Below are 144,179 nucleotides of genomic sequence, written 5' to 3'. Positions count from 1 at the left end.
TAGGCAGCAGGGTCAGGACAGCCCGCCTGCATGACTGGGGAGGACCCTGCTTTGCAAGGCCTCAGCCCAGACACTGACCAGGTCTGGGCCGAGGACATCCCAAAACACGCAGTAAAACTCCACGGTCAGCCTGTCCATGCCCGGGGATTTATTGGTGGGCATGAGATGGAGGGCTTCCGAGAGCTCAGCTAGAGTGAGAGGAAGCTCTAGCCGGTCCCGGTCGCCCATGCTGACCAAAGGGAGTTGGTCCCAAAGTGCCCTGCAGGCGTCGGCATTGGTCGGATCCAGGGAGAAAAGGGTGGCATAGAAGGTGCGAGCCCTCTTGCGCATCTCCACCAGATCCGTAAGAGGGGTGCCATCCTCTGCAAGAAGGCAGAGGATATGTTTTTTGGCACTCCTCTTTTTCTCCAGGACGTAGAAGAAGTGGGAGCCGCGGTCCATCTCCCGAAGGAGTTGGATTCGCGACCTCACCAAGGCCCCCTATGCCCAGAGGGCGTCGAGGGCCCTGAGCTCATCCCTTTTCTCCTGGTACGTGCCGCAGAGGGATGGATCTCTGGGGCTGGTGGCTAGACGCCTCTCCAGCCCAAGGGCCTCCCATTCCAGCTGCCCTATCAACGCATCCCGCTGCCGGCTGGCCCCCCGAATATAGTCGCAGCAGAAGAGCCACGTGCGCACCTTTCCCAGATCCCACTACTGCCATGCTGAGGGAAAGGCATGCCGTTGCCCGCGCCAGGCCAGCCAGAACTCCTGGAAGGATGCCACAAAGCCCACATCCTCCAGCAGACTGTTATTAAAATTCCAGTAGGCTGACCCCCGCTTCCCCAGAGAGAGGGAAGCCTTCACGGCCACCAGGTGGTGGTCTGAGATGGGGGCTGGCCACATGCTGGAGGAGTGGGCCCAAGAGAGATGGTGCCGTGAGATATAAATGCGGTCCAACCGGGAGCGTACGGATTTATGGCCCACCACCCAGACATAGGTGAAACCAGCGTCCTCGTCTGGGTGGTGGCTGCACCAGACGTCCACCAGGGAGCGACAGTTGAGAAGCTCCCTGAGGATGTCCGCAGCAGCCTGGCACTGCTCGGTCCCCGTGTGGTCCCACTCCTTGAGGGTGCAGTTGAAATCCTCGCCGAGGACCAGGAACTCGCAAGGATCGATGGTGTCAAGGAAGGCTGCCGCCTGCCGGAAGAAGGGTGTTCACTCCAGGCTGAGTGTCAGGGTGTAGATGTTGACGAGGTGGAGAGGCAGCCTCTCCACCTGCACCCGGAGATACAGCAGGCGGCCTGGCACAACCTCGACGCTCCCCAGCGCCTTGGGCTGCAGGTCTGGGGAGAACAGGGTCGCTACACCAGCCCAGTGGGCGGAGAGGTGACTAAAGTGGACCCCGTCTCCACACTCCAGCCACCACTTGTCTTTGGCGGCTGGAGTAGTGTGGGTCTCCTGTATGAAGGTGACCGAGTAACCCCCCTCCTGGAGGAAGGAGAGCACTCGGCATCTGCTGAGACCCGACCCGCAGCCCCTGGCATTTAGAGTGGCAAAGATGATCGGCACCATTTGGAGGGCTGGGGAGGATCCTCGCCAGAGGGAGCACCAATGGTTCCTGTGGGGCCACGCAGCAAACCGTGACCGACCCCAAAGGTGATGAGGGCATCATAGAAGCCATGGGACCGTTGGTAAGCCATGGCGTCCCTCTTCCTGGTCCCCTTGCCCTCCTTCAGAAGGGCCCTCATGGACTCTAAGATGGAGTGGAAGTCCCCCCAGCGCTGGAGGGCGAGAGCAACCTTGCTCTTGGAGCCACGAGCATCCTCCAAGAACTGGCGCATCTCACCCACCAGTGCATGGGGTGCGGAGGCCTCGGGGTCTTGAGTACCCATCGGCCTCGTGTTCTTTTGGACCCCACGGCCAGAGAAAAGGTTGAGGTGGGGACTGGGGTCTGATTTTGGGAGGGATGAGGGCGGCAGAGGGAGAGCAGCCCCGGCAGTGCTGGTAGAGGGTGATACAAGGGGGGCCTCCCGAGGAGTTACGGCCTCGGGGGCGGTTATGAGTGGGCAGGGGTCGAAAGGAGAGGTGGGAAGAGGAAGGGTGGGGGCAGGGGGGATGGAACTCATAAGGGGAAGGGGAGGGTCATGCGGGGAGGGGGCCGGGGGAGGGAGGGTAGGAAGAGGAGAAAGGAGAGGGTCTGAAAGGGGTAGGATTGCGGGTTCTGGGGTAGGGTATTGGCTGGAGAAAGGAGTGGGGGTGGTGGCAAGTGGTGGGGCTAAAGTGGGAGCAGGGGCAGGGATATAAACAGAAGGGGTCTCGGGGGGGGGCCTCCTCAGATAGTGGAGGAGGGGTAAGGGCGAGGTGCCAGCACACTCAGCGTCAGGCGCCAACAGGGTGGAGGGGTGGATGTCGGGGTTTTCAGTTCTAGGGGTGAAGCGGGGGTACAGGGGAAAGCCTGATTCCTCCAGGGCATCCAGGGGCTGGCCGACCCCTGCTGGGAGGTCATCCCTATTTAAGGGGGGGGGGCTGCACCCTGAGACGTCCCAAAGAAGAGGGGGGTGGCAGTTGGGGGATCGCTGGTGGGTGGGGAGAGGGAGAGTGAGGGGAGTGGTGGTGAGTGAATGGATGGCCCGCAGGCCTCCAATAGTAGGCCGTCTGCATCCAGGGCCACCGGCGTGAGGCCCAGGGCCTTGACCTCCTGTGAGAGGAGGGCGAGGCCGAGGCCCACCTCCTCTGGGCGCTCCGCAGCAACAGTCTGGATAGCGGCCGGAGGGGTGTCGGGGGAGGGCGAGGGTGCAGAAAAAGCAGTCTCAGCCTCCTTGGGCTCTGGCTCCAGTGCAGAGGGGATGGTGTGTTTTGTTGCCGCCACTGCGGTGGCCTCTGTCGCCCCCGGTAGATGGTCAGTAGCCAGGGGTTTGGCAGGTGGATCAGGGCTAGCAGCTCTCTTGAGTGCCTTGCGCGGCACGTCCACTCCGTCCTCCGACGGGGTGGAGTGCCGGGTTCATGCACTCCTTTTCTTCTGCCTCCCCCGCACCAGCACCCAGCCCTTCGAGGAGGCGGGCTGGGCGGTAGAGGAGGAGGGGCCAGGGGACAGAGCCGATGAGGAGGGAGGTAGGGAGGAGGGGGGCAGGGCGGCAAGGGAGAGGGGCAACCCGCCCTGGGGTGGGCCCTGTTCTGGTCCTGCCGCCAGCCCTGCCTCCCTCTCCTCCGCGGGCCCGGCTCTTGTGCCCACTTCTTCCTGCCCAGCACCATGCAGCCGGGCGCCCTCCGATGCCCAAGCGGCGATGGAGCCATCCGGGACGAGAGGAGGAGGGGCGGTCCGAGGGCCTGTCGCGGTCGGGGCGCTGCCAATCTTGTGGCTGACGCCCCCCGGGTCGGAGGAGGTCCTGGGCTCCTCTTCGTCCCGGGCCAGGGGGCAATCCCTCCGGACATGCCTCGCCGCCCGGCACACAAAGCACCGGGCCTCCCCCAGTGTGTAGAAGACCCGGTACTGGGCCCCTTGAAAGGGCACGAGTCTAGTCCCCTCCTGGGCCACCCCGCCCTGTGCTGCTACCAACAGCAGTTGGACACAGGCCTGCTGGCGGAAGGAGAGCACTTGCTGTAGGGCGGGGTCTTTACAGCCTAGGGGGAGGGGACTCAGGACCGAGAGAGGCCGGCCCAGGGCAGTGAGGAACGGCAGACGGGCAGAGTTGGGAAGGAAGGGTGGGATGGAAAAAAAGACCACCCGCACGCCCAGCTCTTCGAGCGGCTCCAGGGGCATGTGCATGCCCCCAACCTCCAGGCCCCTCTCCACTGCCTCCTGGGCAGCGGCCTCCAACGCCAGGAAGAAAACGATCTTCCCGAACATCCAGGAGGCCGCCACCATGGCCGCGGGCCCCACCACCTGTGCCAACGCCCACACGTAGGTCTCCATGTGGGGCGAGGCAGCCACCAGGAGGCAGCGGACTCCCTGCCTCCTGGTGAGCGCGGGGAGGGGGCCGCGACCGTCGGGGATGGTAGTCCTAGTGGAGGCGGAAGGAGCAGGGTGCGGGGCGGCGGCCACTGCCTGGGCATACAACCTGGGGGCCCAGGGGTCGGGGCCTCCAGGAGTGGTGGAGGGAGCAGGGGGGAGGGAAGAAGGGGAGGCTGCAGTGGATGTTTTAGCAGCCAGGGTGAGAGTCTCCACCACGGAAGGTTTGGCCTTCCAGGCGGGGCTCTTGCCCTTTCTTTTCCCCTGGCCCTTCCTGCCCTTTTGGGGGGGTGGGTTCGGGGCTGGGTTGCCGGAGGACGCTGCGGCAGAGGCAGTAGGAGCCCCGGAGCCTGCGCCCGCACCCTCAGCCAACATGATGGCAGAGTTCCGGGCGGCCCTGGACGAGTGGGCTGCCGTTTCAGAGGTAGGAGGGGTGACAGTGGCGGTGGGGGATCACCGGATGACCCCACAGTGGGTATAGAGATCATGTTGGTGGGTTTAGGAGGGAGGGGGTTTGTTGGGGGTGGGGGCCTTTAAGAAAGAGCGGGGGGGGGAGAAGAGAGGGGAAGGGAAGGAAGGAGTGAGGAGTGGCTGCCCCTCCCCTGCTGAGGACCCAGTCAGATGAGGGGAGGTCAGGGCAAGGGGAGTGAGACCAGGGACAGGAGAACACAGAAATGGCCACAACTCCCAGCACAAGATGGTAAGATGGCTCCTGTTTCTGCACTGGGATGTGCAGGGAATCAAACTCTGTACGAGTGTGGGGGTGTGAGTGTGTTGTGGGGGGGGCCTCAGGTGCTTAACTGAAACAGAAATGGGGGGGGCCACAGGCATGCTGGGGGGGGTTGGAAGGAGGGGTGGCACAGCCAGCCGGGGGGGGGAGCAGGAGGGGGCTAATGGGGGGAGGGGTGTGCCCATGTGCGCCTGAGGGGTGGGCCCACAGCAGCTGCTGCAGAGCCTCGAGAAGCCAGGGGGAGGAGGAAGGGGCAGCTGGTTAGAGGGGGGGCCCAGATGGGTGAGACCCCTGCGGCAGCTGGCTGTGGGGAGGGCAGTTAGGGAGGGGGTGGCTGCAGGGGTGGGGCAGGGGCCACACCCTAATAGCCCACCCCTGGCTATGCAGCCGCCCCTCTGGAGCCCTAGTGGAGAGGGGCCCCACCCAAACTCACCCCTCCCCAAGCCACTCCACAGGAGGCTGTGGAGGGAGCCCAACCACCGCTTTGAGAAAGCCCGTTACCTTCTCCAAGCAGTGAGGATGCAGCAGCTGCTAGATGAAGGGGTGGGCCCAAATGGGGGGCCAGCAGCCTCCCCCCCCAAAGATGGAAAGGTGGGGGGGACCCCCCTGCTAAAGGGCAGGGGGCAAGAGTCCCCCACCCTCCACCCGCTCAGCAGCTCCTGAGAGGACTAGCTGGAAGGGTGGAGGAGTGGGGGCAGAAGGAGACAGCCTGCCTGCCCGAGGCAGGAGGGAAGCTGACCCCAGAAAGCGGGGGTGGGGGGAAAGGACAGCCCTGCGGGGGCTTCAGGCAGCCAGGGGCTGTCTGTCTCCCGGTACCTCACCTCCCAACCGTGGGGGTGAGGGGGTCCCACGGCAGCAGCAGCCCTGCAGGAGCCTCCTAGGAGGCCTACGGGGTCCTGCCTGGAGCACCAGCAGCACAACCACAAGCAACTGGGTGGGAGATAGCTCAGGCTAACTGGGGCCAGCTGACTCCATGACTGGGCTAATAAAAACCCTTCACAGGGGGAAGGGCAGGGAAAGACTCTGAGAGGTGAGTGGGAGCCACAAGGAGACCAGAGTAGTGGGAGAGAGCAGGTTTGAGAAGAGCAGAAGAGAGCATCAGGAACACCAGAACCCACAGAGGGAGAGTGAGGAGCTTCAGCAGGCCAAGAATGGGGACTCTTGACTGCTGCAGCCTGGAGAAGGTACTGGGGGAATCATCTGGGGAAGTGGCCCAGGGAGGAGAGCTGCTGTGCCAAGGGCCAAGGGAATCAGCCCTTCCCACTAGCAGTTGCATAGGGTCCCTGGGGCAGAACCCAGAATGAGTGGGCAGGGGCTGGGTTCCCCCCAGACCACCTCTCACCCCACTGAGGGCAACTTGGCCCTGAAGTGGGATGGGTGTCCTGAATAGAGGCCAGAGGCCCAGGAATAAGATTGACTTTATCACAGCACATATGTCATGATCCACATGTATGCTAGAGGACAGTACTCTTCTGATGTATTAATGTCCATCATTTAAGAACCTTTTCAGCTCTACCTATGGAGAAAATTCTCTTCTTCAAAGACTTCTATTTTTTTTTATCTTTCTTGTACCTTCTTAGGGGAAAATATGATCCTAAATTAGAATGAAGGTACAACTGACTTCTGCTCACTGGCTCTAAAAGGCAAATGCCTCAGCACTTCACCTTTAACCACATGACATGACATGACATGACATGGACAGACTTCTAACTCCCTTAGACAAAGGGTCAATGGGCACAAAACAGACATCAAAACACTCCAGATCCACAAACCAGTTAGTCAACATTTTAATGGAATGGGGTATTCTGTCAATGACCTAAAAGTATGCGTGTTACTGAAGAAGAATTATTGCACCGTTCTGGAAAGGGAAGCAGCTGAGCTGGCTTTTATACTCAAATTTGGCACATTAACACATGGTTTAAATCGTGATGGGAACTTTGACTCACTATAGGGGCTCATCTGCATACTTGGCTCAGTCTAATTCTTGACCTTCTCTCCCCACCCCTCCACTCTCTGATTTGCTCACCTTGATTATCTTTTTCTGATTTGTCCTCCTTGCTTACAGTTTTTGGTTCTCTGTGCCTTAAATATTGAGTCTGGTCTGGTCTGGCTATGGTCTGAAGAAGTGGGTCTGTCCCACGAAAGCTCACCTAATAAGCTATTTTGCTAGTCTTTAAAGTGCTACTTGACTGCTTTTTGTTTTGATAGTGTATAGACTAGCACGGCTTCCTCTCTGTTACTATTTAACCACATGGTGGCAGAATTCAAGGCCACTGGTTTCCTATGACTGTGCATCTCAGTGCAACAAGCACGGTAGCATATCATAACGCTTTTGTCGACCAACATCATAAAGAGAGGACAGGCATCATGATGTTCTTTTCCTTTACTAAAAATTATATTTTTTTTCTTTTGTTGGTTAAAGAAAAACAAACAAAAATCTTTGCAAAAATCTGTCACCTCTTTAATCCTCGAAGGACCTTTTAATTTAAACTTGTTTAGGGCCCTGGAAGCTGGAAAAAGTCACCAGCCTTAGTTGCCTTGGTACTACTCACCTAAATTTGCTAAAAGATATATTTATGGAGTGTTTCTTGTCACAAGAGCTAGTAGTTTTGCTTATACCTTGGGAGATCAACATGTTGGTGGCTGCAGCGTGAATGTGAATATACCTATCTGGTGCTATACAAAAAGCATTATGGATATATCTACACTAGTATTTCCCAAATTGTTTTCTGTGGAACCCCGGGATTCTGTGAAGCGAAAATAAGGGTTCCACAAGAAAATGATCGGGGTCAGCAACTTGAGGCTCCGGCCTCATGTGGCTCTAAGGAGTCATTTGCAGCTTTGGATGCTGTCATTGCTGACTCCTCTGGGGGTCCCTGCCCTGCTGCCTCTGAAACAGCAGAACTAAATTTAATTGGTTTAACATCTGGCAGGGTGGCAGGAAGAACCCAGACATTAAACCATCAGAATTTAGCTCAATTATTTCAGAGGGGGCAGGGCAGGGAGCCACAGAGAACCCCCATTCACAGAGTAGCCGACATGCAATGGGGGTGGGACAAGGGGAGCCAGATAGGTTTTGCGGTTCCTGCATTGTTGTAGCGTTTCATTGGCTGTGAGCGGCCTCTCGCGTTGCCATGGGGCAGCCAATAACTGGACCCACAGGACTAGAGTCAGAAGAGCAACAGTGACTAAGGTAGGTTCATCTGCCATGTTAGGTGAACATGGGGCACCTTGGCAGAGGAATGGCATGAGCCTTCTGGTGGGTGAACTTTATGTACTAGCACAACATCATTGTGTGTTCAGGGTTCAGTAACTTGCAGTGCTAACTTTAAAATCACAATTTTGAGAGAAGTCAGATTTTGTTTTCCCCCTTTCCCCAGTGGTCCTTTCAGAGCTCGCTTTTATGCAGCAGGGAAAAATGGAAAGATGGGAAAGGAGCTCCTTTTTGTCTTGGCAATGTCTTTATAATACCTGGTACATTTTAATTCTTGCATTAGACCGGGGTGGGCAAACTCAGGTGGAATGTGTTCAGGTGGGGTTAGGCTGGGAGCCTCTTTGGGTGGATGGGTTAGTCCCAGGGGCCCATTTGGCACTGAGGCAGGTTAATCCTGGGGATGGGGGGTGGGGTTTAGGACTGAGGGGAGTTAAGCTATAGATGAGATGGTTATTAGGGGTTCCACAAAATTCTTTTGAGCTTAAAAGGGTTCTGTGACCAAATAAAATTGGGATACACTGATCCACACATGAGAATCCTCTTCCAAGACCACAGAGCATCTGTACCAAAGGTACTGTTCTGGCTCTTGAGCAGTAGACGAGCCTGCAGATTCACACCCTAACTCTACATGCCCTATTCAATAATGTTGTCTTCTCTTCCCCCTCGTCTTATGGTGCTGCATGAGGAAGGGGTTGGCTGAGAGAGTCCAATCTGTTCACAGAAGGTTCAGATTTGAAATAGCCATTACACTGCTAGCTAAGGCCTCTGTAGGCATTACTGTATATAGCATGTGGATAGTAGCATGGAGTTGGGGTGTGGATTTGCAGACTTTTATACATCTCAGGGGCCAAAATAGCTGCTGCAGACCTTTGGTGCAGGTACTGTCTGGTCTGGGAGGAGGATTGTATCTCCCGATTTCACACAGAACTACTCTGGACAATATTGTCCCTCACTCAGGTTTTGGCAGAGTCAGAGAAATTTCCTATCTGTGCTATTATGATGTGTCCCACAATGTTTAGTTTTTAATTTAAAATGCTGAGCTAGAAGATATTTGTGGCTATCAAAAAAGACATTTTAAAGCCAGCTTACAGTAACTGTCACAGCTTTAAAAATTAAATCATTTCACCAAACCAAAAAGAAATGAATAATCTGAAGCTAAATTTGCTAAAAGATTGCCCAAGACTAACTGCTGTTTAAAATATCAAGCCCCATTTTAATCTGTTTTTGTATTCATTTAACTCCAATTACTTAATTTGCAACTCAGTGAATTATAGCAGGCGGGTATCCTTTTTAAAATTCAGCTCTGTCATTGACTATGATAACTGTGTATGTCTCTTGTTAATTATTTCTGTCCTCTTGCTGCTTGTCACTTGACTGGAGGAGTTCCTCCCTTATGTTGTGTGCAGGTAAAAGTCATTTGTTCATTTTCATAAATGTCAGTCCTTCTGTAGGTCTCACCTTAGATGTCACTCAGGCCTGAGCTACACTACAGACTTAGCCTCACCGAAGGCAGCTTACAATGACCTGATCATGTCAGTGTCTACATGGCAGCCTTGCTGCCACTGAGGCAAGATTCCTGCTGCACCAACATAATTACTCTGCCTCCATGAGAGTTGCAGGGCTTATATCACTGTAGTTAGGGTGATCCATTGGCCATGTAAACCCTGGGTTACTTATGCCCAGAGGTCTGTCATTCTTGTCAATTTCACAGCTCTGCTCTGCTCTGCAGGGAGGGGACTCAAAGCTGGACCCTTGAAATTGACAGGAGAGGCTGGTAGGCTTGTGTGATGGAGTTCAGGGGTCCCCCTGCACTGCACCCCGTCCTCTGGCAGGAGAGACTCTCACTCAGCAGGTACAACAGAAGGTTTATTAGGCAACAGAAGCCCAGTTTCTCACAGAAGCGACAGTACAGCAGCCAGAGACAGTCCTTCCAACCCGTCCTGGGGGGAAGACCCCGAGGGGTGCCCCTCTGGGGTGTGGGTTTCCCCCTCCTCAGGCTGGCTGCCTTCCAGCTCTCCCTTTTCCTAGCCTCTAACTGCCGCCCTCGATTCAAAACCCAGCTCGGCTCCTCCCTCCTCTTTGTTCAGGGCAGAGGTGCTACCTGCCAGTTGTAGCCCCAGGGTCATCCTTCGCCACTGGCAGCTGCTGCTTGCCTCAGACATCCAGCCTGACTCACACATGCACTCCCCCCCACTCCATCACAGCTTCCACTAAGGAAATTGAGCCCAGCTCTGGGCTCACACCAGGAGTCCCTGACCCCTGTCCTCAGGTGATACCACCAGCTGTGAGCCCTGTGCCAGGCTCAATTTCACAGTGGGGAGCCTAGCAGCCTTTCCTGTCAATTTCACAGCTTCAGCTGTGAGTGCCAGTGCTGAGCTTGAGACAGCCCTGAACTTGGCAAGAAAGGCTGGTAGGCTTCCCACTGTGAATCCCATACTGGGCTCACAGCTCAGGCTGCCACCTCAGAGCAGGTAGGAGGCTTCAGCAGGGAGCCCAGCTCCTGCCTGTGGCTCTCAGCTCCCCACTCCCTACAGAAATCATCTGGATCCTGGCTGCCAGTATGGTTCCTGGTTCCCCGCTCCACTACCAAGCTGGGAGAGGGAAGCTGAGAGCGAGGGCAGAGGCCAGGCTCAGGGAGTGAAGAGCTCAGACTTGCAGCCCCCACCTCACATCACTGGCACTCTGAAGTTGGTTCAAGTGCTCCTGGGTGAGGATGTGTATCACAGACAGAGAGAAGGTAAAGTGGACATGAAAAAGCCACAAGTAATTACTGTGGTGGTGGTCATATGCCCAGTTAAGTCTGTAGTGTAGACTTTAGAGGAGCTGCTTACAGTTGTGTTGGATCATCTATACCAGGGGGTCTCAAACTCAGGGCCCAGGGATGTAACAGACTTACATCCAGCCAGAGCAGTTGCACAACCTGGCTTAGAAGTACCAGGGAGAGAGTCTTGTCTGCTCCTTATAGACTAAAAGATATTTTGGAGCATAAGCATTCATAGGCAAACACCCTCTTCATCAGATGCATGAGTGGTCGGGGGGGAGGTTCAGCAGAGGATTTAAAGAGGGAGTCTCAGTCAAAGGGAGGGCCAGAGCTGACAAGGTCTATTTAGTCATAGAGGATGTGGCCCATTATCAGAAGCTAATGTGGAGTTGTGAACATCGTGGCTACGTCTACACTAGCCCCTTCTTTTTTTTAAGGGGCATGGTAATGAGCGAGGCTGGAAGATGCTAATGAAGCACTGCCATGAATATGCAGCTCTGCATTAGCATAATGGTGGCTGGGGAAATTTGAAAGTGCCACCACTGTAGACAGGGACCTTTCAAAAGGATCCCCCAGTCTTTAAAAGCCCCTTATTCCTAAAGTCAAATAGGAATAAGGGGCTTTCAGAGATTGGGGAGGATATGGCCCATTATTAGCTAACTGATACTGATAATGAGCCATACCCTCCCAGACTGAACTGACCTGGTTTCTCCTCTCTTGATGTTCACAACTCCACATTAGCTGCTGATAATGGACCATGCCCTCTATGACTGAACAGACCTTGTCAAGTCTGGCTCTCTTCTTGGCTGAGACTCCCTCCTTTAATGAGCCTACAAATTTAGACTGTCCTCTGGAACCCCTACTCATGCATCTGACAAAGCAAGTCTTTGCCCATGAAAGCTATGCTCCAAAATATCTGTGTATCTTCAAAACCAACAAGAAGTCCTGTGACACCTTATAGACTAACTCAGCTACCCCTCTGACATTTGGCTGTTCCTGTCACCCAAACTCTGCCCCTTCTGCCCCCATGGTGCCTTGGGAATTACTCGGGGGGGTGGGCAGGCATGGGGCAGCAGCAGTGGTTGGACCATCCCTGCACTCCCCACAGAGGTGGGAGCCGCAGGAAAGCTGAGCAAGTGTGCGTACCAAGTTCCACTTCCCTGCAGCTCCCACCACTGGGGGCTGACCTCTTCTGCTGCACCATGCCAGGACTCCTTGAAATCTCTGAGGCCATGTCCCTCAGGGAATGAGGTGCAATGCAGAGCCAGGGCAAGGGTAGGGCAGTGCAGAGAAGGAGCAGGGCTTGGGCAACAGGAACAACCATGCCCGCGCCCCCCAGCCTGCTGGTACTCCTGGGCCAGATTATGAAACTACTCTGGCCAGGGTCATGAAAGCCATGATTTTGAGACCCCTGATCTCTACTGTATTATGTCCTGCCTTATTAATCCTTTTGAGAGTCATTCATTACTGAGGATGCACTTTCTGCAAGTGCATACATGCAAGGGAGCACCATATTACAAAAAATTAGAATAGAACACTTGCATTCTCAGGTGAGATTATTTTAGCCCAAATTCCTTAGGGTTCTCCACCAACTTATTATAAACTAATATTCTTGCTTTTTCCCTTGTTACCATCAATCTGCTAACAGACTTACATTCATCAGGCAGGCTGTTTTCATCAGTAGCTTGACAGTTTGTTTATTGCCATACACAACTCATGGATTTATCTTTCCTTTAATCATAGATCAGCAAGGTCTCAAATCTTCAAAGCTGTCTCAAATAGAGTATTGCTCAATCTCATCAGCTGATAGCTTGTGTTACGCTACCCTTTCTGAAAAATGTCAATGTTGTGTCGTTCAAAGGATATTTTCAGGATTATTAAGACCCAGCTTTGACACTGTGGTGGGTTGAATCACAGAAGTCCCCTCAGGATGTACCCACGTGTACTGATCATGCTCCTCTTCCTACTCTCTGGGGCTCCCCGCAGCCCTGTCCTGCAGGCCTAGATCTTGTAGTCTCCTCCAGCCAATGCAAATAGTGAGGGTTACTGTCAATGTTCCCTCTAATCTTTTCCATGCACGTGCAGATTTCTTCCACACCTGTGCAGAATTTTTTCCGCACTGAGGCATATGTAACTGTATTATTAGGGGTGCTCTGCTAATCAGGTAAGTGGCAATTGAATCTCTCCTGAATGGCCGCACAAGCACACAGCTTATAGGGAACACTAGTTACTGCCCTCTCTCCCCTCCTGCAGAGCAGCACAGATGATGAACCAGTTGAGCTCCAGAAGGGCTCTGCTACAAGAGCTCATCACCCAGGAAACCAATCCCGAAGTGAGACCAAAACCCCAAACAAATCCTCATACTCTGTGTAGAAGTTTTACACAGGGAAAGTTGGCCACTTTATCAATGGACATGTGTGCACTGTGGTTGCTTGCAACTCCTCTCCTTACTCCCAACAATTATTTAAACTGGGCTTGATAATAAACAAAACTGTTTTATTAACTACAAAAAGTAGGATTTAATTGGTTGCAGTTGAAAATGATCGAATTAAAACAGATTTTATTTTAATCAACTAAAAAAACCTTGTTGCATGCAAATTCTTACTCTGAACAGCTGTTTTTATTTCAGCTATAAAAGGGTTGAGTCAGAATTGAGCTTTATTCTGGCCTGGGTCTACAGCTTCTTCAAAGTTCTTTGTATCGTCTTAGGGTGGGTCAGGCAGTTTCAAAGGCCAGCTGAAGACAAAGGACTGATAGGTTCCCATTGCTTAAGCAGACTTTCCCGCAGGGCAGGAACCCTTTTAATGGAACCTCCTACTCCCATGGAAAAATACCAGGTTCAAGGTGGATTCCAGTATCAGGTGGCATGTACATGTCTTTCTAGTTCAGGCTTGTAGGACAAACACAACCCTACATAAGCTGTTGGTTTGAGTATTGCGTCATTAAGCTTCTGGGGTATTAGTAATGGCCCTCATTAGCCACACTCCATATTTCTAACTTCACATACAAAAATGATACATGCACAAAAATAAGACTTACAGATTCAGCAGACTGTAACATTAAAATTGATATGGTAAATGATGTATTTTGTCTAAAACATCTTTGAGTTATGCACATAGTAGTCATATTTATAAGACAACTTTCATAAAGCGTGAGGGACTGTGACGATATCATTAAAGTGAAATTTTAAGATCTAGCTTTGACCCACTCTATCTTTTCTTCCCGTATCTGTATGCAAAGTCCATGTAGCTGTTTTCATTTGCACATTTTCTAAAAATAAATAAATAAAATCCCAAATGGCTGATGTGACCTATAGTAACAAACCACTGTGTCCAATGGAAAAAATGTGCTATCTGTTGCCCAGATGTTCTATGGCGGGACTGGAGAACCTCTAGCCCACACGCTTCATGCAGTTCACCAGGCTTAGCCTCTGGTGAGCCATCAGACAATTTACCTAGGCAGCCACAGGCATGGAGCCCTAGCCAATCAGAGCTGGCCACTTTCCACAGATCCCATTGGCTGAGAACGGAGAACTATGGCCACTGGGAGCTGTAAGAAGCCACTCCTGAAGATGCTGAGGTACACAAAGCATCTGGCGGCCCTTCAGCAGCTGACACTGGTGAGCCATGTGCAGCCTGTGGAGTGGATGTTCTGCATGCCTGTGTGGCACTTTGGAATATGCTAATGAGGCACTACCATGAATATGTAGCACCTCATTAACATAATGGCAGCTGCCCCCTGAATTTGAAAGCCTCTTCTTCCTATCTGGTTTTGAGAAGGGGCTTTCAGAATCTTGGGGGGGGTCTACACAGGCAGCGTGTGTTTTCAAAACCGGCAGTTTCGAAGTGTGTGAAACCTCTATTATGCTAATGAGGTGCTGCATATTCATGGTGCACCTCATTAGCATAGTCTGAAGTGCCACTTTGCTATAGCCCTTCTGAAAGGAGGGGCTAATGTGGCCACGGCCATAGACTTTCTGAAAGCTCCAGTCTCTTGTAAACATTGCATACTTAGTAAAAATGCTAAAGTCTTCTGGTTTACTAGTCAGATTGGATTTTCCAAATAACTGAACTAATTAAATAGTTTTGAAAACAAATGCAAGTTTGGATGAATTATTTTTAAAGTAGCAAAAAAGAGGAATGTAGATATTTCTTTCTTTTAATAAGAAAAATAGGGGGGGAAATACTAGAGGGGAAAGAAGACCCCAGCCCCATAAAGATATATGAAAGTGCTTGGTTTTAAACAAGTGAGTCACCCCACTGAAGTGCCTTCAAGTATATGAGTATATTTTCCATTAAAGCATACAAAAGTCTCTAAACGACAGGGACCTTATTGAGCAAGCAAGACCTTGAACAGCAAGAAGCTGTTGTTGAGATGCAGGTAAAAATATTCTCTTCTGCAGCTGCAGTGGGGGCACAAGTGATCAGCATATGATAAAACAATAAAAAAAAGATGAAATATCATCCTTTTTTACTGCTGTTTACTGCACAGTGACGTATAGTCAATATTACTGTAGTATTTTGCAGCCATTCATTCTTCCATAGCCTCGGACAAGTCATGTCTGCTGCCACAAAGTTAGATTCAAAACGAGAAAATGAGGCAGCGAGCAACATTCTGTAGCATTTTGCATAAATGTCAGTGAAGATGTAAGTCTAACATATTCTTTGATTGTGATATGCCTTTGAAGCCATGCTAGTCATTGCTAGTTTATGACACAGCATCGGTGACATGCCACAAAAAGGAGATATGTGCTGTGCCATTATTTTCAGTGACACTGACACATCATGCCAATGACTGCTATAATCCTCACTCGTATTTAGATCACCAAATATATAGCTGTCAAGTAAAACTGGCAGGGTGTAAAATTGGATTAGGAAAGCTAAAGATGCTAATGAGAGGATTGCCTTAGAAATTTAAAAAAAAACCCAACACATATATTTTTAAATGTGCTTTATGGAAAGTTCTGAATTGACATCTCCAGTGGATTCAGTTTTCTGTTTATGCTCAGGCCTGCTGACTGGGGTTGGAGTGGAGGGAAGGGTCAAAGAGAGCAGTTGCACAGGGGCCCAGGAATTCAAAGGGGCCCGGAGCTCCTGTCCGCAGTTGCTGCCACACTAGCAGTGGCAGTGGCTGGGAACTCCAGACCCCCTTGAATTGTCGCCAGAGCACCATGCTGCACTCTGTGTAGCTGTGAAGACTCATGGGGGCTGCTGTGGGCTGTTTGTGGTGCAGAGGGTTGGCTGCCCCCAGCCCCACTCCTTCGGCCTGAGGCCCTGTCTTTTCTGGGAATGTGGAGTCAAGCTCCTTCCCCTCACCTTGCCCAGGGGCCTGCAGAGGCTCTTGACTCCCCTGATTATCCTCAAGAGAGTTGTAAAAGAAGCAATAAAATTCAAGTTGCCTCACAATATCCAACTAATGTACCTCAGTCCTAACCTCTGCTCAGCATTTCTAAAGGTGTGAGTGTATGTTTATGACATAGGCAGGCAGGTCTTTCTCCATTCAATCTTGGCTTTTAGCTTGGGTCTGTCAATAGGACTGTCATTTGCTGCATTAATTTCTGCAGCTCAGTGTCAACTGCATAACACTGGAATAAGACTAGCAGTTCATTTTAACTACAGCAGGCCATGGAAAAGAAATCAGATATTCATTTCTCTCACTACCACCTTTAGCCAGGTTTGAACCAGTAGCCAAGAAATAATATTTTACCATTAATGTATTATTACATGTGGTGTTTACGTTGTTAAGTGCCACCAATGTGCTCAAAGCTGTGCAGGATACAAAATGAAACAGTCCCATCCTTTCACAGCTTCTGATCTAATGGAGTGACATAGGGAAGATCAGATATACTGAAATAACCAGCAGGGGTGTTTCCTTAGGGCAAGATGGTGTTCTCCATTACAGCAATATAAATAAGAATTGACTTCTATGGAGTTACTCTGGATTTACATCAGTGTAGCTGTAAGTTACTGATGGTACTTTTTATGAACTACTACCAAGTCCCTTGTGCTGTCCACTCTAGTATGATAAGCAAATCTTTACATGGATGGTGGGGGGGGGGCAAGGGGAGAGAGGAAAGTGATGAAAGAATCTATTAAATTTTTAAAAGATATTGGCAGAAAGTTGATGTATAGAAAGAGGATAATTGAAAAATTAATTGAGCTTCTCTCTGTGTAAGAGAAAAGAGGTGTGTGTTGCCAAAAGTGCAAATATTCCAGCAGAGGCCAAGACAAGGGCGTTAGCAGCTGCACTAGAACAGGACTAGTACAAATCAGAATCAGTAAAGACAGACCCAGATCCTTTACCAGATGGGTTTCACTAAGAATCCTGCAGGAGATTGTGAAAAAGAAGATGAGATAAATGAGGGATTTTTAATAGCTCTCTGGAAGGAGGGCCATTACTGAAAGACAGTTATGCAAATATAGACCATATCTTTAAAAAGGACTATGATGCAGCCAGGAAATTATAAAGGAGTTTGATCTCAGCTAGGCAAGAGCCTAAAATTTTTAATAAGACATGAGATAACAAGAAATGCAGACCGGGCAAAGTAAGTAATGGACATAATCTACTTGGATTTAAAAAAGACATTTAACACAAAACTGCAAAGTAGGATAATGCATAATGCTGGCAAGCAGGGCGTACAAGGTGCTGTGCTTGCATAGATCATGAAAGTGGAGAAGTAGAAACTGATATGGGGGCTGTAGTCTCATAGGTAATAACTTAAGGAAGGGGCAGAATTTCTTGACATGGAGCCCTAAAAGTCATTACTGATTTAGGTTATAAATCAGTGCTGTCTTAAGATGGCTGCCCTCTTCGGAAGACTTATTGGGGCAGGTTTTGCTCTCAGTCACACTGATGAAGGCAATGGAGTTGCTCCAGACTTACAATGACATAACTGAGAATAAAGTCTGTCCCAGAGTTCTGCCTTAAGTCACTGATCATTGTTTAGCAGGCATGCTGTAGAACACTTGTGATTTCCTATGTTCCCCTTTAGTGTGAACCACTGTGGTCTTTGTTTTTCATTGCATTTCACAAGTTTCCTATGTCCAACCTTATAATGTTATGGACACAAGTGGAAATGGCTGATAATGTATAGATTTCTTAGTCTTTGCAGAAAGTCATATGAATATTAGCAGTGAGATTCTCCTCTGTCACACAGGTGTAAATCTAGAAGAATTCTTTTAGTTTTGTTAGTGTTACTTTGGATTTACACTGGAATAACTTCAAGGCAAATATAGTCCTGTGTTATAGTAAATACTATGTGAACCACATTGCAGGGTTCATTCTGCTCTCCTTTATACTCGCAGAAGTTCACTGAAGGCACAATGAGGAGTTATTTGTGTGTATGAGAACAAAATACAGGTTGTACGACCCTCATCAGGCATCTGGACTTGAGTGGCCTGGAATGAGTGGGTTTGCCAGAGGAGAGGAGGTCAGGCCTCCTGGCTATCCTGTAGGGGGGCTCCTCTCCTGGCCACCACAGGTTGCCTGCCCCAGGCATCCTGTGGGGACATTCTACTCTTGCAGAGCTCCCCCCACAGAGTTTCCAGGCTCCCCCATGCTGGCTGGGCTCCCTGCTGATAGGGTCCATGCCCCAACTGACTCCCCATTGCAAGGTTGCCAGACTCCTTATGGCTGGGGTCCCCTCAGCTGTGGGGCTGCTGGCAGGACTCCATTCTCCAGCTGGGCTCCCTGCCAGGGCACTCCTGGCAGGGCTACTGACCCAGACTGGGTTCTTCACAGTGGGGGCTCCCCAACTCAGACATCCTAGTGCCCGGCTGGCCTGCCAGTTTCTGGCATTGATTTTTGTCAAGGGAGCCATCATTGGCTATCACACTGCCAAGGTACTTGAATTTCTCTACTGTTTTTTAACTCTGTTCCTTCAATAAAGATCGAAGCGGGGAGAGCAGCTGATCCTGGAGCAGGTTGAAACAATACCTTGGTCTTTCCTAGGCTGATGGTCAAACCAAAGAGGTGAGTGGCTTCAGCAAACTTGTTGATGATGAGCCCAAAGGCTTTAAGGATGCCACAATCATCTCACTCTTCAAGAACAAGGGCAACAAAGCTGACTGTGAAAACTACCAGGGCATCTCCCTTCTCTGTACTGCTGGGAAGATCTTGGCTCGAGTCATCCTCAACCGTCTGATCACCAGCATCTCAGAGGAGAACCTACCAGAGGCACAGTGTGGTTTTCACCCAGGTCGCAGCCCCATTGACATGATGTTTGCTGTTTGTTAGGTCCAGGAAAAGTGCATAGAGCAGAACTTGGATCTGTACGCTGTCTTTATAGACCTGACCGACGCATTTGACATCATCAACAGAGAAGCCCTGTGGATTATCCTGTCAAAACTTGGCAGCCTGAGAAGATGTGTTCTTATGGAACAGGCGTATAAGGTTGACATGACTGGCTTTGTTCTTTCACGGGGAGAGTCCTCAGATCCATTTGAGATATCCAATGTGTGAAGCAAGGGTGCATGCTGTCCTCAGTGTTATTCAACCTCTTTTTCATGTGCATCCTCAGCCATGCAGTTAGGGACCTGGACCATGGAGTCTACATAAAATACAGACTTGATGGGTCACTTTTCACCCTTCGTCTGAATGCTAAAACCAAGACGCTTGAAAGGCTCATCCTTGAAGCCCTTTTTGCTGATGACCGTGCACTTATGGCACACAAGGAATCTGATCTCCTGCAAGGTACACAATGGAATATAGCCCATTATTCTCAAAGATAGCACATGGGGCTATTTACAAAGTTGCTTAGAAATTCGTTCATACTAACACTATTCCTTTCAGAAACAAGAAATCAGAAGACCGCATCAGTGTGAAAGTGTTACCTATTTCTTGCCCATGTTGTGCTTCACCCCAATGGCCTCATGAAAAAATTCTAATCTTCTCTAATTACCCTGGTTCTTAACTCTTATTTCCATGTAAACAATCTAAGTGCACTCAGTTAATATTACAAAGCATATAAACATTGTGAGTTAGTGTTTCCAAATGTGGCACACCAGTTATGTCATTCACAACTAGTATTAATAGCCCAAGTCCTGCCTCCTTTTTCCACAGATATGCAGGGCCCTGGCAGCAAAACCATTTTACTTCTGTAGTACAAGAGGGAAGCAGGGTTTTGCAGAAGGGGCCATGATGCATGTATGTAATAGGATGGGGTTTCTGGGCACAGCTAGAGAAATCAATCCAGGGGAATTTTGCTTAAAATCTAGGCTACTTGCAGCCCCAGGCTGGGATTTCCTTCTCATTAAGGTAAATCCAATCAGCCATGAAATATGTCTGCTAGTCCCACTGGCCAGCCAGAAGCCACACAAGCAAACCCACAGATTTCTCAGCTGCTGTACCAACCTAGACCAACAATACCAAACTTAGTAAGTGGTTCTTAAACCTGTTTCACCAACTCCACACAGATTCTTCTGGGTGCCAAAGCGTTCAGCCACAATCCTCGGTCACTATACACTCGTATCTTACGCAAAATCCTTTAGATCTAAATATCTAAAGGTTTATTATCTTTTTTCTTTTTAAAAAAAAGATGGGGGTTAGAGAGAAAAATTGTTAAAGCGATACTTTACATACATATATTACAGTTATTGATATAGGCCAGCAGTGTGTTATGCTGATTCTTGAAAAGTCTCTGGAAGTCCATTTCAGGTTACATCATTTTAGTAACTGGAGATTGTAGAGCTGGCCCTCTGGGGTCAACATGCTGGGACATGGATCGTTAGCGACAGGCACCAGAACAAAGAAGTATTCCCAGTTCAAGATGGACACTGATAAGTTCACCTCATAGTTCTCTCCTGTCTTCACAGAGAAAGCCCTTTCATCTTCCCATCAGGTCCTTGAGGGTCAAAATCATCTGACTCAGGTGAGTCGCTGTGGCAAACTGCCATTGGATGAATCCCAGGAGACAGTCTTAAATTCTTAGATGTGTGTTGTCCTTTGTCTCAGTGAAGTATGCTGGCTGGGGTGGCAATCACATCTCTCATTGGCCATGTCTACACGAGCCCCAAACTTCGAAATGGCCATGCAAATGGCCATTTAGAAGTTTACTAATGAAGCACTGAAATACATATTCAGCGCTTCATTAGCATGCGGGCGGCCACGGCACTTCGAAATTGATGCGCCTTGCCGCTGCGCGGCTTGTCCCGACGGGGTTCCTTTTCGAAAGGACCCCGCCTCCTTCGAAGTCCCCTTATTCCCATGAGCTCATGGGAATAAGGGGACTTCGAAGGAGGCGGGGTCCTTTCGAAAAGGAGCCCCGTCAGGCCAAGACGCGAGGCGCATCAATTTCTAAGTGCCACAGCTGCCCGCATGCTAATGAAGCGCTGAATATGCATTTCAGCGCTTCATTAGTAAACTTCTAAATGGCCATTTGCATGGCCATTTCGAAGTTTGGGGCTCGTGTAGACGTAGCCATTGTGTACTTTTGGCTCTGAATATTCTTAATATAACTAGAACTAAAATCTATAACTTTACCTACTAACATGATACAGACATAAGTATCAGAGGTTAGCTGTCTTAGTCTGTAGCTTCAAGAACAACAAGAAGTCTTGTGGCACCTCAGAGACTAACAGGTATTTTGGAGCATAAGCTTTCGTGGCCAAAGACCCACTTCATCAGATGCATGGGGGGCGGGGTTGGTTTCAGAGGCCTATTTAAAGAGTGGGGTCCCAATAAGAGGGAGGGCCAGAGCTGACAAGGTCTATTCAGCAAGGTGGAAATGGTCCTTTATCAATAGTAGGTGTCAAAAGAGGAAAAAACAAGTCAGATCAGACAGGGTGGTAAGATCTCCCCATTAGACTCTGACAATGGCTCATAAAACCCAAGGAAGACAAGCTGCCTTCGTAAGCTGTGAGCCACTCCCAGTCTCTGTTTAATCCTTGGTTAATGGAGTCAAATTTGCAAATAAATTGCAGCTCAGAGATTTCTCTCTTTATTTGATTTTTTTGAAATGTCTTTGTTTCAGGACAGCCACCCTTAAATCTGCCATTGAGCGTCCAGGGAGATTGAAGTGTTCCCCCACAGGCTTCTGTACATTACCGTTCCTGATATCTGATTTATGTCCATTTATTCTTTTACATAGAGAATAGCCAATGTAAATTGCAGTGGGGCATTGCTGGCACATGATGGCATATATTATATTAGTAGATGTGCAGGTGAAGGAGCCCTGTTGGTATGGTTGATGTTAGGTCCTGGGATAATGTCACTGGTGTAGATATGTGAGCACAGTTGGCAGCGAGGACTGTTGCAGGGGCTGGTTCCAGGCCTAGAGCCACTGGTTTGTGATTTTTAGTGGCTGGTTAGGATTTGTTTAAGGTTGGCAGGCTGTCTGTAGGCGAGGACAGGCCTGCCTCCCAAGGTCTGTGAGAGTGAAAGATCATTGTTCAGGATGGGTTGTAGATCACTGATGATGCATTGGAGAGGCCTTAGGTGGGGGCTGTATGTGATGGTCAGTGGTGTTCTCTTGTTTCCCTTGTGAGGCCTGTCTTGTAGCAGGTGGCTTCTGAGTACCTGTCTGGCTCTATCAATCTGTTTCCTCACTTCCTTAGGTGGGTATTGTAGTTTGAGGAAAGCTTGGTAAAGGTCTTGTAGATGTTTGTCTCTGTCTGATGGATCAGAGCAAATACGGTTGTACCTTAGTGCCTGTCTGTAAACAATGGATCGTATAGTATGCCCTGTATGGAAGTTGGAGGTGTGTTGATAAGCATAGCAGTCTGTGGGTTTTCGGTGTAGGGTGGTATTTATGTGACTGTTGCCATTTATGTGAGCTGCAATTTATTTGCAAATTTGACTCCATTAACCAAGGATTAAACAGAGACTAGGAGTGGCTCGCAGCTTACAAAGGCCGCTTCTCTGCCCTGGATGTTAAGATATCTCCATTAGACTCTGACAATGGCTCATATCACCCTGTCTGATCTGACTTGGTTTTTTTTTTCCTCTTTTGATACCTACTATTGATAATGGGTCATTTGCACGTTGCTGAATAAACCTTGTCAGCCCTGGCCCTCCTTTTTTCTGGGACTCCATTCTTTAAATACCCCTGTGAAACCACCCTCCCCCACTCATGCATCTGATGAAGCAGGTCTTTGCCCATGAAAGCTTATGCTCCAAAATATCCGTTAGTCTATAAGGTGCCACAGGACTTCTTGTTCTTGAGAGACATAAGTATCATACATAGATTCAGGGCATCATTAGCATTCACGAGACACCTCACATGGTTCCCCAACACAATATTTGGGGCCAGTAGAGACACTGGGCACATAAAATGACTTCCATATCCAATATAAAAACTCCATCACATGACAGTGTAATAGAAAACACCTCAGTGTGGTGTGGAACTCAGCTTTTATGGTGTTTTTTTGTGCAGTGGAGGAAAAACAGGATGGGGCTAGAGGAAATGCCTTATTCAGCTTCTCCTGTCTACTCTGCATAATTCATTTCACCTAGTTCTTACATCCACAGATCTCAAAGCACTTTACAAAGGAGGTCAGTTTCATTATGCCCATATTGCAGATAATGAATTGAGAGAGAAGCGATGACTTGCCTAAGGACATCCAGAAGCCAAGTGGTAGAACTGGGAACAGAAACCATGTCTCCTGAGTCCTGCTCTCATGCACTTTATTCATTAGGCCACATGGTGCCCTCAATGATAGGAGTTACATATGGGTCATAATACTGCATGATCCTTCAGTCTGAAAAAATGGTCATGGAGTAGCTTCCCTCAGGTGAGATCCCTAAATATTAGGCTATGACTTGAATAGGAGAACTCTTTCTTGTAAGCATACAATATGTTTTTGAGATCTTACACACGTTTTTTGATGAACAAAGCATATTCAAATAGGGTATGATTCTGCATGGTTAGTATTGTGTGACTAATCAAGCGTCTTGCAAAATGAAAGTGCAAAGTGGGTGGGAAGAGCAATCAGCACAGAAATTAAATGTGTTGGGCAACTTTAAATAATATAAATCAATGGCTGGAATAACTTATAGACCATGTAATTAAACATATAGCAGACATGCCACTAATAACCCATGTTACTTATGATGTGTTGGGGTGGGATGTTTGAACTAGAGTGAGAAATACCTCCTTTAGCATATTGTTTAGGAAGCAGCTGAACCACCTCAGATTGCAATGAAGATAAAAATTTCAGATGAACCTATGACCAAAAGAATGTTTTGAATTGTGATTAGACAGTTTCTCAAGAAGAGCTATATGTTGACCACAGTCTCAGAATAATGTGTGATAGTTCAAACAACAAATACAAGCTCTCAAATTAGGGACCAAATTCTTAATTCAGTTACATGCATGTAAGCCCATTGATGTCTCTGTATCTGCACAGGTGTAACTGGGGCAGATATCTGTTCAGCTATGCAGCCTGAAGGCCTGCATCTCCATTACCTTGACCTGTATAAAATATTTCCTTTCTGGTTCTGGGAGCATTACACATGCTTTAATTTCACTTTGACAAGGGGTAGATGATTGCACAAGGTGTGATACAATGGAAAAAGGGGCCCTAAGTACACATAACTCATCTGGGGTAGTTCAATATCATTCTACATTGGCTTCAGTGAAGCTGAGGTGGTTCACATGAGTTGAAGTTCTGGTCTATGATCTTTCCTTAATTGATCACACAAATGTAGGTAGTGTGACATACTGTTTGGCAAATACAGTCAACTCTGTTTTAACCAGTATTCAAACAACTGGAATTTTCAAATAACCAGCATTCCCATCCTGCCCCAGCCATCAGCGCTACTTCCCCTTCATACTCAGGTGGCTTGACCAGTTCAAGCATGATGTGGCATGGAAGGGCCACGTTTTTAATTGTCTATACACTAATGCTGGGATCCTATGTAATCGACAAGAGGACTCGCAGATGCTCATACAGGAAAAGACTTGTGGTAGGGTTGATATTAATGAGTAGGTGGAATGGATCTCTGGACTGGAATGGTAAAATTATTGGTTACAACTTGTTCGGCAAGGACAGAATGGGAAAAAATGGAAGGGATAGCATACTGTCTCAAAGACAGCACTAGGTCTTACAAAATCATAGACAATTGAGCCTCACCAGACCCTCAATGCTGAGTGTGCATGCGCACGCGCGCACAGCCAGTTGCTCCTCCACTGTCCTACCCAGTGCCTGCAACCCAGAGTGGCACTCCATGTGGCATGGCCATGGATGAGACCCACAAGCAGCTCCCTGCTGTCCCCACCAACAAGATAACAGGGCAGCAGTTGAGCAGGAGCCAGTGCTGGAGGGGAGCAGAGGGAGCTGAACTTTGTTATCCAGAATATTTGAACATCTGTCGACTTCATGGTTCTGGGGCTGCAGGATATGAAAGCATTTGCTGTAATGTGTTGCATTTGGACCATGGCAAAATGTAATGAGCAGAGGAGAGCTGGCGCCTGCATGGAGCCCCAAAGACGTTAACTGGAATTATACAGGTTCAGCAGTTTGGGCTATGGGGACCAAGTTGCACTGTTGTGGTTTTTGATAGGTTGTAGGGGAAAAACCATAAGCGAGAGAAAAGATGAAAGAAAACAAGACATAATTCAGCCATAAAGAAACATTTTGGAGCAAGTTATAAATGGATGAAAAGGTTTCTAGACTGAAATGGCCATCTCAGCTTTAACGACAGAGCTTTTCAGGCCTATCTGCTCTTACACTAAGTGGATAAAATCCCTTGTTTCATTTATGAATCCAGGATTCAGTCAAGAGAGTGAAAGGAAAGTGGTCTAAATCCTTCTAAATACAGAGAATTTTCCTATACTTGGACTACTAGATACACAACATCACACTTCAAATAACTTAGCTTCTAATAACTTAGGCCTAGAGAAGAACTCTGGTGTTTTTGGTCTGTTAAACTTTAATGGCTGTCTCAACACTGGTGAGCTTTTCTGAAAAAGCTGGGTCTCTTTCAAAAAGTCCCACAGAAAAGTGTGTGGATGCCAGGGGGACCCTGTTTTGAAAGAGGAGGAGTCCACGGTGCCAGCCAGCTGGAGCTGGGAGACACCCTGGCTAGTGCAATTGGAGCTCTATGTTCTTTGCATCCTGGAACCCCAGAAACCCTGTGGCAGGAAACTGAGAGCATGGAAGGAGCAGGCACACACGCTGCTGACACCCACACCCTCAAACCTACCCACCGCAACTGGATGGAAGCCATGGCTAGCAGCCAGCAGCCCTGCAACCCCAGAAGCCCTCCATGGAGCCAGCAAAAGGGCCCCAGAAGCCTCCTGGGGCCACCGAACATGGAACCCCAGTGTGGATGGAGGCCGAGATGAGGGACCTCCCAGGCCTCTGGTAGGATGACATCTTGAGGGAGAACACTGGCAAGAGGCAGAATGCCCTCATCTATGCCCAGCTTGCCACCAGCTTGGTGAACCATGGACGTCCTGACTGGACACTGGAACAGGTCCGCTCCTAAGTCAAGGAGCTGTGGCAGAGGTATGCCTGGGCCAGGGACACAGGTTCGAGGTCAGGGACAGTACCCTCCACCTGCCCCTTTTACAAGGAGCTCCTCAGTTCCCCTCATCCCACACCCTCCTTGACATGGTGGTGGAGGAGCCCCCACATCATTGGATCCAGACCCTGAGGTGGAGGAGGAGCAGTTGGGTCTGTCCAGTCAGACCAGCCTTCTGGAGCTGGAGCCGGAGCCACCCTTGGACCTGGAGTTGAGGACTAGGACCCTTGTGGTTTGCTGTGGCCTTGGTATTCTCCAGACAGGCCATGACAAATAGGCCTCCCTGGGCCTGTTTCAGAGCCCCCCCCCAGTAAGTATCCCATACATCATGTACCTTGGGGTCTGTGGGGGGGCCACCTACCCCTGCCACAGCTGAAAGTGGACCAGCCACCTGCCCCGCAAGGCCGCGGCTCCTAGCTAGCGGATATGGTCGCAGGTGACAGTCAGCACCTGCTTCTGCATATAGCTCCATGAGCCACACGTGTGGGGAGGGGGTTGCGGGGAAGGCACAAACTGCGCCCTGTGGGTGCCCCACCCATGTAGGGACCCCTCAGTGCCTGGGATCCCACTGGGCCGTCGGATAGGAGTGTGGGGGGGGCTGCTGCCCATGGGGAGTGAGGGGCTGTGGTGTGGGACTGACTGACCATCTCTCTCCCCTTCTGTCCTTTATAGCTGCACCATCCAAAGGCCAGGAAAGCCCTTGCACACCACCAGGGCCAGCCAGCCCCATCCAAGTCCTGGAGCTGGGAAGTCCAGGCGCGGCAAAGAAGAGGGCCGGGTCACCGCTACCACGGGTGCCCAGGCAGGCCTGCACCTGCAGAGCATGTCAGCAGGCCCAGAGCAAGGCTTCTGCCTAAATGGCTGGCCTCAGGTGGCAGAATGAGGTTGTGGTGTGGTGGCTGAGGGGGAAGGAGGTGGATCTTCTGTGACAGTGGAAGGCTTTGGCTGAGTTTGTGTCCCACCTGAGGACAATCACCAGCATCCGCAGGGAGAAGTCAGCCCAGCCACCCCGCTGCTGCCCTGCTCTCATCCGAACCCCTCCGGCCTTCATGATGAGTTTTGGCCACTGGCTGATAGCCATGGTGGGCACTGCCAGGCCAGTCCCCCCTGCCCCTCTTCTCCCCCCACCAAGCCTGCTGCAACCCTCACACAGCCATATCTCCCCCCAGGAGCCTGGCGCTATCCTAGCCCTGATGGGGACCCTGAACCGGGTGAGGGAGAGGACTCTGCAGGTGCCATAGCTCATGACCCCCCAACTCCGTCCTCTGGGGACTAAGGCCTCCCACTCCTGTCCCAAAACCTCCCCCAGCTCAGATGCTCCCACCCTCTGTCCCATGCCCCCCAAAGTATATAGTTACCCATTATCCCACAATGTAAATAGTTATTAGGGCAAGTTTTATTTTTTTCGCAAGGTTTTCTATGTTAAACAGTTTATTTTTTTCGCCATAACCATATCTCTTATTATTGGGGAGGGTTGAGGAAGGGTGAGTGGCCATAGGGAAGGGGTCATGGTGGGAGCAAGGGTAGGGCTGTGAGCCTGAGGCCCCTGCCAGAGATGCTCTGGGGAGGGTCACTGGGGACCCCAGGCAAAGCTTTCCTGGAGGGCCTCCTGGATCTACAGCCCTTCACTGTGGGCTTGGCAGTGAGGGGCCACTCCCAGCTGTTCACACTGGAGCCACCCTCAGCTAGCCAGGCAGGAAGGCCTCCTCACCCTCCATGAGGTTGTGTTGTGCACAGCACACTCCCACTACCTGTGGGACACTGTGCACCTCAATGTCCAGGTGACTGAGGAGACATCTGAACTGAGCCTTCAGGTGGCCAAAAGCGCACTCCATGGGGTAGCGTGCCCAGCTGAGGCGGCCGAGGAACAGATCCTGGGTGGGGCCTGGGTGGCTGGTATATGGTTGCATGAACTAAGGCTGCAGGAGTTAGGCCATGTCCCCCTTCCACACACAGTGGCATGGTGACATCCCTGACTGCAGGCTCCCAGTGGCAGATGTAGGTCCCCGGCTCCAATCTCTGGCAGAGGCTGGAGTTGTGGAAGACCCATGAGTCATGGGCCCAGCCCAACCAGCCAATATAGATATCCATAAAGCATCCTCTATGGTACACCAAGAATTGCAGCATGAATGAGTGGTGGCCCTTCCTGTTAATATAGTGGGCCACGCTGTGGTCTGGGGCGTGTATGGTGATGTAGGTGCCATCAATGGCACCAAAACAGTTTGGGAAACTGAGGGCAGTGAATCTGGTGATGGCTGAGTCCGAGTCCCTCCCTCTGGAGCAGGATGGCATTGATTGCCCTCATGACCTGCATGGGACAGAGAGTGAACACACTCATGAGTGTGCGAAAGGGTGTCCCTGGCCCAGGTGGGCTCCCCTGCCCCCTCCCAGCCCCCTCCCAGCCCCCTTCTCCCTGCCCCTGAACCCTCTGGACACCCCCCATGTCTGGCCACCCCTCTGGCAGTGGGCCTGTATGGTGGTTGGGTGGCATGGTCCCCCAGATATTTTTCCCACCACCCCCAACCTGACCCTTCACACTCCTGACCCCAGTCCCTGAGGGTCCCCTTTGCCCAGGAGCACCCTCCCCACTCCCTGTGCCAGGTCTGAAAGCTGAGTGTGCCTTACCTCCACAAGGACAGCCCTGATGGGTTGACTTGCCCACTCCAAATTGCTGTCCCACGGAGCGGTAGCTGTCCAGGGTGGCCAGCTTCCACGCAGCAATGGCGACCTACTTCTCAAGGGGGAAAGCAGGCTGCATGCAGATGTCCTGGTGTCAGATGAGGGGGTTGAGCCAGGTGCAGAGCTTCAGAAATGCCTCTTTCCTTATGCAGAAGTTCTGGAGCCACTGCATGCCATCCTATTCACCCATGACCACCTGGTCCCACCATTCTGAACAGGTGGTGGTATCTGCAAACATGTCTAATCACCTGTGAGGGGGGCAGTTGTGGCATGACCGAGGGCCCTGGGGCCATGAGCTCCTTGGTCCCAGTGGAAGGTTTTTCCAACCAGAGGAGATGGAGGGTGGCTGCAATCAACATGGCCAACAGCGCAACCACGGCATGGATGCAGTGCTGGCCCAGGAGCTGCTTTGGGTCCATAGCTATTGGCTTCTGGTCCCTGAACCAGCTCTGCTGTGCTTTGTGCAGCAAGGCTGGCCTCAGCACATGCAGGGAGAGCGTGTTTTGGGGAGCCCTTTAAGGGATCACCTGGCCAGAGCTCCCAGAAGGGCTGGCTGGCCATGCAACCCTCTCTGTGGCATTTCCTGGCCCATTCTTTCAAACGAGCAACCAGAGCTATGTGGCCCCTCTCTAGCAAAAAAAGAGCGGATCAATTTTTCAATCTGCTTTTATGTGTGGCTGCGGTCTTTCTGAAGAAGCTTTCTCAGAAGAGATTGTCCAGAGAAACTTCTTCTGAAGGATAACTGTAATGCAGACAGCCTATGTGACTGGCTTCAGGTTTAAATGTCAGTACATTATAAGCACTTTATGCTTCATCTTTAAAAATGAAGTGTCCAAAACTGAGCCCATACAATTATTGTCTTATAATCATCTTATTCTTAAATATAACCGAGTGATCAGAGAATCCAAGTGTAAGTCACACAGTCCTTGTAAGTCCCATCAACTTCAGAAGGAGCTCTCTGAGTCCTGCAGCTTCACTCAAACAAAAGTCTATCCAACCAGCTTCTGTCTAGGTAAACATTGGCAAAAGCAACCATGGTTAGAAAGACTGCAAAGTGGGTGGAATTTGAGAAGGTACAAACTAGTCTCAACCGCCTCCCTGCTGAAAGGTGCCAAGAAACCAGTGGTATTATGCATAGAGGGGATGCGGCCAAGGTAGGGTTATGGGAAACCCCTATGGGAGCTGTCTCAGAGAGGTAGCTGTGTCTGTCTGTATTGGCACAAAATGAAAAGCAGTCCTGTAGTATTTTAAAGACTAACAAAATAATTTATTAGGTGATGAGCTTTTGTGGGAGAGACACTTCTTCAGATCTGGAAAATCCTGATAAATGATAACTGAGACGAACAGTTGCCACTGATGAAGTTGCAGAAGTATCCGGTCTGCATCTGAAAGCTGCCTGCTCGTTCTTCCCTGTGAACTCCTCCTGAGTTGCAGGCCAAGTAACTTTGCACGCTCTGCCAGAGTAAGTGCAAGTGGCCTGTGAGTTCCATGTGAGCAGGATCTAGCCCACTGTTTGAAATGATATTATTTAAACAAACACATAAAGATGACATGGATGTTGAGCATGTACATATTATATAAAACAAAGTTGGTTGCTCTTCTGACCCACTTTCCACCTTCTAGCAGTCTTTATTGCCATGCTTTGCATTCCAGCTCACAAAGCTCTCTCTCTCTTCGGGCTTCTTACTTTTAGAATTTTTTCTTTGCCAATTTAGAATGTGTAAATCTTGCAGGTTTTCTTAAAAATATTTACAGCACTCTATTCCAGGATGAACACCAATCCATGCACATGAAACCTGGGGTAAGATTTTCAAAGGCTTCTAGGTGTCTGGTTCATAAATGCCATTTAAATCTTTGAAAATCTATCAAAAATGTGGTTGGAAAGAGAAGACAGACTGAGACATGCTAATTGTGCAATTTTCATTGATACCTGGAATGTCAGTGATTTTTTTCAAAATTTCAAAATAAACTGTTGACCAGCTCCAACTGTAGTTATTACAGGTGTCCCGTCTGCTGAACAGTGCTGAGAATAGAAAAGAGGTGAGAAGACTAGAGTGGACAGTAAATGTTGCATATTTATTCCTCCTGCCAAGCATATAGGAATACCTCCACAAAAAGTTTGTAGATTGGACTCCACAGGAAATTAGGGCACATGTGTACGGTTTCATTGAGTCAAAGCCACAGCTAGGAAATAGCTGCTATTCACGGCATAGGTCACATATACGTATCTACATACTTGCAAGAGAAAAGACTGGCAGTTTCTGAGAGTAACATGAAGTTTTACTCTATGCACTTGGAGCGAATAGGTATATGCAGGTAGAGCAAGAGGACCAAGGGCCGCACAGTTTTAGGATGAAAGAGAGAGTCATGGTGAGAGGTGACCTGAACCATCAAAGTGGGACAGAATTTTCTACGGATCATTAGCCAGGGACTATACAACCTATTTTTCAAGGTGGGGGCTTACTCCTCCTTGCTAGGAGTACTGATCCAGCACACACTGAAATCAGTGGCTTAGCCTCTAGCAGGTTCAGTGGGGGGAGGATTGTGCTTTTACATAAGTATATGCTGGGTCTATCATCAACCCCCTCCCACCATGGTGTGTCGTTGTGAAAGGGAACCTTCTGGCCCTATTGTGAGACCACAGATGAAAAATTACTTTTTTTTTTTTCGCATCAAAAATAAATGAAAGAAGTCAGCTGTCAGAAGAGGGCTTCTTGCAGCGTTACAGATGGTCTCTCCTCTTTGAATGACTGCACGCTGCTTTCTATGTTCAGAAATGAGGAAGTCATTCATTTTACATTTGACTGAGAGGCTTGATTAAGAGACTCTTTCTAGGGGTAGATGAGGAGAGGCATCCTGATTCTTTTCACTTCCAACAACAGCACTCATGACAATGACAAATGAAATTCTGAACACAAAAAACCCACAAATTAAACAGAGTGAACTTGTGTATTCTTGTGCTGGTACAAATGAAAACACAAGGGAGAAAGTACCACCTTCCCCTTTTTCCTCAGTGGAAAGCTACATGTCAGGGGGAAATATTATATTTACAAGATGCTATTTTGCAGCATTATTTCATTATTATTTAAAGATGCTATTATTTCCAGCATTTCCATATTTTCCAGTATGCAACACTGCATATTCATTCTAACAGCTCCAGTCTCAACACCATGCTTTTGAAACCAGTGGCTGGGAGAATGCCACACCGGGCATTTCTGCTAGTGTTCAGGGCTGCCAATGGGGGAAAGGAGGAAGTAAGAAGTTGGGGGAGGGAAGGTCCAGGCAGCACTGAGGGATGGGTGGAGGAGACACAGTGTGTCAGTGTGGCAATGAGGGCCAACTATCACTATTCCTGCCCATCTTGCCCATGGCCTCGCCTCTTTCTCAACTCTTCCAGAGCCAATCAGCCCCCCTCGCCAGACACTGCTCAGGGCCTGGCGAAATCTATTGCCAGACCTGCTACTTGTTGAAACTCTCAAATCCAGCACTCTCTCATCTAGCAAACTTTTAGTTAGCTGGATTACCACTTATCATGGGTGTGGCCAAGTCTCCCCTGGCCCTATAAAGGTTTGTTCACAGCCACCAGTCCTGGCTCTCAATGCTCTGTGCTGTTATTTAGCTGGAATTTACCCCTAAGTGTCTTCTAAGAGCCCAGTAAGCAGTGGTAATGCTGCTAGACAACACTGACCTCCCATTGTCTGGCAAATTCTCTAGTTCAGCACTTGTGAGGGCCTGAGAGTGCCAGAAAATAGAAAGGTCCAACCTTTAGGGTACTCAAAAGCACCCCTTCCTCCTTCATTGCCACATTACTCCTGAAAAAGCTGTCAGAAAGCTAATCAAAACATATTTTGACACCTTGCTGACGTGTACAGAAGAAAGCTACACATGAATTGGTTGTGATAGCCTTGAGTAGTTTTCTTTGGTTTTATGCTGCCATCTACATTGTTGTATCTGAATACCTTCAATATAATAGCATAGTCCCTAGCAGATTTCATGGAGCCTCTTGCACTTCTCACTATATGGGGCAAATTCTGGTTGGCCCAGGGTTTTTGGTTTTTGTTTTGTTTTGTTTTGTTCTTTAAAAGAGTTGACTGGGGTGTAGAACTGTAGTGGACCCACACTGGTTACACTATACTTCAGGCCCTTCATGCTTGCAGGATGTGTAGGGGAGGGAGATAAATGATAAGAAATATTTGGTCCTTAGCCAAATAATGTTATTCTTTATTTCTTGTGCAGCACCCATCTACATGACCAGAAAAGTTGTATTTCTTATTCTCTGAAAGTATTCCATTAAGACTAGATTTGCAATGGCATTTCATTTACACAGCTTACGTGTTTCTGGCAGGTTTGGGTGTTTCTGTCAGAGAGGCGTCTTCCTCCAATCAGCTATGATGCTACTATATGTGATGTGTTGATCTGCTGGCTGCCTATTTTCACGCACACATATTAAACTGGCTTTTTGCCTACTGCTAAGCTGTTTAACCAGTTTGACTAGGTCATAGATAGTAAGCAATGATTAGTTTAGACAGGCAGTCAGTACAACTTAGAAAATAGTCTTTCTTTCAAATGCCTAAACTTTCAGATCTCATGAAAAATCTCCTGGGTGGAAAAAAAGTGTCACCAAAAGAAAAACTCAGTCACGAATAAATCCCATTAAAGAAAAACAAACAAACAAACAAACAAACAAACCAATACACTGATATGGAATAGATGGCAATTCATCAAAGTCACCAAAACATGTGGCTAAGAACAGGGCATGTGATGTTCTTTCATGTTAATTTATGAATAGGGAATGCCTTTCATCCATAAAGATTTCAAAAAGCCTTTAACAATATTATTTTGCAAATTACATATCCATCCATCTAGAGGTATCTGTTTAGTCATAAGTTGTTTAGTCAACCTGACTAAGTCACAGGGGGAGAGACACGTATACACATAAATCATTTCTTTGCCCATCAATGAAGTACAGCCACCTCTGAAATAAAAACTGGCACCAAGTTTTATAGTGCACAGCAATACCACACAACAGCATTAGATAAGGAAGAGTAGAGTAATATCTCCAATTGAAATTACTGAAGCTACAGGAAGAATTCAGGTTAAAAGCATGTAGGTTAAAGGCAATCACTCCGAACCTCCCACCTCAAAAAATCCATAACAAACCCTCAAACCCACACACATAAATGCATTGAGGTACAAGTAAGGAGCATACCTGTTTAGGTTAGCATATCTATTTAGTGGCCCCTCTAAGAACATTCAGACCTCATCCATACTAACTGTGCTGAAGTGATCAGAAAACATTTATTTTTGCCACTAAGGCTGTGTCTACTATTACATTTGATCAAAAAAAAAAAAACCTTTTGTTGTTCACAGGTGCTTTACTCCCCCATCCCCACCCCACCACCATGAATGACAAAATTTTGCCATGGCAAGTGCAAATGTGAATACTGCTTTGTTGGCAGGAATGCTCAATTAACTAAAGTTTTCCCTGGCTCTGTCTATGCTAGCAAGTTCTTTTGGAAAATCCGGCCCTTTTACGAAAGAACATGCTGAGCATCTACACACAAAATGTACTATTTTTATCCAAAACCAAAAGAAGGTGGCTCTTCTTCTGGAAGCCCTCTTCCGCTCCCAGATCAAGAAGAGCACCTTCTTTCAAAAGCTTCTCTTGAAAAAAAGTGTCTGTAAACACGCTGTGGGCCCTTTTTTCCAAAGAGGAGTCCTCGTGGCGCCAGCTTTTCAATTTCTGGGCTGTTCTTTTGAAAGAGCAGGGGCTGTGTGGACGCTCTCTATTAACAGTGATTTGATTTTTTGATCCACTTTTTTGTGTGTGGATGTGCTCTTTTACTTTTTTGGAAGACATCGTTCAGAAGAACTTCTTTTGAAAGATTGTTGTAATGTAGACACAGCCCCTATGTTTGGGGTGGATTATATATTTGTCAACAGAGGGAATATATTTCTACAATGCTTCTACCCTTCAACACATAATTCTTAAAATGTACAAGGAAGCAAAACCTCAAAAACTACAGACATAACAACAAACTAACAGAGAAAATGGGTTCTGGAGCAAGAGGTCTCCCTGGGGTGTTTGTTTGTGCAGGATCTGGGGAAAGAGGTGGGGTGGATCCCTTCACCCTGGGATCCACACCACCTCTTCCCATCCCTGCTCCATTCCATCCCTTCCCTGAAGTCTCTTCTCCTGCTCCGTCCCCACTTCCCCATTCTCCTAAGCCCCCTCCCCTGAGAATGCAGCCCAGGGAATTCATGAGGGAGGGGTGGGGGTTGGTGCTGGCAGCAGGGATTCAGCTGTCCCCATCCTCACTGATGTTGGTGGGAAGCAGCGTGACCTGACCCCAGCCTGCTCTACTCCATGAGCTTATAGCCTTGTTGCTCTGCTTCCGATGCCAGTGAGTGTGGGGGGTGGTTCCACCCCATCCCCTAAGTCCTCTCTCCTGATCATTGTCAGGGATTTTTATCCCCAGGGCATTATCGTCCCCGTGTGTCAGGGGAAACAAGCCTCTGGCTGTGTGAAAATCTATGCAGGTACATGGAAAATCTAAGGTCTCATAGGCTGCCATTTAGCAGCCCCCTCAACGGTCACTCTGAGTCAGTTGGTTTCCCCGGTAACCTGAACTCACGAATTATTCATCAACACAGGTTTGAATCATGTACCTCTGGTTGGCTGGAGGGAAAATTTTTCTAGTACCTTCCAAGCCACCGAGGACCTGTTTGAGAACCAGGTGTGTAGAATCTTGAGCCTTATAAATATGCTAATTGAATCATGAATTATTTATGAACTGATTCTATAAAAGCCAGAGCCCCAGCTCATTCGGGGGCCCTTGGCGACGCGGCTGAGAATGCTGCTAGCCTGCAGAGGAGAGCGTTGGCTGTGGAAAACAGCGCCTGCTGAATCCTCAGGCCAGCCCAGCTGGGCGAAGGAGCTGTCATCACTGTGGCGCCTGTCTCAGCAGTGCCGCCATTGCTCGCTAGCAGTGCCTCACGGCTGAAGGGCTGAGAAGCGTAAGCTTGCTCGTCATCATCATCACAGCCCCAGCGTACACAAGCAGCGAGGAAGCAGCAAGTGGGCTCCTTGGCATACCTGTCGGGTGGCGAACTGGCCCGTGGCTCCGGCCACGGGTACTGCGTACCCAGCAGGGAAACCAGGAGCCCACCAATGCCGCATCACCATCATCGCTGTTCCTGCCACCAATACCATCAGCGCTTACTTCAACGACTTCTGTACTGGACTTGACTATCGGACACAACTCCTCTTCATTGGCTTTGACACTGGATGCAACCAACTTACTTGATTTTGTCTACCGGATAGGACATGTAATACAACTAGACACACACATACACCTATTTAAAAAACACCTGGGACATCGGCATCTCCACTGGGGAAGCAGGGGTTGCACCTCTGTTGCGCGCCGGCCTGACGAGGCGAGCGCTGCCCCCGAGGACCCGACTCACAGAGCTGGGCCCATAAGCCCCAGGCTAATACTAACTTAATATTGACATTCTTGCTCTTGTATATGTTGTGTTAATTATTACTTAGTTGTTAAACACTACAATAGAAATGTTAAGTATAATGTAACAAAGTAGTCTTTAGTGTAATTAAGGGTAGTCTTAAAAAGTAGTAGCTAGTATAATTACATAGCATACCCTAAGATATTTAGTGATAGACTATATTATAAGTACTATTGATCACCCCATCCTAGCTTTGTTGTCCGCATTCCCGTGCTATCACTGTAACCCGGTGAGTAAGCTTAGGGGCGCCCCGGGTTACAGGGCTGGTGTGGACGGATTACCAGGCACCAGCCGGGACTGGGATAGCACCCCGGCCCCAGGGATTGAGGTGGGGAGTAGCACCCCTGTCTACCCACTGGTAGCCTGGGAATCTGGACACTCATTCCCCGCTTCCTATTTCCCTTAATCGATGTATATTTGCATAGAGTAGTATAGTATAGTATAATATATTAGAGTGTAGTTCCCATTAATGTAATTTAGTTAGTGTTAAGTTAATGATATAAGGAATTACTGTTAAGTCATTTTAGTTAATATAGATATATATACATATATACAACATCTTTCTTGTTTAGTTGTGCCCTTCAATAAATCCCCCAGTTTTTGCTTCCTCTAACTGGTGTTCAGTCTCTGCTCTCCCTTGCCGGCCACTGCCTGCCAGCGGGGTTAAGTGAGTTCTAGGTGAAGGTCACGTGCATCACCCCAGGTTCCCTCACTTGTCTGGGGGGTGGGTCGGGTCTGCACCACCGTCCCTCCTTGAGGGTAGGCTCCTGGGGTTACGGACGAACAGCGTGGGGGGGCCTCGTCATCCAGTTGGCTACCTGAGGCTGGCTGGAGCCGCCAAGAGCGGGTGGTGAGGCACCTTTAAGTGGTTTCACTTTTTACTCGCGACAGTCATCAAGGGTCTTGGCAGTGTCTCTTTGGCATTGTGGCCATGTCTATGAGCAGATAGGAATAAGGGGATTTCAAAGTTGGAGGGGTCCTTTTGAAAAGGAACTCTGTTTGGATTTTAGAAAGTTTGCAGCCCCATCATCTCCGGTATTGGCACTCTCACTGCATTTCAGATTTGGGCTAGTGTAGATGTAGCCTGTATGTCAGAAGAATACCCTCAAAACCAGAACAAAGTGCTGTCAATGCCTATTGCCATTCTGGGAGAACTATTCAGAGCAGTGAAGAATGTCCAGGTAAATCTTCAGAGGGGTAGCCGTGTTAGTCTGGATCTGTAGCAGCAACGAAGGGTCCTGTGGCACCTTATAGACTAACAGAAAAGTTTAGAGCATGAGCTTTCGTGAGTTAACTCACTTCTTCAGATGCTGGTCCTGGAAATCTGCAAGGCCAGGTATAAATAGGCCAGAGCAAGGCTGGGGATAACGAGGTTAGCTCAGTCAGGCAGGCTGAGTTGTATTGTCATCAGTAGATCTGGAGGTGTGAACTCCAAGAGAGGGGAAGCTGTTTTTGTATTTAGCCAGCCATTCACAGTCTTTGTTTAATCCTGAGCTGAGGGTATTGAATTTGCAGATGAATTGTAGCTCAGCAATTTCTCTTTGGAGTCTGTTCTTGAAATTTCTTTGCTGCAGGATAGCTACTTTTAAATCTGCTACTGTGTGTCCTGGGAGATTGAAGTGCTCTCCTATGGGTTTTTGTATATTGCCATTTCTGATGTCTGATTTGTGTGCATTTATTCTTTTAGGTAGGGACTGTCCAGTTTGTCCGATGTATATGGCAGAGGGGCATTGCTGGCACATGATGGCATAAATTACATTGGTAGATGTGCAGCTGAATGAGCCCACAATGGTGTGGCTGATCCGGTTAGGTCCTGTAATGATGTTGCTGGTGTGTATATGTGGGCAGAGCTGGCAACGAGGTTTGTTGCATGGATGGGTCCCTGAGATAGAGTGACTGTGGTGCGGTGTATAGTTGCTTGTCAGGATTTGTTTTAGGTTGGCAGGTTGTCTGTGAGCAATGATAGGTCTGCCTCCCAAGGCCTGTGAAAGTGTGGGATCATTGTCCAGGATGGGTTGTAGATCCCTGATGATGCGCTGTAGAGGTTTTAGCTGAGGACTGTAGGTGATGGCTAGTGGCGTTCTGTTGGTTTCTCTCTTGGGCTTGTCCTGTAGTAGGAGGCTTCGTGGCACACGTCTGGCTCTGTTGATTTGTTTTCTCACTTCCTCAGGTGGGTATTGCAGTCTCAGGAATGCTTGGTGCAGATCCTGTAGGTGTTTGTCTCTGTCGGAGGGGTTGGAACAAATGCGGTTATATCTAAGTGCTTGGCTGTAAACGATGGATCGTGTGGTGTGTCTGGGATGGAAGCTGGAGGCATGAAGGTAGGCGTAGCGGTCAGTGGGTTTACGGTACAGGGTGGTACTGATGTGTCCATTGTGTATAAGCACAGTAGTGTCAAGGAAGTGGATCTCCTGTGTAGATTGGTCCAGGCTGAGCTTGATGTTGGGGTGGAAGTTGTTGAAGTCCCGGTGGAATTCCTCCAGAGTCTCCTTCCCATGGGTCCAGATGATGAAGATGTCATCAATGTAGCATAAATAGAGCCGGGGTGTTAGTGGACGAGAGTTGAGGAAGCGTTGTTCTAGGTCAGCCATGAAAATGTTGGCATTCATGCCTTCATGCCTCCAGCTTCCATCCCAGACACACCACACGATCCATCGTTTACAGCCAAGCACTTAGATATAACCGCATTTGTTCCAACCCCTCCGACAGAGACAAACACCTACAGGATCTGCACCAAGCATTCCTGAGACTGCAATACCCACCTGAGGAAGTGAGAAAACAAATCAACAGAGCCAGACGTGTGCCACGAAGCCTCCTACTACAGGACAAGCCCAAGAGAGAAACCAACAGAACGCCACTAGCCATCACCTACAGTCCTCAGCTAAAACCTCTACAGCGCATCATCAGGGATCTACAACCCATCCTGGACAATGATCCCACACTTTCACAGGCCTTGGGAGGCAGACCTATCATTGCTCACAGACAACCTGCCAACCTAAAACAAATCCTGACAAGCAACTATACACCGCACCACAGTCACTCTATCTCAGGGACCCATCCATGCAACAAACCTCGTTGCCAGCTCTGCCCACATATACACACCAGCAACATCATTACAGGACCTAACCGGATCAGCCACACCATTGTGGGCTCATTCAGCTGCACATCTACCAATGTAATTTATGCCATCATGTGCCAGCAATGCCCCTCTGCCATATACATCGGACAAACTGGACAGTCCCTACCTAAAAGAATAAATGCACACAAATCAGACATCAGAAATGGCAATATACAAAAACCCATAGGAGAGCACTTCAATCTCCCAGGACACACAGTAGCAGATTTAAAAGTAGCTATCCTGCAGCAAAGAAATTTCAAGAACAGACTCCAAAGAGAAATTGCTGAGCTACAATTCATCTGCAAATTCAATACCCTCAGCTCAGGATTAAACAAAGACTGTGAATGGCTGGCTAAATACAAAAACAGCTTCCCCTCTCTTGGAGTTCACACCTCCAGATCTACTGATGACAATACAACTCAGCCTGCCTGACTGAGCTAACCTCGTTATCCCCAGCCTTGCTCTGGCCTATTTATACCTGGCCTTGCAGATTTCCAGGACCAGCATCTGAAGAAGTGAGTTAACTCATGAAAGCTCATGCTCTAAACTTTTCTGTTAGTCTATAAGGTGCCACAGGACCCTTCGTTGCTGCTACAGGTAAATCTTAGAATCTTTCCAATGCATATACACTTGAAATTCTAACATACTCCTTGGAGCTGAGGCTAAATAGAGGTATGACAGTAGTGGTGAAAAATCTTATTCATTTGCTATGAAATTATGTTATATATTTTCTTGCTCATCCATCTGTAGGGCATATCAAATGCCAGTTGACTTTGACTTTCAGTATGAAAATGAAGTGAAGAAGAGTGAAGAAGAATCCTGTAAAGATACAAAACAAATTCAGTGTAATATTAAGAATCTGTTCCCCATCCCAAGAGGATACACGAACATACCTGGAAACAAATGAACTGAAACAACAGGAGCGGAGAAGAGGTGCTGGATGCAGGTCAGAAGGAATAATTCAAGCCTGAGGACTTTCCCTGAAATGAGAACTAGGGTGACAAATAATTTGTAACAACTTCTCATGGGCTACGTCTACACAGGCCTTTCCCTTTCGAAAGGGGAATGCAAAAAAGGCAGATCGAAATGCAAATGAGGTGCCAATTCGCATATTTAGTGCCTTATTTACATAATGGCAGCCACTCACCATTCCCAAAGCGCTTTTTTCGAAACCTAAAAGAGCTGCGTAGATGGGGTTCCTTCAAAAGGAAGCCCCACTTTTGAAAGCAACCTTCTTCCTGAAAAAAATTGCATGCTCCTTTCAACAGAGTGGGACCAGTCTAGACCTAGCCTAGCTGGTGGATTTTATTTTGCTTAGTTACTTACTTTGATCTGTGGGTTATCACTTGCTGCCATTTAAATCCTACCTTTTATCCTTAATAAAGCCACTTTTATTCATTATTAAACAAATTGTTATTGGGGCAGAGGGGAAGAGACAAAGGCTGTGCATCTCTCTGTTTCTTCGATAAAGGGAGCAAACAACATATGAGCTTGCTCTGTGTAAAACTTTTATGCAGAATAAGATGGATTTATATGGAGTTCTGGTCCCTTTGGGGCTGTGCACTTGGGTGCTGTGTCAAATCCCTGTGAGTGACCCTTCTCAGAAGTGAGCTGTCCTCTGCATCTTTGTTGCTCTGCTGTGGGCTGTGACCTCAACTTTGTGCCTGTGCTTGAGACAAACCAGAGGTTCTGGCTCGACAGGATGGTGATACACTACAGAAGACAAGTAGGCTGGCTCAGTGGTATGATCAGCCCATCAACTAACAGTCTCAAGAGGTGCTCATTCCAGTATACGCCTGTTGAGTAGTCCTGCCTAGGATGCAAATGAGTGCCCTCTTGTTTCATTGGTCATCAGCCCAAACCTATCACCACAGGGCTACCCTGCATAGGTGCAGCAGCTGGGTTGCTAATAAGGCTGTATTTGGGTTACCATATTTGATTTTCAAAAAAAAAAAAAAAGGAGGACATCCTACAAGGGAGTGTATCTGTATCTACCAACTCACAATGTATTCGTGTACTATATATACACTAGAACACTAATACATGAGTTGGTAGTACAGATACACTCCCTCACAGAGTATCAGAAGGGTAGCCATGTTAGTCCGGATCTGCAAAAGTACTGAGGGCTCCTGTGGCACCTTACAGACTAACAGACACATATGAGCATAAGCTTTTGTGGGCAAAGACCCACTTCATCAGATGAAGGCATCTGACCTGTATCTGACGAAGTGGGTCTTTGCCCACGAAAGCTTATGCTCATATGTGTCTGTTAGTCTATAAGGTGCCACAGGACCCCTCATTGCTTTTCCCTCCCAGAGTTGTCCTCTTTTTCATATGGTAACCCTACAATATCCTATGGAAGGAATGAGAACCAGTGAGCCTTCCCTAGCAACCTAACCAACCCCACATAAAGAGAAAGCACAGAAAATGAAACCCCCTCCAGGCGAGTCCCCCAGGTTACCAATCCTGCAAGACTGCCCTAGGATCTTCAGAAGTTAATAAAATAAAATAAATAAATAAATCATATGCCCTGCGATGAAAGCTCCAGGAATAAGTGCAACCTAAACTGGCCAGTGCACAAGCTCTGCAGGGCCGGGACCTTACGTCTAGAACCCCATCCTGCGGAGCTGCAGCACGCCACCAGCAGGACTTCCCCACCCCAAACACGCAGCCACCGCAGACCGGGCGCGTGCCACCCCTATAGAACGGCAGCTTCGCTAGGGTTCTAAGGTCAACATTCTAACCCTGTCCCGGCTCCAATCGCTCTCCTGCAGCCTATCATCCCCGCCCTGCTACGGCCCTTGTCTTGTCAAGTCTCGCGATAGATGCACCAGCGGCCGGCTGGCCTGGGCGGCGCCATGTTGACACCTAGGTAGAGCGGTCCGGGCCCCGCCCCTTGTCGCGAGGCTGGCGGCCCGGATCCCGGAAGCGCTTTACGGCCGCGCCCCGCGCTCCCTAGCCAGCCCCTCTTCCCCCGCCCCCTTGTGCTGAGCTCGCGCTCCCTGGAGAGCAGCCCCCCCCTCCTCCCCCGCTTCCGCGAGCGGCCGGGGGCTGCCCCGCCGGAGTCAGGAGGAGGGGGCGTCCTGGGCAGCCCCTGCCCCTCCCCCGCGGCCGGCGCCGAGCGAGGGGAGCCGGGCATGCTGCCGCCGCCGCCCCCCAGCGCACGGTAAGCGGGGGAGGCTGTGCCACCGGTGGGGGGGTCGGTGCCCGAGGCTGAGGTGCTGGTGCCTGGTCCTCAGACGGGCGAGGGGGGAGTACACGCTGCCCCCCCCCCCCCCCGCCCGCTGCACAACTTCGGGTTGTGTGACCGGGAGGGGCGGGGGCGCAGCGGCTCTGAGGCGCCTGACCCCGCAGCTGGGCTCCCGGGGTAGCCGCGGCCTGGCTGTGGTCACCCCGCCCTGCCCCCCCCGGCAGGTGGAGGGGCGCTCCTTGCGCCTGATGCAAAGTGCTTGGCTGCTGTTTGGAAATCGCTGTTGGGCAGCGTGTTTACACGTTTTTCAGACGTGCCTGGTCATCCCCGGGGGAGCCCTTCCTGCGCTCGGCTTCTTTTTCCTGCGCTCGTTAAAGGTGCCTGAGAATGACCCGAAGGTAATGTGAAGTTTCAGAAACGTCCTGCAGGGTTTCTTTCTCCCCGGAGAAATGGCCTGGCCTAGGAGCGCCAGGTTGACAGGTGCATTTTCAAAAAGTAAAGCGAGACACTGCACTAATGTTTCTATAAGCCCGCATAGGAACAGCTGTGACGATTGTGTTAACGTTGTGGGTTGAAGTGCTTGTTTGCTATTTATCTCCGCCTCTTTCCAGATCCTACAGTCACAGAGAGGTAGCCCTGTTAGTCTGTATCCAAACAAAACAAACTAGTAGCCATGGAGCACTTTAATGACTAACCAAAATAATTTCTTAGGTGATGAGCTTTCCTGGGGCAGACCCATGAAATAATATATGATAGAAATGTTAGGGTTGTCATGTCAGTTCACTTTCAGCGCAGGACAGTCTCCAGATCTGAAGAAGTGGGTCTGCCCCGCAAAAGCTCAGCACCTAATTAATTATTTTGTTAGTCTTCGTTAGTCTCTCTGATGGTTTGTTTTATTCCAAATATCGAGGAGTCATTTGAAAATGGTAGTTGTTTTTGTAAAGCAAACCTTCAAGTTACATGTGGGTTGTATTCCTGCAACCCCCATGTAACTCAGATTTTCGCACAAGCCTGGGGAGCTGGAAACCAGTCTGCAGCCACAGGCAACATAGCTTTGAGCAAGCTCCTGGCTGCATGGGGGAAGTGAGGCAGGGCCCAGCTTCTGGCTTGGCTTGTGTGATAATGAAAATTGACTCAGGTACTCTTGGTACCTGTGCCGTGGCTGCTGACCCCCGGATCTAGAATATAGCTTTAACAGTAGGTTTCTTTGTTAAACTCTAAGAAAACAACTTGATATTGGCATATTTTATTACAGGTGGCCTTGGCATAGAAATTTTCAGTATTCATGAAAAATAGCATGTTATAGTGATAGTAGGTACTGGACACTTTATTAATTAAGTCATTCTGTTGTTTCTAGTTCAAGTTGATAATTTACTGGGTAAGATGCAGGACTTAACAGGTAAAATTTTGTAGCCTGTATTATAATAGGAGATCATATTAGGTAGTTATAATGGCCTAACATCAGTAGTAGGTTGTAATATTCCTAGAAAGTCATTTTATTGCCTCAGGTTTATTTAAGCTTAAAACATCATTCTAAGCTTAAAAATAATTCTGTAAAACTAGCATGCAGTATTTTTATTGTATGTCATATTCTGTATGATTTTCTCAATTTGCAAGTAACCATTTTTTCCTGTGCTGAACCTGGTATTGGAATCTAGCAAGTTGGTTTCTTTCCTGTTTCTTCGTGATCACATTTAATAATATTTGGCCTGCAAAATCAACCAGAAATAAACCAGTTTGGTTTTTGAATCCTGGAGTGAGTTAATAAGTCGTCTTAATTTTATGTTATGTCCCCTTTGATACGGAAACAGAATTGACAATAAACCCTATTTTTATGAATTAAAAGTTCAGACTAAAACTTGTACTTGCAATCATATCTCTAAGTTGAAAAACATTGAGGGGGAGGGTGTGCATGCGTGCCTGCGTGCTTACATATTTATGTTACGGAGCGTTGGTCTGTTTTGTCACTCCTCTTAAACAGTAAGAGCTAGGACCACTAAATTCAGTATACAGTGGTCCCTCCATTTATGCAAGAGTTCCATTCCCATGCAACCTCGCATAACCTGAATTTCACATAAATCTGGGGAGAGGGAGGGGTGGGGCTTTTCCCCTGGCATAATTCACTTTCTGCAGCCAGGGAGCATCAAGAGCACTTGGAGCTTCTTTTGAAAGGCAAATTCTGGGGTGCGGGGGGCAGTTGGGGAGGGTTAAGCCTGGTGGTGGGCTGGGGCCATGGCAGGGGGGAAGGGGGTTAAGCCTGGGGTGGGTTAGGGTTGCAGGGTGGTGGGGGGGTGGAGTTGAGCTGGAGTTGTGCGTGGGTGGTGAGCCAGGCTGCAGGGGGTTGAACCGGGGTGGGAGGATGGAACTGGAGCCCCACGCGGGGGTTTGAATTAGGTTGGGGGGCGGGGGAAGGGGGGTTTGAACCAGGGCTGGAGGGTGGAACCAGGGCTGCGGTTGGTGGGGGGAGGAATGAGCCAGAGCTGGCCGGGGGTTTGAACTGAGGCTGGGGGGGGTGGGGGTGGGGTTGATGCGCTGGGTGAGCTGGAGCCGAGAGTGGGGCTACAGGGGTGGGGGTGGGGTTGATGCGCTGGGTGAGCTGGAGCTGAGAGTGGGGCTACAGGGGTGGGGGTTGAATGGGGGCTGCGTGGGTGCAGGGCTTTTGAGCCAGGGTGGGAGTGGGGAGTGGGATTGTGAGTTAAGTGCAGCTCGAAATCATGTGCTTCAAGGGTTTACTGTACAGATTCCTCTTAAAGCGATGCTAAAGTTTGGTGGCGACAGGGAGACGGGATCTGCCTGGAATAGGATTGTGTCTTATAAAACCAAAGAGAAAAAAGACAGAATCACTAAATCAAGTACAGTTCTCAAAACTGATGTAATGGAGTGAATGTTGAAAGAGACTGAACTATGATGATCCAGAAAAATTGGATGAACGTGGGATAGGATTGCTTCTCCATAGACCTTACAGAACACAGATAAAATGGAGAAATTTGGAGTAGTGCTATGTTTTGCCACAACTAAATCAATGCTTAAGCTTTGAAAATCAGAAGAAGATGTTATTAAAATCAAATTGACTGACTGTAGCCCGTTTTGTTAAAACAGCAGATTGTAAGAGTTTATATGAGTGAAGATTAAAATAAACTTAGTGGAATTTCCATTTTAAAAGTATTTATTAAAAAATTAAATGGACAGTTTTAAAAATTACTGTTTTTAAGAAATACAAAATAAAACTTAACTTAATAAAAATAACATTATTTTTGAAAAAACACCATTTTTTAAATGAAGCGTCCATGGTTTCTTTTTATTTTCCAAAGGTTGGGGGTGGGGGAGACTTACCTGAGTTAGGGATTTGAACAACATCGAGTAAGCCTGCAAGCATAATTAATAAATCATTTGGAATATAAATATTATACTTGCATTTCAATATACAGTGTATAGAACAGCATAAATAAGTCATTGTATGAAATTTTAGTTTGTACTGTTTTTTCTGGTTCTTTTTATGTCACCTATTGCAAAACTGAGCAAGTATCTATTCTAGATGCAGTCACTGAAGGACCTCTGAACACCCACAAGGATACATGTGCCCTTGGCTGAGAACTGCTGTTTTAATGTATACTTGACACTTCGATTTCAGAAATTTGCAACTGGTGCGGCTTTCTTGTTAGTGGTAGTAAAAACTGAATGAAAGCAGTAGGGTAGAGTTGAAGAGTACATGGCTATGCTGGATAAAGAAGAAATGTATGATGCTGGTATAGGTATTATAATTCAGTATTTCTGGAAAACTAAGTCTTTAATGTTTTACCGTTCTTTTCCCCTTGTACCTGTATAGAGTGGAGTTTCTCAGGTCTGTTTTCCCCTGAGTTTACTGAATGTTTAATTAACCCAGATCTAATAGTTGAGCAGGCTTCTTCACAATTTAAAACAATTTTTATAAAATGATAGAATTTGTGCAGTAATGTTCAGTTGCTTGCAAATACAGTTTGCAAAGTAAGTAGACGTCACAGAATTTTGTGCTTCAGGTTTTACAAACCAGGTTGATCAAGAAGCTGTGATATATTTTTTTTCTTAAAATTTTCCACAAGTATTGTCAGACAGTGATTAATAGAGCACTGGAATAAGAGTTCAGTGGCTTGACCCAATAGTATAAAAACGAATGACTGACTGCTTGACTGGGTGAAAATATTCTTACAGCACTATATTTAAAACCTGAACTGTGATTGTTGTGGACTTTTTGAAGTCCACCCTGGAGATTGCTGTCCATGTTCTCCGTTGCTGTAGACAGTAGATGTGTTGAAAGTGGCAGTAGACCATTTATAGGAAAGCAGTAAAAGAAATCAGACTTTACTTTTTGAGTGTAATTCAGGGAAGGAGGGAAAAAAGAAAACCCTCTTGCAGTAATTTTTTGTATTCTTTTTGTAATTTTTACACCTCCCAGACTGTTAAAAATGAGCATTTTAGTCTCCCTATTTTGTCTCTAAACCAATCTTAAGTTTTTATTCTTTCTTTCCTATGACTGGCTTATTTCCCTCCAGGTAAACTTCAGTCCTACAGGCAGAGCTTTTATAAGTTCTTGTAAAATTCTGGGGAGAAACTGGCTCTCACTTCATTTGTTTTAATTTTAATTTACATTTTTATGATAGGTGATCCAATAAAATACTGTTCCATGAAAACTAAAAATATGTTGACTTGCTTTTTCATTATTCCAGGAAATCTAAATTCTCAGGATATAAACATACGTTAAAGAGAATCTTGTGGTTGTTTGTTTTTATATGGTGGTTGTGCTAAATGTTAGGCTGCTCAACATAATGCATGATCAGTATGTGTGTACAGAGCATACATCATTTGAAGACTTACTGTGTTTTCTTCAAGATGAGGTTTAATATGTAGTGGTCAAATGGTGCTGTTAGTGTTTCACCCTATTTCTGTCAACAGGTTAGGAGGACCACTTTAGAACATTGCATTCAAGACATAAAATTAGTTTTCTTTGACCTCAAATCATCACAACAGCTGTCTGGTAAAAGAGTTTGTTAAATTTGTGTAGGTCTTCCTGAAATATAGTACGGCTTATGCTATTTCTTGTCATCGTCACAACCTTGTTCATCATTGCTATCTCTATCAAGTATATGGCTTACTACAGTCTTCATGGCTTTGGCACGTACAGAGTTCTGTCTGTTCAAGGTAGATTGTTCTGACTACATACTCAGCTGTTTTTCTTTTAAAAGCATTTTTCGTGGTGAGTTAGTTGTGGGTGTGTTCTGTCTTTTGAATGCTGCACACTGCATAAGTGACTGCTTTAAGGGAGTTCAGTGACTTTTCCTTCCCATGCTTCAGTGATATTTCTTGTGATTATCTAGTCTTGAAATACCTCCCTGGCCATTGAATGAAAGGTATTTTTTCCATCAGTGCTCTCTTTGTGGATGTCTGTGTTTATCTTCTTCCAGGATGAGATTTCAACCTGCAGGGAGTGGTACAAGTCAAATAGAAAGATACCAAATAAAGTTTTGCAGTGGTAGTGGTGAACAGCCACAACACATCTCATGCTTCATGCAGAGTCCATGAGGGTGTGTAGTACGTCAGTTAAATTTGGGGATTCAAGCTTCTGGTGTATGAGTGATGGTTTTGGAACTGTTAAATACTGTGCATTCCTCCATTGAGACACCTTCAAATGCTTTCCAAAAGGTGATAGTCTTTGCTCTCTGAATGCGTGCTACTTCAGTGGATTGGTGCAGGAGTTTGTCCTTTGTCTGTTGGGCAGCTCCTTTTGTGTCCCTCTGTGATGAACTGATTAAGAATAAAACATTCTGAGGCTACTATGTTAGTTATTTCAGACTGGCATGGCATTATACCTCTTGTTCACTTGCAAGCTGTTAAGTTCACTTGCAAGGAGAACACCCACAAAGCATTTGGGTGACTTGTAAATTCCTGCTTCAGATTACTAACAGCTAGTATAAAATTGCTTAATATTATTGTACTGTATAGAACAATGGTAAAGTTGCCTTGTCCATGAGGTGCATGGAATGAAATTGCAGAATCATAGTTTTAGTAGGGTGTTTTGTTAAGTGTTGCCTGTAATTTGCAACTCAAATAGCCTACAGTTTCTATACATGAAAGAAGTATGGCTTTATATCTTTCTAGCTTTTGGAACAGAGAGAAGAGCTATTTTATTGTATGTAAATAAAATGCAATGTCATGAGGTAATTGTATTGTTGCAGTATAACTAGATGATTCTGTTTTGATTCAATTTACTCAAGTAGGAAGAAAGGCATACAATAAATTCTGGACTTTTTTTTTTTTTCTATGGACCCCGATTCAGGGGACTTTGGGAAAGTCCTCCAGTCCCAACGTGGTTGTTCCCCAAGTCTGCTTAACTGGGGGCCGTAAAACCCTAAATCCCATCCTCCAAAAAACTAAGGTGGCTTACCTGAGCTGCTGCTGCTGGACCCTCTACTGTGGCCTGGACTGCCACTATCGGAGCTGCCACACTTTCCTCCCACCTGTGTTGGACATGTATGTGGGCAGACAGCACTATGGCATGGCAGCTCTGGCAGTGGAGCCACTCCAGCCACGTGGTGGCAGATTGGCAGCTCCAGCCCTGTGCCGCAGTCTCCAGTGGATCCTCCAGTGGCTCACTGGCATTTTTTATTTTTTAAGTTTTGGGGGAGCCTGGTGGGGGTGAGTGAGCAGTAAACCCTCTTATTTAATGGACTTTAAACTTTAATGGACACCTTCCCCCCCATTAGTCCATTACATCTCGAGGGTTTGCTGTGTCATCTAATAAATTACATCCTTAACAATGAGGCATTCCATAGATGTTGTTCTGCAACATCAGCTCCTCCTTGAAGCACTTCCTTCCCTAGTTAAGTTGGTCTTTGCAAAAGCTTCTGTGTTATGAAGCTTGTTGTCAGTCTTTTTTCTCAGGCAAACAATGCAACAATTACTTACTGTAGGATGTGTGCTTTATGGTCACTGTACCAGCAGGTAAACATGATGCTCTCTGATCAGGTCTTTTTTTCTTTCCTGGGTTCAGTACATCTCTGTTTGCTGATTCAGTTTGTGTGTTTCTGAAGGCAGCCTCTGGGGTAGAATATTGGGAACAAATTAGAAAACGCATCCAGTATACACTTTTACAGTTTCTCTTCTGACTTCTGCTCTCTGCATTACAGTATACTGTTCCGCACTGGTGGCTTCGGCAATTTTGCATTCTTTTGATTTTCCTGACAAATAACACAGTGCAATATGTTTTTCACTTTGATATAAACTTTAAGGGGCTTTTCCTGCATGTCTTTGTATACTATAAATTCCCTGCAGAGGTAACATTTCCGAAGTAATCTGTTGGCGTTAGCACTAGCACTGTTTTTCATGTTGTACAAATAATACACAGTTATGTTTAAAATTATATATCTTTAGATTTTCAGTACCAATATAGCCATTTTTGTTTAGTGAACACTTTGAAGCCCGTAATGAAGCTGTATATTGTCTTCTTTAACATTAATATTGATGTTTGCCCAAATGTCACTGCATTAGAAAGCTAATTTCCAAACTATTTCAAAAGCAATACTGTATGTATAGGGAATTACACATTAAAATCTTCCATCAGCCAGGTTAGATTTTGTTATATAAATATTAAAATGGTGAATTATATTAGAAATTCACATGTTTATATCTACCCATTATGCAGTACAACCTGAGAGTAGGCATTCTACTGCTACTGGTGCATATATTTCAATAGGACATTAATCTGATCAGCAAATTGCAATTGAAAATTATCACTTGTCAGATACCTTGATAAATAATAATGTGCAGTGCAAAACCATTTCATGTTTATAGATTGCAAAATATTGATATGCATTTTTCCCACACAATAATTGGCTTTATTTCTGAAAAAAAATTGACTATGCAAAGCTGATAAAAGTATTTTACTATGTTTGTTCATCAGAGCTATCAAACATCACATTAAGACATTAATTTTAACTGAAACAGTAAAAATTGTAGTCATCATTTTCCAATGATTCTGGAAAATATACTTTCACATTTTGGGTAAAGTTGTGTTGTCTTGCCTACAGGTTTATTCGTGTCGCTTGATGGCACCACATCATATTACATAGAACCATAGGCCTGGAAGGGGCTTAAATATATAAATCACATATGGTATGTGTGGAGATGAGTGCATTCAACTTGAAAAGTATGTTGCTTTTTGAAGAGCTGACATGCTTATGTGCTTTGGGGATGCCCTAAAAGTACATTTGGTTTTGGGAAGAAGGGGCTTTTGAAATCCAGGGATGGGGGTGTCCTTTCAAAATGCCCACGTCCACACTGGCAGCATGTTTTGAAAGCAGCACTTTCAAAATGCGTGTGGCTGCCATTATGGTAATGAGGCACTGCATATGCATAGCAGCACCTCATTAGCAGCTACCAAAGTGGCTCATTAGCATCCCCCTTTCAAAAAAGGGGGTGCTAGTGTAGCCATGGCCTCTGTGTGCTATGAAATTTTGTCATTTTCTCCCTACTGCGGTTCTTTGCAAAGCCACTGCAGGGATATGGGAGGATTGATGGCTCTGCACCAGTTAGGGATCAAGGATCAAAGCTGCCTTAGTCTTAGGTGACGCAGGGTTGGTCAGTTCCGACCCTGCAGGAGCCTGTTTGTGCTGGGGGGGGCAGCTAACATACTGCTTCCCGGCCCAAACGGGCTGGTGAAGAGCCTGCTGCCTTGCCCTCTTGTCACTGGGGGGTGGGGGGTGAAGGTGGAAGTCTGTTGGAGCTGGTACATAGTTTAAATGCCACATCTTATTTAGCATTGACATTGTGGAATAAGCATATGTTGGCTGCATATATTTGCTTGTCAGTTTTATGAAATAACTTTCTGCTATATAGCTGAATTTTATGGTTTGTCTATATTTCACTTAAATGCTTGTGGCTAGTTCCTATCGGCTAACTTAGCTTCATATGGCTCAAGATGTAGGGCTGTAAAAATGGGCTTGAGGTGGAGTTGAGGCTCTGAGACTCTCTCCCAGTGTTGAGCTCCAGTCTAAGCCCAAAGGTCTGTACAGCATGTTTTCGGCCTCAGAGCCTGACCCTTGTGAGCCTTAGTCAGCGAATCCAGGCCCGCTAGCAGATTTTATCCTTGTAGACCCCAAGTGACTTGAGGATTTAAGCCTTGTTGACAATTGATGGGACATAAGATATTGAATAATTCCCATTATTAGCTAATGGGACTTAAGAACTTTAGACGATTTTACCTGTGTGCCTCTCTGGCCTAGACCACTGACTGATGGATGTCTTATCAAAAACAAAGCCCAAAAGTGGTTTAGCTGTCTATGAGTATAGTATAGCTAACTGTTTCCTCTTCCCAAGGGGAGAGAACCACCATATGGGGCCCTAAGGGTACAGGAAACTCTCTAAGGACCTTCATCAGATTAAAGAAATAATACTAAGGAGTCTTCGTCACCACCTGTTGGTATGGCCAGCCTACAATGGCCACCTTTTCTTTAGTGCAAGTGATAGGACATCAGTCCATCAACTGGGATCTCTCCATTTAGAGGTGTGAAATATCTCCATGTGTAAAGTCTCCTTTTCTTTTGGCAGTCTCTGGTAGCTCGCATCCCTAAGTATCCAGTCATGAGAACCACTTGTCTGAGCAAAAATCCTTTCCTTCAGTGTCTCAACAGGAGGAACCTAAGTTACAGACATTTCTTGAAAGGACGTACAAGCACAGGGTCTAAGTGTATGTCTACACTTGGGAATGAAGTCAGATTTGTTAGTCAATTTTTTAACACTAGATTTTATGAAGTAGAGGTTAAGTGTTCTGACCAGCTCGGAAAATTGAGTTAGTGTGTCCCCACATGGTTGACTGAATCCAAATGTGTTAGCAGTGCCTTGTGGGCACCTATCCTACAGGTCCTGCAGCCTTGTTGCAATTTGGGATTTTGAGCTGGTGTCTAACGGGGAAAAAAGTTGTCACAAGTGGTTCTTGGTTTATGATGTCATAATTCCAGAATGCATTTTCCTCCCATTCCCTTTCTAGCTGTAAAAAAAACAGCATTTTTGCACGTTTTTTGTCTTGACTGCCAGCTGCTGTTACAGACACTAACCTGGATCCTCATACACTTCAAAGTTTGATGCAGTGTTTTTTGCTCAGTTCCCACACTGTGATGCAGTATGTTCTGAACATAATGCCCATGCTGTATAAGCACATTGTTTCCGAGGGAGTTGATGGACATGAATCTCTGAAGAGGAGAGCCACAGAGTTTCTGGCAGCACTGGAATCACTTTATACCATGGTGCATAGGTTGTGGAACAACAAAACTAGCAGAGACTGGTAGGATTGCATTGTTTTGCAGTCATAGGATGACCAGCCGTGGCTGTGAAACTTCTGCATGCATAAGTCCAGTTTCAAGGAATTTAGTGAAGTTCTGTCTCCCGCCCTGAAATTCAGCGATACCAGAATGAGACCTGCTATGACAGTTGAGAAATGTGTGGCAATTGCTCTTTGGAAGTATGCAGTGCCAGACAGGTACAGGTCAGTGGGCAATCAGCTTGGAGTGGGCAGATCTATGGTGGAGGCTGTTGTTATACAGGTAGCTCAGGCAATCAACATGCGTCTTCTGTGGAAGATGGTGACTCTGGGGAATGTGCAGGAGATAGTGGACAGATTTGTTGCCCTGGGGTTCACTTATTGTGGTGGGGCCATAGATGGAATGCGCATCCCCATCCTGGCACCAGGCCATCAGGCCTCAGAGTACATTATCCTCAAGAGGTACCTTTTTATGGTGCTGCAGGCATTGATAGATCAAAAAGGTCATTTCACCGACATCAACCTGGGGTGGTCGGGATGGGTGCACGATGAGCAAATCTTTAGGACTTCACATCTGTTTAGGGTGGTACTTTCTTCCCAGGCCAGAAAATTAACATGGAGGGTATGGAAATGTCCATAGTGTTTTTGGGTGTCCCTTCTTACCCCTTGTTCTCTTGGCTCATGTGAAGCCCTGCACAGGTGCCTTGGACACCAGTAAGTAGCTCTTTAACTACAAGTAGAGGAGGTGCAGAATGGTGGTAGAATGTGCCTTTGGCCATTTAAAAGCCAGATTGAGGTGCCTTCTGACCCCCTGAAACCTCAGTGAAGAAAACACAACCTTCGTCGTTGGGATGTATTGTATTCTTCATGACATTTGCGAGGCGTGGGGGGAAAGTTTCATTCCTGCATGGTGGGCTGAGGCAGAGATCCTGACTAGAAATTTTAATCAACCGTCCCCCAGGGGAAAACAGGAAAGCCCAGAAAGATGCTCTGAAAATCAGGGATGCCTTGAATGCTAAGTTTGTAAATGAGCATGAAGGGCATTAACAATTATCCCCCCAACCATGCTGTTTCCTTGTCCTTTATGAAATGCCCCTATCAAATGTGAGACCACCACCACCACACACCCAACCCCCCCAAAGCATATTAACCAATAAACAAAACTTTTTTCCCAATAAATAATGTCTTATTTAGTGGTTGCTAATGGAAGAGTGGGGGGTATGGGGGAAAACGGATAATAAAGTCAGACTTATTCAAAGGTTAGGCTTCTGGTAGGTGTTGATTTTTGTGGGGCTATGAAGCATGGCTCTCCATGGCTTTCCTCCCTTTGCTCTGGATCCCCAGTGAGAGGAAGGTGCCAAATGTGTGGAGGGATGAGGTATGGTGGGGCATCGATTGGATGGGGGATTCAGTGTGGGCTGACTGGGTTGAGGGAGGTCTAAAATGATGGTGTCCAGAGTGACTGGGGGTGCGGTGCCCCCCCCCGTGTGAGTGGCTGGGGGCGGGGGAAATGAATGAGGGTAAAGGTGGCATGTATCGGTGGTGCCTGGAGTGGGCTGAGGATGCTGTGCCTCTCCAAAGGGGAAAGTAATGTGTACAGTTGGGGGGGCTTGCAATGGGGCTTTTATGGAGGGTGGGTGCATGTGCATGATTCACTTAATTTTATCAAGCACAGCTTCAGTTAATGCAGAGGTTGCAGATTGTGATTTCTCTCAGTGAATTAATTAATTCTGTCTACTTGTGCATAAAGGATGTGACTGAGTCGTGCATTCATTCTTGAGAGTCCATTTTTTTTCTTCAGTCACAGAGCTGTTTTCTCCTTTGTGACTACATCAAAATAATTTTCCAACTCATCATGGGTCATCTTCCTCCAACATTTGATGCAGCCTCTTCTCTGCTGGACTGGGCCCTCTTTGTCTTTTGCCAGAGTCGTTTGTTGATAAAAACAAATTTAGAATATTAATATAATTAGCAATAGCACCATTTTTATCTGTACTCAGAACAATGACCATAGTGACAAATAATGTCTGTCTGTCTCTATGGAAGAACATTGCAACTGCAAGGCCACTGTGGTTACTCTTAAGACTGATGAATGCATGATTCCAAGCAGAAAGATTTCAGGGTTCACCCTCAACACTTTGGTAAGCTATCCTCTGTTCATGGGGAAAAAATTTTTAAAGCAACCCTGTGGGGGGTGCACGGTGTATCCCAAGGATGCTTGCCCATTGGGGGAGTTGGTGGCTGCACTGTGGCATTCTTGAAAGCACACTTTCCTGAGGGGCAATAGAGGTTGTCTGGAGTGCATGCTGCTTAAAGTAGTGCCTGGATTTTAAAGTGGCTGCTTCTGGAGATCCGTGAGTTTTGCTGTGCAGTGGGAAGGTCACAGGCAAAAAATCATTAGTGACTCACAAAACTTCCTAGGCATTCTAGTGGCCAAACAAGACATAAGCCTTGTCACACTAACAAAAAGGGATAAGGAAAGATTACTCGTTCTGTCCGGGTAGCATGTTGGAAAAATTTCAAGAATGCTGTGTGGGGCCATGCTTCCAGATCACTTAGTGGTGGCTTGGCATGGTATGGGGTGTAACTGTGGGAGCAGGAACAAGACACGTCTTCCCAGAAATCTCATGAGGAGAATCCACGGGTCCCTCTCTAAGACCTTCAGCTTTTTGTCGAAACAAGCTCTGCGCTCCATCCCTAGACATATTAACAAGCTGTTCTAAGGGAAAGAGGAATAGACCCTCCACCCCACGATTACAACATACTGTTATCAGTAGGGGAAAAAAGCATACTTACAGGAAGTGCCCTCTCTAGGATCAGGGTTGGCTCTGAAACCACCTCCTGAATTAAGGGGATGGGAACCACGGGCTCCAGCTATACAAACAACTCTTGGCTTTCAGCATCTACTTCTATGCGAGAATGGACCTCACTGTCATCCACCCCTTCTATATCAGGATGCGCTTCAGCATCCTCCCCTCAAACATAGGAGTTTGTGACTTTTGGAGGAAGAGTTTGCATCTGTCTCCAGAATAGTGTGAAGCTCATTGTAATATCGGCATTTCTGGGGAGATGTCCAAGACTGATCGTTGTCTGTCTTGCATTTCTGGTACCTCTGCCTCAGCTCCTTGATCTTTACATGGCACTGCTGTACCCTTTCTCAATCATGCCTTGTGAAATTTTTGCATAAATATCAGCATTCCTTTTGCTGGATTTCAGCTGGATGAAAATAGCTTCTTCGCCCCACACTGAGGTGAGGTCCAGGATCTCCTGATGACTCCATGCTCAGGCCCTTTTGGAATCCTGGAAAGTCAAGGCTACAAGCTGTGCTAGGTGCGCTGCAGAGATATGATCCATACATCTGCTCACTATGCCGGCCAGAGAGGAAAGGAAATCTGATCAAAATTCCCGGGCTGATGACCACTGCATTCTGTCACCTACTTCCAGCTCATGTGGAAAGCAGCAGGGGTGGAGCGATGACCAGAAAGACACCTCAAGGGACATTGTGGGATAGTTTAAAGGGTAATAAAATCAATTTCAATAATGCTGCCATCTCCACTTGTATAGTTGAACTTGCTAATTGAACTTCTTAAGTTACTTTGGGGGGAAGTCAGCATTACAAAAGTCTACCTTGGAATCCCTTAAAATCGACCTATTGAGCACTGGGGTGTAGATGGATAGCTTATAAAATTGAACTTAGACCCTTAAATTCAGTTTAATCTCCTGGTGAAGACCAGGCCTAAGAAAGGAACCAAACATCCAAAAAAAGCGTGTTCTGAGAAGTCCAGGCACTTTGAGGCATCTGACTCTTGAATGGATCTGCTAAGAGGCATCTGTTCTAACTCCCCATCTCTGTTTCCACTTGTATGAGGTCTTGAGCTTACTTTCCTCATTTCTATTCAGAGTCACAATCTCTTCCAGCCCTCTGCCAAAGAATTCAGGCATGCTGTCTGAGCAAGATGCAGTAGAAATGCAGGTTAACCTGGATTTTGGTATTTGAAAAGATAAAATATCAAACCCCCACTCCCCTTTTCCTCGAAACTTAAAATGCTAGCTAACTCTACTGTATAAGTAAAAGAGAAACGGTAGTACTGTGCATCATCACAATTTACTCTCTTTGAAACCTTTCTGACTGCATCCCAAATTGGATGAGAGAATCTCTCTCATGTAGTCATGCTGATCTGATGAAATCTTCTTTTCTGTTAGCAGTAGTGCTGCAGTTAAAAAGGAACAGTAGTTAAATAGCTGCAGCATTATTTACCACAATGTGTAGAAAGAAAAATATTCTTATGTTTGCCTCCAAACAGATCACAAAATTTGAAATCCCATTACTGTGAATTTTGTTGCCTTCTAGCTTGACTCTGAAAGAAACATCTGACAGCTGCTTATTTGCGTATAGTTGGAACCCCTACATTTACAAAACTGACATAGTAGCTGATGATGACATTGTCTTGCTGGCTCCATATGGTCAATCCTTTCAGCTCATGGCTGAGCTGATTGTTTCTTGCTCAATGTGTGCTGGTCTGGTTAATTATCTGGATCAAGGTAAGTCCTTGACCAATACTATCAAGCAGCCTCCAGTACTTGGTTACAGCCAGCTGAGACTACATCTACGCTACCAGATAAATTAAATTTTATGAAGTACGATTATATAATGCTGGGTTTTATAAGTTTGGTTTTGAGTATCCTCACTTCCACACAAAAGCCGCATCTACACGTGCACGCTACTTTGAAGTAGCGGCACCAACTTCGAAATAGCACCCGTCACGGCTACACGTGTTGGGCGCTATTTTGAAGTTAACATCGACGTTAGGTGGCGAGACGTCGAAGCTGCTAACCCCATGAGGGGATGGGAATAGCACCCTACTTCAACGTTCAACGTCGAAGTAGGGAACGTGTAGTCATTGCGCGTCCTATAACATCGAAATTGCGGGGTCCTCCATGGTGGCCATCAGCTGAGGGGTTGAGAGACGCTCTCTCCAGCCCCTGAGCTCAATGGTGGCCGCGTGGAGTGGCCCCTTAAAGCTCCCCGCCCCCTCCCTTCCTGTGCAGGAAGCTGAGAGAAGGTGCAGACGACAGCCCAGACACGTGGCCAGCCTGCACGTCCCTCAGCCAGCAGAGACACCCACCCCAGCTGCGATGGCCTCATGGCAGCCCCCCCAGCGCCCCCAGGGGACCCCCCCCAAAGGGAGCCAGGGCTCACAGCCCAGCAGCCAGGCGGGGAAGCGGCAGTGGGGCCCCACCTGGACGGAGGCCGAGCTTCGGGACCTGCTGGGGCCCTGGAGCGAGGAGGAGGTGCTCCAGGTAATGGGGAGCAAGAGGCGGAACGCGGATGCGTTCGCTCGGCTGCCCGAGGGCCTGGCCACCCGGGGTCACCCTGCCCGTACTCCGGATCATGTCCGGAGTAAAGTGAAGGAGCTGCGGCAGGGTTACGCTTGGGCCCGGGATGCGGCTGGCCGATCTGGGGCCGCCCCCATCACTTGCCCCTTTTACAGGGAGCTCAGGGACATCCTGGGCCCCCGGCACACCTCCTCCCCTCCGGCCACTCTTGATACGTCGGCCGAGGAGCCCCAGCAGGCCCCGGAGGCGGAGTCCTCCTCGGAGGCAAGCCCCGCACCCCGGGGGCCCCCCCAGGAGCCCACCCCCGGGGCACCGGAGGAGGAGGAGAGGGACTCCTCTTCCAGTGATGCCGGCCTCCACATCATCCTCCCATCCAGGAGCTCCAGCCGGGCGTCCGGCCCCCAGGTGTCCCCCGACCGTGGGAGTAGACCGTCAGGTATGTACCCCCCTGGTGTACACCCCCGGGGTTGAGGGGCGGGGGTAATAGATATGACCAGGGCCTTCCACATGCCCAAATGACATGGCTCCAAGGACAGCAGTGGCATGTCCCTCAGAAGAGTGCATCAGCCCCTGCCCCCCCCAGCACGACAGTGCCATGCCCCATCCCCGGGGCTGGGGGGAGCGGAACCTCTAGGGTCCCCCGGGGGGAGGGGGTGGGACACCCAGCAGCAGCAGCAGCATGTGATGGAGTGGGGGGAGTGCAAATGCAAGACTCAGGCTAGATATGAGAAACACAAGCAGAATAGCTCCCAGTGGCTAAGGATGATCCTGGGGCTACAACTGGCAGGTAACACCTCTGCCCTGAACAAAGAGGAGGGAGGAGCCGAGCTGGGTTTGAATCGGGGGCGGCAGTTAGAGGCTAGGGGAAGGGAGAGCTAGAAGGCAGCCAGCCTGAGGAGGGGGAAAGCTACACCCCAGAGGGGCACCCCTCGGGGTCTTCTCCCCAGGATGGGTTGGAAGGACTGTCTCCGACTGCTGTACTGTCGCTTCTGTGAGAAACTGGGCATCTGTTGCCTAATGAACCTCCTGTCATACCTGCTGAGTGAGTGAGAGTCACTCCTGCCAGCGGACGGGGTGCAGTGCAGGGGGACCCCTGAACCCCATCACAGCAGCATCTCCTGGGGATGGGGATGGGGAACCTACAGCAGAGGGGTGGGGGGACAAGGGCCACGGCTCGGGGCCCACACTAACGGCTGTCTCCACTCTTCTTCCCCCCTTCTGTGTTCCGCAGCTGCACCATCGGAAGGACCGGAGAGCGCCGGCGAGGCGTCAGTGGTCCCGGAAAGCCCTCCGGGGCCATCGCTCCAGGCCAGCCCCTCGGCGGAGGACCGACGAGCCCCACGGTGGGGAGGACGGCGGACCCAGCACCACCAGCCGACGGCGATGGACCCTCAGCTGCTGGCCCTCCACCGTCGGCAGCTGGAGGTCGCCAAGCAGCGGCTGTGGGTGGAGGAACGCCGCCTCCAGGTGTAGGAGCGGGCGCTGGCCTGGCGCCAGGAGGCATGGGGGGCCTACATGCGGACCCTCAACCTCATCGCGGACTCCCTGGCCCCCCAGGCCGCGCCGGCCACCGCAGCGTCCGCCCTGCCTGCTCCACCCACTGCTCCAGCCACTGCGCTGGCCGCCATCACACAGCCACCCGCCACTGAGGGCCATTCCGCCGAGGGGGACCTGGGGCCAGCTGACACTCACCGGCTGTATCTCCCGATCAGCCGGCCCCGGCCAGGGCTGCAACCCAGCCGGGGATCCCAGCCGCCCACTCCCAGCACTGGACTGTAGTAGGGGTGTGGGGCCCAGGACGTGGCCCCCCTCCTTGTATATATTCCCCCCAGTTTATTGTTATCTTGTTGTAAATAGTTTGTATATTTAACCCATTACTATGCTGATCATTACCCCCCCATGTAAATAGTTCTCCCCTTCCTTGTCTTCCCCTTTCATGTTGTCCCTTTTTTTATAATGTGTATATATATTTATCAGTTAGATTTCCCCTGTACAGTTAGTTTGTCTTGTTCATAATAATAATAATAATAATAATAATAATAATAATGAGTTCTACTAAAGATGTTTGAGTTGGCAAACAACTGTCTGCTTTTATTTTTACAAGAAAAGTGGGGGGGGGTGCTCTTGGGTGCTCTGTGGTGTGGGTGTAGGAGCAGGGAGTGTTGTGGAGGATGGGGGGGCAGTGGGGGGCTTGCCAGCGTTCACCCCGCGGCCTCATCGAACTGGGCCCGCAGGGCCTCCCGGACCCAGGTCCCTTCGGGGTCCACCTGGCGACTGGGGGCAGCGGGTGGCTGCACATCGGCCCTGCCAGCCTCCACAGCCCAGCCCTGAAAGAAGGCCTCCCCCTTGCTCTCCACCAGGTTGTGGAGGGCGCTGCACGCACCCACAATCTGGGGGATGTTGGTGGGGCCCGCATCAAGGCGGGTGAGGAAACACCTCCAGCGCCCTTTGAGGCTCCCAAATGTGCGCTCCACCACCTGATGTGCGTGGTTCAGGCACTGGTTGAAGCGCTCCTGGCTGGCAGACAGATGGTCCGTGTATGGGTGCATGAGCCAGGGCCGGAGGGGGTATGCCGCATCTGCAATGACTCAGAGGGGCATGGTGGTGTCCCCCACAGGAATCTCCCGCTGGGGGATGTAGGTCCCCTCCTCCAGCCGGCGGCACAGGCCTGAGTTCCGGAATACCCGGGCGTCGTGGGTGCTGCCAGGCCAGCCCACATAAATGTCCAGGAAACGGCCCCGGCTGTCCACCAAGGCCTGGAGGACCACTGAGTGGTAGCCCTTCCTGTTTATGTAGCATCCTCCACTGTGTTCCGGGGCGCGGATGGGGATGTGAGTCCCATCCAGAGCCCCGAAGCAATTGGGGAAGCCCAGGGTGGCAAAGCCCGCGATGGTGGCATCCAGGTCCCCAAGCCACACGAGCCTGTGGAGGATCAGGGCGTTGATGGCGTGGACGACCTGCAGGGGAAGCACATGGGAGAACACCAATGAGGGGTGTGCAGGGTGTGTGTGGCCCTCCCCTGCCAGGGCTGCCTCCCCCTCCCACCATGGGTCCTCTTACCTCCGTGAGGACAGCCCCGACGGTGGCCTTGCCGACGCCAAACTGCTGGCCCACGGATCGGTAGCTGTCTGGAGTGGCCAGCTTCCAGACAGCGATGCCGACCCGTTTCTCGACGCTGAGGGCACGCCGCATGGCGGTGTCCTGGTGCCTCAGTGCGGGGGTGAGCCACTGGCATAGCTCCAGAAATGTCTGCCAGCTCCTCCAAAAGTTCTGGAGCCAGTGGTCGTCGTCCCACTCTCCGAGCACCATCAGCTCCCACCAGTCGGTGCTGGTGGAGGTTGCTCCACAGCCGGCGGCGTGTGTGGCGGGGGCGGGGTGGCGGGGTGCTGCAGGGTTTGGGGTTGAGTCCTCCTCCCCTGCGGGCAGCTCCTCCTTTGTGGCAAGGAGGTGCTCAGCTGCCTCCTGCATGGCATCGAGCAGGGCGAGCACTGCTCCTGCAGGGGCGGATGTGTGGACCTCTGGCTGCTGCTGGGGGTCCATGACTGCGTCGCTCGAGGTGTGCGAGCCTATGGCTCTGCAGACCGCGTGCTGTGCAGGCTGCGTGTCTGGGAGGGGCCCTTTAAGGGAGCGGCTAGCTGTTGCCCCGGAAGCGCTAGTCCGCCCTGTGACCCTGTCTGCAGCTGTTCCTGACACCCTTATTTCGACGTGTGCTACTTTGGCGTGTAGACGTTCCCTTGCAGCGCCTATTTCGATGTGGTGCTGCGCAACGTCGACGTTCAACGTCGACGTTGCCAGCCTTGGAGGACATGTAGACGTTATTCATCGAAATAAGCCTCTTCGATGTAGCGTTCACATGTAGGCGTAGCTAAAGTCAGGTTAGTACTGCCACACTGCATGGCCAAACATCCACTCTTGTAGCAGTGCACTGTGGGAACCTATCCCACAGTTTCCTCAGCGCCTCATTCTGTGTCGTCCCCCTTCTCAGGTCCCTGCAGCTTGGGAAACTGGGAAACTGACCAGCACTGCTGTGCCTGGCTCGCTGGAGCTGGGAGCCAGGTGCAGCAGCGCTGGTCAGTTTCCCAGCTCCTGTGAGTGGTGGGGAGCTGGGTGCCAGGCGTAGCACCGCTAGTCAGTTTCCCAGGTCCTGCAAGTGGTGGGGAGCCAGAAGCCAGATTCACTAATGCCACTCAGCCTCTGGAGGCTAATGAATTTGATTTAAAGACATGGCACTTCCACACTAGCCTTCATTTGAGCTTTTCAGTTCAAACTTGATGCTGCACCCAGTTGGTTTTAACGAAGTTATGATAGCAATAGTAGTGCTCCCTGAATCGAGCTGATGGTATTTACAGTGAAGACAGTCACTTGGTACAAGCAAGCTAACTGCCTTGCATTTGAATTTATCTGGGACTGTAGATGTAGCCTCAGTATTAATTTCCCTGGAGGTGACATTGAGCAGATGGCAGCTTTCATCACCATCATAGATGGTACTGGAGGTTGCCCAAAAGATATAGGCTATGTCTACACTTGCCCCTCTCATACAGAAGAGGCATGTAAATGAAGCAGATCCAAAATGTTCATGAAGTACTGATAGGACTATTCAGCACCACATTTGCATAATGGCAGCCACCTGGAGCATCGAAAGTGCTGCTTTCAAATTGGAAACTAGATGTGTAGATGGGGTTCCTTTGAAAGGAAACCCTGATTTTGAAAGCACCCTTCTTCCCAAAAATAAAAATTGGGAAGAAGGGTGCTTTTGAAATTGGCATTTCCTTTCAAAGGAACCCCATCTACATGGCTAGTTTGCGATTTGAAAACAGCACTTTCAATGTCCTGGGTGGCTGCCATTATGCAAATGAGGTGCTGAATATTCATACAGGTGCCTTATTAGCATTTTGGACCTGCTTCATTTACGTGCCTCTTCCAAGGGAGGGGCATGTGTAGACATAGCTGTGTGTGTGTGTATTGGTGCAATTGTTTCAGACCCTTGCAGATCTAAAGAGTTGCAGTTACTGCACTTGCGTTGAATGGAAGTGAAATGCTGAAGCCTAGATTGATGTTTCTGATTCTTGGAATCTTCATCAGCTGTTCCACATCAAGAACAAGATCAGAAATTCTGTATTTAAAGTAAAATGCATCAATGGCCTCCCTCAGCTCTCATTTAGTTTGGGTGGCTTTCTTGATATGGATACATTAATAGAATAAAGGATTAACAAATTCGAAAGGGTGTGTACAAATAAATACTCCTATGTGACCAGCAGTTGTATGCGTGTCAAAAGCATTAGAGGTGCAAGAAGCTTGCCAGTGATGGACATACAACCAAACCACTTCAATCACCTTGCCAGAGAATGATCTGGGTGTAGCTAAATTTATAAGGCCATGTCCCTTAGGGATTTGCCCTGGCGATGGCTCCTTAAAGAGCTGCATGCAGCTCTGGAGCTGCAGGTTGCCGACCCCTGGTGTTTAGGTGATGGTCACTAGCATTAGCTGATCTTTTTGTTAGTCCACAGGCAGTATGGCTTTGAGCAAGCTTGAGGATGCATGGGAGAGGAGGGGCAGGGCCAAGCTCTCACCTCAATGTGCTGATGAAAATCTGCTCATATGCCACTCTTGGCACCTGTGCCAGGGTTGGTGATCCCTGGTCTATAGTGTAACTGTCATGTTGAACAACTGGAAAGTAACCTGGAGTTTTGCCAGTAAGGAGTTTGAGTTGAGTGTAATATAATTCTCTCAACATGCTGAACAATGGAAGTTCTCTTATATTCTTTGTTATAGCATAAGTCTTCTTCTAACCTTGCAAAAACAGAGCACGTAACCTCATTCTACTTCTTACAGTGCTACACGGAATGAAGGCCCTTTGTACTTCCTATCTATTTTGCCGTGATGTCCAACCAATTCTGAAGCTAAGGAACTAGCTACATTATTCTGAAAATAAATTTATTGTTCAAAGCAGCTAGGCACACTCAACCAGCCAAATAGCCACACGTGGCTAGTGACTGGCATGTTGGACACTCAAGCATTAGAGTAAGCATCCAGATGACTACTACTTTTTTTTTTTTATTTCAGGTTGGGAACTTATCTGAGTCCCAATGTTGTACTTCTAATTCAGACAGGTAGTCTTCATAACTGTCACCAGTGTTCATTACTTGAGAAAATTCAAGGAATTTAATCTTTCAGTTAAGTCTTTCCCCCAACCTTCTTTGTATATATAACGCAATCTGTAATCAAAACATTTTCGTATTATATTAAACTTACGCTTAGAGCTAATTTTTAAAAATCTCTTGACATCTGTGCAAGAATGCATTTTAAAATCTTACTGTTGTTGTATATATAACTCGCACACAAGTGATTAAAATTGGCCCTCACAAATTCAGGGTCTGAACTTTAGTATCATTAAGATGTGTACATACCTATGTATACAACAAACCCCTTGATTTAACAGACTGTGTGGGGATGTGGTGTCTGTTAATGCTGAAAGTCTGTTAAATCCGAATCTGGAGGACTGAAGGAACTTCACAAGACGCACTAGGGAGTGCTCCATCTGAGACCTAGGAGAAATGCAGTGGGCTTGGGGGAAAGAGCTTGGCAGTGAGCTCTTGGCTCCTCTGGCCTCAGCCACTCCACCGGCTCTGGTGAGTCGCTGGCGTTTATTGGGTGGGGGACAGCGCCTGTTATTTCTGAAGTCTGTTAAATTGGGGTCCGTTAAATCAAGGGCTTATTGTGTTTAGGAAATTGTAATTGTGGTGCAATTTCAGTATCGCCTGACAACTGTGTGGTGAAACAATCAGGTGGAGGGGCCACCTGTCAACCAGGTTGGATACTAAATGTTGTTGACGTGAGCGTGGCTTCATTTTGTTGAAGGTATGTAGTGAATGAGGCAGGGAATTGTAGAAGTAAGGTCTCGTTGTTAAGGCAGTTGAATGCTTTGTTAGAGAATTGAATTATGTTCCTGTTTTCCACAAAATTCTGGTGTGTGATACTAAGGAAAACACTCAGTAGAGTAGCAAACTGCAAACATTTTGGCTGAAGTGCATATTTCTCATGTTCTGGGTACCTGACCTGACACATCTGGTATCAGATTTGCAGAAGTGCTAGTGGTTGAAACTGAAGCTTGCCTTGAACATGCTTGCTTGCATCAGGGCAGTCACCTCCCATGCACTGTTCCCACTAAGCTGTGCGGTTGCATGGCCTCCCAGGAGTGAATCAAGTGCCCTGCACTTGTGCCTCTCTGCCCCTGTGTTCAGATTTCCCATTCCCCTCCACTCTACCCCCCACCTAGTCTGCAGTCACTTCCGCGGTCAGCTGCTCCCCAGATTCTCCTACTTGCTGTGCAGAGTGAGGGGGGAGAGGCATTGATGTCAGGGTGTCTCTGTCTCAGTCTCTTCTGATTATGTACTGCAGCTCCACAAAGCGGGAGATTCGGGTGCAGGGCTCAGGAGCAGGTGAGTTACTGTCTGCTTTCTGGTGAGGTGAGTGCCTTAATGAGACAGCACGTGTTCTCTTAGATTTCCCCAGCAGCTGAGACATACTCACACTGCATATGTCTGTCTCTCTTTCACCTTCACACACAGTCCGTCTCACACACTTACCTCCCAACACATACTAGTGGTACTTGTTACTACTTGAGACTTCCTGCAATGCACGCACCTTCCCGGTGATTTTATTCTTTCAGAGTGCTGTTATTTTAACTGCTGAACTGGTATATGCCTTTCAGAATTTTCTTTCTTTCTTATGCTTAAATGTAATTCTTTGAACATGTTCTAAAATGCCTAACCTGTTCTGATTATTTACCCTACATTAACTTTTTAAAATATATTTATTTTACGAGGAAAACTTACCCAGCATTGTACAGGTCCCTAATTTGATTAATATTTGTTTTTTGGTTGAAATATTGTTAAATTTCAATCCAGAGTGATCGCATATAGCTGAGATTTATACATAAATTTTCCATAAGATGTAAGGCAGAGGCTGATGGGTCATTTTCTGTAGTATCTTTATAAGGTTGTAATAAATGTGTGTTTATTTAAATTTAGAGAAATTGGCATCATCTCAGAAAGGATTTTCATGGTATCCATTTCACAAGTAGGAGACTCTTAATCTGCTTGCTTGTAGGTGTTGCTTTTAATCTGTCTTTGTGATGAGCTTCACTAATAACTCCGGAAGTAGAAAATTGACCTCTAGGCAATGTTCCCTCTAATGTTTTCAATTCATGTACAGAATGAATTTTATGTGTACCACTAGTAAAAACTATACTACATTTAGGCATTTTAGAACTCATTGCCAAAATAATTCAACATTTCTCTTCTCTGCTTACATTTAAATGTGTAAATCTGTCCAAAAACTAAAATAACAGCACTTTGATAGCAGAAAACTACAGAGAAGATGTGTATTGCAGGAAGTACCAGAAGTTACAACAGAAGTGCATGGAGGGAAGTGAGTGAGAGGCCATGCATGCTCTCTTTAAAATAAATTATAGTGACACCACCCTCAGTCTGAAAATTTGTTCAGACCTCAGCAGCTGCATCTAGCTCTCAGGTCCTGACTTCTTTCCTTCCTCTCCTCTGTGGAGATGGGATACGGGGCAGGGGTGGGGCACTTTGACATCAGCTTCCTCCCCCTGCTCTGCACAGCAAGGAGGGTGGTTCTGGGAGCAACTGGCCAGGGGCTTTGAGGCAGGGGAGAGCAGTGTGGAGTGGGACGCAAACACAAGTCACTGGATGTGCATGGTTCTAATCATGTGTGCAGCTGCACAGCTTAGAAGGAACTGCATCTGTGCCCTGAAATTCTGTGCTTTGCTGGGGCCATGGAACACACAAAGTGTTCTAAAACTGTAAAAGAGCAGCCAAAGCCAACAGATTAATTTAGCAAAACAAGCTAGCAGTCATGTAGCACCTGAGACAGACAAAATAGATCTGGAGAAGTGGGTCTGTCCCACGAAAGCTCATCGCCTAATAAATTATTTTGTTAGTCTTTAAAGTGCTACATGACTGCTGGTTTGTTTTATTAGATTACAGACTAACATGGCTACCTTCTGTCACAGATGAATTTAAGCTAAACTTCCAGTAGTAGGGGAAAATGAAACTTGCTTTGATTATACATATATCTAAAATAGGTGGTTTATAACTGTTTTTATTTGAAACCTATAAACAGGTTTTTACAAGTTCTCCATTACCACAGTATCTGATCACCTAAAAGTAATACTTCTGCAAATAGATATACTATTGACGTCTGTGGGACTTTTCTTGGTGAAAAACAAGGGAAAAGAAATATTCTGTCTCTTTGATAGTCTTATGCTGAATTTAGTGATTCTTTATGTATATTTTTCATTGTTTATTCAAATGAACAGGAGTCTTAAAAACAAGCTGGCTCACAATTTTATTTGCAGTGGTTTTCTTCTGCTTTTACTTCATATTAAGTATGGCTTTCTATTTTAAGTCTAGCTAAGCCTTACTGTGTATAATCAATTAGTATAACTCATTTCTTCATCTAAAAACAGGAAATAGGTGAAATCCTATCTAGCCAGTCACTTACTCTGACGTTGACTCAAAGTGTGAATTTGAACCCAAACAGTTTAAGTGCACAAGCAGACCCCTCAACAAGGAATATTAATAGCAACAGGGAGAAAGTATGTGGTTACCCTGTGGAGCTGCACATGTGGGGAGACACAGCATATGATTTGGCAATAAGTTACCTAGGTACAGCAAACCCTTAAAGCATGATTTCAATTTGCGTTTAACTTGCATTTGCGCTTAACTTGCATTAGTGCGAGTTAAGTGCCAATCGACCCTCCCCCTCCCCCCTCCTTCAGTTGCCTGGCTCCTCCATCTGGGGAGCCTGGTGGGCACACCGCTGTTTATGGTGCAGTTAATCCCACCTGTGAGAAACTGCGCACAAGCACCTGTGTGCCCCCCCCCGCTGGGAGAAGCTTGGGGCTGTGTGGCTGCCCCCCCACTTCCCTCCCCATTTATGCAAAATTTAATTTACGCAGAGGATGCCCAGGACGCAACCTCTGTGTAAATCGAGGGATTACTGTAGTTGTGAGACAGCAATGAAACACTAGCCATTAGGATTCTTGGGTTCTTTCCTGGCACTGGAAGCAGATTCTCCTCTAGATAACTCAGTCAAATGTAATAATACCTGGATGAATTCTGTGCCTAAAAATTCTGTTGTTTTAAAAGTTTTCATCTTTTGTCAAAATAACGCAGTATGATCATCCTAGGTTCAATTATTTTGGTAATTTATTTCAAAAGACTTGTCAACAAGTATGTTTGTAGTAATACAAACAAAAATATTCAGGAATTCTGACAAATAGATTCCTTATTAGGCATGTTAATATGGAAGTTGGAGTAATAATTTAAACTATAATACAGAAACGTACTTCCTGTACCCCTGAGAAGCAGTGCAAGGGCTTAGGGTGCAGGGGCAATGGAAGGGGCTGAGGGAGAGTGAAGTCTTTCTTTGGGAAGGAGCCTGAGAGTGAAGCAGGAGGATTGTTTGGATGTGTGTGTGGAATAAGTAGGGAACATTTTGGGGGGATGGATTGTTAGGGAGGTGGGAAGCCTTTCCCCATGTGAACCCTGGCTGACCCCTAGCCTGTCCCAGTCAGTCAAGTACCTCTGCCCCCCCCCCCCCCAACTAACCCATCTGAATTCCTACCTGTGACCCCCATAGCAGCACTGTCTACTCTGCTCTATACTCCATCTCTGTCCCCTACCCCATTCCAGTGCCTGCTCACCTGGGCATGGAAGCAAGGTGCAGTGAAGAAAACAGCCTCTATTCTCTTCCCGCTACTGACTCCTGCAACCAGTGAGCTATCTGCCTCTGTCCTGGGGTCACAGCACCCCTTAGTGGGTGTAAAGTGTAACTACAGAGTATTTCTGGTGGGTTATATTTTCCACAGAGGGAAAATAAAAACCTGTGGGACACATGAATTCTGTATATGCACAGCAGCACAGAATTCTCTCAGGAATAAAAAACACCTGTGCTTTTCTAGTGTGGGAGACTGAAGCTTGTATCAATAGAAGTAAAAGTAGAACCCTCCAACACTTGAGCTAAAGAATTGGTATCCTAGCTCGGAAACAATAAGAATCACACACCTTGTAGCCTGTAAAGAGCTATGCTGTTGTAATGTGGATTACAGCCGTACCTAATTTCTGTGTGGCATTGTGTGTAGAGATTGTATCCTGTTGTTGTGATTTTCCAGTAATGTGACCAGTTGGAATGCTGCATCGTTGCAAGCCTGCATATAATGGGCCAAAAGTGCAGTGTTCATGAAATTGGCAAATCTGACAGTATGTCTATTTTGGTTTGGGGGTTATTTTTTTCCAGTCACAGTGTGTTTTTCAGGGCCACTTAAGTAGCTTCAGTGGCCCTGGGGCCGGTTGCATGGACTGCAGCTTGGGTGGTTCCACACAGCTCTGGGATGGTCCCTTGCCTGGAGGAGCACCATGCATTGGAGTACTCTCCTTCTCCAGAACCTAAGATTTAGCTAGGGTTATTTTTGGTAAAAGGCATGGACCAGTGAATTTTTACTAAAAATACCTGTGACTAAATTGTACCTTGAATCATCAATACCCAGACAAACAAACATTATTAACAAAGTGCAAACTTTGTTAGTATCTTAACAAAAAGTCAGTTCTCTTTTAACTGGCTTTGCCACAATTAGTTGTAAATATTTGGTAGTATATCAAATTTGAATGCTATTGGGCAGCCTGAGTATGCATCTGTTCTTAGCCCTTATTAGATTACTGGCCGTGTGCAGTCTGTCTGTCAAAATTTCCCTTGACCGCTTCAAAGGATTTTGACGTGCTCCTGCAGAAGAGGAAGAAGAGAAAAAGGAAGATATTTGTGGATCTCTTTTGAATCTTAACTGATCATAACAGTAACATTGTTAGTTCTCCTGGCTGGAGGCCATGAAGCAAAGGAAGAGACAGGCCAGGGAAAAGACTGAAAAAAAGAATGATGCCTCTTGGAAGTGGAATCAGTAGTTTAAGGGAATGACTCCTGTGATGCAAATGGATACACTCACACTTGCTCCCAGACCACAGAGTGGGACCACATAGTGTTTCAGCTCCATCTCCCATCAATGCTGTCATGTTCAGAGGCAATGATTAGTTTCTTTCTTCTAAAATGAAGGACCCTACCTGTCTCAGAATTAACAACAAGAAGTCTTGTGGCACCTTATAGACTAACAGATAGTTTGGAGCATGAGCTTTCGTGGACAAAGACAAGCTTAGTCAGATGCATTAGTGGGGGGTGGAAGGATTTCAGAGGAGGATATAAAGAGGGAGTCTCAGTAAAGGGGAGGGCCAGAGCTGACAAGGTCTATACAGTCAGGGTGGATGTGGCCCATTACTGGCAGCTAATGTGGAGTTGTGAACATCAAGAGAAGAGAAATCAAATCAGTTCAGTCGGGCGGTTGTGGCCCATTTTCAGTTGCTAGTGTGGAGATGTGAACATCGAAAGCAGAGAAACTGCTTTTGTAATGGGCCAGCCACTCCCAGTCTCTGTTTAATCCTTGGTTGGTGGTGTCAAATTTGCAAATGAATTGCAGCTCTGAAATTTCTCTTTGGAGTTTATTTTTGATTTTTGTTGTTGTTGTAGGACTGCTACTTTTAAATCTGTTACTGAGTGCCCAGGGAGATTGAAGTGTTCTACAGGTTTTTGTATGTTACCATTCCTGATGTCTGATTTATGTCCATTTATTCTTTAACAAAGAGACTGTCCAGTATGGCTAGTGGGGCATTGCTGGCACGTGGTGGCATATATTATATTAGTAGATACAGATTTGAAAGAGCCCCTGATGGCATGGTAGTTGTCAGGTCCTGTGATGATATTGCTGGTGTAGATATTTGAGCAGAATTGGCACTGAGGTTTGTTGCAGGGATTGGTTCCAGGTTTAGAGTTACTGTGTTGTGGTCTATAGTTGCTGGTGAGGATTTGTTTAAGGTTGACAGGCTGTCAGTAGGCAAGGACAGGCCTGCCTCCCAAGGTCTGTGAGAGTGAAGGATCATTGTCCAGGAGGGGTTGTAGATCACTGATGATGCACTGGAGAGGTTTTAGCTGCAGGCTATAGGTGATGGCCAGTGGCGTTCCCTTGTTTTCCTGATTGGTCCTGTTTTGTAGCAGGTGACTTCTGGGTACACGTCTGGCTCTGTTGATCTGTTTCTTCACTTACTTAGGTGGGTATTGTAGTTTCAGGAAAGCTTGGTTACAGGTCTTATAGATGTTTGTCTCTGTCTGAGGGGTTGGAGCAAAGGCGGTAGTACCTCAGTGCCTGGCTGTATACAATGGATTGTGTAGTGTGCCTTAGATGGTAGCTGGAGGCATGTAGATAAGCATAGCAGTCTGTGGGTTTTCCGTATAGGGTGGTATTTATGTGACCATCACTTATTTGCACATTAGTGTCCAGGAAGTGGATCTCATGTGTGGACTGGTCCAGGCTGAGGTTGGTGGTGGTGTGGAAACTGTTGAAATCACGGTGGAACTCTTCAAGAGCCTCTTTTCCATTGGTCCAGATGATGAAGATGTCATCAATGTAGCGCAGGTAGAGGAGGGGCACTAGGGGATGAGAGCTGAGAAAGCATTTTTCCAGGTCAGCCATAAAAATGTTGGCATACTGTGGGGCCATGTAGGTGCCCATAGCAGTGCCAATGATTTTGAAGGTATAAATCGTCCTCAAATCTGAGGTGCCATGGTAGGTATGACTGAAAAAATTTGCTACATGTACATATATGAAAACTACATAATTTGTAACTAGGTGCTCGCACCTTAAGATATTTCAGTGAGCACGCACTGTCAGTGGTATAGCTGTTCTGTAAGTTTGTGTTTGCTTTCACCTTCTCGTAGGGAGGCTAAGAGATTTACCTTGTGTGAGAATTTTGGAAAAAATAAATTCTGGTATGGTTACAGAAATGTAATCATTAAATAGAATGGTTAAATTAAAACATCACATACAAAACTTTATATTTTTCCCATGTTGTGGATAGAGCCTGGTCACTTAAGCTGTTTAAACAGTCTACTTGATAGTTGCACTGCAGGCAAGTTTGAAGTTGAGCCAGTCATGGTTCCAGAGCCTGTTCAATGGATTAGAGGTGAGATTACATGAGTGTTTCTGCAGCCAGGTCACATGCCAGTCATATTTACAAGACTATAACTGGGTGCAGATGCCACTGAATAGAGAGTAGACGTGACTGAGATGAAATGTTAAATACCCTTTTTTTGCCTTGTTAATCCTTGATGAAAGAGAATTAAACATGAGTTACATTCAACTTTCATGGAGTGGAATGAGATTGCCACTTAGGTGTTGTACTTTAAAGCTTTACTGTCCTGGCAGCCTTTCCTACCCAGTCTCCTATTTCTACAATTACTGTAAAATATGTCGCAGTAACAATTTTAAATTGAAAGTCTAGATTTCTACTTTCCATTTGTTTGTAGATTAAGTTCTCACAATTCATTGCTGCAGCCATTTGTGCAAACAGGGTTAACTGAGTTGTGAGTTGGAGGAGTTTACCTATTCACATCATTCATAACAGTAATACTAGTTGTAGCATATACTTAGCTTGTTCATTTTAGTGAGCATTTTGCAATTTTATGTGTGATACATCTTGAATGTGTCTACATCCTGCATTTAACACAAATATGGAAAGAACAACTATGGAAGGAGGTAGCTTATTTCACTTCCAAATAAGTCTTAATGTACAACTGAAATCAACGTTTGTTTTGCTCTGTAAAGCCCCTATATAAAATAGCAGCATGTTGGACACCAGACCTGCTACCTGCATGTTTTGAGGTATATCTGTTTAATTAGTGATTAAAAAATGCACACTTAAGATTTTTCTTCTTTTTTGTCCTGCAGAGCTAACACAGCTAGGCGAGGCTGAGCAGAAATATTTTATTTCTGTGCATTGGAATTTGTCTGGGATTTTCAGAGGAGTTTTTGATTTGTATTTCAACCTAGATCAGAAAGAGGTTGTGTCACTGCATGCCCTGCTTCTCCGGGGGCCTTCAGTGCCGCACTGCTATGTGACAGCCCTGATACCACCAACATCCAACCAAGAAACATGCGGGTCGTATTCTGGCCTTGATTGCCCTGCCATTTTATTTGCACTGTAATTCCAATACACAACCCCCCCCCCCGTCCTGAATTTCTGCAAAACTGTCTGCGTTGCAGTGTTGAACACTTACAGAACCTTAATGCATTTGTTATTCCTTTAAAGAGTCAATGTGCTGCAGCCAGGCTCACCAATAGGAGGGGCAAAGAAGGCAATTGCCTAGATGCTTGGGTGATCTAAAAGGGCCCAGGACCCCTGGCTGCCACCATTGCTTAGCCCCACTGAACTGCATTCTCTGTACACCACTCCAGATGTGTCTGGTGGCATGACATATATGTGGGCATTGCCCCCTCCCTGACCACTGACTCTGCAGCTCCCAGAGACCTATTGGCTCCCCAGCCAGGAATTCACTGTGGTGGTGGTGGAGCAGTTGATTTTTAGAGTTGCCCAACGCCCTCTTGCACCCAGCCCCCAGCCTGGTGAAAGTGATTGGGAGGGGGGATAACAAACAATGAGGGGAGGATGGAGTGAATGGGGGGCAGGGTCTTGGAGGAGGGGGTGGGACAGCTATGTAGCATAATGGCAAGCGTGGGACAAGGATCTCTGGGTGTGTTGGAATAGACAGTTGGCAACCCTACCATGCAGGCACGCAGAAGCCTTGGCTGTGCCAGAAGAGCGTGGCTCGCAGCATAGCCAGCACAGTTGGTTGGGCACCAGCTAGTGCAGGTACAGTACAGCCCAACCCAAAGGTCAGGCAGACAGTCCGCAGTTTGTGGTGGGTGGAGGCCCATTGGCTGTTATGCCTCAGACCCTGGAGAAGTTGTTGGCAGGCCTGGCTGGAGCTCATTAATTTAATAAGTTTTTTACAAACACTTATTTCATTCCGGCATTGAATTACAGTAAAAATAAAATAAGTTTGTGAAATGGAGCTGTGGGGGTTAAATGATACCAGGTATAAGGAGTAAAGATAGAAATGGTTGCAAACAAAAAAGTAAAAATAAACTTCTTTGATTAAAATTTCATTTCCTCAAGTTACAATCTTTCTCTGTGAAGATCTCACTTATGTTCAGTTCCTAGAGACTTCAGCCCACTTGTATGAAGGATGCAGTGTTATGTGATTCCAGGAAACCTGGGCTTTGACTTCCGCCTAGGTAATAGATGTGGAAAAGGCTTTTTGTTTCTGCTTTTGGGAGATAAAAAGTTCATTGTCACTGTTTTAATTGTTATGTTGTCACTGCCTCCTGTTGACTTCCTGTTCCTCTGCTGATTCATATGCAAATGGGGGTCCCTATTGTTTTGATTTCCTGCTTCTTATAAGTTAAGTTGAAGACAGGTAGATAACTATCTTTCCTCCTGTCTCAGGAGAGAACCTGTTTTTCCTCTTTGATCACAGCCTTTAAAGCATAATATCTGTGCTTCCATGAAAATATTTTGTAGGGTCCTACACGTAAGGAATTATGGATAGTCACCAAACACTAGAACTGGAAGGGACCTTGAGAGGTCTTTGAGTCCAGTCCTCTACACTTATGGTGGTGCCACGCACCATGATCATCCCTGACAGATGTTCATCTAATCCATTCTTAAATATCTCCAATGATGAAGATTCCTCAACATCCCTAAGGGCTTGTCTACACTTGCTCCCAATTTGGAAGGGGGCATGTTCATCAGGGCACTTCATTTGGTTAATTCTCCCCTGCAGCAACTTTGAAGCATCAAACATTGAAGTGCCAGCATGCATGTAGCCATGGGCACTTTGAAGTGCCTGTGCTGCTTCGAAGATCCTTTGTTCCTGATGCTATACACATGCAGGCACTTCTGGGGAGAATTAGCCTAATGAACTGCTGCGTATTGACCACAGCACTTCATTAGTAATCTTCCATCGCCCTGATTAACATGCCCCTTCGAAGTTGGGGGCAAGTGTAGACCCAGCCTCAGAAATTTATTCCAGTGCTTTACCACTCTGAGGCTGTAGCCATACTTGGCCAAAACTTTGAAATGGCTATGCAGATGTTCAGCGCCTCATTAGCATTAGGACGCTTCCGGCTATGGTGCTTCGAAAGTGCCGTTTTCCACCACTTGCGGCTCAGCGTGGCTACACGGGGGTCCTTTTCAAAAGGACCCCCCACCTTTCGAAATCTCCTTATTCCTCTTAGTGGAGGGGAGTAAGGGGATTTCGAAAGGTGCGGGGTCCTTTCGAAAAGGACCCCTGTATAGCCGTGCTGAGCCGCGAGTGGTCGAAAGCAGCGCTTTCGAAACGCTGCCTCCAGACACGTCCTAATGCTAATCAGGTGTTGAATATTCAATTCAGTGCCTCATTAGTAATCTTGGAAATGGCCATTTGCATGGCAATTTTGAAGTTTTGGCCAAGTGTAGCCACAGTTAACAATTTTATTTTTTAGGAATTTTTAATTATCTTCTGGTTTATTTCTTTTAAAATTGACTTTGTAACCATAATTGTTTGATGCAATAATAATAATGAATAAGTAATAATTAAGTAGCCTTATTATAAAAATGTTCAGAAATGGATTTATTTTACAAAATAATCCTGCAATCATGCAGAATATGGTAAAAGGAACGCATTTTAAATCATTTTTTATAATTTGTACTTTTGTGACATTACCAAACTGACATTGTTGAACAGTAACATGAGAAGTCCACAGAAGTGTGTCAGTATCAATTTTACTGAATTTGTGTCTGAATAATTAAAAAAATGCACGAAACCTAATTTAGTTTTGCAGCAGTTGTTGCCATTTTAAATTAAACTCAGTACTTTCAAGTTTTCTATATTCTGAAGGAATTCTTAATTTCAAATTTGATTAGATCACTTCAGCTTATGAAATTAGCACTGTATTGCTGAATAGCATTACAAATTGACAAACTTAAATGTCATTTTTTTTGTCATCTGTGATAGACCTCTCCATTGTGGTATAGCGTGGTTAACTTTTAGGGTATGTCTGCAGTGCATTCCCCTTTTGGAGGAGGACTGCAAATGAGGGAGATCGAAAATGCAAATGAAGCACTGATTTACAAGTCTCTCACTTCATTTGCATAATCTTACACAATTGTGTTTCCAGAACATGCTTTTCCGAAAACAAAAATAGCTGTTTTTTCTTCCTGTGGAAAAACCTTGTTTTTGAAAGAGCCCCTTTTCCTATTTTGTGTCAGGAAGAAGGGCTCTTTTGAAAATGCCCCCCGCCGTCCCCAAAGGAATCCCATCTACGTGGCTATTTTTGCTTTTGGAAAAGCTTCTTCCAGAAACGTGATCAGGTGGGATTTGTAAATCAGTGCTTCATTTGCATTTTCGATCTCCCTCATTTGCATTCCCCCTTCAAAAGTGGAATGTAGTACAGTCATAGCGTTAGTGTTTTTCTCAGAGTCCTTCCCTCTTGACTATAAATAGAATTTTTTTCCCCTATTTTCTTAAGCTTCTCTCTGCCTATAGCGTTGATAGGGAGGAAGATGTAAGGTAGAGCAACCCCTGCTACTTTAGGCACTAGTCCCTTCATAACAATGTTACGCATCTTATTTTCTATGCAAATGTGTTTTTGAGGAGCGGGACACTGATACCGTGTAAAGGAGCATGAAAAGGTTATTCTATGAACCTGTGCTCTCTTGGGCACTGCACCCTCTTATTGATGCACAGTACCCTGAATTTCAGCTTCTCCCTTCAGTGTGATGCCAGCGTCCCAGAAACTCACCTCTGTCAGCTGCAATTCCAGTGCACATCTGACATAGCAAGGAACCAAGTACTTTTTCTGGTCTTTGGTCAAACGTTGCCCAGTTTGCATCAGACACACTTTGACACACGTAGAGCAAAGAAGACCTAGGCACTGCTTACCAAATACATTTAAAAATAATTCAGGCATATAAATTATAATTTTCTAGGACCCCCCCCCCCAAATGTACACTGTGCAATGATTTGCAGGAGCAGTGTGCTAGCAGTTTGTGTGCAGTACTTTGTCAGTGTTTCTTAAACTATGTTCCATGGAACACTGGTGGTCTGTGAACAACTCAGAGGCGTGCTGCAGGCATTTGGAAAAATATACTAATGGTATATATATTCTATTATTAAAACTAGATAAAGTGTTACTACTTCACTGCTGTGGCACCTGATTTAATTACCTTCTCTTTTTTTTTGCTGTATATATTGATGTTTGTTTTTTTGTTTGTCTGTTGTTTTTGGTCCGGCAACAATTTTTTTTGAAGAAACTATTCATAGGGGTTCCCTATTAAACATATTGTTTGGTGTTCCATAGTCTCAAAAAATTTAAAAAAACATTGCTTTACGTGATACTATTGTCATGATCTCTACCTAACATGTGTTACGTGTGGAATGTCTGACCTGACAAGGTGCTGATACCCATCAACAGGCTGCTGTATCATAGCTTAAAGGTATTGCGTGCCTAAACTGGTAAGAGTTGGGTATGTAACTTTGTTGGGCTGCTTTGAAAATACGAGATGGCTTTGCTGTATTTCAGTTACAGAGGTCTATCATGTAAACCTAAGCAAACTTCTCAAAGAGAATAGTATGAAGACATTGCTGTTGCAAAAGTGAAATTGAAGGGAAAATTTGATCTGCGCACAACTTCAGTTATTTTTATTCCTGTGTGGTAAACCCAGTGGTAGACCCTTACCTGGAAGCTTCCGGAGCCTTCTAGAAGGACAGTATACTGGGTGGTGGGCCAATGCATTTCTGTTTCCTGTCTAGGCCCAGACCTTCATTGGTCAGATAGGCCCTGTGCTCCCTATAAAAGGCTCCCCATCTGGTAGCAGGGGGGAAAGTTTTGGGAGGTGCACCAGAGGAGCAGAGCAGGGGCAGGAGCACAGCGAAAAGGTACCATGGGGAAGTGGTGGGCGAAGTGGCCCAAGGTGAGGCTGCTACTTTGGGACAGGGGTAAAGGTCCTGCCGGTTGCCTCTTGTTCTCATAGGGACCCTGGGCCGGAGTCCAGGGTAGAGGGTGGGTCTGGACTCCCCCCACCCTTCCCCCAAGGGATCACTTTACTGGAGCAGGCATGGGCCTGCATGGGGACTGGTATTATTCTCCCTGTACTGGTCCTGCCTGTGATGAGGATGGCTCGCTAAGCGGAGACCCTGCCCTTGGAAGGGCCTGGGCAAAAGGGGGGCCTCTGTGAGTCTCTGAGGCAGCACAGATCCACCAGGAAGCGCAGGGACCCACAGAGGCTGACAAGGGACTTTGTCACACCTGGTATTGATGAACAGAAGGAAATAATCCCATTCGAATAACAAATATTCAGCTGAGCTTGTGTGGAAGTCATTTAATAAAGCCATCTTTTTACTGTAAACTGAGCATTTTTGATCTGAAGTCCACTGCAGTACAGTACGTATGGAGAACCTTTCTTCTGCCCACCCAATATATCATTTGTATAGTGTCTATTCTCAGGGAACTGAGGGAACTGATTTTTTTTTTCCCCTAGCTTTAATCACATTTGTGGTTGGTTGTTAATGTTTTGTTTTACCTATTCAGAAGTACGTTATTTGTGGCAAAGAAAACTTGTGTAAAGTATAGAAACTAATTTTTTTAAAAGCATGCATGCTTTTCACAGACTCTACTCTTTTACTACTATGTAAATCTGTAACATTGCTTTCCTTTTCACTCATCTTTGCAGATACAGCTATTGTCAAATTCCAACAAATCATTTTAAATTGTCTTGGCTTGAGAAACCATCTCTTTTTTAAAGAAAATCTCTCTTCTGGAAGTATATGTGGATTTTCTGGGGAATTATGCATTTGCACTTTTGCATCTATTTTATTTCCATTATTACATATCCAGTGCATAATTTGCCATGCATTGTATTGTCACTTCAGTTTATTCATGTATCTTCATAGTTTCTCTTACTTCAAAAAGAATTCAAAATATGGTTTTCCCTGAAAAATATGTAGAAAGCAAACTGTTTTGACTGCAGCTGAATACGGCAATTTCATTGTGAATGTTTCTTTCAGAAAAGACGTTTGTTGTTTGAAAGAGCTAAGAGCCACCTTAGTTTTTCTGAATTCAAAATGTTTAGAAAACATTTAATGGAATGCCTGTAAATCTGTTGATACTGTACTTTGATGTTCTTTCCTTATTGATGTTGGACACAACTCTTAACACAAATTACGTGGAAGGCAGATTGTTGGCATAGGGCATCAGAAATACCTCAGAGCCTTAATGTGCAGTTTGTGTTACAGACCCTCCATAACCATATTCCTGTTCACTCTGCATCACAAGCATCCTTAAATTTTGCAGCAAGAACTTCTAAATTCCATGACTGTGTTAATTTATTATGTCTGTAGTAATAGGCATCCTTCAGTCTACGTAGACTATGGATTGTGGCCTTCGTAGTTCCATTTGGGATCATCATTTGCAGTGTCGACTGTGAAGGCCCACGCAAGAGTGACAGTCCTTGCTGCATCTGTTGCATGTGTAGTGGGTGTCTGGCAGGTCCTTACTGTGCTTCTTGTGGGCTCGCTTCTCCTCTGCTAGTTGTCTGATTCTCATCTCACCCTTCTGCAGGCCCTTGTGTAGTTCCTGCCTCCATCTGCTGCGTTCGTCTGCCAGCTCCTCCCAGCTGTCTGGCTCGATGTCTACCTCCCTGAGGTCCCTCTTGCAAACATCTTTGTAGCGCAATTGGGGGCATCTGGGAGGTCTTTTGCCAGAGACTAGCTCGCCATACAGGATGTCTTTTGGGATCCTTCCATCATTCATCCTGTGGACATGGCCAAGCCAGCGGAGCTGCCACTGACTGAGGAGGGTGTGCATGGTTGGGATTCCAGCTTGCTCAAGGACAGCGGTGTTGGACACTCTGTTCTTCCATGATATTCCAAGGATGCGCCTGAGGCAGCGCAAGTGGAAGACATTCTGCCTCTTTTCCTGGCGGGCGTACAGGGTCCAAGACTCGCTGCTGTAAAGGAGGGTGCTGAGGATGCAGGCTCTGTAGACTTGCATTTTGGTATGGGTGTACAACTTGATGTTATTCCACACTCTCTTGCTGAGTCTGGACAGAGTTGTGGCTGCTTTTCCGATCCTCTTATTTAGCTCAAGTATCAGAGGGGTAGCCGTGTTAGTCTGGATCTGTAGCAGCAACGAAGGGTCCTGTGGCGCCTTATAGACTAAGAGAAAAGTTTAGAGCATGAGCTTTCGTGAGTTAACTCACTTCTTCAGATGAAGAAGTGAGTTAACTCACGAAAGCTCATGCTCTAAACTTTTCTGTTAGTCTATAAGGCGCCACAGGACCCTTCGTTGCTTATTTAGCTCAGTCTTCAATGACAGGGTGTCAGTGATGGTGGACCCGAGGTAAACAAACTCGTGGATGACCTCTAACATATAGTTGTCAGTGCTGATTGATGAAGGTTCAGCAACGTCCTGACCAAGTACATTTGTCATCTTTAGGCTGATGGAAAACCCGAAGTCCTTGCATGCTTTGGAGAACTGGTCCAGCAGTTTCTGAAGCTGGTCTTCTGCGTGTAACAGTACAGCAGCGTCATCTGCAAACAGCATATCTCTGATGAGGACTTCACGCACCTTAGATTTAGCTTTCAGCCTTGCAAGATTAAACAGTTTCCCGTCAGATCTTGTGTGCAAAAAGATGCCCTCTGTTGAAGATCCAAAGGCGTGCTTCAGAAGGAGTGTGAAGAAGATCCCGAAGAATGTCGGAGCAAGGATGCATCCTTGTTTGACGCCGCTCCTGGGCTATGTCTACACTAGCAAAAAACTTCAAAATTACCATGCAAATGACCATTTTGAAGTTAACTAATGAAGCACTGAAATACATATTCAGTGCCTTATTAGCATGCGGGCGGCTGTAGCACTTCAAAATTGATGCGGCTCATCCAGACGAGGCTCCTTTTCGGAAGGACCCCGGCTACTTTGAAGTCCCCTTATTCCTATGAGCAGATAGGAATAAGGGGACTTTGAAGTAGCTGGGGTCCTTTTGAAAAGGATCCCTGTCTGGACGAGCCGCGTCAATTTTGAAGTGCCACAGCCGCCCTCATGCTAATGAGGCGCTGAATATGTATTTCAGCACTTCACTAGTAAACTTCAAAATGGCCATTTCGAAGTTTTTTGGCTAGTGTAGATGCAGCCCTGATGCTGAAAACATCCGACAATGTGCCATCATATTGGATGGTTCCTCTCATGTCTTTGTGGGAAGACTGGATCATTTTGAGTAACCGTGGTGGACAGCTTATCTTGTGGAGCAGTTTGAACAGTCCATCCCTGCTGACCAAGTTGAAGGCCTTGGTCAGGTCGATGAAGGCAATATAGGGTGGCTTCCTCTGCTCCCTGCATTTCTCCTGCAGCTGCCTCAGTGAGAAGACCATGTCAATGGTAGATCTCTCTGCGTGGAATCCGCACTGTGATTTGGGATACACCCTCTCAGCAATCTTCTGGAGTCTGCAGAGGACGATGCGAGCGAGCAGTTTACCATTGATGCTTAGGGGGGAGATTCCACAGTAATTGTTGCAGTTGCTTCTGTCTCCTTTGTTCTTATACAAGGTTACAATGGTAGCGTCGCGCATATCCTGTGGAACCTCTCCCTCTCTCCAGCAGAGGCACAGTAGCTCATGTAGGGGTTCCAGGAGGGTGTCCGTGGCACACTTGATTACCTCTGGTGGTACACCATCCTGACCAGGGGCCTTTCCTACTGCATTGCTGTTGATGGCTTTCTTCAGTTCATCCATGGTTGGTTCCTGACCCAGTTCGTCCATTACTGGTAGGAGCTTGACAACATTGAGGGCTGTATCAACCACAATGTTCTTGCGTGAGTACAGCTCGGAGTAGTGCTCGACCCAGCGCTCCATCTGTTTGGCTTTGTCAGTGATGACTTCACCAGATTCGGATTTCAGAGGTGCCATCTTGTTCTGGGTGGGTCCTAATGCCTTCTTGATGCCCTTGTACATTCCCCTTAGATTACTAGAGTCAGCACTGGTCTGGATGCTGCTGCATAGCTCGAGCCAGTAGTTGTTGGCACAGTGCCTGGCTTCTGCTGTACTGTTTTTCTGGCTGCTCTGAGTGCTTGCAGGGTACTCTGGCTCAGTGAGCGTTTGTACTCCAGGAGTGCAGCGCGCTTCTTTTCGATGGCTGGAATCATCTCATCAGAGTTAGCTTCAAACCAGTCATTTGTGTTTCTAGCTCTTCTTCCAAACACCAACAAGGCCGTGTTGTAAATTGTATCTCTCAGATGCTGCCGTCTGGATGTCACATCAGCACCCCCAGGGCTGCTGCTCAGTTTCTCCTCGAGGGTGTCTCTGAACTTTTCAGCTCTCTCTGAGTTTGCTGTCTTTCTGGCATCAATGCGGGGCCTTCCAGTTGGTTTAAAGTGATACAGCTTCTTGGGTCTCACGTTGAGTTTGGAGCAAACTAGCGAGCAATCTGTATCACAGTCGTCACTATGATAGCTGCGTGTCAAAAGGACGTTTTTGAGGTTATCACGTGTAGTGATGACCACGTCTAGTTGATGCCAGTGTTTCAAGCATGGGTGTCTCCATGACACTGTGTTGTGGCTTGGTTTGGAAAAATGTGTTTGTGATGCACAGATTGTGGTGTGTGCAAAGTTCAAGAAGATGCTGTCCGTTTTCATTCATTTTTCCCCACACCAAAGTGGCCTAAGCAGGAAGGCCATGAGTCACGATCGGCTCCAACTCTTGCATTGAAGTCACCCAAAATGTACAGTTGTTCGCGAGCAGGTATTTGCGCTATGGCAGCACTAAGCACGTCATAGAACTTGTCTCTTACTTCTGGTGTAATGTACAGGGTTGGAGCGTAAGCGCTGATCAGGTGGATAGGACCAGCACAAGTTTGAAGTATGACCTTGAAGGAGTCTTTCTAATCCACCCATGACTAATTCCACCATTTGTAGAAGGGTGTTTCTGATGGCAAAGCCAACACCATGCTCCCTGGGTTCTTCTTGGGCTTTATCCTGCCAGAAAAAGGTGTAGTTCTTTTCCTTTAGAGATCCCGAATCTGCAAGTCGCATCTCTTGCAGAGCAGCAATGTCAACTTGGAGCCTTTTTCAGTTCCTCATTGATGACAGCGGTCTTTCAGGTGTCGCTGATGTCCTGAAGATCTTCAGTCAAACCGGTCAGCATGGTCCGCACATTCCAGCAAGCAAGCTTAAAACTTTGATGGTTTTCTTTTGTTGTTGATTTTCTTATTGGTTTGCCTGGTACTCAAATTTCAGTCACTTGTCAGGTTTGGGAACCTTAAGCCTCATGCACCCAGTGAGGCAGGTGAACTGTGGCAAGACAATACCCTACTGGCTGGGGGCTGCCCAGCTTGAGGTGGGCGGTAACTGTCCAGTGAGATGCGATGATCTCTTCCACCATCAAAGGCAACCCCTGGCGCTTGTTCTCTATGCCAATCAAGCAAGAGCTTATAACCGGTATCTGTTACCTCCCATGCTGGTTCAACACTATTAAGCGATGCTGGAGTACCTCTCCAGGTGCGAGCCTGGGCAGTTTTTTTTTTTTTTTTTTGGGACCTTGGGCTGCCCAGATGCCAGTGTCCCCCTCTCGGCTTTACTGATAGAGTCCAAAGGAGAGGATAACCTCTACGTCTGGTAGCAGCTCAGCTGTACAGTTGCTAGGTCAATGCCAGAAGCTGGCACAGAACCGCCTTAGGACTCCCCTGTGGATTTTCTGTCACGGTTTACTCTCTTAGGCTTGCTCCTTCCCAGGATAACCCACAAGGCAGAGGGGCTTATTACGTCTAGGTAATACCTTTCACTCCTATCTGGCCAACACCCAAATATCCACTCACAACTAGGACTTCGGGTGTGTCTACACTACAGAGAAACGTCGAAAGGGGGAACATCAAAAATCAAAATCGAAATCAGAGGTTTTGAAATAGCGCTGCTCCACACATGAAACGGATCACTGTACCGATCCCCTATTTCAAAGAACACCCCCCCCACCCATGCTTTGAAAGGGAATGTCCACACAGGAACACAGTCTCTTTTGAAATAAGCAACTTGGAAACACCACACATGGGGTCACATGGCCAACAAGCCCTTCTGGGTCTGACAGCCAGCAGCCATCTTGAAGGTTTCCTCCCAAACAGGCCCACCCTGCACACACACAGCACCACAGAGCAGTACACAGCACTGCGTACAGTGCTGCAAGAATGGAAGGAGAATGGAGCAACAGCAGCTGCCCGAGGCCGATGCCCCCACCCGCATGGGGACCCAGGTGGTGATTGCCATCCTGGGCGTGGTGGAAGGCCAGGGGCCCACCTCCCCTGCACTGAGGTCCTGCAGGCCCTGGCAATGGGGCAACCGCTGCTCCCCATCCCCCACGGTGCCTCTGGAGCCACCCCAGCAGTGGGGACTGGTGGAACAGGCTGGTGGTGGGCCAGTGGGACTATGAAAGGTGGCTCGAGAACTTTAGGATGACAAAGCAGACATTCCTGGAGCTGTGTCAATGGCTCACACCCACCCTACAGCACGTGGACACCCGCATGCAGCCTGTGCTCCCAGTCTAGAGGCATGTGGGGATCGCCCTCTGGAAGCTCACCACTCCGGACAGCCACTGTTCAGTGGGGCACCAATTTGGAGTGGGCAAGGCCACTGTTGGAGCTGTCCTCCTGGAGGTAAGTCAAACCAGGGCCCCACATCCACCCGGGGGAGGGGGCAAGAGGCCCCAGGGTGGGAGGCCTGCAGGGGAAGTGGGAGGGGGTTGGGGGCCCCCCTCATGTGCAGGCCCCACATGTCGGTGCCCCCCTTCTACACGTGGTCTGGGCCATCAATCGCCTCATCCTGCGGAGGGCCGCCCACCTCAGCGACTTGGACAACACCGTGGCAGGATTCGCACCCCTTGGTTTCCCTAACTGCTTCAGCACACTCAATGGCACCCACATAGCTATCCGTACCCTGGACCGTAGTGCGGGACGCTACATAAACCACAAGGGGTACCACTTGGTGGTGCTCCAGGTGCTTGTTGGTGCCTGGGGCTGGTTCTGTGACATTTGCGTGGGCTGGTCTGGGCAAGCCCACAATGCCTGAGCACTCTGTAACTCCTGGCTGGGGCGGCACATGGAGGAGGGCACCTGCATCCCTGCCTGCGAGCTTCCCGTGGGGGAGACAACGATGCCACCATGTATCGTGGCCAATGGGGCGTACCCTTCGCAGCTGTGGCTGATGTGCCCCTACACTGGGCACACCACTGCCAGCCGGGACACTTTTAACAACTGCCTGAACCATGCCCGCAACACTGTAGAGCGGGTCTTCGGATGCCTTAAGGGGCTTTTCCAATGCCTGAATGCATGGCTGGATGTCAGCCTGCCCAGCATCCCTGGGGTGGTCATGGCTGTTGTGCTCTGCACAATATAGTGGATGGCAAGCACGAGTGCTACATGCCAGGGTGGGCTGCGGACCGTGGCCCCAGCTATGAGCAACCGCCCATGGCCCCGTGCCACACATCGAGAGGGGGTTAGCATCTGGGAAGCCCTCCGGGAGGCCTTCAAGCGGGAGCCACGCTGACCTCCACCTGGCACTCTCCAGTTCACACCCTTCCTGCACCATGCCGCCCACCCCCGCACAGAGGGGACACTGGGGTGCACAAAAAAGGTTTAATAACTGGGGGCCAACTATATAAGTGTAAATAAACAACTCTGGAAAAATGGTATGGGGTCTTCCTATGGGAGATAAATGGGTGGGGGGACGGGGACAACTATATACAATGGGGGGGTATGCCCCCGTGGTCAGGGCCACAGGCATGGGCAGGCCTAGTCTCCCACAGGGGTGCGGGGGCCCTGTCGGGGCCAGGAAGGGGCTAGCAGGATGGGGAGGTGGGATTAGGACAGGGTGGGCTGGGTGAGGTGAGGGGGATGGGAGCTCCTCCCCTTGGCTCGCACTGGCAATCAGCCAGTGGCCCAGGGCGAGGGTGGGTGGGATGAGGGCGGTGAGTTCGGGGGCAGGGAGGGACGAGGGTGGCAGGGGGGCCGGAGGGTGGCAGGGTTTGGAGGGTGGCAGGGGGGGACGAGGGTGGCAGGGGGGCCGGCCATTGGAGGGCTGCGGCTGCCTTGGCCCAGACTTCCAGCCTCTGCCAGGCCCTGTCCTCCCACTCCATCTGCAGCCACTCCTGGAGCATGGCAGTCTGCTCCCGGATGGCTGCATTGTGGGCCTCCGCCACCTCCTGGGGGTCATAATGGCGTCGCCGTCAAGCCCTGTGGGGCTAGGCAGGCGGCAGCCTGGGCGATTTGGAGGCGGGTTCTCTGGCTTCGTCAGATGGTGGCGCGTGTGTGGTCCGGCCCTCAGAGGATGATGCTGTGGAGACACAAGGGGGAGAGAGGCCACCAGTCAGTGCAGTTGCCCAGACCTGGGGGCTCAACCCGTGCCATCACTGGACCATCCCCTGAGGTGGTGCCTTCCCTGACAACCCCTGCTTGGGACTCCCATGTGCCCACTGGGACCTCATCTGTGGGGCGACGGCTGGCTGCGGCATGACCCCCACATCCCTTCCTGGTCGGGAGGGCCAGGGCTCTGGATGGTGCTGCACCTGGGTCTGGAACGGGGTGGGGGACCGTGGGCTAGCCCAACTCCACCTGATCCACCCGTTACCGACCTGGGGCTTCAAAGAACAGGTCCGGGGTCACTGGCCTTGAGGGGGCCTGGCTGGAGGTACTGGAGCTGATGGCGATCACGAGCGGCTCCCCCATCCTCTGAGTCGCTCCCTGGCTCCGCTGGTGTGGTCTGGCTCAAGGATCCTGGCTGTTTCTGCAGGTCTGTCTCCCAGTCGGTGTCAAACCTTTCTGTGTCGACCACCGCCGATGGGTTGGGGCTGTGCTTCGGTCCGAGGAGCTGTTCCAATGTCCGGTAATGCGAGCACCTCAGGCCAGCGCCAGCCCCCTGATCGCCTGTGGGCATCCCTGGCCCAGCTTATAGACCTGCCTCAGCTCCTTGACCTTCGATCAGACCTGAGTGGCCGTGCACTGGGGCTGTTCCCGCCTCCACAGCCCCAGTGACAGCCACTCGAAGGCAGCTGCGTTGCGGAGACAACCGGTGCTATGGAGCAGCACCTCCTCCTCCTCCGCCCAGAGGCTGAGGAGGTCTTTTACCTTGGCCTCTGTCCAGGAGGGGCCCCTTCTTTTCTGGCCCTGGCTCTCCTCAGGTGAGCCCTTGGGCTGGGAGGTGGGGACCTCCTGGGGGTCCCTGAAGTGTGTGGGGCTCACCATCCAGCTGATGGGCTGTATGGCGCCTCTGTCTGGGCTGCTGGAGCATGTGCCAGGCAGAGCTCATGCTTCTCAGGCCCTGGGCATGCTCTCAGTTTCCTGCATGGGGTTTCCAGGACCGTGCAGCTTTAAGGGGCTGTCCTGGGGACCACAGAGCCCCGCTGGGGCTTGCTAGTGTGTCTCTGCGCTCCCTGGGGCCGCTGCCATGGCAGACCCGTAATTTTGAAATTGTGGGCCCAGAGCGTCTACACATGCCCTGTTTTGAAATTTGGTTTCTAAAGGGGCCGATGTTCCCGACCCCGGATGGGAAGAGTGGTTTCGAAATTTGTGCCCCTTTTCACTGAAAACAGTTTTGAAAGAGGCTGTTCGGCCTCTAGGTGCTTTTTTGAAATTGGGCCCCCTTTCAAAATTAATTTTGAAACAAGAGGCTTGTGTAGATGCACCCTTCTAGCTGAAAATACTTGTTGCTGTACTACTCCACATCAGTTATATTGAAAGGTGGATCTTTTTATTTGTTCACACAAATAGCTCTATAGACATAATATAGTTATGATGTGTGGGCTATCCCACTAAAAGCTTCTTTCCCTGCTCTTTGCATGTCAAGAAAGGGGCAAACTTGTACTGGGCTTCAGTGGTTTGTTTCCTTAGCTGCCCAGTCGGCTATCCTGGTCCTCCTGCTCCTTGTAAATTGAACTCCAGCCTTGGCTCTCTGATTCCCCGTCTGCATGGTTCCATAGAACTGTGAAAGAAGCATGCAGCACATTCCAGCTATTTACACCCTTTTGTGAGTTGAAGTACAGAGTAAGAGACAGCCCCAGGACAGGTCCACCAAGGCAAGGAGACAGAAAACGCCGAGTCACTTAACTAAACAAAATAACATTATTGAGCAGAAATGCTGAATTCTCTTGTGATTGGAGGAGAAAACTCATATCCCATGTCTGCATGCTTATGGAGTCCCTGGGACTCTGAATATGATGAGGGTGGTGAGTTCATGCTCGTCATTGTTTCAGCTTCTTTGTAGAATCGGGCATCCGTTTACATGTTTGTATTTTCAAGGTTTTCGTTGCAACGGTAAGAGCTAAAAACTTGAGTATTTAAAAAATGAAAGTAAACATTATCTGCTTAATTCTGTGGTTGGAAGGGAACTTTAGCACATTCATTGATGGTAAAATAGCAGAGCCCAGCATGTAAGTTTAAACAATATCTCTCTGCTAATTGAAACAAATGTAGACACGCTTTTCTCTGTATTTAAATATGGAAGTGATGTTTTATGAATAGCCAAGATAAATAATGTAATCCTAAAATCACTTTGCAGATTCTTGGTCACTCTTCTTTCCCTGATACCTTTTAGTGTATGTTCACATGTTTTGAGGCTTGAAAATATTCTTTTCCTGCAGACTACGTTTTTCTATTTTGGAATTTTTTTTAGAATGGACATAGATATGGCTTTGCTTAATCTTTTGTAAGATTTGATAATGTTTGTTAATTGCTTAAGAGAGCAAGAATTGCTTTACTGCCTGTGTTGCAAAAGTGGTAGCTGTTTTTTTTTTTAATTTTCTGATTAGATGATGATATATGAAAGAAAGAGATTAAATCCAGAGATCGTTGTTCTATATTTTGAGTAGTTTTTAATGTAGGGTACGTATTACAGCTAAATCAGGGATTCTTGAATTTTCAACGCAAATGACTACACAACCCCAGGAGGATGGACTGAAACCTGAGCCATGCTGCCCTGGTGGGAGGACCAAAGCCTGAGCTCCACTGCCCCTGTTGACAATAGAGGCCCAAATCCAAGGATTTCTGTCCCAAACAGAGCTTGTAACCTGAGCCCTGTCACCGAGGGTTGAAAGCCATGAGTTAAAACAGTGTCCTGACAAACAGTTCAAGAACTCTGGGCCTAGATTACTCAAGTGTCTAAATAGATGTTTTGTTAGAAAGTTGTAGACCTGCACTACAAAATCTGTTACCTGATGTCTGCAATTGTTTAATTTTAGTCATAAGTATTTAGAGGTGATGGTGTTTGTTCACTGCAGGAGTTGTGGAGATTTAAATTATCTATTTTAGCTAATAATTAGAATACTACTGGCAATTACACCACTTTGACTTTTACCTTGTTACTATTAGCGCATAGTTCTGTCACCAATATTATGAATTAACACTTTGCGTAGAAGATCATATCCTCAAACACCACAAACTTTTAACTCCTCAGTGTCTTTGAAAAGTAAATATTTCATTTTTGTCAATGGGAGAATTGAAGCTGACTGAAGTTGGAGAGGGAGTTTATTGCACATCTGAGATTATTAATTCATGACTCAACTCCTATGTTTATCCCATGCGCCTTTAATTTGTGAATCTAGAAATTGGTTGAGGTCATCTGTGCACAAACTTAATTTGCTTGAAGGAGAAGGAAATTAGCTTCACTTTTACGTTTGGATGAATTTGATATATTTAAACAGTTACTGTCTGTTTATTCTCATAGAAAATGTCTGAAGCATCGGAAGATCATATCCACTGGAAAGCTTATTGACTTCCATTTTTGAGAATCCCAGAACAACATCAGTCTGGCATGGCGCAAGGCAGTCAGCAGCTTGATATGCAGGTACTCCATGAACTCCGGCAACGTTTCCCTGAGATCCCAGAAGGCGTGGTGTCTCAGTGCATGCTCCAGGTATGGTGCAATAAAATAAACTAGCATAGTAACTGTTACTCTGTTTATCATTGTAGTCTAAAAAGAAACTCCATGTAACAGACTATTTAGAAATTAGTTTAATTTCACACTTGTCTTGCAGGTATTTTAGCTTTGTAAAGGATGACAGGCACTTGAAGAACAGCAAACTGTCTCACTTTATTTTCTCTTCCTTTTCTTAAACAAGAACATAGGTATTTCTCACGATTGAGCAGTTAAGGCACATTATTCAGGTTTGTCATCTCAGGATATGAGAATGGAAAACTTTTTCTCCTCTGCCATTCAATAGTGTAGGCAGTGTTACATTCATACCTGAATTTAGAGTGGATTGTGAAAATCCAGTGAGACAAAACTTTTTATTAAGCAGTAATGAAAAGTGGTGTTAGTAAAACTAACCATGTTTCTTAAAGAGACAGTAATTCGTCAAGTAGTGTGATAGGTGTTCCTACTGTAGGTGTACTTGTGTCTCTGTGCTGCTGATTGGAAAACTTTTGTATTGATGTTAGTTAGGTCCACACATGCACTGTCTCCCCCTGTGGTCTGCCACAAGGCTAACTGGTCTGTGTGGGCTAACTCTCCTGTGTCAGCTGTGCTGTCTAGAGATGGAGCGATCAGCAGTCCATTTGAGATGATTGATTTTTTTCCATTTAGCAATTTTAGTAGCTAGTTAGTCTTCATTCTTAGTTGTATTTTTGCTTTCTCCTGAAGAAAAACTTTTAATTTGTTCCCCCTTTTCTTTTGGGGATGCCCCAACAGGTTATGCTGTCTTGCAAGAATGCCATCCCCGTGGCAAATAAACACTTTTGCTGCATACTCTGCTTTGGGGAAGGCTGCGGTCTGCAGACTTGCAGTCTCTGTCAGCAGTTTAAACACAGGTCTTGAAAGGGAAGTGAATGGAAACAGAAGATAATTCTGATGGAGGCAGCCCTTTAGCCTTCACTGGACACACGCCGTAAGTCTCCCAGAAGACCCAAGCATTCTCCATAGCCCTTGACATCCAGAGACTATGGGCCAAAGAAATTAGCTGTGGCCCCTTTCTTGTAAGGCATCTTGAAAAAGAGCTGAGAGTCCCCAGAGCTAGCTGTAATAGATATCTGGTGTGCTTGGTATATTTGGCACCAAAGCAATCCAAGCATGGCATACATAGGATCTAGAGCAGCAGGTAGTGTTGATACACCTAAATTCCTAATGGACACAGACACTGAGCCAACAGTACCAGTAAACAAAAACAGGTGTAGGGAGCACACGTAAAGAAGATGCTGCCGCTCACATGCGCTGTTCCTTTGACACTTCCACCGGTAGCCATCCATCCCTGCAACACTTAGACTGTATACACTAGAGCTGTTTCTACACATGCCACTTTCTCCAAAGGTGGCATGCTAATAAACGGCCCAAAATATGCTAATGAGGCACAGATGGAAATTCCCCATGCCTCAGTAGCATAAGGTCACATGATTTGCAGTCCAGAAGACGCTCCTCTGGACTCCAAAACTGTGTGTAGAAGCGCGGCCCACAGGGGGTCTTCCAGAAGGAACTCCTCCTTCCGGAGGCCCCTTCTTCCTGTCAAATCATGTGACCTTATGCTAATGAGGTGTGGGGAATTTAGATTCATGCCTCATTAGCATATTTTGGGCCATTTGTATGTTTAGAAATGGCTTTGTAGGTTAGGTTGCATTTAGGAGGCTTAGGTCGAATTGCTAAGAAATCAATCCACACTACAGGGGCAGGGATCCTTTTGTTGACTTCAAGGGCTCCTAAGGTTAACTTTCGTACTCCTGTCTTTTATGTGAAGTAATGCCAAATTTGACCTTGCATGGGCAGCCTAAGGACAGTGCAGACACAGCTCTGTGAAATATGACATTTTTGCCCTTCCTGGAGGTGTCCCACAGTGCCCTAGTGTGACCACTCTGGCCACCACTTTCAGCTTCAGTGTGCAGGAAGCAACCCTAAAAAACTTGGAATTTCATTGGCCAGCAATGCCTTGTGAAAATAAAGGAGCTCAGACAGGTGTACCATGAAACAAAGAAAGCAAACAGACATTGTGGGTCATCGTTGCAAACATGCCACTTCTCTCAGAAGCTGCATGGGATTCTAGGGAGTGAACCAGCCACTCTCCCCAAAGAGTCTGTGGATTCCTGTGGAATCCTCTGCCAACAGCAAGGAGGACATGGTAACAAAAGGAGGACAGCGAGAATGGTCGGCAAGCAAATGGAGAATCTGATCTTGCTGACAGTCAAGAAATTTTTGTAACACTGGATTTCATCCCCTCCTCCCAGGAGGATTTGCAGCCAAACTCTAATGCTGGGCGAGGGCACCTCTGGTGAGTTCTCATTTTTAATCATGCTACAAGTGGGCTAATGCAATTGGGTGTAATCTGTGGCAGGTGCTGTAGCCACAGCTTAGGGCCCCTTGAACAACTTGTTAATGTGTCTGGGAATGGAGTGCCGATCTTCCTTGCACATTTCCATAAAGCTCTCAGACAGGTACTCCTTAATTCTTCTCACAAAGTTTTTGGGAATGTCTCCCTTATTCTGACCTCCTTGATAGGACACTTTTCCATGCCAGTCACCACTAAGTAATCTGGAGTCATGGTACCACAGAGCAGTGCAGCATAATGACTGGCCTCATGCCTATTTTCAGTCAGCATCTGTTTCCATGTTAGTCAGTTTGAGACTAATATCTCTTTTTGCAATCTAGAGGAAGCAGGGGAATGAGTATTAAGCTACTGTATGATAGCACAGGCTGCTCCATCATGCCTGGACCACTACCAGTACGCTCGATGGGCTGTTGCAGGAAGGACAATTTTTACTGTCCCACCTGAGGGGGTGGGAGAGGGGCAGGAGACCACATGGTGACTGAGAGAGCCAGGCACATGGAGTGACCACGACTGCCGCAGCCTCTAGACCCCCCATCCGCTTGCAGCACGCACTGCTGCGAAGCTGATTTTGCAATCACAGGCTTGAACGCATGCACCTAATCTGTGCCTTATCACAGCTGGAAGTGAAATGTCCCCTTAAGATCTCTGTGTAATACCTGTTGCACAGAGGATGCTTACAAGCCAAAATATGTCTTGCAGTGAATACGTGCTTATTATCTTTCACAGGGGCTCATTCATGAGATTCCTTTGTGGTGTTACGTTTACTGTAGGTGAGTTTATCTCCCTAATATTTGGTCTTTACTTAAGTTTTGTTGTGGTGTGCTCAACAGCAGGCTCTTTGACCACTGCTGCTATACTGGCACAGAGCTGCAGAAGAAAACGGTTTCAGGAAGATATGTTCATAAAGCACATGGAAGCCACCCACCCAAAGAAGGAACAGTTAAATGTGTGGAGGAGAACTGTGCTGGAGGAGAGGTGAACTGATCAGGAAATAAGGAGAGCATGTCATGAGGAGAGGGCATGGAGAGTGTGAATTGGAGACTCAGAGGCAGATGTTGCAGCTGATGAGGCAGTAAACAGAGCTACCTAGCACAGGAGCACAGAGCTCCACTTCAGCCCATGATGAGCCACATGCCCTCCTCACCATGTTCCCTAATCACCTCTACGCAGTACCCAAGAGTGCAGGGGGCAAGGGCAGAGAATCAAGGGCAGCCTTGCATTCCACTCCCAGGGATGTTTCTGAGAGCAGAAGGATGACATTACCCCACCTGTGATGGCCAAACGCCTTTGCTTACCTATCCCAGGGCACCTGCCATGAACTTCTTCATTGTTCCCTGAATAAAAATGATTAAGCTCAAAAAAACAGTGTCTTTATTGCTTGTGTTGCAAAGGGGTGGGAGTGGTTTGTAGGCTTTACAGGCAAACAAATATCATTCATGGGGGACATCCTTGAGAGTAACAAACATGACTAACGTGTTGCTGTGTGGTCATTCATAAAGCTGTTTTTCCAAAGCCTCTCTGATTAGCAATACTTCTCGCTGTGTTCTTCTTGCTCTGGTGTCTGGCTGCAGCCTGCCATGTAATTTCCCCCCTTGCTCTCTCATAAAGTAGGAAGTACACAGCAGGCTGCCACCATGTGGGGAATGTTGCCTTTGCCGATTCAGAAGGCTCCTGAGCCTGGCTTTTAAACAGCCAAATGCATGGTCTACTGTCATTCTACACTTTCTCAGCTTGTAGTTGAGCTGTTCCTTATTGTGATCTAGGCTGCCTGTATATGACTTCGTGAGCCAAGGGAGCAAGAGGTAAAGCTGGGTCACCCAGAATCAATATTGGCATCTCCCCATCTCCAATGTTGATTTTCTGATCTGGGGAGAAAGTCCCATTCTTCTGCTTTCTAAACACACCGGAGTTTCTAATGATGCACATGTCCTGCTCCTTTCCCACACTGATGTTGGTAAAACAACCCTTGTGATCCACCGATGCCTGTGACACTATGGAGAAATACCCCTTGCAGTTTATGTACTCTGTGGAAAGGTGCCAAGTTAGGGATGTGCATTCCATCTATTGCCCAACCACAGGTAGGGAACCCCATCATGACAAAACCGTCCACTACGTCCTGCATATTTACCAAAGTCACTAGGATATTGATTGTTTTGGCTCCCGGCAGCCCCCTCTGTAGATTTGACCACTTCAGATTGATTGCCCACTGACCTGTAACTGTCTGGCATGGCAAGCTTTCACGTAGCTATTGCCACACGCTTCTGAACTGTCGAGCTGGTCTCATTTTGGTATTGCAGCAATTCACAATATTCCATGAAAGTGGCCTTACACATGCAGAAGTTTTGAGGACGATAAGCAGTGGCTATATACCTGCAGAACAAAGTGGTCCCAGCAGTTTGAACTCTTTTCACAGCACCAGAACCAGCTGTGTACAAAGCGTTGAGAGCAGACAGCATCTTCCAATTCCTCCTCTCTAATATCTTACATTTGTATGTGTCCATGTCATCCTCAGAGTTTTCATTGCTCTCGCAGCTGCTTAGGTTATGCACATACCACAGCAAAATGCCTGAGGTGCTCATAATACTTGCCACAAAAATTTTAAGTTGTAGGGGTTTTGTGCTACCTTTGCAATGGTGTGTGCATGGATTGTTTTTGCCATTGCTTTTCAAAGGGACAGGGAGGAGAGAAGTACCATCTGGGATGCTGATGACACACTCCCACAGCACATTTTTGTCCCATCAGATGCTGGGAAAGAAACCCACAGTGCAATGAAGCAGCAGGAACAGAAGGGCAGGTGCCCACAGTGCATTGCTGACCATCGAACCTGGGAACACTAATGGGGATCTACTCTGTTGACTATATGCACCTTTGACTTACAAACTCGGATGCTGGAAGATCGACCTTAACAAATTTGACTTACCTTTGTAGTGTAGACATACCCTGAGTAGAGTCGGAATTCCTTTAGTCAAGAAAACTCAGGGTATCTGATACATCAGTCTCCCTTTCCAGATTACTCAACAGCCAAACCAGTAAGAGAATAATTTGGGCAAAATGTTTCAGATTTCTAAATTTAAACAATATTGGTAGTGTATCTTTGAAAAAACATTCTTCTGAAAGGACAGATTTCAGTCTGCATTGCTGATCTTAAAATATTAATATGCACCATTTTCAGATGCAAGTAAGTGAGTAGATTTTAAACTTTCTTTAGCAAATATGTCCAAGCACCTGGACTAACAGTCTCAGTCCTGGTAAGTATGTGTGGCTGTTTACTACTTCAGAACTATTTTCTAGAGTGGGGAATGATCAAAACAGTAAATTGAAGTGTATGAAGATAAGTGACAAAGAACAAAAGTCAGGGGCAGCGGGTTGCTTGGAAAGCTAATCAGAATACATTAGCACTATTGCCACACTTAAAATAAAAGTTTTTTTTTTTTTAACGCTGAGCTTTGGTTTGTCTTACATTGGCTGCAATTTAAAATAAAGTGAAACAAGATGAGTATTTGGATTGCAGATTCTGTAACCATGAATGAATGGATGGCTGTAATATGCTAAAATACTTTGACATTTTGTTTTGAACACTTGAGTTTCAAGCTGTAAAATAGTTCTAATGCATAGTGTTTTCTTATTTGAAACACTGCTAAATATACACACATACTTTTCTGAAGAAACAAGCTTTTCAGGAATGAATTCCAAAGCTAGTACCAAATTCTCTTGATCCTCGTTTGGACTTGCTAGATTTTATGTGAGTCACTCAATAGCTGATGTTATAAGATCTCACTGTAAATAACACGAGCCACATATTTCTTATAGAGCATGGTCTAACGGGGATTATCTTTGATTTAGTTCAGGAGTCATAGGTATGCCAGCTATTGTGAAATGTTATCTTTAATGTGTTCAAGCTAGACTTCATTGGAGTTTCAGTTGACTATGAAGATTTGAGTTACTAATGTGATTTGAAAATAACTGATGTTAATCCTTTTTTTCTAGAACAATAACAACCTTGAAGCATGTTGTCGAGTTCTTGCACAAGAAAGCAACAAATACTTATATGTGGAGTACCATAGTCCTGATGACAGCAGAATGAATAGGAATCGCCTTTTGCACATTAATCTGGGTGTTCATCCCCATACCAGCTATCTTACAGGGGAAGGAGGTCAACTTAATGGTGGTCGTACACTGGTACATAGCTCAAGTGATGGACATATTGATCCACAATGCACAGCAGGTAAACAGTTGATATGCTTAGTTCAAGAACCGCACTCTGCTCCAGCTGTTGTGGCAGCTTCTCCTAATTACAATCCATTTTTCATGAACGAGCAGACTAGAAATGCAGCTACTCCTCCTCCTCAACCGCCTCAACAGCCATCTTCCATACAACCAGGAATGAATACATCTGCTATGCAAGGCCCCCCTCCTCCTGCATATATGCACATACCTCGGTACAGTACAAATCCTATTACTGTTACATTATCGCAAAGCCTCCCCTCTGGACAAACAGTACCCAGAGCTTTACAAATTCTTCCACAGATTCCAAGCAATCTTTATGGGACACCTGGATCTATATATATTAGACAGACATCTCAAAGTTCTTCAGGACGACAGACTCCTCAGAATGCACAGTGGCATTCATCTCCACAAGGCCCAGTTCCACACTATACTCCACGCCCACTACCGGTTTATCCACATCAGCAGAACTACCAACCTTCACAGTATTCTCCTAAACAGCCCCAGATCCCTCAGCCAGCTTATCAATCGCCACCTGCCTCTCAGTGCCCTTCTCCTTTTGGCTCTCCTCAGCATCAGGTACAGCCTACCCAATTAGGTCATCAGAGTTCACATGTGTTTATGCCTCCTAGTCCGTCAACTGTTTCACCTCATCTATATCAGCAAGCATCCCAGAGTTATCAAAAACAGGGTGGTCACTCAGTATCTTATCTACCTTATGGTGGACCTAGTTTACCCAAAGGTTCTATGAACAAGATAGAAATTACAGTTGAGCCACCACAAAGACCTGGGACTGCAATGAACAGAAGTCCTTCGCCAATAAATAATCAACCATCACAACGAAACCAGCACCCACTGTATGCAGCCACTACTCCACCTTCGGGTTCTCCTTCAAGAGGTATGTCAGGTCAGCCAAAGCTACCATTTAATGTTAATCCTTTATATATTACTTACACACAACCAACTGGACCTACAGGTGCATTAACACAGTCTCCACGGGTAATGGTGTCTCAGCCAAACTCAACAGTGTTTAAAATCACATTAGGTCGAGCGCCGACTGAGAATCTTTTAAATTTAGTGGACCAAGAGGAGCGTACTGCAGCACCAGAACCTATTCAGCCCATTTCAGTAATGCCAGGGTCTGGAGGAGAAAAAGGAATCCGTAAATACCAGAGGAGCTGCAGTTCTGGATCAGATGACTATGCTTATACTCAAGGTAAATTTCTTGAACTGCAAACTGTTTGCTTATTAAACTGCATTTTACAGTCCAGGACTCTACTAGCTGCATGTCAGGAGACACTGAACCTATTCAGGAGACCATAGATAACTTTTGGTCTGTGTGATCTGGGAGATTTTGATGTACTACAAGTTCTTGAAACATAACATGGAAAATATTGCTGAATTGTTGTTGCATTCTAATAATTATAAATAGCATATAAATCAGCTTATCTTGTAAGAGAAGATAACCTTTGAAGAAACAAAAAAGTTGTGTGTTTTAAAACAGACAAATGCTTTTCTGCATAATTCATTTGCAAAGTTTTGTGTTAAAATTCGACTCGCATCTAAATACAGGTTAGATCATTTTTATAGCCTCCTAGAAATGTAAGGATTGGAAGTTCCCTGAAGTGGCTATCAAGTCCTGCACCTTGTGCTAAGGCAGGATCAAGAAAAACATAGACTATCCCTTTCATAGTAACAGAGAGGGAGCCCTGCTAGTCTATATACAATCAAAACAAAAAAGCAGTCAAGTAGCACTTTAAAGATTAACAAAATAATTTATTAGGTGAGCTTTCGTGGGACAGACCCACTTCTTCAGACCACAGGCATACCAGAACAGCCTCTTTTTCAGGATGGGAATTTTCTGAGTCACTATAGGGGGCTCGTTTGCATACTTGGCTTAATCTAAGTCTTGATCCCCCCCTCCCTTCTACCCCTCTACTCTCTGATTTGCTCACCTTGATCACTTTTTTCTGATTTGTCCTCCTTGATTGCTGCTTTTGGTTCTCTGTGCCTTAATTATTGAGTCTGTTCTGGTATGGCTATGATCTGAAGAAGTGGGTCTGTCCCACAAAAGCTCACCTAATAAATTATTTTGTTAGTCTTTAAGGTGCTACTTGACTGCTTTTTTGTTTTGATATCCCTCTCAAGTGTGTTTAACCTTTTAATTCTTAAAAATCTGTGATGTGGATCCACAACCTTCCTTGCAAGCCAGAGTTTAAATACCCATATAGTTAGTTTTTCTTAATATCTAACTTAAATCTCCTTTGCTGCAGACTAAGCCCATTACTACTTGTATTTTGAATTAAATGTTTGAAATAATTTATAATGGGTGTACTTATTATTTGTTTATTGAGCAAAATTATGCTAGTTTCCATACAAAACCAAAAACATTGTACCATGACAAAGCCGAACAAGACAACAGGAGTAATAAAAAGGAGGAGAGGAAAGAGAAAAGTCAGTGACTGAAATGTGAAGGTTGCACAGTAGGGCAAATCCACATCTTGATTGAATGATGGAGAATAATTCAATTATTTTAAGCTTCTAAAAAACTTTATCATGAATAACATGGCAGAAATTAGTTTTGGGAGGAGATTTAGATGTAAAGATGAGGATTGTTTGTCAACTAGGCATGCATTTCTATGGCTAGTGGCAGCAAATACTTGAGAGAGGCCTAATATCAGCTGTTAAGTAATTACAAGTAAAAGTAAACTGGTTGAAAACTCTACCCAAACATTTGAGCAAAAAGTGCTTTCTTCAGAGCTGCAGCTTTTGTAACCTAGTTGATGTTTCTTAAACTTTCTCTGAGCAAATGAGTTAGTCTGGAATCATTCAAACCTGTCAGCTATATTAATTGCCATGTAACTAATTAGCAACAGTTCTATACTAGGGAAATAAGCTGGTGTGAGAAACACAGTTCTGGCTATGGCATTTGCGTAGCTAGAATCGGTGTGTCAGAATTGACTTACTTTCCCTAGTGAGGGCGGAGCCTGTGTAGTCTCGCGTTGACATCCGTTACTCCGTGCTATTTCATGGACTAGAGCGGTTGATGACTGAGCCCAGGGAGGTTGAATTTGCCCCATCTTCACCAAACATGTAAAACTGAATTCTAGAAGATCAACCTTCGACGTGTCTATACCTACTGGAAGATCGACAAGCCTCAGAGTCGGCTTCATACTTAGACTTCTAATGAGATGAGATTATTTACCTTTCCTCCTCCCCCTCCTCCTCCTTTTATTTTTTCACTTCATTTTATTCCTAGTTCACATCTCAAACTCCTCCTGCCATATTGTTGGGCCCTCAGGTCTCTGACCTATCTTTAACCTCTTAACATGAATTGCCCTGTACCTGACTATTTCTGTTCCATGCACAGTGTTCCCTACTGATTCCTCAGCTGAAAGCAGGCAGGGATAAATTTTGTGAATGAGGGAGAACAGTAGGAATGAGGTGGAACCATTTGGTGTTTTACTCTGAACAGTGTCTTCACCCTGGCCCTGCCTGCTGGGGCTGTACACCTTCTCTCATGCCGTGCTCTTTAGAGGTTCCAAACAACCATTAGTAATCTACAGATGAACCAGTATTATATAGATTAACTCTATTGCATAAGAAAAATGTAACTGACTTTGTGACTAAGACAAAAAGTGGGATCTGGGTTGGTGTAAAATTACTTGCTAAGTAAGGTTCTGTGTGCTATTCAGATTTCCCCCCCCCCCCCCCCACCGCGATATTTTATTTGGTACTTAGTTTCCTTCATTTGGGCAGTTTACTTAGTTTTCTGCCCCCAAAATCACACACACTATCTTCTCATATGTTGTGCAGTTAGCACAGTGGGGCTTACTGGTGGCTTTGGGTACTACTGTAATATCAACAGCAATAACATTTAGCCTCTGCAAACTCACGTTCCACACTTACATAGCACAACTGAGATATAAAGAGGAATATACTTAAAATCTTCACATTTTGCTAATTTAGGAAACAAATTAATTTGTATGCCTTTTAAAAAATATATGCATCATGCCTTTTTTCCTTAGTGATGCACCATATTGCATAATGCTGTGCTCTAATAAGATGCAGCATAAATGAGAGGGCAGTGTATATGTCAGGTACAAACTGGACAATGAATGAGCAAATATAAAACCAGGAATTAGGGTGCTATATAGTCTTTCAAGATCATTATTTTGTGGTTTTGTGGGGTTTTTTTTGTTTGCTTTTTTTTTGTCAAATTAATAGTGTAATTGTGGGGTCTCAAACTCTTGGCTGACATGTTGGTTTTATTGGTTGTTGCTGCTTTTGCTTTACTGTTTATTATATCCTGTTTTTAATGCCTGCATTGCTGCTGACTTCTGAAATTTGAGGGTCCATCCAAAATCCAAAGCTTAGAATTTCTGCTTCAGGAAAAATGGCAGCCGATAAAAATAACACATTTTCATGCTCCTGGCTCTTCCTCTGTTTTTATCCTGCTTCAGTGAGATGTCATGTCTGCACTCAGCTCCACCGATAGTCATTTCCCTTTCTTTCGGTTAATATATATTTGTGTTTTTCATACAATGTTTTGCACTTTTAATTTGTTTATATTGAATGGAGGTCAGGGAGGAGAGAGACTGCAGGTGCTTTGACTGTAACAGTACTTTGCAAACTTCTGAAGCACATCTTTGTGCATTCCTTTTTATTTGTTTATTTCACAGAGGAAACATAGGAATATCCTGTTGACAAACCCATTACTTGAACAGTCTGCCCATCTCAATACCAGCAGTAAATCTTTCTTCTGCCTGCCCCCATGCAATTGCCCTTGTCAAGAAGGATCTTTCCTCTTCATTTGAGTGTCAGAAGGCACTGGCCCTCAGACCAGTGACCTGTATTATTTGCTGCTATTTGACATCAAAGTAAAATATGGAGAATATCCTGCCTTGTCTCTGTCACAGAAGATGGACTGTTTATTTCTAGCTAGTTGAGTTATTTTCACCTGTTCAGCAACTGCCTCTGGAACCAATAGCAAGTGTCTTGGTAGCTTGAGCCTGAACATGACAAAATTTAGCCCTTAGGTTTTATTTTTTTGAGGAAATTATAAAAGAGGTTTGGAAGGGAAGGCTCAACTTTTAACTACAGAATTAAAAGTCCCGGAGGTCTTTATGTGAGGATTCTTGTAAGTGATTTACGACTATCTTCCTTTAAGGGGTTTTCCTTGTTAGTTTTACCTGTGAGCGCTGGTGAATTTATAATAGAGGATATTAATGTTTCTGCTATGCCAAAGGGCAAAAGCAATTTTTAAAAACTTGTCTGTATGTTTTCTAACAGAACTGCAAAAATCAATACTGGCTTGGCTTTTGACTTAATATGTGAGGGCCTTCTGAGAAATTGGATGACACTGTTAAACAGCAGCTGAAAAGTCATGTTCTGATGCAGTCTTTGGTACTCTAATTCTTGCCTCTGGTATACATTCTTATCAGTGCAGTAGTAGTATAATTGGGTTGCTATTTCATCCTGAGATCTCTCCTTGTACAGGTGCATTTGTATTTTTGAGTGGAGAAAGACCAAATACAAAAAAAGAAGCAGTGACGAAAATGGTAATATAAACTTCAAATTACGGGCTAAGATGTCTTTTTTTTTTTTTTTTTATTCTGAAAGAATTTACTATCCTAAACTAAAGGTCAGTTGGCATGAAGCATCTTTACACTGGTATTCGGCTGCATGTTTATGCTCACCTATTATTTTGGAAAGGCCACATGTATATGTCCCACATACATTGAGTTCAATTTTCTAATTAAGTGTGTTTATATTGACTGTTTATTACCTCTACTATTCTAGCTTTGCTTTTACATCAGCGAGCAAGGATGGAGCGGTTAGCAAAAGAACTGAAGATTGAGAACGAGGAACTTGAACAGCTGAAAACTGAAGTTAATAACATGGAGCACAATCTTATGCAGAGGCGACTTAGAAGAGTAAGCTGTACAACTTCAATCCCAACAGTAAGAAGTTTCTATTTGTAAATATGAAGGGAGTGGGTGTAAAATCCATTGTTCAATTATTGTTCTTCCAAACAGCTTACCAAGTACACTGTTGCACGATTTTTTGGATATTAAACTCAAAAATTGAACAGTGATTTTTGCTCTACTTCGTGATTTGTTATACACATAGTGAAGCACCTGTGTGTTTGCTTTTCTGTACCCCAGAATGATGACTGCTTTTAAATATCCTGTGAGTTTCCAGGGGAAGATTAATTAGGAAGTCGAATTTTTTAATTTAAGATTTGGCATGCTCAGTTTCATTATGCCTGTAGGATATAGATTTTGTCAAGAGCTTCATTATACCAGGTTACTCCTACTGTCTGGAAAATATCTGTACCTCCTAGACCTCCCCGTTCCTGCCCTCTGGTGTGGAAGATCTGAGAGGCAAGTAGGGCTTCACTTGGCTGGTCACCTCTGGGATTTTTCAAGTATATTAATGGGGAAATTACTCTCCTCAGTTTAGCTGTATTCATTCGTAATCCCTGCTATTGGTAATGGGTAATTTTTCTGATATAGATAGGCTTATATGTATCATGACCCCTATTTTCATTAATGTTTGCAATAGTCAGGCTTGAATCAGTTGATCCCTTATTTATCACTGACAATTCTATGCAGTGCAGTAATCCCTCAAAATGCGTGATTGCGAGCTGCACTTAACTCATTAATACGAGTTGCGTGCAACTCAAAATCTCATTTTCCCTGGCCTCTCACAGCCCTGCTTCAACCCCCACCCCTCCACTCCACCCCACATGGCTGCAGTTCAAACTCCCTGCACGCACAGCTTTGGTGCAAACAACCCTGCCCCAGTTCAAACCCCCATAGCCCTGGTTCAAGGCCCCGCGCCTGGCTCCGGCTCACATGCGGCCCACCCTGTGCTGCTCCAGCTGAACCCCACAAAGGGCTTCATGGCCCTGGCTTACCACCCCCCAGCTCTCCCAGCAGCCCTAACCACCCCAGTCTTAACCCTGCTGCCCCTTCCTATGTCCCCAACCTACCACCAAGCTGAGCCCTCCCCAACTGCCCCACCCAACTCCAGGACTTACCTTTCAAAAGGAGCTACAGGTGCTTCCCCAGCTGCAGAACATGCATTCCACTGGGGACAAAAGCTTCCCCCGGCTTATGCAAAATTCAAGTTACATGAGTGTATGTGGGAATGGAGCCCTCACATAACTCAAGGGACTACTGTACTGTACAGTTGAGAAATGCTGGGCTAAAAATTTTGGTCTAACACACGTCATCTTGAATTGGGAGGGAAAAGTAATTTTTGTCCTGCAACTGCTAATACAAAACTAGAGGTCAGATTCTTTTTGCAGTTTACAAGTATAAAAATTTGGCATAACTATTGCATAGGGTTTTTAGAACCTCAGGCATTGGGAACTTTATTTTTTTTAAGGCAGTGTTAGAAATAAATCAACGGGGGCTTAGCTAACTTGTTCGATGCACGAAAGTGCTTTTAATTAAAATTATTTTTAGTTTGTTGATACATATATATGCTGTAGCTGTAGGTTTAAAGCATTTTAAAAACATTTATGTTTACCTAAAGATAAGAAATAGGTTTGAATTATTAGCTTTTGTTAATGTCTTATTTTGTTTACGACTGGAAATGTTACACACTAGATTCTTGCCCAAAGAAAACTTATGTGGATTGCTGGAAACCAAATTTTCCTGGATTTTTTTTGTCATCACCTTTAAACAAAGCACAAATATATGGTGACTTTCAGTGATTCAGCAGAGTTGCCTCTAATTTTAATAAACCTTTTTTTATTGTTGAAACATTTTAAGTTATAAAAATAAAATTAATGTCAAAGGTGGCAGGGACACTTAAAAACAAAGATGGCCTTCAAATAATACATTTACAATTTGTTTTATGTTTATTTTAATAGCAAAAGTGTAAACTTGCAGGTATTTGACGTTTCCTCTGAATGCCTAAGATTTTCCTTACTAGGTAATTTCAGGTTCTTCCTCGAGTGTCCCCGTGGGTGCTCCACGATAGGTGTCGGGCTCGCCCCAGCGCTGCAGATTGGAAACTTGCCAGCAGTTTCTGCCAGACCGCGCATGCGCCGGCGCGCGCCGCTCCCTTGCGCGCCCCCGGCCACGTGCGTGATCCGGTCCCCACCAGTTCCTTCTTAACCGCCATCGGCTGCAGATGGAATCCGCTCAGGCTGCGGCCAGAGTCAGCATACTTAGAGTTTTTAGTTAGATTGTTGGTTTCTTTTCTTGCAAAAAAAAATAAATAAATAATAAAAATAATATATGTAGAAAGATTAGTAAAAGAGAGGGAGGAGTGGAGACAACGCGGGGACGTGAAGGCCAGTAGGCCTCCTGCCGTGGCAGGCTGGGGTCCGTGAGAGGGGAACAGGCACAGAGACAGTGCTAAGTACCCTATTAACAGCTCAAAAGACTCACCGTGATGTCCTCTTCAGGATTCAAAAAGTGCGAGTCCTGCCGCGAAGCTATGCCGGCCTCCGATGGGCATAGTCAATGCATTAGGTGCCTGGGGGAATCACACGTTACCCAGAAGTGTTCCTTCTGTGCAAAGCTCACAGCCAGAGCCAGAAAGGACAGAGAAATGCGCCTGAAAATGTTGTTGTTTGATAAGGCCATCCAGCCAGACGTGCCGGAGAGGCCTCAATCGGAGGGACCCACAGGGCTCCATAAAAGGAAGGCGGCGTCCCTCACCCCCTCGGTACAGAAACGGAGGAAGCTCTCTCCAGCCCGATCCCTGCCGGCGGTCACAGCGAGCGGGATGGGCGTAGCACGCAGCCCCCAGCCACAGTCACAAACAAGTGGCAGCACGGCAGCGCACGTGGCAGAGGCTGAGCCTCCGATTACTAAACAGCCAGCAGCACGCACAGCCTTCAGAGCGGCGGCCAGGCAAGCGCTGGAACCGGTGGCACCGCCGCAAGCGGCACAGATTCCCGCTGCGCCAACGGTGCAGGGCCAACAGGCACGCAGCCTGCAGGCACCGGAGGAGGCTATCCGCGCAGCACCGCAGCTAAGCGTGCCGAACGCGGTGCCGACAGCGGGGCCGAGATCCCCGGCATGGGAGGGGGCGGTGCCAGCCCCGCAGGGGAGGGGAAAGGCAGCAGCAAAAACCCAGCACCGCAGCCCTTCCCCGGACAGGGCTGCAGGGCTGCTTTCAACAAGCCCTCTCCTTATGCTGCGCACACCAACCAGCAGACATGGGTCTTCCCCAGCCTACCCAGAGCCTCTTCCTCTGTTCCTCTAACCGGCGTCACCATGGCTCAGGCCACCTTCGCCTTTTCTGGGATTTGATCCCCTGGAGTACTATCAAAAACCAGTTTCACCATTGTCTCAGTCATCGAGAAGATCTTGCTCTCCCAGACATAGGGGGTGTGCACCTCGAGAGTGGTCCAGGTCTCCATCCCAGGAACTGTGCCCCTGCTTCCATGGTCGCCCTTACCATGCTGGGCATAGACACCACAGGCATACACCCAGGGGCAGGTCCCCCCTGACCATCCAATATCCTCGTGGGCACTCACGGACAGGGACGGAAACACAGTTGTCTCAGGGGGAGTTGATTTTGGAACCCCGAGACTTTACCTCGCAAGCCTCTAGCGAGAGGGTGTACCACCGACAGCAGGACCCTGAGAGTTCGAAGGAGGCTTACTCTAGTGGTTCCTCCTTGTCCTCCCCCGATGAGGCTACGGCTCCCGGGGATGTTGCTCCCTCGGACGACCTCAAACAGTTTCAGGAGCTGTTTAAAAGGGTGGCCTTCACGCAAGGCATCCAAACAGCAGAGGTGCAGGAGAAGCACCACAAGCTCCTCAAAAACCTGAGACCTCCGGCCTCATCCAAAATTGCTATCCCGCTCGACGAAGCAATCATGGAGTCGGCCACCACCATATGGCAGACCCCGGCTTCCGCTCCACCTATAAACAAGAGAGCAGATAAGAAATACTTCGTCCCGGCGAAGGGCATGGAGTTCCTCTTTAGTCACCCACAACCAAATTCACTGGTGGTAGAATCGTCTCAGCAGAGATCAAAGACTTCCCAGTACAAAGCCGGGGGTACGGACAGAGATGCCAAGAAGCTAGAGCTGTTCAGCAGAAAGGTATACTCCTCCTCCACCCTGCTGTTGAAAATGGCAAATTATGCAGCACATCTAGCGAACCATAATTTCGACAATTACTCCAGGCTTACTTCTCTCATGGATTCGCTTCTGGAAGATAAGAAGCCGGTGCTGAAGGCCATTGTGCAAGAGGGCTATGCAGCTTCAAGGACGGGGGTCCAGATCGCCCTGGACATAGCGGACACGGCGGCATGCTCAATGGCTACGGCAGTGGTCATGCGCAGGGAATCCTGGCTGCAGACATCGGGTATCCCGAGGGATCTGCAGGCAAAAATTGTTGATCTCCCCTTTGACACACAGAAGTTGTTTGCGGAGTCAATTGATTTGGTCCTTCACTTCAGTAAGGACTCAAGAGCTACACTCAGAACCCTGGGTATTTATATCCCTCCATACAGAAGGAAAAAGTATTACCCTCAACAAAGGCGATACCCGTACCAACCTCAGCGTGCTCAGTACCAACGGGGCTACGACCAAGGGCGACATCAACAGCATCAACAGTATAGAACTGCTAGGCGACGTTCCCAACAGAGCCGTGCATCCTTGGGGCAGGGCCAAAGGCAACAAGTTTGACGGACGGGTCGAGGGCTGCACCATTACTACCATCGCGCAATGCCATCCGCAACTAATGTTCCATCATCACCTCCGACCGTTCCACTCACAATGGCAAAAGATCACCACAGACAAATGGGTACTAGAGATCATAGCCACGGGATACGCGATCCCCTTCCAGTCGCTCCCACCGCCAAAACCTCCGCCCAGGCCTCATCTCGGGGATGCTTCCCACGAGGAGAAACTCAAGCAGGAGGTGGACCATCTTATGTTCATAGGGGCGGTGGAAAGAGTACCGGAGCAACTCCAGGGGAAACGGTTTTATTCACGATACTTCCTCACAGAGAAGAAAACAGGAGGCTGGAGGCCCGTCTTAGATCTCCGAGGCCTCAACAGGTACTTGCGCAAACAGTGTTTTCGGATGATCACAGTCGCCTCTATGCTCATGGCACTGGACGATGGAGATTGGTTTGCAGCCCTCGACTTACAAGATGCGTATTTTCATATAATGATCTACCCGGCACACAGACGTTTTCTCCGTTTTATGGTCGGCAAAGAACATTTCCAATACAAGGTCCTGCCGTTCGGCCTCTCCTCAGCCCCCAGAGTCTTTACCAAAACCCTGGCAGTGGTGTCAGCCTACCTGCACAGACGGGGTATTTATATTCCCATATCTGGACGACTGCGTACTGAAAGGGGCCTCAAGGGCAGAGGTACGACGCATGATACGCGTAACAGCAAACATGTTTTCTTCGCTGGGCCTGGTCATCAACCTCGCGAAGTCAAAGACTGACCCCACACAAGACATACAGTTCATAGGGGCACGTATAAACTCTATTACAGCAAGGGTCTATCTACCCGACGCCCGCTTTCGCACCATCGGTTCCCTGGTGCAAGTCATTACATACAGCCCCACGGTGCAGGTCTTAATGTGCTTGCAGCTGCTAGGCCACATGGCAGTGGCAACGTTTGTGGTACAGAACGCCAGATTGCATATGTGCAGCCTGCAACATTGGCTGGCGAGCGTCTACAAGCCGGCGTCCCACACCATCCACAGGGTGGTGTCGCCCACGATAGAGGTGTGCAGATCCCTGCAATGGTGGGTAAACCCCAAGAACATGCTAACAGGGGTACCCTTTCACCAACCACAAATCTCTATTTTTCTTACTACCGACGCTTCCCACATAGGGTGGGGAGCACACATCGGCAACAAGATAACGCAAGGACTGTGGTCCCCTACAGAACAGTCACTGCATATAAATATACTGGAGCTCAGAGCAGTGTTCGAGACCACATACAAGGCAAAGTAGTCGGGATCAATACAGACAATACCTCCACCATGTTTTATATAAATCGACAAGGAGGAGCTCGATCCCGTGCCCTATGTGCGGAAGCAGTCCGGCTGTGGAACTGGTGCATCGCCAACAATATAACGTTGAAGGCCTCGTACTTTCCAGGAGCTCACAACGTGAAGGCAGACCAGCTGAGCAGGCGCTTTGCACTCACGCACGAATGGCAGATCCGCTCCGATCTGCTACGACCGATCTTTCATACATGGGGGTTTCCCCAGATAGACCTGTTTGCCACCCAGCACAACAAGAAGTGCCCCCAGTACTGCTCCAGGGCAGGACTGGGGCGGGGGTCCTTGGGGGACTTATTCGCGATTTCGTGGAAGGGCCCCCTGCTTTACGCGTTTCCCCCCACAGTGCTCATCCACAAGGTCTTGCAGAAAGCCAGGAGGGAGAGAGCCCGCATGATCCTAGTAGTCCCAATGTGGGATCGACAGCAATGGTTCCCCTTGCTTCTGCGCATGTCGGACTGCCCACTGCTTCCCATTCCGGCGGCACCGGACCTGCTCACGCAGGCCCAGGGGTCCATAGTGCATCCACACCCTCAAGGCCTGCGCCTACAAGCATGGTTAATCCATGGCTCAGCTCACTAGAGAGTACATGTACGGAGGGAGTACAACAAATCCTGGAGAGTAGCCGAAGGACCTCCACCAGGAAGACTTACAAGCAGAAATGGACTCGATTCACTGCATGGTGTTCTGCCAAGCAATTAGCTCCCCTTGATGTGCCTATACCCGTAATACTGGAATACTTACTGGACGTCAAAAGAGGCGGGCTCTCTCTATCCTCGCTGAAGGTCCACCTCGCCGCTATATCGGGTTTTCGGCATGAAGAGGAAGGGCCCACGGTGTTTGCCCACCCTATTGTTACCAGGTTCCTGAAGGGGCAGGTAAACCTGTACCCCCCTCGGAAACCACTTCCACCATCGTGGAACTTGGACCTAGTGCTCAGCGCACTAACGGGCCCACCCTTTGAGCCCTTAGCCACAGTTCCCCTACATCTCCTTACGATAAAAACAACCTTCCTCCTTGCAATCACGTCAGCCCGCAGGGTGAGCGAGCTCGCAGCAGCCATGGCAACGCCGCCCTGCAGTCTTCTCAAAGGAGGCGGTAACCTTACGGCTGCACCCAGCCTTTGTTCTGAAAGTTTCTTCAGAGTTCCACCTTAACGAACCTATAGTTTTACCCTCGTTTTACCCGAAGCCTCACAGCTCCAGCAAGGAGGCACGCCTACACCTCCTGGACGTGAGGAGGGCGTTGGCCTTCTACATAGACAGAACTAAGTCCTTCGGGAAAATGGACAGACTCCTAGTCTCTCTCGCTCCCAGGTCAAAAGGAGAGGGTCTCTCCTCACAGAGAATCTCGAAGCACATCGTATCCTGTATAAAAATGTGCTACGAACTTCGAAAGACTCCTTTGCTGGCCCCGCCTAGGGCTCACTCCACCAGGGGGGCAGCGGCATCAACAGCCTTTTTCAAGGGCATCGCGTTAAAAGACATCTGTAGATCGGCGACTTGGTCATCGTATGACACCTTCGCCAAGCATTATGCCCTACACCGGCTATTCCATGAGGATACCTGTCTCTCGACAGCGGTCCTTTCAGGGGCAAGCTGCACATAAACCGATTACCCACCTCCTTACTTGGGTTACTGCTGGGTAGTCACCTATCGTGGAGCACCCACGGGGACACTCGAGGAAGAAAGAGAAGTTCTTCGAGATGTGTCCCCGTGGGTGCTCCACCACCCGCCCATCCTCCCCGCTTCGGATCTCTGTTTAGTGTTTTTCAGGAGCATCCGAGGTGGTTGGTCAAGGAACTGGTGGGGACCGGATCGCGCATGTGGCCGGGGGCGCGCAAGGGAGTGGCGCGCGCCGGCGCATGCGTGGTCCGGCAGAAACTGCCGGAACGTTTCCGATCTGCGGCGCCGGGGCAAGCCCGACACCTATCATGGAGCACCCACGGGGACACATCTCAAAGAACCATCATTACTACGGTGGGTAACTTCTCTTTTTCAGATGGCTGCCCCTGAGCATACAACATTGCTGATTGCAGTTCTGTCAAAATCTGGGGTAACAACTGCCCTGACTTCTCAGGGGTTATACCAGTTCAACTGATGACAAACTTTGGTCATTGGCCTTTCAAAGGTGCTTAAGGCAATGTACGTCTGGCCTAAGGGTATTAGGAGTACCGTAAATACCATCATGGGTTTTGTAACTGGCTAATTTTGAAAGCCAAGCACAGTTTTCTTCATACAGGTTGCAGTTCCCGGGTCTGGCATGCTTGGGACCTGAGCTCCTATACAAGCAAATTTGCAGGACCAGGGCAGGCTATCACCAGGTAGCCAGTGCTCCTTGTACTGCTGACTGCAACCTCCCACTCCTCAGGGACTCAAACCCAAGCCCACGCTCTGTGGGGCTGCTGCAGGGCTCTGGGTCTATCCCCCATGCTGCTGCAGAGCAGGCAAGGATCCTACTGCAGCCTCTGACCCTGCACCTGGGCAGGCAGGGGTTCCTTCTCCATTGCTCACTCCAGCTATTGGACACTGGCCTGAGGATGCCAGTCCTGGCCCCATGCCCAGGACAAACAACATTTGTGTAACTTTATCCTCAAAATGCCTAATGGAGAGAGAACTCCTTTGTAAAAAAAAAAAAAAAAAACATTCCCTTTGAAATCATGTTGAAATTTCCTACAGATTTTTCTTAACTGCAGTTACACATCATTGGCAATCTGTCTGCCTTCGGTAACATTATTAGGAACTATTAACAATGCTTTTTGTCTCTTACGTTACATATACACGCCTTAGAGTTGATGCTGACTTTTCTACCATTTCTGTTTTGGGTCATTTCTTACTAGCCTGAGGAGATGACGAGATTGAGAAGCCTGAATAGACAGCTCCAGATAAATGTTGACTGTACACTGAAAGAAGTTGACCTCCTTCAATCTAGAGGTATAAACTTGATTATGTTCATAAAGCATAAGTTTTAACGTTGTGTGTTTAAATGTGAGTAGTATCTTTGGCTTTTTCTTTTCCTTTTTCTATAAAAACTGGGTTTTATGCCTTCAAAGTAAATGCAGCAATTAGGATGGTGAAAGAAAAGGTATGGAATATGTAATAAGCTGTAAACATCCTTAATATATAAAGGTACTTATACATCCACTCTCTAATAGCCTTTCTTAATATTGTTTGTATTTTACATCCCTCTAACTAGGTAATTTTGATCCGAAAGCCATGAGCAACTTTTACGATAATATAGAGCCTGGTCCTGTTGTGCCACCAAAGCCATGTAAAAAAGGTGAGTCACTAAATAAAGGCCCAAGAAACCATTTATATATCTCAGTGTTATCTCATTGGGTAAGTTCTCACATTGAGAAGAGTTTCCATGCGTTAACAGTAAGTGTTAATGCAATTCTTTCTACACAATCAGTTGAAGCAGGAAACATTTTACTTGTTTTTTAAACATTTCACAAGCTGTGCAGTTAAAACCCTTAAACAGATTTATACTGATACAGCAATAACAACACTGGCACTGAAAGCTATCAATGTGCTTATGACTAATATTCTGTTCATATGTTTATGCATGATACTGCTCATTAATAGAAATTAACTTGAAAGTACAAAAGCTGTACGGTTGATTTCAGATTAATTTGATCTACTGCTTAATACCTTTTTTAAAAATAGAATTTAGCTACAATTATGCATCTAGGTTAAGATGCCTCAGCCTTCCTGGAGTGTTCATTGTTGAGATTTTATAAATATAACTGCAGTGGTAGTCATACATAAAATCAATTGGCAATACAAATTCATCATTTGAATTGATACATTGTTTTTCCCATTATCATTGCCTGCCCAATGACCACCATTTTGATCAGTTTAATTCAAGAGAGTAAATTTCACGGTCTTAACATTGCAGAGCAGTAAGAGTTCCAGAGATGCAGTGGTCTGCTGTTCTCCAAAACTGAAAACTTTGGCTAACCTAGCCAGGATTATTTGCTCTATGTTGTTCACACTTCACCTTTTCTTCTGTCATGTGGTAGTGTGGTTGCAGAATATTATTGTGTGTAACTGAAAATCAGTGATCTTGTGGTTGAGGCACGGAGCTGGGTCTCTGAGAGCTTTGGATTCTAATCAGAGCTTTGGCTCAGATACCTGGTGACCCTACGCAGGTCATTGAGATCTAGATTTTTAAAGGTATTTAGGTATTGCTGCACTCAGCATTGTAATGCCTAACTGATTTAGAAGACTCTCTGTTTCAAAAGCAACTTCAGACTCTCCGGAGCCTAAATCCAATTGAATGCTTATTTAAGAGCATAAATATAAATTCAGGAGCCTGACTTCAGACATCCGCATTTTAACCGTGGGAACTTGTATACCAACCTTAAATGGCCTTATCACTTTAAACAAGAATAGAACAGTGGGGAAGGGAGTGAGGGAAAACAAAGTAGAGAATGAGCAGGAGTCAGGACATGGGAGAAAGTTGGATAAGTTTATCACTAAGTACATCTAAACTTTGCCATTTTTTACCTTGACACCTTCCAGTAACACAAGGGAATTCCACAAAGTGTAGTGTTAACAAAAGTTAGTGTAACAATGTGACTTCATTGAATTGAGGGCAACGGCTATTGATCAGTGTCTGCTTTTCTATCCTTTCTCTTCTTTCAGGGTGTGTTGGTTGGAAAAGATGAATGCATAGAAACTGAAGCCGAATTAAGCTACTGAAATTGTAGTAATATTAAAACTGTTCTTGGAATAGGGAAGATCTCTTAATGTGCCGTAACTGGCAGTCCGTGATCATCAAAGTGTGCAATTTTAATGTTAAATAGTGTAATGCCCGTAAGTCAAAGCGTTGGTCAAGAGTCTGATGGAATGTGCACAATATCTAAAGTAAATTTTGTGCTGTCTGGGAAAAAGGTATAGCAGGTACTTGAGACAACAAGTGTCCCTAATGAGAAAGCAAATGTTTACAATACATTTTGCTTTGAGTTACATGCAGTTCTAATAAATTATTGGTTTATTGGCAACCAGAGCAATTCCTGATGTCTGCCTAATGAAGACTAGTTTTGAGGTTGAATGTTTGGTGTTTAGCATGAGTCTTCAAACACCCTTCCTCTTAAATTTCCCTTCTTTTGAGAAACGTACAGACTCAAATTTAGTAACATTTATGTGTGTTTTGGGGTGGATTCATGTCATTCCCTGCTAACAGTCGATCAACTTCAGACAGCCTTCTCAGCAAGTAATAAATACGTAATGTATGTGTTTTGTACATTCTGAATGGTCAAATCCTAATCCAGTTGTACCATTCTGTTTGGATGTCTGTAAAATATGTCTGAAAAGTACTGGGTGAGTACTTAATGTTCTCTAAATGTTTACTAAAATTTCTTGGTGTACTTTCTTACAAAGGCTTTGTTTGCAAAACATTTTTTAGAGCATCAGATCAGTTCCAAGCAGATTCAGCCAAGAGATGAAGAATTTGAAGGGGATCAATGGAATTGTGATAGCTGCACCTTCCTGAACCACCCAGCACTAAACCGCTGTGAGCAGTGTGAAATGCCACGTTACACCTGAATCTGGAAAGGGTCTGCATTAGGTTGAAAACAAGTCCTTGAGCCCACAACCATAGGAGAAGGAAAACAGGGAACCTTTTAGTCCACCTGCCAGGCCTTTGACAGCCAGCTATTTTGCGATTACAAAGGGGGAAGGAAAAGATGTGAAACTGTTTCCAGTTTTGTGCTGCACTAAAGAATAAATTCGGTGGAAGGGGCATATGCTTTTCTTATCCCTTTGCAGTGAGCAAAGCAGAAAGAATACCCAAACCAGAAAAGGATTCATTCACTCTTTGAAGAATGTATACAGGAGAGCAGATAATTGCTGCTGTTTAATCCTGTGGATAAAGTTACTACTTAGTGGCTTTTAATTTTTAAATATAGAACTTTTAGTAATGATGTGAAATATAACAGTTATCCCGACAAACTGAAGAGCCATAGCTGACCTACCTGGTCCTAGCTAGCTGGAAAACAAAGGCTCCCTGTGCTTCTGGATTGTAAACTACTGACAAAGAAGACAGGAAAATGCAACTCTAAGTTGTACGGCATATAGAAAACACAGATAGGGGTATTTGTAATTGCTGCTTTTTTTCAGGGTAATTTAAATCTATACACAAATTGCTGTTTTGAGATTGTGACTTCTCATGAGAAAATGAGGTACTGTATGAGCCTTATAAAAAAGTAGAATCAAAGGGGATTCTACAGTCCCTCTTGCTTGTATAGTGCTCCCCAAGCAGTGTCAACTCTGGTAAATAACTAAGAACTAATTCTACCATATTACAGATGAAAAGATTGCTGCATGCTTTTATTAGGCCATTGTGTGTTAAAGCTAGAAAGTAAAGTATGCTTTTATAAATCACATTCTCCTAAAACTGCTCTGTAGCAGTACAGTGAACATATGCCAAATGTCAGAACTATTCCAAATTCTGCTTGGAAGGTTTGAGCTCAGCCATGATTGTGTGTGAGAAGTGTTTGCACCCTGTTACTTAAGCCTTTTCAGCTTCCAATTTTGTGAAGAATTCATGATGTTTACAGCACAGAAGATACTTAGTGCCCCAATTCTGATTTAATTGAAAAAAGAATATTAGCTCTTCAATAAAGGTTTATTTGCACATTGTTAATAAACCAACTTTTATAAAAAGTAGATAGCAGGTTTCAAAAGGTGCACACTGTATCTTTTTCTATTTTGGTCAGGAAATGTTTGCAATACAGTAATAAATGTGATACATTTGCAAACTAAAAAAACTGTTATAAAATGATCATTTTTGTTAAATGCTTCAGTTTGCTATAATAAAGCAGTCATTATTTGTGAAATCAGAACTTTGGGCTTGGGCAGCTGAATGACTGATTTTATGCGGGTAAGAAACTGGTGTGGTGCATTTTAATTTTTACACTGTAACATTATTATTTAAAAAGCCAACATTTTCATAGCATTTGAAAGGGAGTTTTGTTTTGCCTGTATTGCCTTTCTGGTGTCTTTCCTACGTGCAGGTTTAAAAAAAAAAGTTGGGAGCTGCCTTTTATGAGGTATGATAGTGAAATGTGTTCCTTCGCTCCTTAAATATTAAGCATAAACTCTAAAATAATCTATTTAATAAGCCTGCTTGAGATCAATTAAAGTGTGCAGCACTATTAAGCAAAATTTAAGTCAAAGGCATCGGAGTTGAGATTTCTTTTTATGGTGATTTGCCACTCTATGATGGAGGCGCTTGTGTTTGGGGGGAAAAAAAATTCCTGCTGTCTAGATGAAGTTAAAAATAAGAGTAAATTTTTGTAATTTGCTTATATAAATAGACAGTTTGGCAAAACTGAAGGGACAGTGTGGAAAACAGATGAGCGGAAGCATTTTTACTTAAGAGTCTTCTTCCTTGAGAAATTAGCAACATCACTGTGTTGTATATTCTGATATTCAAATACAATACCAATTCTGTCATAGTTCTTCAATGATGATGCCTTTTTTGTCTGATTTCAATTTTCAGTCATTTATGTTTTTTTAACAGCTTTAGATTCTGCTGGAATAGCAAAAATGATAGCGACTGAAGTGACAGTCATCAGATGAGAATAAGAGTAGCATGCTTGAGAACAGTTATGCTACTTTGTTTTAAGACCATTTAGATGATGATAAATGCATGCAACCCATTAATTGTGTGAGCTCCATTAATTCTAAATGCATGGTTTTTGGTGTTAAGACATTCTAGTCTTAGTCATAGCTTCCACCAGTCCCAAGAAGACCAAAAGAAATGAGGCGAGCTATGAGGAAATAGTACCAACAAATGGGCAGGTTGCATATAAGAGTAAAGCTAATTTTATTTGTATTTGAACTTTTCCGTTCTCATTTCTTGGTTGTACAACCAAGTATTGAATTTTTTTTTGTTGTATTCATTTACTTGTAAATGTTCACATGCAAATATTGGCAGTAGAATTTCTATATGGTACTTGAGCCTTCCGTTTGTTAGACAATAGCTTGTATTTTAATATTAAATCTTCCATTTTGTGTTTTGGAAGCAGGCAACCCCTTTCACACTCCAACAGAAATGTAGTTTATGCCAAATAAGGTTTTTGTGTAATATTTATTTAATGCACACAAAACCCTAATGTCAACTGGCAAATAAAATGCACTGTATTGTATAAAGAGTGTGTGATTGTGTGTGTGTGTGTGTATGTCAGGGTGCTGATGCCATTGTGTTAAGTTAATGCACTACCTAGTTTAATAACCAAGCTTTCCTTCAACCATGCTTTTAGAGTACGGTGGGTAACCTACTTGGATTTCAGATATCCCAAAGGGTTTCACTATTCAAATAAATTAACTTGTATAAAAACTTATTTTTTGTTAACCATCTGTGAATAACAATTTTATCCTGTTCTATTAGTGTAGTTCTTTAAAAGTTTTAGTTATACTGGGACTTGTGAACAATATTTCAGGATGTAGCAAACCAAAAGAAATTCTAAACTTGGCTAAGCTTCAAATTTGACATAATTATCAGTCGTGCTTGTTTGGGACTGAGAAGGGTGGGTACTAAGAAAATACTTCGTAAAATATAGTCTAAGATCAGGTTGAGTAGTGCATTTGTATGTCTGTGATGTGTGTTTTCCTGTAAGATAGGAGGCGTTATGAGAAGACGTGTATTAATTTTTAAAGAGCTGGTCTCCGACTTAGTACTTTCTAATCACAATGTGCTACTAAATCATTTTTCTTTAAAATGTTACCACTTCCTTTCAGTTTCTGTATCTATCCCAGTTATACCTTTCATTTCAATTTTTCTATGGCAAAAAATGTTGACATTGATTGATTGTAAAATCCTTTGAATTCTGAAATATTTGAGCTGAAATTGGTACAAAGCAAAATAGAAAAAAAATAAAGAATGTTTTTGAAAAATAAGAATGTGAGAATATCACCTGAGTTAGAAATGAAATTGTCATCTTGATTTTTTTTTTCTAATATTTGGTGTACCCAAGAATGTGAAAAGGCTTTCACAGCTGGTGGAGGACAGATCAATTCATAGATGTTTAACTGCTTCTCCACCCCATTAAGAAAGAAGACCTGCACATAACAATGTGTCTTGTAGTCAGTATCGCCTCCCTGTGTTCTGCACCTATTGGATTTCCTTTCCAAACGTTAACATAATTATTTAAAGTTTGCCATGAATGAAAATTGCCATGTCTTTTAGTCTGGGGCATTCTTATTGTCTATGAGTGTTAGTACAGGTAGGTGTTTCTTGTCTTGTTTGAATAACAAGAGGTCAGTGGAGTTAATGCAATATTCTAATTTTGGATTTTGAATACCTTGAAGAATCTTTTTAGAAACTGTTCTTGAAATTTATTTATGGTGGCACCAATGTATCTATTCCATATTTTCTGCTGTGTGAAACCCTGTTATTTTTTTCATTAAAACAAGACATGATCTTGTTAAATCCTGTAAATATGATCTCTAAGGATTTTAGATGTATATGCTGTGAATGGGATTATTACCAACAGATGAAATTGTACAAAAGCATCAAGAGGCTATGCATGCATGGTATCTCCAAAAAGTGCATACTCGGAAAGTTGCAGGTTTCTGCAAAAATAAATCAATAAACTAAGAAAACACCACATCCTGCATTGGTTCTCTTGTGTAGTCGCAGACATTGCCAAAGCAAAAAAATTTGGTAATTTGGAAAACCGTAGTTTTCCCCATAAACCAACAGCTATAGGTAACTTTTGTCTATGTTTTTGTAAATCAAACGTATCTCCTTCTGAATAACTGATCTGGGTTGGACTTGGGCCCTGAACCTGCAGGTGGGTCTACAAGGAAAGACCTTTGAGCTACGTGTTGCGTCTCACTGAAGTCAGAGGTGCTTGTGCAGATCAGGTTGCAGGATTTGAACATTACTTTGCAGGAATGATGTTCACAAAGTGTTTTAGGTTTTCCTCCTTTCAGCAGCAAGCCAGTGGGAGCATTCTGATGCCAAAAGATGTAGACTTCCACTCCCCTCCCAAAAGGCTTGAGAAAAAGGTTTTGTTGAAAGAATAGTATAGATTTTTTTGTTGTTCTTTCCTAAGACTGACTCAGGTTTGAGTGTGTTGCTTCAGTGCAATGTCTTTCATCAAACGATAAAATTTACTGAATTTATGTTGTGTGATCTGGGAGGTACTATAGGAAATAATCTTTTCAGTTGATCCTTGTAACTTTAACCTTTCTGTGTGACCTACGGTGGTAAGTAACTAATAGGTTCAATTGTCAAGTATATTGGGCTAGACCAGGAGTGGGTTAAGTGGGGGGTGGGCACTCTCAGGAGGGTGTGAAATTTCATAAGGGGGGGGGGTCAGTATGATCAACAGCTGGGTCTCAGGCTCATCCATCTTATTAAAAATTGAAATGTTACTATTTTTGTGTGTGTATTCTCTCACTCACACATAAATAAAACTGTCATATTCTACACACTTATTTTCTTACACATGCCAAAAGGATTTTTTTCATATGAACATAACCGACATTTCTATCAGTTTGGATGACATTAGACAGGTTGGGCTGCCCTGCTAGTGTCAGGGATGAAAAATGGGGCCCAATGTAAAAAGTTTGCTCACCCCTGGCCTAGACAATTGGCTTCTAATTTGTATGAAATTCAGATTCAAATAGTGGCTTGTTGACACCTGATGAATTTAAATAAAAAATTTTAATACTTTGAAAGTGGGTCAGCCATTCAGGCTCTGAGTGGGATTTTCAGAAGCACCCTAACTTGCCCCACTGAACTCCTTGGGAACTTACCTGACCTTAGCAGGAACAGTAAAGCTAGCTAATCCCATGCTTTTGATCCACAATTTGACCTCAGCCTTACAGAACTTCCCACTTCCAGTGCCCACGTGCAGACTCTACCTGAATGACAAACTTGTATCCCATGTCTACACTAAACTCCTCTTTCAAAAGAGGAATGCAAATGAGGGAAATAGAAAATGCAAATGAAGCCGGGGGTGTGGGGGAGGTGGCAAAGCTCTGCTGGCAGCCCCACAGCCATGAGACCCCAGCTGAAGGCACTTCAATATTTGGGAGCCAGTTTGAGGTGTGGAGCACCACCAGCAGACCAAAAGCTGCAGACTGTCTGGGGTAGCCCCGCAACAGAGCCAGCTGGGTCAAGGAGCCTACCAGCATTTTGGACCTCAGAACCAGCAGCACTGGCTGCAAGCATTATAGGAGCCCTGCCAGCTGCCCCAGTTGTCAATTAAGGCAGAATTAAATCCTGCAATTAACACGTTAATTTTTTAACAGGCTAATTCTGCGCTGCGTTAATCTCGGGCATTAACACAAGTTACTTGACAGCCCTGTGTAACACCATGTTTCATACCATTAAATATGAACAAATAGGTGACTTAAAATATGAACATTACGTAATGAAGATGGAGTGACAAATATCTGCAGCTGGTTAAAATATTGCAATGGCTGATTTTTGGGTTTGTGTCATGTACTTGGAGACAGTTTGCGTATATTTAAAAGTAAATTTTTAAATTGTTGTAGCAAACCAGTATAAACCTATTCTTTAGATGCACTTAAAGTGGCTTATTCCCTATTTATATTGGCTTAACTTAAGTCAATATAAGTGAAGTTTACCATGGTTTAAAGTGTGCTACATTATCAGGTTAATTAACCCAGTGCAAGTTTTCCAATGTACATCAGGCTTTAGCTTCCTTTTTGCCTCTGGATATAAATCGTTTCCATTAACCATTCCTATAAATGAAACACTGATTTTCATTTGATACTGCATGATTTTTTTCTTCTGAAATGTTATATGTTTTATAGGAACAGCTTTTTTTTTTAAACAAGTAATTTCTTATTTAGGTGGTTTGCCAAATTACTGATTATGCTGTATTGTTTTCAGGTAAATAAATTTCAGTTAAGTCATATGAATGTCTTCTTAGGAATGAGAATACTTCGTGTTTGTTCTGTGAAAAGATCAACAAACTTTCCAGACAAGATTTTTAAATAAATATTTCTATAAAAATATATAGACAATACATCGATAGACCTTTTTAGCTAATGGACTACATACAATATTTAGTATCCTTGCAGTTAGTCAAATGTCATAATATTTCTAGTAACATGCTGACAAAGGTAGAGTTCATAGGCTCGTATGAGCGATTTTTTTTTTTTTTAAATAAGTTGTCTTATGCCATGATGACCCTCTCTCTGTGTAGGGGGTGTGTTTCAGCACCCTGATCATTTTGATTGCTGTTCACTGAACTCTCTTCAGTGCATCCACATCCTTTCTATAATGGGGGCCCCAAAACTGAACACAATACGCCAGATGTGTTCTTACCAGTGCTAAATAGAGGGGAATAATAACTTCTTTAAATCTGTTGGAAATGCTCTTCCTAATTCACCCCAATATGCCATTAGCTTTCTTGGCTGCAAGGGCATACTCTTGACACATATCCAGCCTCTCATGCAGTGTAATCCCTAGCTTCTTGTTTGCTGCATTGCTAGTGAGCCAGTCAGTCCCCAGCATGTACCAGTGCTTGGGATTCTTCTGTCACAAATAGTCTGCAATTGTGCTTGTTGAACCAAATCAAATTTCTTTTGGTGCAATCCTCCAGTTTTTCCAGGTCACCCTCCAACTTATCTGCCTCTCCCCCCATGTTTGTGTCATCCACAAATTTGCTGAGGGTGCAGTCCTTCCCCTCATCTAGGTCATTAATAAAGATGTTGAATAATACTGGCCCTAGACCCAGTCCTTGGGGCATTCCACTTTATACCAACTGCCAACCAGACATCGAACTGTTGATCACTGCCCATTGGGCCTGACCATTTAGCCAGCTTTCTTTTTACCTTACAGTCCATTTATCCAATCCATACTTTTTTAACTTGCAGGAAAGAATGTTGTGAGAGACTGTGTCAAAAGTTTTGCTAAAGTCAAGATATATCACATCCATTGACTTCCCCATGTCCACAGAGCCAGTTACCTCATCTTAGAAGCTAATCAGATTGGTCAGGCATGATTTGCCCTTGGTGAATTCATGTTGACTCTTACTGATCACTCTCCCCTCTTGCAAGTGCTTCAAAATGGATTGCTCGAGGCTCCTGTCTGTCATTTTTCTGGGAACTGAGATAAGGCTGAGCAGTCTATAGTTCCTTGGATTGTCCCTCAACATGCTTTATTGGACAAAATTCTGAACTAACTGTTTGTAATCCAAGAATTGTTTTAGGATTGAGATCTCTTCAGATGCAGAATAACTGGAGAAGTGAGAAACCATGCCTGAGGGGAAGAGAACGTGTAAATTCTTGATGTACAAAAGGTTATAAGATCTGAGATAAAGAACTAATACTGTTCTTCAAATTCAAAGTGCATGCACCTATTCCAGGGGTACCAATTCCAGTACCAGGTCTGAATTCCCTTAATATATATAATACAAGTAAAAGAATGGAAGAGGCCTTCATTTGGAATTTTGATTGTCAACTGTTTTGACTTTGTTACATATAGATAGATGATCCTCGGCCATGAGGATAAATAAATAAATCAACAGCTTGTACAAAGCAAAATCGACAGATGTCAAATAGATTTTCTTTCTAAGTCCTTCAAAATGTATAGGAGTGTAAAGCTAGCAGTTCATATCATGAAGTAACTTATACCAGCACTGGAAACTGAAATGATCAGAGTATAATATGACATCTGCAGAGTCAGTGGTTTGCATGACTGTGGGGTGGGTCCAAAAGATACCAGGTAAGAAGCAATAATCAGAATATGCTAGATTGTACATCTTATCAGCCTGAGCAGGGAAGCAGCTGACATGAACAGAACAGATGTGTCTCCCAGTAAAATATTGTCAGTTGTGGTATGATTTCCTATTTTTGTGACTGAAGCTATTAAGAGTTGGATCTTTTCACAAAGCCCAACAGAGTCTTTTATTAATCATGACACTTGAGACATTTTGACAGATGCCTTCTCTGTGTTATGGGCTGAGCTTGAATGAATGCTTTCCTCTTTTCACTGTGTGCTGAAGCACAAAGACAGTGTTGGGTAATGAACTAAACTAGGGGCTAGAAGCTATCATAATCCTCCCACTGGCTTTCTGAGTGAAACACAGAGATGTACGTGTCTCGTAGAGCTGGAAGAAACCTTGAGAGGTCATTTGAGTCTCACCCTTTGCACTCACAGCAGGACCTATCACCATCCCTACCAGATTTTTTTTTACTCTAACCTGCTCTGGAACTTTGAAAGCCACCCTCTCCAGAACTGAACTCATAACCCTTGATGGGGGAAAGGGGGCAATGCTCAAATGACTGAGCTATCCCTCCTTCCCCCGGTTTGCATGGCCTTGGGAAAGTCCATAAGCTTTTGTTTGTTTCTCCTCTAAAATGGCAGTGATGATCTTCCTTTCTAGGGGGTATTATGAGGACTTGGGCAGGATCCTGCATCATCTAATTTCGTGGGAACTTTGTCATAGGCCCAAGTTGGCCACAGGGTTGGACCTACAGTGACTTTTTGAACAGCTTGTGTAAAGTGAAGCACCCTGTAAGTGCCATGTAGGTTATAAATAACATTGGGGGCCAGCAAACTGGATACTGTACTGTACTCCAAAAACAGGTACTCCATGAGCCACCTGAATCAGGCTAAATTACCTGTATAGTAAACTTTCTTGTGCAAAGTCCCAAGATGTTTGTGTGTGTGTGTGTGTTTTGTTTTTGTTTTTGTTTGTTTTAACCCCATAGCAGCAATTCACAAGGGCCGGGAGCCTGGGCTGGGACTGAAGGTGGAATTCTTATTACTGGGGTGGAGAGGAGGGTGGCAGTGTTTTTTGTTTGGTTTTTTGATTTTGGTTTTTTTTTTTTTTTGGTCATGATTTAATACAGATCTCAGAAGCTGTATTTACATTCAGTACTAACACAGGAGACATGGTTTCTCCTTTGGGGCCATATCAGAGAATGGCAGGTTTACCAGAAACTTTATAGGAACCCTGCTAACTGAAACTACATCGCATAGCCTGGGTGCTTATTCAGTCAGTGCTGGCCCCCGCCTAGCTCCCAAATGGAAATTCAATCCAATTCTGCTCTTGCAAAACTAGATAGCTGTGGAACTCTTGCAGAGATGTGTCGCTGCTTGGTGGTTGCTAGATGAAACAAGAGGTCATTTTCATTTCCGAAGAGCTACTGCTAGCTTTGTAACAGCCATCAGAACTCCAGCTGCACAAGTTCCTTGGTCTTGTTAAGTGCAGCGCTCTTTCAGCCTCTCCAAGCATCATGCCTAAAGTTAAACTTTTTGACTGGATGGTACTGGAGTGATTGCTCATGGATAGGAAACTAATATTCTGGAATTCTGCATGGGAAGTTTGCAGATTTAAGTGGATTATAAAATGGATGGGAAGGTGGAAGTGATTGGTGGCTTACATGTTTTGCTTCCTGTAAGTTTGAAAGTATGTACTCAATCATGCCAATTCCATCCATATATTGCTGGCTGTGTAAATGCTTGAAATAAATATTTTACACTGTTTCTTTACACTTCGGTGGTGCCAGGATTCCACCCTTAAACTCAATGGCAAAACTCAGACTTCAGGACTGGGATTCAGCTCAAGCAACTATTTTCTGTTTACATTTGAGGCACACAGTATGCATGTCTGCCTTTTTGGGAGCTAGGATATAGGGTTCTCTTCTATGGCCCCTGTAACCAAGAGTAAATAATTTCTTGACCCCTGTATTCTGCAGCTTACCCAGTTTTAATGAACTTTTATGTTTGTTTTACATAAGACTTGCTATGAGGTTTGAGATGTTCTGCTGAAAGGTCCAGCAAAACTATGAAATGTTGTTAGTGAAGTGTTTTCTATTTAAATCAAAGAGAAGGTGTAAACTTGAAGTATGACTGACTCCAAATGTCTGCTTGCAACTGAGCCTTATATGTTGCACTTCCCACTTCACTGCTGGCAACTTTTTGGATGTCTGTTTTACGTACAATATCTTCTCAAGGGGCAATGTAATGAATATTGTGTTTGTCTGATGATGTTGAGTTCTAGTGGTACTTTTATTTAACATTTAGACAGATTATTTTAAATAATCTTTTACCTCAACTGCATTTTTTAAAAGTGCTATTGCATTCAGCTTAATCATATTCTATAACAGGTGAAAGTGACTCTCTCTGTCATGTTGGTTAGGAATAACAGGGTAAGTAGCTGAGAAGCCTCATCAAACCAGAATAGATAGTACGTCATCGTTCTCCCAAAAGACAACAAAGTGTTTATGACATGAGTTACTACATTATAAGTTGTCTTACCCCTGCCCCCAAATGTACAGCCATTTCGTTGGCAATGGGCTGAAGTCACTAGCCTAAGATTCCACTGAGGTTAACAATTGTTGTGAAAACTGCTTATTTTTCTTAAACAGTCATAACTTGACAAATGTTATCTTAGACGTGTGCTGTTTACAAGATCTCTAATACATCATCCTTAGCCTAACCAGACTGAATAAACCATGGAAACTATTACCCTCTTAACCCTTTGAGGTGGTTCTCAGAGAACAAGGAGAGAGTACACTGGCATAGTGATACAAGTTAGCATGCCCTGGGGTCTTGATGTAAGGTACTTCCCAGACCTCAGCTGCAACCCAGTACCAGTCATGATCACTAAAATATGTAATTGGGTTGTGGTTTTTTTCAACTTCTTATAAATAGTACATCTAAAAATGTCTCATAAGGATTGTTAGATAACTCAGGACAATTCATCTACTACAAAGCCATGTTTTTAAGCAGCTCTTGGTGGTAGTAACCAGCTGTCTCCAACTGACCACTTATCCCAGGCCTGTGTGAAATTACTATTCAGTTCCTAATGAACATCTGCCCCCCTCACAATAAGGAAAAGTACACCCTTTATCCAATTGTCCTGTGTCCAGCAACTAAATAGCCCTGGACGCTCTACCTTTTAGCCAAGACTAAATCACACTGACTGCTGTGAAACCAGCCTACTCCCAGAGTTACTGTCAACTTTGTCATAAAGAAGAAAAATCCCAGCTGTAGGAATTCTTCAAAATGAGTTGAAGGAGGCATTGGAATCAAACATGGCTGCTAAATAACAAAAGAAAAGAAGAACCCAAAGTGCACAGAGAACTTCAGAAGAAGAGATGCTATAAAAAACTAAGTTAATAAATAGATTCAAAACCAGAGAAAACTTTTACCAGGAGCTGCGTTTCAGTGGCAGGATACATTGCATGTGCTGGTTCTACCTCACCAATAAAGGCCTTTTGGCAAGAATACCACTGGGCAAATTGGTGACCTATACTTGCTTCTTTCTACTCCCATTGAAGTCACTGGAAAGACTCCAGTTGGCTACAATGATGCAGAGCAGGGCCAAAGACCACTTTTTGGGTAAGTAGAAACAGTTTGTGGTCTTCTGTCTTGCAATATACTTTGGGTATTGTGCTGTCACCTGATCAGTGCCCACCCTGTTGCAACAATGCCCACTTCTCAGATACCTCTCTTCCCTCCCTTTTTCTAAAGTAGACTAAGCATTAGTCAGATGCATACACCCTATGTAATTTAGGAGACATTTGTTTTGGCCCTTTTGCTCTTGAAAATGAGAAGTTGTCCTTGGTGTATATTACCCACTGATAAAAGGTACTGACTAACTGATCCCCTGCAAAAAAAAAAACAAAAAAAAAAAAAACTGATGCAAGCCTCCTCAATGGCAATTGCATTCGATCAGTAACAGTAATGCAGTGCATAGCACCAAGCAGATTATAAAGTGAAACTGTTATTTGAAGAACATTCAGGCAAATTGATATAAGGATCAGTCCTTGAGTAAAATCCAAAATTAATCATTTTAGTTACTTCACAATACACTAACATTTAAAGCAGCAGCCATCGCAAAAGCTACTCGATATCCCAACTGTCTATTTTTCATCCCGTTTCCTTGCTCCTCTATTTTATGTGAACAAACAACCTTGAACCAGAAAGACTGATGTAAATTGGTGGCATTCGATACTGCCGTGCTGCTAATACCAGCAAGGAGTTTCTTTGAAAGGGTTGTAGCAAACCTAAGCCACAGGAATGAAATGCTTCAGAGACATAATCTGGGCTCTTCATTAGGCAGATGGTAATGCCAGGAAAGGAGATAAAAATAGTTGAGACTTCTTGAGCTGCTGCAGATTCATGGTCAGAACAGAAGATGTTCTGCAATACTAAAACAAAGAGCAGCTTCCAGTTTTTATTTACTGAGGAGCGGACGAAGGAGGGAGATAAATGGGGTGAAGGGTAAATGTTTGTAGTAGTAAGAATTAGAACTAATGCACCTACTGAAGGGAAGAACACTCTAGAAAGCTGTTAATATTTCCTTGGTAATAAAAGCTATTAATGCTAAACAAATAGATTTTTATCAGGCAGCAATGAGCTTTAAGAAAAAGATGACAACTCCTAGTCACTTCAACTTCAACTGCCATTCACCTTTTAGGCTACGTCTACACTTACCTTGAAAGTTGATGGCTGTTACTGACTTTGTAGCTGTCGACTTCTGTGCCTGTCTTCACAGCAGAAGGTTGATGGAAGCGCTCCTCCTGCAGACCTTCCTTACTACCATGTGGCTCAGGAGGCATTCTGGGGTTGATGCTTACCCTGGAATGCACCGTTTCACTAATGTGCAAAACAGCACCCTGGAAGATTGACCCGGAGCAGTCAATCTTCTCCAGTAAGTGTAGAGGTAGCCAAATTCTACAGCAGCATATTGCTTCTTACCACTGTCATTTGTCTATTGTTCCTTTGTTGGACATGTTGACAAGTTAGCACAATCATTTTTGGCAGGGCATTTCTCACCCAGCAATTAGAAGCTACTGTTGAACCTCAAAGTTACAAACACTAGCATTACAAACTGACTAGTTAACCACACACCTCATTTGGAACTGGATGTATACAAAGAATCAGCAGCAGCAAAAACAATACAAAAGCAAATACAGTACAGTAGTGTGTTAAATGTAAACTACTAAAATGAATAAAAGGATAGCAGTGTTTTCTTCTGCACTCTAAAGTTTCAAAGCTGTTGCAAGTTGTAAACTTTTGAAAGAAACTGTAACATTTTGTTCAGTTTCAAGTTACAAATAACCTCCATTCCCAAGGTTTTCATATCTGAAGTTCCCCTGCTTAAAACAGGGAGCTCAGGCGGAATTTTCTAAATGATATCTGAATGTCAAGTGTCACTGAAAATGGTGTCTTTTAACTTATTAAAACTTAAGAACACTTAAAGTTGATCTAAACAATCGATGATGATTATTTGTATTTCGGTAGCACCCAGGGCCCCAACTGAGATTAGGACCCTGTGATTCAGAATAAGAGATGGCCCACATCCCAAAGAACCAACAAAGGACTGGGGAACAAAGTGGTATTACATGTAAGTAGAGTTAATGAAGTATCATCTAAGTCCCATGATCTATTGTCGATATATTTCCTTTTATTTCTCCTTCACTTTCTAGGTGGTGTGCTGGTTGGAGGACTTTGGCAGGGGGGTTAAGGTTTTATGGGTCCTTGTGCCCATAGAAGGGGGCTCTCTATGTACCATTTGGGTCTCGGGATAATGTGAGGAAGGATAATCCCTATTGAGTCTAAAAATAGGCACAGAAAGGGGGAGGGTCCCCATGGTTCCTAAGTAATATGCAGATTGTTAATGATGTGAAAAAAAATTATAAGGAAAAATGGATGTGTGGTTAAGACACTGGATTGGAAACTTTGGAGACACATTTAATTCCTCACTCCATTTCAAGCTCTCTGTATGGCCTTAGGCACAAAACCATAAGCAATCCATATCATTGTGCTAGTGGCAGGCTGGAAGCACATGATGCTGTGGGAGTCTAGATAGGAAGTTCAGGTGCTGCTCCTTATTTACCAAACGGTCTTTTCCAACACTGGAGCAATGTAGAATCTGCAATGGTGGCATCTTTGTACTTCATACCCCTTCCACCATTCCCCTCCTACCACACACTGCTTCCTTGGGCTGTGAAGCTCAGATTTACCACATTCTGGTGGTTCTTCCTGTGGTTTGAGCTTCTCTCTGCATACTCTAAAGAACTTTAGGGCCTTTTAGAAACAGAAAAACAAGCTGAACTAAGTAGTATAAAAGTATGAGCCTATTAATTACATACTGGGGTTTGCTCTGAACTTAGGAATCCTAGACCTAGGGGACATTTTAAAATCAAATTTCTCCATGCTGTCTGCTACACTACTAAACATTTCCATTAAACTCTCATGTTTTCTTAAGGTTTGTATGCTGACTAGTACAAAATCTCTGGTATGGTTAGCAGGTTCCCTAACCACCCATACTAGCATGACTGCACCTTGTGATTTACTTCAGGTGACATTTTCTATAAAAACATATTAACAAAAGAAGTCACCCAAAACAGGTGAGAGCTGGGGAACCAATCAAATTTTCCACCACCATTTTCAGACTGTCTCCATTTGGTATGTTTTTAAAATGTCAGCAAACTGGGAGGTCATGCTGGTGGTCAAACATGGTGCCCTGTTATACTGGGTAATGGCCTCTAACGCCTGGATGATGTTTAGTGGCCAGCTCAAAAACTAAGCCTGGAAAAAGCTATTGATTTTTGACAGACTACTTGATAGTATTAACATTTATTTTTGCGCTCTGGGGTCTGATCTTGCACTGGGGGGAATCCCTACAGTGCCACTCCTCACATGCACAAAACTATCTGCTAGTCTATTTCAGTCTAGGCATATGTTTACAGAAAATATTTAGTTGTATTATCAAGGTACTGTCTGAAGACTTTACTCAGATCTCATCACTGTCATACCACACAATCATCATGGCATCATTGAATGCTCAATAATGAACAAAATGTTTTCCCCAATTTACATGGCAGATTCTTATTTATGCAAGGTCATAGGAGGAGTCGGTAGCTGAGCCACAAATGTTAACCCAGGTCTTCTGTGTCCCAGTTTAGTACCATAGTTGCTAAACCATGTATTTGCCACATTAAATCCTATGGGCAGACTGATGGAATTTAGTTGCAATTCTTCTTAAAGAGGGCCACACGTCAACTCTGAGCTTGCTCCGTTGAGCATTTGTTCTCAGTACTCTGCCCTCCACTAACACAACTCACTAATCAAATATGCATAGAACAACGGTGCAAATGGGAAAAGACCATTTTAAAACTTGCAGTTTTTAACCCTTGAACTTAATTGTTTCTTGCCTTTAAAACACTAAACAAAGAGCAAAAATAGTGGCTGCTAGGACAGCATTCCACATGGGGAGATGCAAATTACATCAATAGAGCTGTAAGATGCTGCTCCCCTAAACACATACTTAACTAAACTCCAGGCACGTGAACAGTTCCATTCACTTCAAGGGGACTGTGCACAAGCTTGACGTTAAGCATCTACATAAGCATATGCAGGATGTAGACCCAAAAAGTGCTCTGTATTCAGCTTCGTGTTGGTTTCGTTCCATCTGTATTTCATTGGAAAGCCACTGTTTATGATCATTCAGTATTTAGCAATCATAATATTCAGCACTTGATAATCAAAGTGGTTCTCCTATTTCACTGCTTAATAACCACCTTCTGACAATAAAAATTACTAGATGATGCTAAGAATGAAAACTGAAGCGCAAGCCCAAGCCGACTGCCACAGACAGGGGTGGAGGTAGGGACAGGCACAGGGAAGCGGAAGCTGGCAGCCCCAGATGAGCAGGCTGCAACCCAAATCCTGTTGTGCAGGGCTGAAACCTTCAGGCTGTGTCTTCAGCTCTGGGCTTGAGGAGCTTGAATGCCAAGCCGGCTAAACCCCTTAAACCTAGGGTGACCATGTTTCCCTATGTGAAATATGGGACACCTGCTAACTTGCTTAGAGTTAAGCGAGTTCAATGTCAATCCATTAGAACTATGCAGAACACACATTCAAAATAACATTAAGTTGACTGAGTGCCCATTTAAACCATATGCTGCGTTACTGCAACAAAAATAGGTAACAATTAAAATTATATACCTACACTGGAGCAGTTCTTGCTCTGAAGAAGTGCCTGCCTTGTCCTAATCTTACTGCCCTTCAGAGTGGGGGCTTCTAGCGTGCGTGTGAGACAGAGAGGTGTGCAGGAGTCTGGGGGGCGTCTATGAGGGAGGGTTGGGGTAGATGAGTGAGCTTCTGGAAATCAGGGCTGGGTGTGTGTGCAGGAGGCCAGGAATCAGGACAGGAGGCTGGAAGTGGGGAGGAACCCTGGGGGTGGTCTCTGGAACAACAGATTTATCTTTCTAAGAGAAACAATGTATTATTCCATACCTGATACCTTGCAATACCTCACTGTATTCAGTACAGCACATTGTAATAGCCATACACGCAGTGCCATGCCCCATTGCCAAGCCTTCCAACCAGCCACCAGTCTGTATACGACAGACCTACATTCCAGTATCCCACTCTGTAAATAGGATTTTCAGAGCTTGTCATGTATGAGTCCCCATGAGAGGGGCTGGACTGAAAAGCTTGGAAATCCCCACCCAGATGCTGCCTACAGCTGTTTCCCACTGAAATCACCCATCATGGGCTTCTCTCTTCCAAACAGTGACTTGACCTCCCATCTAACCACTAGGCACAGCTGCTCTACCCCAGAGATGTCTAGGCCACATGGTGCCTGTTTGTTTCCTAGTTGCTGCCTGGGTGTCACCCCTTCCAAGAAGTGGGTCTGTGCCACAAATGCTCGTAACCTAATAGATGATATTTTTAGCTTTTGAGATGCTACAGGACTGCTCTTTTGTTTTGTGAAGATACAGACCAACAGGGCTACTTCTCTGAGACTCTCCCACGTCTTCAGTCCTGGCCTAACTCGACCCCCTCATTCCCCAGGGCAAGGCCAGATTAAGATAAGGGCTGCAATCTAATGGTTCGGCTGCCCTTCCAAACAAATGTTAAAACTTGATAGAAATCACTGATCTGGAAATCCAACTCCAGTCCCTTTGGCCAGCCAGAGCTGGGCATCCGGTGGCCCGCCTCTCTGCCAGAGCAGGACCTCTCACAGGCCTACTCCCTGGTGTGCAGCGGCGTGCTCCATGCCCCGGCGTGCCAGCTGAGGCTGCTGAAGACCAAGCGAGGGACACGGGCACCGCTAGCATCCCTACGTGGCACAATCCCTTCCTCCAGAGCCAACGCGAGGGGCATGAGCTTCTCGGTGACAGCCCGGGCCAGAGATCCTTCCATGTGCATGGCTCCATGGTAGCGGGCAACCCTGCCTTTCCACTGCACGAGCTGCCACCCTTCCACTTCCATGCCGCCAGCCATGGCGTGACGCCCTGGAGCACGGCCAGCAGGGCCGGCATGGTGGACGGGCAGGAGGACAGAGTCCCCAGTGCTGAGGTCCAGAAGAGGCACAATATTAACCGCTGCCCCCTCAGTTTCTGATAGCTGCAAAACTCCTCCTAAAGAATTTTGTCGTAAAAATAATTCTTTCCCTTCTAAACCATTGGTGCCTATGCAAAGAGGAGCAGCCAGACTCCCTACCCCGACCCATTTTTTCCCATCACCTCACCTTTTCTCACCTCCCTTTGGTGGGTGGAGGACTGTGGCTCTGGCCTTTGAGGGAAGGCACGAGCAGAAAGAATGGTGGGGGGCTGGTGGTAGCTCACACCTGTCTGAGCAATTTAAAAGAGTTTGAGGCTTCCAGGCCCTTTTAAATGGCCTGGGGTCCTGCACACTTGCCCCTTTGCCCCATCTGTCAGTGGGCCAGGCTGAGCTTCCTCCTACTCTCTAAAGCCCTGGACCCCCTCCTGCTACACCCCAAATCTTTCACCCCAGGCTCTAACTCAAAGCATGCACTCCTTAGCTGGAGCACTCTCTTCTCATCTCACACCCCTACGCTCTGGCCTAGATCCCATATTCTGAGCCAATTATTTCTGTGCTTAGCCCAGATCCTAGGAGGCCCCACAAAACCTAATAGACCTGACCTGTAGAAGAGTTAATCCAGCCCTCCTCCATGGTTTGCCTTCCTTGTCCCCTTCCTCCTGTCTCTGCTCCCTCCTGAGCCCTGTCCCCCACCCCTCGTGGGACTCCTTCAAACCCACGATCCCCCCTTTCACCCTCAGCATGGGTCAAGCTGCCCTTTATTGTAGATACTTGCTCATTTGCTGCTGCCTGTGGCTTCAAAGATAAGTGCAACTGCCTAGCAGTTGCCCCCACCCCCAGCCTCTGCCATAGGGCACTGTGCTCCCTAACCCAGTCCTATTACCTGCCAGCAGCTGAGGGAAGAACCCTCTGAGACACAGCCTCTTCTGTCTTTCTCAGGCAGTGCAAGCAGAGGGCATGGCAGCCAGGCACCCTGGCTCTGCCCCTCCTCCACCTGCATCGTCCAGGGGGCTGCTGGTAGCAGTGTGTTCGAACGATCTGCCTGCATATCTCCTGCAGGTGGCTCTTTAACCAGACAGCCCCCGCTTCTTCAGGAGCTGTCACTTTAAAATCCAGGTCCCTGCTTTGCAACATACAGGACAATCAGCCTGTTTTTAAGAAAATCTCGATGCTCTCCAGGGAGCTAAAAAAAGGGACTGTCCTGGCTAAAATGGGACGGATGGTCACCTTTCTGAAAACCCTCTTACCACTCATTTTGGAGACTCCTCACCCACAGTTTGAGAATCTATAACTAAGCGCCTAGGCAGAGACACAGCTACATTTATTATTACCCACATTCCCCTCCCCCATTTAATGAGTCACTGATGGAGTCAGCCACAGATTGGTTTGGTGTCAAAGCTGTCATTAGGAGTTCCCAATTCCTAACTGGATGCGCAGAGTGCTAGCCCACCTGCTTTCTCCGCAGCAGCGCACTGTCAGAGCACATGTGGGAGAGAGGTTTCCCTTCTGACAGTCCCCGAGTCTCTCACACGGACACGTTTGCTTTATAGCAAGTCTTACGAATCAGATCGGTGATCTTCAGGAGGCCCACAAGGCTGCTGTTCTGGATCTGGCAAACACAGACAAAGAGATTTCACAGCTGAAAAATGAAATGGCACAATTAAAATCTGACTACCTGCAGAAGGTAGAAGAATCCAAAGAGGAAAACTTTCTTCCCAAGGAAATGGTAGGGAATCTCCCAGGTCACAGAGAAAAGCTAGCTCAGGGATGACCAAATGTACTGACCTTCTGAAACACATATGACAATCTTCAGAAATTCAAGAGCTGGGACGTGCCTGTTAGGGCATGGGGCCTGAGTCTCACTCTGGGAAGGTGGGACTCAGTGCTTCAGCCCTGTGGCCGGGAAATTCTTCTGCCCCATCGGAAGCGCCTTCAGAGGGTCAGGCCTTTAGAACTGCTCCTGCTGAAGCCCTGACCCACCCTGCTGGGCGGAAGTAAGAGGCTAAATGCAGGAGGTCACATCACTCACCCCTACTCCCTGGTTTATGCAGTGTCATGGCTCCACTTGGTCACATGGTACAAGGCAGCTGTTGGAGCCAGCTGTGGGAAGAGGCAGCAGTCAACACCTGGGAGCTGCAGGGAGGGCCCACTGAGTGTAAGCGGGGGTAATACATGAAGAGGGCATGACTCAGACTGTTAGGGGCAATGAATCTATGCACTGTGTTCCTTCACCCAACTTTCACACTTTCCTCACTCACACAAAAGAATTCTCATGCCAGTGGGAGCAGTTTCTTTTCTAAGGAACAGCCAGGATTTCTTACAGACTTACGGTATCTATAAATAATCTCTTACTAATTTGTAATACTTAATCTAGACCTAGGCTGCTACAAAACAAGGCTTACAGAAAGTTACAAGACTTAAAACCAGCTATGACTGAAAGTTGCAGAACTTACATCTGCATTGTACTGGCCTGAGCGGAGGCTTCATGCAACAGTCCTGAGCTGTCAGGTCTTGAACCCTGAGTCCAGCTGAAGTCAATTTCTTCATGAGCTGGAATACGAGATTGTTTCTGTGCATAAGATTTGCTGGATCAGGCCCTTAACGTGTTGGTATTGGGACATTCCATTTTACGGTGGCATCTTTAATCAAACAAACTGGCTTTAGTAGTATTTCCAAGCAATTGCAAAAATGGGCAATATAGTTATATCGCAATTCCAGCTGTAAAGAACAGCACTGAAAGTGATTGGGAAGCATCAATATGCTCTGCTTTCAAGGCTATAATGAAGTTTGCTGTCAGTTTTAAAGGCCAGCACCACAGGGTGGAGATTTCATAACACACTTGGGCTGTGTCTACACTACAAACTAACTTCAAAGTTGCTTACTTCAAAGTAGAGCGTCCCCGCACAAAATGCACCCTCCCTTATTGTGAAGCAGGCTTTCCCCTACTTCGAAGTTAAATGTCTACACGCAATTAGTCCCTACTTCGAAGTAAGGAGACAGGAAATGACGCAGGCAAGCGGGGGGTCGCATGGCCGACAAGCCTTTCCAGGCTCGCAGCCAGCCAACTCCTTAAAGGGCCCCTCCCAACACCCACAGCCCGCACTTGCTCAAGGCTGACAGGCTGAAGACAGCAGCAGCACATACACAGGGGAAACAGCTGGAGACCAGGCCAGCTCCCCCCCTCGGCGAGGACAATGGTATCATGATCCTACTCAGCCTGCTGGCCGTGCTGCTGGACCACTCGCCTGAGACCCAGCCTTGAGGCCCTTACCGCCTGCTGCCCCTTCCCCTCCCCTGACCCCCAAGCTGGAGCTGATGGGCCTACGCCACCAGCACTGAATGGTGGGACCAGCTGGTGCTGGAGGACTGGGATGACGAGTGGTGGCTGAAGAATTTCTGGATGACCCGGCAGACATTCGAGGACCTCTGCCATTGGCTCACCCCAGTCCTCCAGCACCAGGACACCTGTATGGCACTATGGCAACTGGTCACCCCAACAGCCACAGATCCGTCGGCCACCAATTCGGCGTTGGCAAGGCTGCAATCGAGCAGTGCTGAAGAAGGTATGGCCAGCTCCCAGCATGGACCACCGCAGGGAGCGGGCAACTGGGATGGGGGCAGGGGCCTTCTGGTGGGGGATAGGGGGCAGGGGACTTGTGGGGAGGGGGGAGGGGGGAAGGGGGCCCTCCCAGTCTGGTGGTCATGGACATCCTCTCCTTCCCCCCTACAGGTTGTCCAAGACATCAACACAGTGCTCTTGAAATGTGTCATGACCCTGGGGGGACCTGGACACTGCCCTTGCTGGGTTCGTGGACCTGGGCTTCCCCAACTGTTTCAGAGCCCAGGGTGGGACACGTTGTGATCCAGGTGCTGGACCACAGCGGGGGCACCTACATAAACAGGAAGGGGTATCACTCAGTGGTACTCCAGGCCCTGGTGGATGCGAGGGGCCATTTCCTGGATGTGTGTATGGGGTGGCTAGGCTGGGCCCATGATGCTCGGATGTTCCAGAATATGTGGCTGGGATGCCAGATGCAGGAGGGAATGTATGTCCCCCCCATGCTAGCTCCCACTCGGGGACATCACGATGCCCCCCCCATCATGGCTGATGTCATGTACCTGCTGCACCCGTGGCTCATGTGGCCCTATGCTGGACACACCATGCTGGCCCAGAACATCTTTAACGGTCACTTCAACCATGCCAGGGGCACAGTCGAGCGGGTGTTTGGGAGGCTGAAGGGGAGGTTTTGCAGCCTGCTCATCAGGCTGGATGTCAGCCTCCCGAACGTCCCCACGGTCATTGCCACCTGCTGTGCCCTCCACAACCTTGTGAAAGGCCACTGGGAGTCCTTTATGCAGGGCTGGGCCATCGACTGTGGGGGGGCTGGCTATGAGCAGCCACCCACTGCCTGGTGCTGTGAGGCACAGTGGGAAGGGGGTCAGGGTCTGGGATGTCCTGTGCCGGGCCTTCATGCAGGGCCTGCCTTGACCCCCTCCCAGCCACACACACTGCACCATGCCCTGCACCCCTCACACTTCCCCCCCCCTCACCATGTCTCCCCCCCCCCCCATGAAGCACCAGGGGCATGAGTTAGGATGGGAACAACACATTTTACTGGAGGAAATAAAAGTACAACACAGAACTGACCGTGGTCACCTTTGGTGCACGCGGGGGGAGAGTGGCTGGCAGTGGGGAGGTGGGGGCTTGGGTGGGGGACTGAACTGGAGGGGGGGCTGGGATGGGAGTTGGCTGAGGGCATGGCAGGCTGAGTCACATTGGCCATGGCCACTCCTAGTGCCCCGGGTCTGGGGTCCTCTGTGGGGCTGTGAGGGGGCCGGGACCACGGGGAGGTAGGGCTGGGGTGGAGGTGCCACATGCTCTGCCTCCACATGGTGTGCTGGAGGGGCCACTGGGGCCAGGCCAGGTGCTCTCACCTCTGTCAGCAGCCACCGGGCCAGCCCGAGGCACTCAGCTGGTGACAGGTCCACCACACATCAGGCAGCTGCTGGAGGGGCGTCTGCAGGAGGGGCTGGCGAGGGCACAGGAGGCTGGGTGAGGCGGGCAGCCAAGGCCTGGAGCACAGTGTCCATGCTGCTGGCTGGCCTCGCCCACACATCACCAGCCATTCCTGCAGCACCCTGGTCAGCTCCCACACAACCACCCAGTTGGCAGCCACCTCCTCATCTCTCCACGAGACCTGGCCACGGCCGTGGGGGGATGAGGGCTGGGGTGATGGGGCGGCCTCCAGGCCTTTTGCAACCACTGCCCACTCAGGTCTGTGATGTGAGCTGGCTGGCGAGGGACCTGTGCAGACAGAAGGGGAAAGGGGGAATGGACCGTGAGTGCGAGATCCTGACTCTGGATCCCCCACTCCCTTGCCCCACTTCCGCTGTCCGATAGCCTGTGAGATCCTGGATGCCCAGGGGTTCCCACTTGGCTAGGATCAGCCTGTCTTCACCACCCATCCTCAAGTGTGTGGGCTGTGGGGCTGTTGGGGCGGGGGGCCCGTCCCCATCCCTTATGAAGTCCCAATTGCCCTGAACGTACCAGCCATGACCTCCTGGGGCTTGTGCAAGGCCTGGCTTGATGATGCCCAGCGTGGTGTTCTGGAGGGGAGAGGGATGATGAGGGTCCTGTCGCTGGACCAGTGAGAGAGAAAAGGGCAGCTCAGTGAGAGACAAAAGGGCAGCTTTTAAAAAGTGGAAGTCAAATCCTACAGAGGAAAATAGAAAGGAACATAAACACTCCCAAATTAAGTGTTATAATGTAGTAAGAAAAGCCAAAAAAGATTTTGAGGAACAGCTGCCCAAAAATTCAAAAAACGATAGTAAAATGTTTTTTGAATACATTAGAAGCAGGAAGCCCGCTAAAAAAGCAGTGGGGCCCTTGGACGATAAAGATATAAAAGGAGCGATCAAGGAAGACAGTGCCATTGCGGAGCGATTAAATGATTTCTTTGCTTCAGTCTTCACGGCTGAGGATGTTACAGAGGTTCCTAAATCTGAGCCAGCCTTTTTAGGTGACAAATCTGAGTAACTCTCCCAGATTGAAGTGACATTAGAGGAGGTTTTGGAGTTAATTGATAAGCTGAATAGTAACAAGTCTCCAGGACCAGACAGTATTCACCCAAGGGTTCTGAAAGAACTCAAATGTGAAATTGCGGAGTTATTAACAGTGGTTTGTAACCTATCCTTTAAATCCGCTTCGGTACCCAAATGACTGGAAGACGGCCAATATAACGCCAATATTTAAAAAAGGCTCCAGAGGAGACCCTGGCAATTATAGACCAATAAGTCTAACATCAGCACCAGGCAAATTAGTAGAAACAATAGTAAAGAATAAAATTGCAAGGCATGTAGAAGAGCACGAATTGTTGGGCAAAAGTCAGCATGGTTTCTGCAGAGGGAAGTCGTGTCTAACTAATCTATTAGAATTCTTTGAAGGGGTTAATAAACATGCGGACAAGGGACCCAGTGGACATAATATACCTAGATTTCCAGAAAGCCTTTGACACGGTCCCACACCAAAGGCTTTTATGTAAATTAGGCGGTCATGGGATAGGAGGAAAGATCCTTTCATGGATCGGGAATTGCTGAAAAGACAGAAAACAAAGGGTTGGAATAAATGGTAAATTTTCACAGTGGAGGGGGGTAACTAGTGGTGTTCCCCAGGGGTCAGTCCTGGGACCGATCCTGTTCAACTTGTTCATCAATGATCTAGAAAATGAGGTAAGCAGTGAGGTGGCAAAGTTTGCAGATGACACCAAGTTGTTCAGGACAGTCAAAACCAAAAGGGATTGTGAAGAACTACAAAAAGATCTCAGCAAACTGAGTGATTGGGCAGCAAAATGGCAAATGAAATTTAATGTGGGTAAGTGTAAGGTAATGCATGTTGGAAAAAATAACCCAAATTACACGTACTACATGATGGGGTCAAATTTAGCTACGACAGATCAGGAAAGGGATCTTGGAGTTATAGTGGATAGTTCTCTGAAGACATCCACGCAGTGTGCAGCGGCAGTTAGTAAAGCAAATAGGATGTTAGGAATTATTAAAAAAGGGATCGATAATAAGACAAAAGATAACATACTTCCCCTATATAAAACTATGGTACACCCACATCTTGAGTACTGTGTGCAGATGTGGTCTCCTCACCTCAAAAAAGATATATTGGCATTAGAAAAGGTTCAGAAAAGGGCGACCAAGATGCTTAGCGGTTTGGAACGGGTCCCATATGGGGAGAGGCTAGAGAGACTGGGACTTTTCAGTCTGGAAAAGAGGCAATTGAGGGGTGGTATGTTAGAGGTATATAAAATCATGAATGGTGTGGAGAAAGTGAACATAGAAAAATTATTTACCTTTTCCCACAATACAAGAACTAGGGAACACCAAATGAAATTGATGGTAGTAGGTTCAAAACTAATAAAAGGAAATTTTTCTTCACACAGCGCACAGTCAACCTGTGGAACTCCTTGCCGGAGGAGGCTGTGAAGGCCAGGACTCTATTAGGGTTTAAAAAAGATCTTGATAAATTTTTGCAGGTTAGGTCCATAAATGGCTATTAGCCAGGGGTAAAGTATGGTGCCCTAGCCTTCAGTACAAGGGCAGGAGATGGATGGCAGGAGATAAATCACTTGATCATTGTCTTCTGTTCTCCTTCTCTGGGGCACCCGGCATTGGCCACTGTTGGCAGACGGGATGCTGGGCTGGATGGACCTTTGGTCTGACCCAGTATGGCCATTCTCATGTTCTTATGTTCTTATGTTCTCTCTCTCTCCTAGGCTGATAGATTATGAGCGTCACACCCAACCTGCACCTAAATGGACCAAAGATGTTTTGCATAATATCCTGTTATTAACTCCGTGAGCATTCTGGCTCCCTTTTTTATATTACAGGTTTTCCTGTACTACTTTAGCTTCCCAAGCAATTATTCTTGCTGTGGAAAGCACGCCAGGTAGCAACGAAAGCAATTCTATGAATTATTTCAGCTCTGACCTGTATTAAGATGAGCACTATAAGAGCTCAGAGAAGATGGATCTGACTTCAAAGCTGGTGTCATCTCTTCTCTTTCTGTACTTTGTATAATCTCTCTCGCACACATATAATTTCTCTCTCCAAAATGTGATACCGCACCACAGCTACCCACAAGGCATTGTCTAAATGCAACAGGAAGTGAAACAACGCAACGCCACTTTTATGTTAAAGATGAACAGGATGAGCAAGGGGCTCATTCCACTAACAACCTATGAACAGGATCTGCATGAGGAGATTTTTCAACCAAGACGTGACTCCAGTAAGATGAGAGAACTCAGTCAGCAACTAAATGAGACACAAAAGCAGTCCTGTAGCACTTTAAAGGCTAACAAAATAATGTATTAGGTGATGAGTTTTCCTGGGACAGACCCGCTTCTTCAGAGGAAAACCACAGCCTGAAAGAAGAATTGCAGGATATTAAGAGAGAATATGAATGGCTAGCACAGATGGCAACAGCCAGAGAGAAGGGTAAAGCAGGCAACCCAAAAACATGTAATTCTGCAGTTTATTTAGAGACCTAGAAGATGACAAATACTGATGCATAACATTCAAAACATTTTAATGAGTGTACTTCCAATGGTTAGAGTTTAAATCAAATGCTTTCTCTTGAAAAATACATAGCTCGCCTCTGCAGCATGTGATACCCCATCATTTTGGAAGTCAAATACAAAGCAGAGTGTATAATGCTCTTTTCTGTATTTTATGCTACTGTGAATTATGCTGTTTTACCTGAGGGTGCAATAAGAACAAGAGCTATAAAAGTGTCATGGTGAAATAGAATGTACAGTTATTTTATCTCTAAGACTATATCTTTGACTGGAAAAATAACCCGTTCAATTTGTTTCAATATCAGTCATTATTCTTCCTTCACATATTATATCCTGTATGTGGGGACTGCGTAAGTACACAATTCGCAGCAATGGCTGTATTTCAGAACAATTTCTCTTGTTATGACTGGAACTCTCTACCATACCAATCACACTTGAGGCAGGTGCACTTTACTGATTGGAGGTTATTCACTGTTTAAACTCTAATGTGAATAGTGCCCCAAGAGCTTGGGACAGCCAATAATGGAGGCCTATAGAATTTCCCCCAGTTTTCACTGGTAACTTTCGGCCACTGTCATTTTAAACATTCCACCTTTATGAAGTGGCTTTTTCCCTTTAGAAGAATTCCGAGCCCTATTTTGAATTATCTTCAACAAATGAGACAACAATTGAAACCAAATGGAAAAACTGCATGTGGGGAAAAAAAGAAAAAAAGAAAGGCAAAGTAGGACTTACCAACGGTCCTGCTTGAGAAGTCACTGGGGTGGGAGAATGAAGGTTACAGGTAAACAAGAATGAACAGACAAAGCAGTGGTTCCATTCTGTGCCTATAGAAGGTGGCTTGAATGCTCATTAGAAAGCACTAAAGAAATTATAAATGAGTAAGATGTACTTTTTAAGACTCATTGTATCTATTCTGCCTTTCATGGACGTGACACATCGGAGTCATTGGAATTCATAAGAGAACTGCTATTGAGCATAGAAACATGCACTCATGCCAAGGAGTCTACATATTTGTTGCATTGAAGGTCCTGATTCAGCAAGAGTCAAACACCTACTACGTGCAGTGCTGAAGCACCATTGACAAATGAAGGCCAAGGGAAGGGATGGAAGAGGGAGAGGAACATTAAGTGAAAACGAGAGGCGGAGAGGAACAAGACCAGTGCTGAGATTGGAGGAATAAAGGAAGGAACAAGACAAAGCCAAACAACCAATCAGCAGGCAGCGGTCAGTACTGTAAACAGGGATGAAAATGTTGGCCATTTAGATAGATTTTAGTGACGAAATGTGTTTCAAATCCTTCAAAGATCAAAAACTCCTTCCTTTAAATTGGTATTTCAGAAATCAGCCCCTTCAGGTTTTGAAATTATTTTAAAATGGCCTTTATGCAAAAATTGCCATCTCTTGCCACAGCTTCTCCAGTCTCTAATAACTACTCAGAGAAAAACTGAAGGGCAAGTAATTCAACAATAGATACATTAATAGACAGTAGGGAAAAAAACCCTTTTGCGTTAAATTGTCCTTTTTTAGGCTAGCCCACCATGTTAATCCTTTAGGCCGAGCTTTGCAAGAAAAAATTGAAGCCTGGAAGTCTACTATCAGTGCAATACGGGTAAGTCACAGAAGAAATGCATTTCATCTTTTTGTACTAACCTTATTATACTGAGCAAGGAATGTGATTTTCAAGCAAGTGTACATACTGAGAAGAAATGAGTAAAACTGCACGCTATAGAAAAAGCTACATGAAGTATAAAATAGTCTTACCAAGGCAAACATTCTGCTTCCTTCTTACCAGAACAGAAAATTACACTCCAGCCTTTACAAGCTCCTTCTGTGCTTAGATTTTGCACTGAATGCTCAACTATAATGATCAATTTTATTGGCTCACAGGTTTTACTGCTCAAACAAGCATTGGAAACACAAAACACATGGGTCTCATTCAATTTACCTATCCACAGAATATGATAAATTGAACCTTCTTGTGAAAGATCTGCTTCAATCAACCAGCATGTCCCACTCTGTTTTGGATAAGACTTGAAAATGTGCTAAGATTTGAGTAGCTCTAGCTAGATGGTATAATTCTCTCCAAGCTCCTCCCCACAATCTGCTTTCAGCAGCTTTAGAAATCTTTGTTGTGATATTAGTTATGTACAAAAATTATGATAATGTTCACAATCCCTCATATTCTTTGTAAAGCAAGAAATAATCCAAGGTTGTATTTTCCTTTATCTTTGCTCTCAACAGGAAAGAAAAGTGCAAACAGATGAAATGAAGGGAATTCCCAGCAGCAGAGACTATACTCAAAGCTTTCAGCTGCTGTGTGTGATGGTAAGTGGTGCTGAGTTTAGAAATTATCACGCTGGTACGAAAATATTCAAAAAATATTTAAATTGGGCCTTCAGTGGCCTCAGTAATCAGAGCGTGATACTGGGATTCTTCACTGTATTTTCCAAAGTTCCCCAACTGAGGTCTTGCTGGGTTAACACATCCTTATGAGCTCTGTGTGAGCTCCCTATGCATAGCTCATTACAGAACGAGGATCTGAAACAAGATAAATGAATATCTATCGTAAAAGGTCCAGATGTAGCTGCTATTGTATAGATGAAGAACTTTACTGTTAACCGTGTTTGTCTTAATGGGGCATATGCAGTAAGTTGAAAAAACCAAACAAACAAGCTGCTGTTTTTGACCCTTAAATATTTTATACCATATAACTTTTTATGCTTTGAATATGTTCCACATTTTTTTGAATGCCACATAGACTAATGCCCATGTTCTTAAACCAGTCACACTGTAGCTCAGGTTAAATGATCCCTAAACAGTGGTTCTGAGATACCTTGGTTGGGAAGAGGTGATAAGCAAAAAACTTTTCTTTTGCTTGCTTACCTTTTCCATATTTCTGTGTTATTCTTGACAGTAGAAATATTGCAGAAAACACTGATATCCAAATGATTTGTGACACAAGTTTAAGTATGTTCTTATTGTTTCACTGCTTTCCACATGTTCAAATTTAAATAAAATTTGTATGCAAGAATTAAAAGTGCAACATTCTCAGACTGGAAAAAATAGACTTTTAAACAAATTACTTAGTCAATTGTATTCCTTTATTAATAAATATAATAGTAATTTTACTACTAAGGTTCAGGCTCATCATAATAACTGTAGCTTTGTTTTCTTAATGTGGTATCAAATTCTGTTGTTTAAAACCCAGATCTGCTCCACCATTCATGTCGGTGGTGGGTAAGTGCTACACCAATACAAACAACAATACCAGATGGTTAACCCTTAGTGAATTCTAGCAGCTCAAAATAGTAATTTTGAGAGCTTTAGAAGTTGATATGAACAAAACTTTTTCTTTCTTTAGAAAGTCAACAAGAAGGTTCTAAAATCAATGCCTACTCTGTGTCTGTGAGCAGCAAGCCAACAGAGATTCTGATCTCTGGAAGCCCTGATACAGGCTTAAAGAAAGAATCTGAGTGAAATGCAAAAGGTACAGTACATTGCTTTAACTAGATACCTATTAGAGTTGTTCATTAAAACTCTCCAGTTCAACTGA

The 144,179-nt window shown here is 46.1% G+C and overlaps 1 protein-coding gene across 3 annotated transcripts; it reads left to right on the top strand.

Moving 5' to 3' along the window:
* The first annotated feature begins 42,361 nt into the window (after positions 1 to 42,361).
* TAB3 (TGF-beta activated kinase 1 (MAP3K7) binding protein 3) lies at positions 42,362 to 118,345 on the top strand. 3 transcript variants are annotated; one of them, XM_074994506.1, is made up of 8 exons: positions 42,362 to 42,582; positions 89,926 to 90,114; positions 96,497 to 97,631; positions 97,779 to 97,949; positions 102,536 to 102,696; positions 111,577 to 111,670; positions 111,933 to 112,016; positions 114,147 to 118,345. In XM_074994506.1, the coding sequence occupies exons 2-8, from the start codon at positions 90,013 to 90,015 to the stop codon at positions 114,284 to 114,286; spliced, it is 1,887 nt and encodes a 628-aa protein (XP_074850607.1). In that variant the 5' UTR covers positions 42,362 to 42,582; positions 89,926 to 90,012; the 3' UTR covers positions 114,287 to 118,345. The 3 variants fall into 3 exon arrangements, with proteins under 3 accessions (XP_074850607.1, XP_074850617.1, XP_074850598.1); XM_074994516.1 differs by lacking the exon at positions 97,779 to 97,949; XM_074994497.1 differs by having other exon boundaries at positions 96,497 to 97,949.
* Positions 118,346 to 144,179: the final 25,834 nt, after the last annotated feature.

The sequence above is a fragment of the Carettochelys insculpta genome, chromosome 1 (assembly GCF_033958435.1).
Source record: "Carettochelys insculpta isolate YL-2023 chromosome 1, ASM3395843v1, whole genome shotgun sequence".
In the NCBI taxonomy this organism is placed as follows: domain Eukaryota; kingdom Metazoa; phylum Chordata; order Testudines; family Carettochelyidae; genus Carettochelys; species Carettochelys insculpta.
This window is presented reverse-complemented; position numbering and strand designations above follow the sequence as displayed.

Excerpts from the sequence above, each read along its gene's own strand:
- TAB3 (XM_074994497.1), top strand. The coding sequence starts at position 90,013 with ATGGCGCAAGGCAGTCAGCAGCTTGATATGCAGGTACTCCATGAACTC. Across the intron at positions 102,697-111,576 it reads GTACAACTTCAATCCCAACA|CCTGAGGAGATGACGAGATT; the intron begins GTAAGAAGTTTC and ends ATTTCTTACTAG. Across the intron at positions 111,671-111,932 it reads TGACCTCCTTCAATCTAGAG|GTAATTTTGATCCGAAAGCC; the intron begins GTATAAACTTGA and ends CCCTCTAACTAG.